We start from the raw sequence: 144,179 nt of genomic DNA on the forward strand, positions 1-144,179 counted from the left end.
ACCTACAAACTCACAGCTACATTCACACACTGACAGACACACTGACAAATACACCTACACACTAACAACCGCAATAAAACAGGAAGCAGAATGATCTCACCAGTACCTGAGGACTAATACCCAAGCTAGGACATGGAGGGAAGGAGAGGGGGAGGGTTCATGGAGGTCACGAGAAATAAGGGTGGAGGGGATGAGTCTCTATCAGGGAAGGGGTGGAACAGGCATTTGTTCGGGGCCCCACTCATTTCTCACTCAGTCCATTATACGCCTGTATGAGAACCCATCAAATTTCCCCACTCAGTCTCTTATTCCACTCTAAAAAGGACCTCTCTCATTCCCCATTTAGAGCCTTATAACCCTTTATAAGGGCCTCTATCATTTCCGACACATTCTCTCATACCCCTCTATATGATCCCTTTCATTGCCCACTCAGTACCTCGTACACCTCTATAAGGACCCCACTCATTCCCAACTCAGTTCCTTATACCCCTCTAAAACAACGCCTCTCATTCCCCACTGAATCCCTTATACCCCTCTATAAGGACACCTCTCATTCCCCACTCAGTCCCTCATACCCCTCTTTAAGTGCCCTTTCCTTTTCCCACTCAGTCCCTTATAGCCCTCTATAAGGCCACCTCTCATTCCCCACTCAGTCCCTTATACGCCTCTACAAGGACCCCTCTCATTCCCCACTCAATCCCTTGAACCCATCTATAAGGACACCTCTAATTCCCCACTCAGTCCCTTATACGCCTATATAAGGACCACTCTCATTCCCCACTCAGTCCCTTATACCACTCTATACGGACACCTCTTATTCCCCACTCTGTCCCTCATACCCCTCTATAAGGACCCCTCCCATTCCCACTAAGTCCCCGACACCCCTCAACAAGGACACCTCTCATTCCCTACTCAGTCCCTTATACCCCTCAATAACGGCCTCTCTCATTCCCTACTCAGTCCCTTATAACCCTCAATAACGGCCTCTCTCATTCCCTACTCAGTCCCTTATGCCCCGCGATAAGGACACCTCTCATTCCCCCCTCAGTCCCTTATATCCCTTTATAAGGACCCGTCTCATTCTCCACTCAATCCCTTATACCCATCTATAAGGACCTCCTAATTCCTCACTCAGTCCTTTATGCCCCTCTATAAGGACCTGTCCCATTCCCCACTCAGTCACTTGAAACCTTTTATAAGGACCCCTCTCATTGCCCACAGATTCCCTTATACCCCTCTATACAGACCCCTCGAATTACGCATTGAGCCCTTATACCCCTCGAAAAGGGCCACTCTCATTCCCCACACAGATCCCATACCCCTCTATAAGCACCCCTCTCATTCCCCACTCAGCATTTATACTCTCTAAAAGGGCCCCTCTCATTACCCAAACAGCCCCTTACCCTCCCCCCCCCCCCAATTTTATAAGGACCTCTCTCATTCCCCACTCAGTCGTTTATGCCCCATTTAGCAGAGTAACTGCGGGCCCTGATCCATGAGCAAGGATGTAGCCTTTTAAGGGAATCTCGCCTTTCAGAGGATATGTGTGGCTCCTTTAAGGGACCTCACCTTTAAAAAGTAATTAAGGCTGGAGTGAGTGGAGACCTTCCCGAGACAGATGAGAGTTAAGAGGGTGAGGCAAAAGAGAAAGAAGGCTGCTGCTGTTGCCGAGGGACAGCCACCTGGACACAGCCCAAAGAGGACGCTGTAAAGTAGCAGGGGTACGAAGTATAGAAAAGTGTACTCGGCGTCGCCAGAGGGACAGTGTATTGAGGAAAGTGTACCAGATATCAACAAAGGTACGGAGTATTGAAAAGTGTACTAGGCATCGCCAAGAGGATGGTGTTTTGGGGAAGTGAACTCGGCGTCACCAAAGGGACGGTGTATTGAAAAGACTACTTGGCATCGCCAAAGGTACGGAGTATTGAAAAATGGACTTGGCATCGCCAAAGGGAAGGAGTATTGAAAAATGGACTTGGCATCGCCAAAGGGACTGTAGTGTGAATTTGTTTGGAGTGAATTAACAGAAACGTGGTCTGAAGTTTGAATTAGTCAAACTTTATCGTTGGGTGTATGAGGAAGGTTATGAGATGGTCGGACTCTAACAATATATAAAAATATATTCCATGCACAAGAAGCTGTAAAATAGAAATAGCAGTTGGTCCGAATGGCCTCTGTGCTGTACTGTGCATTCGATGCAAAATATACATAATAAAATAGAATTAAATATTGACCATAGAAAGTTACCGCACAGAAGGAGGCCATTAGGCCCATCATGTCCGTGCTGGCCGAAAGAGAGCTGTCCAGCTGAATCCCACTTTCCAGCTCTTGGTCCGTAGAACTGTAGGTTACAGCACCTCTGGAGCACATCCAGGTATTTTTTAAATGAGTTGAGGGTTTCTGCCTCTCTGGTCAAGATATTGTTGTTGTCAATTATGTTTTCAGGGAAACTTTGTTACCCAGTTGGGCTAAACGGCTAATACCTAGGCCGTGCTGTATTCCATGCGATAGATATAATGGGCTCGATTTTAGGGTCGGGTTACCTGCGGGTTTCCTGCGGGGGGGGGCCCAAAAATCCCGATCTCCGGTCACGTGACCGGATCGCGACGAAATCCCGGCCAATTCCGGGTTCCACTTGAGAGTACTTACCTTGCTCGTTGTGGTCAGTTAATGAGCTGAAGCAGCTGTCAAAAGAAGTGTGGGATTTTAGGTTCAACGCAGTCAGTTTCCCACACTGGGGGAAACAGTACCTTTCAAACCAGGCGTGTTGCAGCCAGCAGCCTGTGGCAGGTGCCAAGGTGTGCTCCACGGGGGAGAGCCCTCACCCACGCAGGAGGCCACCGCGTCACATAGGGCAAGCCCTGCCCTCCACCAACCCCCGCCAAGCCAGAGGACAGACCGACACGAAACCGCAGCCCCAGTCCGAGGACCCACCCACCTACCCTGCACAACCCCTCACACCAACACCTGCCAGATGGGTGGTGCGTTGACATCGTCGGAGGACGAACAGGATGACCAGCCCCAGCAGCCTCGCAGTCCACGCCGTCCGCCTCGGAGAGGTGGGGCCCCCCAACACGGTGCTGCGGCACACCCACCTGCACAGCAGGAGGGATGGCAACCGCAGAGAGAGATGCGTCGCAGGAGGCACTACCCTCCGCACAGGGTGTACAGAGCGAGGCTCAGCTTCATGGACCTCTCCGAGGAGCAGTGCATACGGAGGCTCAGAGTCAATCGCCAGGTAGTCGCCGACATCTGCAGCCTCCTTAACGACGAGCTGCTCCCTGATGGACCAAGCAGCATCTTCTTACCTGTCGCCGTCAAAGTCACCACTGCCCTCAACTTCTTCGCATCCGGTTCCTTCCAGGGTGCCACCGGGGACATCACTGGGGTCTGTCAGTCCTCTGCACACAAGTGCATAAGGCAGGTCACCGATGGGTTGTTCCGCAGGGCCTACCACTACATCAACTTCGCCATGGACGAGCGCAGCCAGATGGAGAGGGCGGTTGGATTCCATGCCATGGCCGGCTTCCCACGGGTGCAGGGTGTAATCGACTGCACCCACATCGCAATACGGGCACCTCCGCATGAGCCAGGGCTGTTCATCAACAGGAAGGGGTATCACTCCATGAACGCCCAGCTCATCTGTGACCACCGCCAGAGATTCCTACACGTGTGCGCCAGATACCCCGGCAGCTGCCACGATGCCTTCGTCCTCAGGGAGTCCGCCGTCCCGCCCATCCTGCAGGCACCCAACGCCGGCAACGGCTGGCTCCTCGGCGACAATGGGTATCCCCTGCACACGTGGCTCATGACACCTCTGAGGAACCCCATCACCGAGCCGGAGCGTCGGTACAATGACAGCCACACTGCTACCAGCTCTACAATTGTGCAGACCATAGGGCTTCTCAAGATGCGCTTCAGGTGCCTTGATCGTTCTGGGGGAGCGCTGCAATACACACCATTCAGAGTGGGACGAATCATAGTTGTCTGCTGTGCCCTGCACAACATGGCCCAAAAGAGAGGGGTGCCGCTGGAGGAGGCCCCATCCACACCCGCCACCCACATTGAGGAAGGCGAGGGCGAGGAGGAGGAGGAGGAGGAGGAGGAGGAGGAGGAGGCGGAGGACGCGCCAGAGGATGTTGGACGACCCATGCGCCGAGCCGCGACTCACCGGGATGGTCGCCGGGCCAGGGAGGCACTCATACGTCAACGGTTCTCCTAGAGTCAGACACTGCGAGGCGCTCGCATCTCCTCACCTGCACATGCGAGCGGCCATACCAGCCCCCTCCACTGAAGAGTGCTGCCAGTAATCCTGTACCCACAGCAGTGTGCCCAATGGGTGGCAGCAGGTGTTCGCCGTCATGATGGCCTCCACGGAACGCAACTATTGCACAAGCCACGGAAGAATGGACGAGAGGTGGCAGGAGTGGTGAGAATAGACTATTTAATATCTGGAATGTGACATTATATAAGAAACAAAGTACAAAATAATAAACACCCTGGTGTATTCCCTTTGTGATTATAAGGCCTTTGCAATTCTTTTCCGGGAACCCCTACGTGGTGCTACCCCTGTGGCTCCAGCAGAGGTAGTGGCAGGTTGCTCGTCTGCTTGCCTTGACCAGGTAGATGCTTTTGGCGGACAGCCCCTGGGTTTCGGTGCCCGTGACGGCACCTCCACAGACTGCTCCTCCTGCACCGGGGCAGGGGCAGACTCGGCCACCTGGAGAGGAGGCACCATTGCGGGTACTGGTTGAGAGGTGGGCGACGGGTGGGACGTGGGGACGCCTTGAGAGGCGTCCCCGCTTCCATGTCCCCGGTCACCATCATCCCTCTCTTGGCCTCGGCCCACATCACTTCTTCCACCCTGCTGGACGGCAGTTTAGATGGCATTTGTGAGGCCTTGCAAGGCCACCCCTAGTATATCCCTCAGCCTGTTGGTGGCGTCGGAATGTTGCTCACCCTGAATCCGTACAGACGTTGTCAGGGCCTGCATGGAATCGATCTGGAGCTGTGCGTGACGCTCGAGGGAGGCCAGCCTGTCCTCCACCGCAGACAGTCCCGCACCTACCCGCGACACTGTGTCGCCGGTACCCTCCTGTGCCTGCGCCACCAATGCCCACATGCAGGAGGTGGACTCCTCCATCGCCTGCGCTATTGTGGACAATGCGCGTGGCACCTCTCCCAGTACCTCAGCAATTAGCTGGTGCCCCTCGACGACTCTCCTTTTCACTGGTGGCCCCCTGGGTTCAGCATCTGGATCCGGCTGAGCAGAGCCTGGAGATGTGTGCTCCCTCCGTCGCGGACCCTCCGCGGCTGCCCCTGCCACCAGGGTCTGCTCATGCTCACTCGTGCGCAGTGACTCACCAAGTGCTACCCCAACTAGTTGGCGAGGGGGACCCACCGAGGTGCGTGTCTCTGCGCTTGTGGATGGTTGGCTCTGATGTGACGATGCACCCTCAGAGACCGCCATGTCCTCTGAGGAATCGCCCTCCACGATCGCTTCACCCAAAGACGGACCTGCAAGAGAACAGAGGGCACTTTGAGGCATGTGGACCAAATTGACAGTGCGCCTGATGGCAGGTGATGAGACGGTAACTCGCGATCATGGGTGTTGAGTGTCAGCTTTCCCTTACCGGCCGTTTCGGCAGCGACACACTCGCCATCGGCCACCGACAGGCAATATCGCGGTGCGGGCGAGATCGAGCACCTCCACCTCTGCGTCGGTGAGCTCCACCACTTGCGGCGGGCCACCTCCGGTGCGTGCCCTTTCGCGGTTGTTCTTGCTCCTCTTCTCCTGTGAAGGCAAAACACAGATGTGTGAGTGGGTGCGTCTTGCATCGTGAGACGCATCGAGCATCGGTGTGGTTGGGTTGAGCGTGGCGCGGAGTGGATGGGAGGAAGCGTGGGCCACGTGCCCATCCCATTGCATGGGGATTGGGGTGTGTGGTAGTGTTCGGGTGGGGTCAGGGACGGTGGGTACTTGCGTGCACGGCGAGGATGGTGAATGAGTGGCTGTGAGGATTGCTGATGGAGCGCAGTGGTGGCTGTGCAGGAGGGGGCTGTGATCTGCTTGGCGTGATGTTGGGGACGGGATGTGGGAGGGTGCGTTGGTGTACTCACCTTGCCATACCTAGTCAGGTCATTGAAGCGCTTGCGGCACTGCTCCCAAGTCCTTGGGGTGTTGCCCCTGCTGCTCACCTCCGCCGCCACCTCTGCCCATGCCTTCCTGGTTGCGGCGGCAGGGAACTTGCGCCCATCTTCTGGGAAGAGTGTTTCCCTCCTCCTCCTCACGCCCTCCAGCATCAGCTGCAGTGCCAGATCTGAAAAACGGGGCGCAGCCTTTCCCCTTTGTTGAGCCATTCTCCCAGACCTCTTGCTTGCAGCAGGAGGGGCTTTGGGAGACTGCCCCTTTAACTGGAGCTCCTACATCGCGTCGACGGTACTGCGCATGCGCAGCCGGCCGGCACGCAGCTGGGGAGCGCAGAACCCGGAAGCAGGGCTTAATGGGTCCAATTATCCCGCGATCGCGTGGGGGACGCGCACAATTACCCGTCCGCGTTTTCCACGCTCCCGGAGGACCACCCGCTGGGAACCCGCAGGCCTGCTCAATTCGAGCCCCATGTGTTCAGATTGCATGGGTTCTTATTCTGGTCGTGATGTTCAGTACTTCCGCATAGAATCATAGAATGGTTACAGCACGGAAGGAGGCCATTCGGCCCATCGAGTCCGTGCCGGCTCTCAGCAAGAGCAATCCAACTAGTCACACTGCCCCGCCCTATCCCCGTAGCATTGCAATTTTTCCTTTGCAGTACTTATTCAATACCCTTTTAGAAGCCCCGATTGACTCTGCCTCCACCACCCCCTCAGCCAGTACATTCCAGGTCACAACCATTCGCTGTGTAAAAAAAAGTTTTGCAACATCAGGTTACAGTCCTGGTTATATATAACCTGGTGTTGTAAGACTCCTTACATTTGTCCAACCCAGTCCATCACCGGCATCTCCACATCATAAAAAAGTTTGAACAAAGCATACGGGATTCTGGGCTTTATAAATAGAGGCATGGAGTACGAATGCAAAGAAGTTATGATGAACTTTTATGAAACACTGGTTCGGCCACATTAGGAATATTGTGCCTAGTTCTGAGCACCTTACTTTATGAAGGATGTGAAGCCTCGCTGTGCAAAAAAGTTTTTCCTCATGTCGCCTTTGGTTATTTTGCAAGTCACCTTAAATCTATGTCCTCTGGTTCTTGGCCCCTCCGCCAATGGGAACAATTTCTCTCTATCTACTCTGTCCAGACCCTTCATGATTTTGAATACCTCTATCAAATCTCCTCTCAACCTTCTCCCCTCTAAGGAGAACAACCCCAGCTTCTCCAATCTATGCCCGTCTCTGATGTCTCTCATCCCTGGCATCATCCTAGTAAATCTCTTCTGCACCCTCTCTAAGGCCTTCACATCCTTCCTAAAGTGCGGTGCCCGGAACTGGACACAATACGCCAGTTGTGGCCGAAGTAGTGTTTTTCAAAGGTTCATCATAACATCCTTGCTTTTGTAATCTATGCCGCTATTTATAAAGCCCAGGATCCCATATGCTTTATTAACCGCTTTCCCAATCTGCCCTGCCACCTTCAACGATTTGTGCACATATACTCCCAGATCTCTCTGTTCCTGCACCCCTTTTAGTTTGTACCCTTTAGTTTATATTGCCTCTCCTCGTTCTTCTAACCGAAATATATCATTCCACACTTCTTTGCGTTGAACTTCATCTGCCACGTGTCCGCCCATGACACCAGCCTTTCGATATCCTCTTGAACTCTATCACTCTCCTCCTCACTGTTCACTACCCTTCCAAGTTTTGTGTCATCTTCAAATTTTGAAATTGTGCCCTGTACAACCAAATCCAAGTCATGAATAAATATCAAAATCAGCAGTGGTCCTAGTACCGACCCCCGGGGAGCATCACTGTACACTTCCCTACAGTTGGAAAAACAACCGTTCACGACAGGTCTCTGTTTTCTGTTACTGAGCCAATTTCGTATCCATGCTGCCACTGTCCCCTTTATTCCATGGGCTTGAACTTTGATGACGAGCCTATTATGCGGCAATATTTCACACGCCTTTTGGAAGTCCCTTTACATCTCATCAACCGCACTGCCTTCATCGACCCTCTCTGTTACCTCATCAAAATACTCAATCAAGTTCGTCAAACATGATTGGCCTTCAACAAATGCGTGCTGGCTTTCTTTAATTAATGCACACTTGTCCAAATGACTGTTAATTGTGTGCCAGGTTATCGTTTCTAAAAGTTTCCCCACACCCGAGGTTAAACTGACTGGCCTGCAGTTGTTGAGTTTATCCTCACACCCTTTTTTAACACGTGTGTAACCACTGTACGATCACTGCACCGCACATCAGTTACGGTATTCTTGCCGCGACGACAGCAATGCCGCACACAATACTGCTTAGAAAATAATGGTTTCAGGGGAGGCAGAGACAGAAGCAATTATAATGGGGAATAAGGAAATGGCAGAGACATTGAACAAATATGTTGTATCTGTCTTCACAGTCGAAGCGCAAAAGATACCGGAAATAATGGTGAACCAGGGGTGTAATGAGAGTGAGGAACTTAAAGTAATTAAGATTAGTAAAGAAAAGGTACTGGATAACTTAATTGGACTAAAAGCCGACTAATCGCCTGGACCTGCTGGCTTACGTCCTAGGGTTTTAAAAGAGATGGCGACAGAGATAGTGGATGCATTTGTTTTCATCTTCCAGAATTCCCGAGATTCTACTGCGATCCCCATCGATTCTAAGGCAGCAAATGTAACCCCGCCATTCAAGAAAAGAAGGTGAGAGAAAACAGGGAAAGACAGGCCAGTTAGCCTGATATCAGCGGCAGCGAAAATGATAGAATCTATTTTTGGGCTGTGATGAAAGGACAGATAGAAAATCATAATGTGATTAGCCAGATTCAACAAGGTTTTATAAAAGGGAAATCGTATTTGACAAATCTATCAAAGTGTTTTGATGGTCTATCTAGCAGGACAGATGATGTTGAACCAGTGCATGCAGCATGTTTGGACTTTATAAAGGCGTTTGATAAGTTGCATCACAAGAGGTTTTCATACAAAATAAGGACTCGTGGAGTTGGGGGGTAATATATTCGCATGGTTTGAGGATCGGCTTGCAGACATAAAACACAGAGTAAGAATAAACAGTTCATTTCCGGGTTGGCAGGTTTTAACGAGTGGGGTGCCGCAAGGATCAGTCCATGGCCCTCATCTATTTACAATCTATATTAATGACTTAGGTGAGGCGACCTCGTGCAATGTAGCCAAGATTGCTGACGGTACAAAGCTAGGTGGGAAATTAAGCTGTGAGATTGACACATAGAGGATGCAAAGGGTTAAAGGCAGTTTAATTTATTTGGCAAATCGGCAGCAGATGAAGTATAATGTGGGGAAATGTGAAATCATCCACTTTGTAGGAAGAATAGAAAAGTAGAATATTCTTTAAAATGTGAGAGATTGGTAAATATTGGTATTCAGAGGGATATCGGTGTCGTTACACACGAATCACAAAAAGCTAAAATGCAGGGACAGCAAGCAATAAGGAAAGCAAATGATATGTTCGGCTTGATGGCATGTGGTTGGAGTATAAGAGTAAGGACATCTTGCTGCAATTAAAGAGGTGTTTAGTGCACGCCTGATTTACTGTGTACGGTTTGGGCCTCCTTACCGAAGGAAGGATGTACTTGCCTTAGAAGCAGTGCAAAGAAGGTTCACTAGATTGATTCCAGGGATGAGAGGGTTGTCCTTTGAGGAGAAATTGTGTTGATTGGGCATTTTATCTCTGGAGTTTGGTCCGCCATTTAGGATTGAGATGAGAAAAAAATCTTTCCTCACAGGATTGTGCTTTTTTGGATTTCTCTACCCAGCGGGCTGTGGAAGCACAGTCGCTGAGTATAGTCAAAACTGAGGTCGATAGATTTTTGGACACTGAGGGAATGAAGGGATATGGGGATCGGACGGGAAAGTGGAATTGTGGTAGATGGTCAGCCATAACCTGAATGAATGGCGGAGCAGGATCGAGGGGTCGTATAGCCTCATGTTGCTCCGATATCTTATGTTCTTCTGTATCGGTGCACAGTGGAGAGTAAGAACATAAGAACATAAGAACATAAGAAATTGGAGCAGGAGTAGGCCAATCGGCCCCTCGAGCCTGCTCCGCCATTCAATAAGATCATGGCTGATCTGATCCCAACCACAAATCTAAAGAACACAAGAAGTCGGAGCAGGACCCAGCCACATAGCCCCTGGGCCCTCTCCGCCACCCACAGGGCATTGACCGATCCGAACTCAGCTTCATGTCCAATTTCCTGCCCGCTCCCCATAACCCCTAATTCCCTTTACTTCTAGGAAACTGTCTATTTCTGTTTTAAATTTATCTAATGATGTAGCTTCCACAGTAGACTTTCAGTCAGTCCCTTTGGTCTATGGATTGCACCAATATTTAGAATGGATGTAGTTAGTGTTCAAATATATAAGGAGAAAACTTAGAGACTCTACCAATATTTGCAAAAGCTACAGAGTTCTTGCCATTAAATAATGAGAGGTTAAGGCTGTAATGCTTACCTTAGGGGAACCGCACACTCGACAGCGATTGCAAAGCGATCCAGAAAAAAAACAATATTTACAATAGATTCAAAGACTGCACTGAAATGCATTGTGCATGGAGAGACTGGACTAATATTTGCATGGGATGCAGACAGTTTGTTAGTATTTAGAGAGGGATGGAGGGATGGTGCCAATATTTATTTGGGTTATCCAGAGATGTTTCAATAATAATGGGAAATCTTGAGATGGCCCAATAATTTTAGAATTATCCAGAGCCTTTATCGTACTCTATAGGAATATTTGCAGGGAGACCAATAGACTGTGTGAATATATACAGTACAATCCAACAAATTACCGATACTTAAAGGTAGATCCAGAGAGGGTACCAATATTTGCAAGATGATCCTTTGATTTCCAAATATTAACGGGGTATCCAGAGATTACACCAATATTGGCAGGGTGTTCTTCAAGCTGACTGATAAAATGATTCAGTTTCTAACTCTCAGTTTAAACCCAACCCTTTAGAAATGGGTAGAAACTAACTGAAATGAATTAATAAATCACGTTCAGAAATAATCTGCAATCTGTAATTGAAGCTGCTCTCGCTTCACACCGATGCTGTCAGATTGCGGGTCTCATAGTTTCTGTTCTTCCAAATATTAGTTAAAATAATGTGCTGAGCTTTTAGATTTACAACTGTGAAATATTTGGATAAACATATCTTGTGATATAAAATGTCTTGGGTTGAAAGGCGTTAACTGAACCTGTTTATTCAGTGACTGTAATTCAAGTCAGCCTCCACGGGTCCTAATTGTTTCTCTGGAGAGTTTCCCTTTTCTATAAATATGGAGCTCCGTGCAATGTGTTATCCCATATTGTCAGGTGAAGTACCACCTCCGGCCTTAACAGGGATCAGCGGCACGACAGAGAGTGGGAGAAAGCGCCTGAATCGGAGAACAATAAATTGGAATGTGACAAGAATGGGTCATAATCTGAAGACAATAGATTGGAATGTTGCAACAATGGGTCATAATCTGGTTACAATAGATTGGAATGTTACAACAATGGGTCATAATCTGGTTACAATAGATTGGAATGTGACAACAATGGGTCATAATCTGGTTACAATAGATTGGAATGTTACAACAATGGACAGGAGTTTCTCCTGGGAGTTTGATTATCTTTCTGCAAATTATGATAGACTAAGATTAGCTGTTCGGATATACTTGGCACTTCTGATTATACAAAAGATTTACTATCCCATCCTTGCTGTTGCAGGTGTCCCTGGTAATATTCTATATTATTAATTCCCTAAACCATGTTTAACTCTATTACTGTTATTCTCATTTACTTCCCCTTCCTTGCTGTGGTTGCTGCACCTGTTAATTCTCTATACAAACCTATCGATTGTATAATCCACGATTAACTGTACGCCTGCTCCTCTCATTTATTTGTTCCAGTTCGCTGATTTTGATGATCGTGGTGAGTTCTAAATCGAGCTATTATTTATATGTCCCACGTTTTACCGTATTACATTTCTTGTGAGATACCATCCCCTCCTTTCTGCAGTTAGTGTTCCTGGTTATTCTCTATATTCGCCTATTAACTCTATAAAACAGGTTTCACTGTATTATTATTCTTGTCATTTACAATCCCCTCCTCGCTGCTGTCGGTGTCCCTGGGAACTTCTATATCAGCTATTAATTCTATAACACGTGTTTCACTGTAATACTGTTCTTCCCGTTTACTGTCTGCTCCTCGCTGATGATGCCATTGTTGATAAGCCTCTAAATCCAGCTGTTAGTTTTGTAAACTACCTTTCACTGTATTACTGTTCTCGTAATTTACTGCCTCATCTTCACTTCTCCTGGAGCTCCTGCTAAGCCTTCATATGTACATGGTGTATTCGGGACGCAATGTGTAACTACGATGTTTGCTGGTAAGTTTCTATATCTATATTGGATCTCTGGGAAGGAGATGTAATTACGGGGTCTCCTGGTAAGTCTCCATATCTACATGTGTTTCCAGGATGCGAGAAGAAATTACGGGGTCTACTGGTAAGTCTCTATATCTACATGTGTTTCCAGGATGCGAGATGTAATTACGGGGTCTCCTGGTAAGTCGCTACATCTACATGTTTTTCCAGGATGCGAGATGTAATTATGGGGTCTCCTGGTAAGTCTTGAAAATCTACATGTGTTTCCAGGATGCGAGATGTCAGTACGGGGTCTCTTGGTAAGTCCGATATCTACATGTGTTTCCAGGATGCGAGATGTAATTCCGGGATCTCCTGGTAAGTCTCTATCTCCATATGGAGTTGTCGGGATCGGAGATTTAATTACCTCCTCGTAAACCTCTATATCTAGATGATCGGTTTTCAGGGTGTAAGGAAATTACGGGTTTTCCTTCTAAGTCTCTGTGGCTGCATGATTTATCCGGGATGGGAGATGTAATTCTGGGCTGTCCTCTTCAGTCTCTATATCTATGTGGGGCATCTCCGATGGGAGATGTAATTACGGAGGTGTTCTGCTGAGAAATTATGTCTATATCGGGTTTCCAGGATTGGAAATACAATTAAGGGATCCCCTGGTCAGTCTACATCTATATTTGTTTTCCAGGATGGAAACTAGGTCTCCTTGGATGTCTTTAAATCTGTATGGGGTATCGGGAATGGGAGTTATAATTACAGGAATTCTTGGTGTGTCCCGATATCTGTATGGGTTTTCCGTGATGGGAGATGTAATTACGGGGACTCCACGGAAGTCTATCTATCAATATGGGTTTTCCGGGATGGGCGATGTAATTTTGGGGTCTCCTCGTAAGACTCTGCACCTATATGGGGTTTCTCGAATGGGAGATAAAATTACGGGGTTCTGCTGCTAGTTTTGAATATCTATGTGGGGTTTCTGGGATGTTAAATGTAGTTACAGGTGTCTCCTGATAAGTCTTTATATCGATATGGGGTTTCCGGGATGGGTGATCTCATTACGGGCACTCTTCTTATGTCTTTATATCTTTAAGCGGTCTCTGGGATGGTTGATGTAATTGCGGAGGTGCCCTGCCACGTCTTTATATCCATGTAGGTTTCGAGAATGGGAGATGCAATTCCGATATCCACTGGCATGTCCCTTTATCTGTATGGGTTTTCTGGGATGGGAGATGTAATTACGGGAACTCCTGGTAATTCACAAAAAATTATATGGATCCCTGTGTGAGTGTTATTATTTGCAGATCATTCCAGGGTCATTGTCAACATTTACAGCTAGTTCCTGGATGAGTTTCAGTAATAACAGGGTTTTCCTGAGAGAGTGTCATTATTAACGGAATGTCCTTGTAGAGTGTGAGCATTTAGAGGTTGTTCCTGAGTGACTGTCAGTGCTTACAGGATGTTCCTGAATTTGTGTCAGTATTTAAAGGATGTTACTGAGCGAATGTCAACATTTAAAGGATGTTTCTGAGTGAGTGTCATTATTTATAGGTTGCTCCTGGGTGAGTGTCAGTATTTGCAGATTATTCCTGTTTCATTGCCAATATTTGCAAGATGTTCCTGAGTGAGTGCCAGTAATTACAGATTATTCCTGGGTCATTGTCATTATTTACAGGATGTTCAAGATTGTGTGTCAGTATTTACTGGATGTTCCTCTGTGAGTCTCAGCATTGACAGGATAATTCTGAGTGCCATCATTTACAGGATGTTCCTGAGTGAGTGCCACTCTTTACAGGAGGATCCTGAGTGAGTGTCAATATTTACAGGATTTTTCTGATTGAATGTCAGTATTTCGAGTATGTTCCTGAATGAGTCCCCATATTTACAGTTCTTTCCGCGGTGAGTGTCCGTATTCAAAGGCCGTTCCTGAGTGAGTTTCAATATTTACACGACGTTCCTGAGTGAGTGTCAATATTTACAGGTTGTTACTGAGTGATTGTCCATATTTACAGTATGTTCCTGAGTGAGCGTCAGTATTTACAGGACGATACTGAGTGAGTGTCTGTATTTACTGGATGTACCTGTTGAGTATCTGTCTATGTAGGATGTTGCTCAGTGAATGACAGTATTGACGGGATGATCCTCTGTGAGTCCAGTATTTACAGGAAGTTCGAGCGTGCGTGTCAGTATTTACAGGGTGCTCCTGAGTGAGTGTCAGTACTTACAGGATGATTCTAAGTGAGTGCCAGTATTTACGCGATGTTCCAGAGTGAATGTCAGTGTTTACCAGATGTTCCTGAGTGAGTGTCAGTATTTACAGCATGTTCCTGAATAAGTGTCAGTGTTTTCAGGATGTACCTGTTTTAATGTCAGTATTTACAGGATGTTCCTGAGTGACTGTCAGTATTTGCAGGATAATCCTGAGTGAGTGTTATTATTTACCGGATGTTCCCGAGTGTGTGTCAGTATTTACAGGATATTCCTCGGTGAGTGTCACTATTTATAGGTTGTTCCTAGGTGAGTTTCAGTATTTAGACGATGTTCCTGAATGACTGTCAGTATTTACAGGATGTTACGAGGTGAGTGTCATTTTTTTCAGGATATTCCTCAGTGAGCGTAATTATTTACAGGATGTTCCTTGGTGAGTGTCATTATTTGCAGGATGTTGCCCGGTTAGTTTCAGTATTTCAAGAATGTTACTGTTTGAGTGTCAGTATTTACAGGATGTTCCTGGGTCAGTGTCAATATTTACATGATCTTCCTGCGTGATGTTTTTTTTGCAGGATGTACCAGGTGAGTGTAAGTATTTACAGAATGTTCCTGGGCGAGAGTCATTATTTACCGGATGTTCTTGAGTGAGTGTCAGTATTTACAGAATATTCTTGTGTGAGTGTCAGTATTTATAGGATGTTGCTGAGTGATTGTGTCACTATTTACAGGATATTCCTGAGTGAGTGTCAGTATTTACAGCATGTTCCTGAGTGCGTGAATATTGACAGGATGTTCCTGAGTATGTGTCAGTATTTACAGGATTTTTCAGAGTGAGTGTCAGTATTTTCAGGATGGACCTGAGTGTGTTTCAGCATTTACCGGATGTTCCTGAATGAGTGTCTTTATTGAAAAGATGTTCCTTAGTGAGTGTCAGTATTTACAGGAAGGTCCTGAGTGTGTGTCCGTAATTTCAGGATGTTCCTGAGTGTCTGTCAGTATTTTCAGGAAAATCCCGCTTGAGTATCAGTATTTACAGGATGCTCCTCTGCGAGATTCCTTCTTTATACAATGTTCCTGGATAGGTCTCAGTATTTATACGATGTTCCCGAGTGAGTGTCCGTATGTACGGAACGATCCTGAGTGAGTGTCAGTATTTACAGTTCGTTCCTGGGTGAGTGTCAATATTTACATTATGTTCCCCAGTTTGTGTCATTATTTACAGGATGTTCTTGAGTGAGTGTTAGTTTTTACAGGATGTTCCTGAGTGAGTGTGACTATTTACAGATTGCTGCTGGTTGAATGTCAGTTTATACAGTATAGTCCCAGGTGAATCACATTATTTACAGAATGTTCCTCGTTGACTGTTTGTATTTACAGCAGGGTCCTGGGTGAGTGTCTGTATTTACAGGATCATCCTGAGTGAGTGTTATTATCTACCGGATGTTCCTGAGTGAGTGTTTGTATTTACAAGCCGTTCCTGAGTGAGTTTCAATATTTACAGGATGTTCCTGAGTGAGGGTCAGTATTGATAGGATGTTCATGAGTGAGTGCCAGTATTTACGCGATGTTCCAGAGTGAATGTCAGTGTTTACCAGATGTTCCTGAGTGAGTGTCAGTATTTACAGCATGTTCCTGATTGCGTCAGTATTTACAGGTTGTTCCCGAGTGTCTGTCAGTATTCGCAGGATGTCCCTGAGTGTGTGTCACTATTGACAGAATGTTCCAGTTTGAGTGTTTGTATTTACAGCATGGTCCTGGGTGAGTGTCAGGTTTTTCAGGATGTTCCTAGGTGAGTGTCAGTATTTACAGATTGCTGCTGGTTGAATGTCAGTATATACAGTATATTCCGAGGTGAATCACATTATTTACAGAATGTTCCTCGTTGACTGTTTGTATTTACAGCAGGGTCCTGGGTGAGTGTCAGAATTTACAGGATGTTCAGAGGTGAGTGTCAGTAATTATAGAACGTTCCTGGGTGAGTGTCAGTATTTAGACGATGTTCCTGGATCAGTGTCAGTATTTACAGGATGTTCCTACCTGAGTGTCAGTATTTACAGGATGTTGCCAGGTGAGTGTCAGTATTTACAGATTGTTCAAAGGTGAATGTCTATATTTAGAGGATCTTCCTGGGTGAGTTTCAATTTTATCAGGATGTTCCTGAGTGAGTCTAAGTATTTGCAGGCTGATCCTACGTGAGTGTCAGTATTTAAAGCATGTTCCTGTTTGAGTTTCAGTATTTACAGGATGCTCCAAGCTGAGTGTCGGTATTTACAGGATGTTACTAGGTGAGTGTCAGTATTTATAGATTGTTAATAGGTATATGTCAGAATTTAGAGGATGTTCTTGGGTGACTTGCAGTTTTTTCAAGATGTTTCTGAGTCAGTGTAAGTATTTGCCACTTGTTATTCGGTGAGTGTCAATATTTACAGGATGTTCCCAGGTGAGTATCATTATTTACACAATTTTCCTGAGTGAGTGTCAGTATTTACAGTATGTTCCTTGTTGAGTGTCAGTATTTATGGGGAGTACCTGGTTGAGTGTCAGTATTTATAGGATGTTCCTGGTTGAGTGTCAGTATTTATGGGATGTTCCTGGTTGAGTGTCAGAATTTACAGGATGTTCCTGGTTGAGTGTCAGTTTTTAGAGGATGTTCCTTGTTGAGTGTCAGTATTTACAGGATGTTCCTGGTTGAGTGTCAGTATTTACAGGATGTTCCTGGTTGAGTGTCAGTATTTACAGGATGTTCCTGGTTGAGTGTCAGTATTTACAGATTGTTTTTAAATTAGTGTCAGTATTTGCTGGATCTTTCGATTTGTGTGTCAGTAATTATAGCTTATTCTCAAGTGATTCTCACTCTTTATTGGATGTTTCTTTGTGCGTGTCAGTACTTGTGGGATGCATAAACTTTTTTGTATTCCCTTTAGTTTAAAATCTGAAAAGTTATCTAATCGACGTGTTTAAAGTCATAAATGGATTGAATCGGGGAATCTTTTCTATCCTGGGGGAATCCAAAAGTAGAGGGCAAATTATTACATTTAGGAGCGAAATCAGGAGGCACTTTTTGACCCAACGGGTAGTGGAAACTTTGAACACTCTTCGCCAAATGGCTGTGTATATTGGGTCAATTGACGTTTTCGAGAATGAAATCGATAGCTTTTTGTTTATTAACAAATTATATGGATCAAAAGGGGTTTAAAATGTGTTGAGATGCAGATCAGCCATGAACTCATTGGATGGTGAACAGACTCGAGCGGCTGAATGGCCTACTCCTGGTCCTGTGTCCTAGGTTTGCATTGACTTATTGTTACAGAATCTGTAGAATATCAACACACTCGGAGTTTCCTGAATGGGCACGCTCCCTGGTAACCCTGTGAATATTGACTCACCCACGCATGTAAACACTGACGCATTCTGGCGTCTGCCTTAATATGTAAACGCTCGGCTTCGTTAGGCCTCAGCTGGAGTATTGTGTCCAATTCTGGTAACCATACTTTAGAAAGTTCGTCAAAGGAAGAGTGCAGAGGCCATTTGCTAAAATGGTAGCAGGGATAAAGGATTCCGTTATGTGGAGAGACTGGAGAAGCTGGGATTGTTCACGTGGAGCAGAAAAAAGTCATGGGGAGATTTAATAAAGGTGTTTAAAACAATGAGGGGTTTTGAGAGAGTAAACAATTAGAAACTGTATCCACTGGCAGGAGGGTCGGTAACCAAAGGAACGGATTTAAGATAATTGGGAAATGAAGCAGGGGGAGATGAGGAGATTTTTTTTATGCAGCGACTTGTTATGATCTGGAATGCATTGTCTGAAAGGTGGTAGAAGAAGATTCAACAGTAGCTTTCAAAAGGTAATTGGACAGACACTTGAAAAGGAAACATTTTCAGGGCTATCGGGAAAGGGCAGGGGAGTGGGACTAACTGGATAACTCTTTCAAAGAGCCGGCACGGGCACGGTGGACCGAGTTTCCTCCTTGTATGCTCTAAGATTATTTTACTGCATGAAATATTGACACTGTCCACTGACGTTTGTCCAGACTGACACGGTCTGGAGACTGAATGGAAAGATCAACATTAATGGGGGATTTAGTGACTGTAACAAACGTTCAGGGACGTTCAGGGACTATACCACATTAACACGGGATCCGGAGAATTTACCAATACTTAAAGTTGGATCTATGGACTTCCCGAATGTTTATAGGGGCGCCGAGAATCTGTGGCCATATCGACAAGAGTTAAAGTGACGGTACGATGTTGACAAGTGGGTCCACAGATTATGACAATATTTACTATGGAACCACGGATTGTATTAATATTTACACGTGGAACAAAGGCTCTACCAATATTTACAGGGGGATCTGATTCATTAGAAACCTATTATCTTTCATGTTTAATTTAATCCCGTTCTTTTATTTAATTCTCAATCCACTCCTGATTCCAGCAGAAATCCCTGTTTGTTTCTCTATTTCCCAGTCCAATCACTATTATTATATTTAAACTCTGTCTCCAGTAGAAAGCCGTATCACAAGTATAATAATGAGATCCATCACTGGATGCAGTAAAAAAGCAGCAAATTTCACCCCGAACTCCATCAAACTGTTGTTTTTGCTCCCAGCCTGATGTACAATTTCCCTGTTTATTTCCCTTCCTTACAGTTAACTTAGTGACGATTGTGATCCTGTCTCGGGGAAAGTGCGGTCTCTCCAAATGTGTCACTCGCTACCTGGTGGCCATGGCAGCGGCGGATCTACTGGTCGTTATCATCGATCTGATATTGAGGCAGATTCCGATTGTTTATTTCGAACAATTTATTTTCCTGCGGTACATCCGCGTGTGTAATATCCACGCCGTCCTGCTTTATGCAGCAACAGACTGTTCTGTCTGGTTCACAGTCACTTTCACCTTTGATCGATTTGTGGCCATTTGTTGCCAGAAACTGAAAATTAAATATTGCACCGAGAAAACGGCGGCTGTGGTTCTGGGAACAGTGACTGTGCTGAGCTGTTTAAAAGACATCACCTGGTACTTTATATTATTGAGTGGCTATACTCTTGGCAACCTTCCCTGGTTTTGTGCTATAGACGGCCGTGTTAACGATTCCCGGGTATGGGGAGCAATCGAACTCCTTCATTATATTCTAACCCCAGGGGTCCCATTTGTTCTGATTCTGCTGCTCAATATTTTAATCGTCAGACACATTGTAGTGGCCAACAGAGCCCGCAGGAGACTCCGGGACCACAGCAGTGAAGCGATTCCAAGTGACCCAGAAATTACGAGTCGAAGGAAGTCCATTATTTTACTGTTCGTCATCTCGGGGAATTTCATTCTGTTATGGGCCATGTTTATGTTCTATTCTACATGGATGCGTGTGTTGGGTTTAACAGGTCAGGCTGTAATTCCGCCTGTCGCTGTAATGGAACTGGGAGTCATGCTCCAGCTCCTGAGTTGCTGCACAAACACTTGTATTTATGCTGTGACCCAGACTAAATTCAGAGAGCAGTTGAAGAATATGCTGAAATATACCTTTTCTCTAATTGTTAAAATCATTAAATGATGAGAAGAAAAGATGAATTCCCAGCATCAGAACTCAATCCGCTTTCATGTTCTGCCCGACCCCCTCTGCCCCCGGGGTCTGTGCTATAGAGATATTGGGGTCAATCGACTATGACACTGAACCAGTCCAAAATGCGATAATCGGTTCCCAGTTTGAATGAAGGTTTGGGGAACGTCACAACCTCTGAGGTCCCTGCGGTGGCTCTTGAATGGGGCCGGGAATTTCGCTACTGCTTCCTGTCGAGACATTGTAGGACTGGTAAATCGTTGGAAGATGTTTTAAATTATTGAAAGAAATTATCAATTAAACGTTCAGTAACATGACGGAAGACTCCTTTGAATATTAGCAAACTTAAATGGACAACAAGTGAACATTTGCTCAGTCAGAGAAACACCCTGTCAACATTAAGATTTACAGAAGCCACGTGTAAACAATAACAGTTTCACAGATACACCATATAAATATTAACAGTCTCACAGAAACACCCTGAAAACAATAACCATCTCACAGAAATAGGTTGTAAATAATAACATAGAATCATAGAATCATAGGAGTTTAGAACATTGAAACAGGCCCTTGGGCCCAACATGTCCATGTCGCCCAGTTTATACCACTAAGCTAGTCCCAATTGCCTGCACTTGGCCCATATCCCTCTATCCCCATCTTACCCATGTAACTGTCCAAATGCTTTTTAAAAGACAAAATTGTACCCGCCTCTACTATTGCCTCTGGCAGCTCGTTCCAGACACTCACCACCCTTTGAGTGAAAAAATTGCCCCTCTGGACCCTTTGGATCTCTCCCCTCTCACCTTAAATCTATGCCCCCTCGTTATAGACTCCCCTACCTTTGGGAAAAGATTTTGACTATCGACCTTATCTATGCCCCTCATTATTTTATAGACTTCTATAAGATCACCCCTTAACCTCCTACTCTCCAGGGAAAAAAGTCTCAGTCTATCCAACCTCTCCCGATAAGTCAAACCATCAATTCCCGGTAGCATCCTAGTAAATCTTTTCTGCACTCTTTCTAGTTTTATAATCTCCTTTCTATAATATGGTGACCAGAACTGTACACAGTGTTCCAAGTGCGGCCTTACTAATGTCTTGTACAACTTCAACAAGACATCCCAACTCCTGTATTCAATGTTCTGACCAATGAAACCAAGCATGCTGAATGCCTTCTTCACCACCCTATCCACCTGTGACACCACTTTCAAGGAGCTATGAACCTGTACTCCCAGATCTCTTTGTTCTATAAATCTCCCCAACGCCCTACCATTAACGGAGTAGGTCCTGGCCCGTTGCCAGTTTCTAACTCACATAAAGACACTGTAAATATTAATATAATCACAGAAACACTGTAAACTTTAACAGACTCACACAAATACACTGTAAACATTAACAGACTGTCAGAAACACGGTAAACATCAACAGATTCAAGGAAACAGCCTGTAAACATTAACAAGTCTCACAGATACACGCAGCAAGTATTAAAATGCTGACATCTTTCCATACTAATACATTGCCAGGCACTTCCTGTAAGCAACGAATCACTCCCAGAGACCCCCAGGATGTGTTAACAAACTGACGGAAGCATCCTGTAAATATTACCGTCGATGAACAGACAACCTGTACCAACTACAACACTGCCAGAGAATTTCTGTAAAAAATCACATACTCCCATTGACTCACATATATTAACACACGGATAGATTACAGAGGTTAATATTAACACTCTCACTATGACACTCTGTACTTCATAGCCCACGGCCAGAGTCACCCTGTGAACTGTAAAACACTCCCAATGATCTCAGGAATATTAACACGCTGACAGGGACATAGGTGAATATTAACAACAATAACTCGCATTTATACAGCGCTTTAACGGAGTGAAACGTCCCGGGGCGTTTCACAGGAGCGATTCCCAAACAAAATTTGACACCGAGCCGCCGAAGGAAATATGAGGACAAGTGACCAAAAGCATCGGTAAAGAGGGAGGATTTATGAAGCGTTTTAAAGGGGGAAAGGAAGGGTGAGAGGCAGAGAGGTTTTGCGAGGGCAATTCAGAGGTCAGGCAGCTGAAGGCATGGCCGCCAATGGTGGGGCGATGAAAATCGGGGAAAGGCAAGAGGCCAGAATTGGAGAGGCGCAGAGATCTCGAAGGGTTGTCGGGAAGGTGGAGGTTACAGAGATAAAGTGGGAAGTGGACATAGATGGATTTGAAGACAAGGATGAAAGTTTTAAAATCGAGGCGTTGCTGGACCGGGAGCAAATGTAGATCAGCGAACACAGAGGGGTGATGGGAGAACGGAACTTGATAATAGTGAGAATTCCGGCAGCAGAGTTTTGGATGAGCTCAAGTTTGCAGAGGGTTCAAGGTTGGAGGCAGGCCGGGAGAGCATTGAAGTAGTTGAGTCTGGAGGTAACAAAGGCATGGATGAGGGTTTCAGCAGCAGATGAGCTGAGGCATGGGTGGAGACGGGCGATGTTACAGAAGTGGAAGTAGGCGGTCTTGGTGATGGAGAGAATATGGGGTCAGAAGTTCATCTCAGAGTCAAATAGTGTGCGAAGGTTGTAAACGATGTGGTTCAGCCTCACACATTGGCCAGGGAGAGGGATGCAGTCGGTGTCTGGGGAATGGAGTTAGTGGCAGGGACCGAAGACAATGGCTTCGGTATTCCCAACGTTTAATCGGAGGAAATTTCTGTTCAACTAATGCTGGATGACGGAGAAGCGGCCTGACAAATCAGAGGCAGTGGAGGGGTCGGGAGAGGTGGTGGGGATGTGGAGATGGGTCTCGTCAGCAGCCTGAACTGGTTCCTCCCGGACTGAGCAGTATCACTATTGCAACAACACATCATCAGTGGTGAGAAACTAACCTGTCTCACGACGGTGTAATCCGAGCTCCCGTTCAATATTAGTGTGTGAACAATCCAGCGCTGGGTGACGTTTACTTCATAATGATAGGAACAGCCGACATCGAAGGATCAAAAAGCGACATCCTTCATAGCGCTGGATCGCCACAGGCCGTCTGGAACCTGACGTTGTGTTTTCGGATGATGTCGGCGAGGGGCAGCATGAGGAGGAGAAATAGGCGGGGGCCAAGGAGAGAACAATGGGGGATTCCAGAGGTAAATGTGCGGGAGCGGGAAGAGAAGCCATTGCAGCTGATTCTCTGACTACAACTGGATAGGTGGGAATGGACCAGACGAGGACAGTCCCCCCTCGGCAAAGAGTGAGGGGAAAGAGCGAACCAAAGTCAGAAAGAGAGAGAGACACACAGTGAAAGAAGTGGTGAGAAATAGATCGGGACAGTTGAGAGAGGGTCGGAGAGAGAGAGGGGGAGAGAATTAAACAGAAACAGAGAAAAAGTGTGACACAAACTCAGACAGAGCACGAGAGAAAATGAGCATCGCACACTGGTCCAGAATGAATATATACAATCGCAAATAAGACCCGGTTCAACAGGCCCCCGTGAACCCTCTTTTTAAACCTCCTTTTAATACCTCCGTTTTATACCAATTTTTCCCCCTTTTTTAAATCCACTTTAATTTGTCATTTGAAACGTCGTTAAACCCCTTTTAATCCCTTTTAAATCTCATTTTTAAACCCGACTATTGAAGACATTTTGCCCCCTTTTTAATCCCATTTTGTGGAGAGACTGTCTTTCTCCAAACTCTCCCACTGTGGTTCTTTTTGAAACCTATCTCCTTCTCACCAAGCTTACAGTCTCTCTCTTAACATCTTTAAAAAACCCTTTTTAAAAACTCTTCAACCTCCTTTCAACCACTAAACCTCCTTAAACCGCTTATAACTATCGTTTTTAAAGCTGTTAACCTCTGAAAACAAATTTTACCACCAACCCCCTTTTTAGCTTTAACCCCCGTTTAACGTATTTAGACCTCTTTTTAACCACTTTACTATCCATTCTTATTTATTCCCTTTTAACCCTCTTTTTAACCCCCTTCATAACATTAGTCTCTTTTTCAACCCTTTTAAAGATCTTTAACATTATTCTTAATCCCCTCCTGTGAGAGAGGCAAAGCGACGCCCAGACATTGAGCACAATGGAAGTTTGCAGACAGCGGGAGGGGGCAGGGAAACTGGCCTCGGTCCGTCTCACAGGTAGTGACCTCACCGGTATTACAAAGACGACCAAACATGGCCGCCTCCAACGCTGCTGCCCCGCCTGCTCCGCATCCGACATTTTGTCCTTACCCAGAAGTGACCTCGCCACGTCGATGCCATCTCAACGTGTCCGGCGCCGGGCCCAGCGAGGCTCGGCCTGCTGCCCCGCACCCGAGTGACCGGTTGAGGAGTCACATGGTGAGGTGACGCCATCTCCCAGAGTGCAGAGCGGCCAGAACTGTGGTTCGATCGGGGATTTTCTCCGCCGCTCTGGATTGTGGGAAGGCGGAGTCAACATCGCCTCATCCGTCCAACCAGCTCGTGAAATTGGCGAAACCGCCGCCCTCCAACGGGGACCGGCACCGAAAAGAGATAGAATCGGGATTCAAACCCCGGGAGGCAACCAGGATCGCGCGTCGGATCCCTCCAACCATCTGAACACATTGCCCAACCCATAAACCCCTTCCCACACCCTCAGGCCCTTCCCCAAACACTGAACGCCTTCCCTGAACAGCTTCCCATCCACTGAAGCCCTTCCCACACTGTGAATTCCATACAGTCACAATGAAACCCTTCCCATCCCCTGAACCCCTTTTCAAACCCACGAACCCATTCTCGATACACTCAACCGCTTCTCCTCCCCTCAACATCTTCCCATCCCCGAAACCCCTTTCTACCCGCTGATATGATTCCAACCACCTGAGCATCTTCCCTAACTCCTTCACATCCCGTGAATCGCTTCCCACTCCTGAACTCCTTCCCTCCCTCTGAAACCCTGCCCCACCCCTGAACCATTTCCAATCCTCTCGACCACTTCCCCTCCTCCTGAACACCTTCCCACCAAATAAACCCCTCCCCCAGCCAATGAATCTCTGATCCCTTCCCAAACCCCTGAACATCTTTCCCACCCTCTGTATCCGTCCCCGCTCTTGAAGCAGTTCCCCACACCCTGATCCCCTTCCCCAACACCTCAACTCACAAGTATCTGCACTGAGGCATCAACTATTCAGTCTATTTATTATTGACATGGATAACACAATAGAGAGCCATTTATCCAAGTTAGCAAATGACACAAGGATTGATGGCATAGCAAGTCGTGTGCACGGGAGCAGAAAATTACAAAGAGACATTTGTAGATTAAGTGAGTGGGCAAAACTGTGGCAGATGAACATCAAAGCAGTTAACTGTGAGGTCATCCATTTTGGACCAGCAGTGTCGATCCGTGGATGTCATTCCCTTGAGAATAGAAGATTCTAATTCGAACAGAAGATCTAATTGAAGCGTTTAAGATGATGGAGAGGAAATGTTTCCTCTGGTGGGGGAGTGCAGAACAACGGGAATAACCTTAAAATTCGAGCCGGTCCGTTCACGGATGATGTCAGATAGAAATTCTTCACACAAAGGGCAGTGCAAATCTGGAACTCTCGCCCCCAAAAGTTGTTGAGGCTGGGGATTCATTGAAAATTCCAAAACTGAGATTTATATACTTTTGTTAGGCACGGGTATTATGAGTTAGGCACGGGTAGATGGAGTTAAGATTCAGATCAGCCATGATCGAATTGATCGAAACAGGCTCGAGGAGTTGAATGGTCTGCTCTTGTTCCTAAGTTCCTATGTCGCTATTTTCCCATATTCCTACGTAACTATGTTCCAATGGAGGAGGGGTGGAAGTCATTACCCCAACGGTCAGTGTTGGGCCCACATCTCCGCTCCCTATATATCGACTATTCGGATTTGGGAAAAGGGAGCACAATCGGAACATTTGCTGATGACACAAAATTAGGAGATTAAAGAACCAGTAACGGAAATATAAATGAGTTCAGGAAGACATTGATGGTTTGTTGAATGGATTAACAGGTGGCAGATGCCGTTTAATGTGGAGAAGTATGAAGCACATTGAATAATGGTCCGGCAACGCCACGAATTTAAATTTCCCATCCTCGTGTTAAAATCCTTCCAGGGCCTCGCCCTCCCTATCTCTGTATCCTCCTCCAGCCCGACAACTACCCTGCCCCCACCCCAGATCTCTGCACTCCTCCAATTCTTGCCTCTTGTGCATTCCCGATTTTCATCACTCCACCATTGGCGGCCGCGCCTTCAGCTTCCTAGGCCGTAACCTCTGGAATTCCCTCCCTAAAGCTCTCCGCCTCTCTACCTCTGTCTCCTCCTTTAAGACGTTCCTTCAAATCTACCTCTTGGACCAAGCTTTTAGTTAACTGTCCTAATGCCTCCTTATGTGGCTCGGTTTCAAACTCTGTCTGATAACGTTCCTGTAATGCGACTTGGGACGTTTTACTCCGTTAAATGTGCTATATAAATCCAAGTTGTTGTCGATTATAGATATAGAATCATAGAATCAAAGAATGGTTACAGCACAGAAAGAGGCTATTCGGCCCATCTAGTCCTTTCCTGCTCTTTGTAAGTGCAATCCATTCAGTCACATTCTCCTGCGCTTTCCTCGTAACACTGATAATTATTCCCTTCAAGTATTTATCCAATTCATTTTTGAAAGTCACGATTGAATTTGCTTCCGCCAGTCTTTCAGACAGGTCATTCCAGATCACAAATACTCGCTGTGTAAAAAAGTTTTTCCTCATGTCACCTTTGGTTCTTTTGCCAATCGCCTTAAATCTGTGTCCAATGGGAACAGTTCCTCTTTATTTACTGAATTAACCCGTCATGATTTTGGATACTTACAATTTCCTCTGACCCTTCCGTGCTCGAAGAAGAACAATCCCAGCTTCTCTAGTCCATCCACGTAGCGAAAGTCCCTCACCCAGGAACCATTCGAGTAAATGGTTTCTGCATCCTCTCTAAGGCCTTCACATCCTTCTAAAAGCGCGGTGCCCAGGATTAGACACAATCCTCCAGCTGTGGCGGAACCAGTGTTTTATAAAGGTTGAAAATAACTTCCTTGTTGTTGTACTCTGTGCCTCTATTTACAAAGCCCTGGAACCCGTATGCATTTTTAATCGCTTCCTCTTTCTATTCTGCAACCTTCAAAGGTTTGTCCATAAATCCCACCAGGTCTCCCTCAACATGAACCACCTTCAGTATTGTACATTTTCGTTTATATTGCATCTCCTCGTCATCCAGGGAGCTCTGCCTTTCGTAGCCCCATCTTTCCCCCTCTTGAGAATGTACCTAGACTGTACCCTAACTATCTCCGCTTTAAAGGCTGCCCATTGTTCTATTACAGTTTCTCCTGCCAATCTTTGACACCAATTTCCCAGGGCCAGATCCGTTCTCAACTCACCAAAATTGGCGCACATCCAATTAAGTTTTTTTAGTCGAGATTGTTCCTTGTCATTTTCCATCACGAATCTAATCCTTAGGATATTATGATCACTGTTCCCTTAATGTTCCCCAATGACACTTGTTCCACTTAACCCAGCTCATTCCCAGAAACAGATCCAGCAAGGCCTCCTTCTTCCTTGGGCCAGAAACATACTTATCAGGGAAATTCTACTGAACACACTTCAAAAATTCTTCACTCTCTCTGCCCTTTATACTATTACTATCCCAGTCTATATTAGGATAGTTGAAGTCCCCAGTTATCACAAGTCTGCAGTTCTTGCTGTTCTCTGTAATTTCCCTGCAAATTTGCTCCTCTATATCCTTCCCAAAATAGGGTGGCATACAGAGTACACCGAGTACTGTAATGGCACCTCTATTGTTTCTTAACACTAACCAAATAGATTCTATCAAGGAAATCCTCTCTCTCCAGCACTGCAAATTTCTCCTTAAACAATAATGCCACCAGCCTCCCGCACCACCCCCACTCCCCACCCCGCCTCCTTTTTTTCGTTCCCTTTCTTTCTGAACACCTTGTATCCAGGAATATTTTGCACCTAATCCTGCCCTTTTATGAGCCAGGTCTCTGTTATCGCCACGACAACATATTCCCATGTGGCTTTTTGCGCCTGCAGCTCACCTACCTTATTTACCATGCTTGGTGCGTTTACACACATGCACTCTAAACCTACCTTAGACCTTCTCGTATTCTCACTTAGTCTGATCCCACCTAATAATTTATTATTTTTTACTTTAGTCTCTCACAATCCTTTGTGGACTTTGTTTCTGCTTTCAAAATCTACATCCTGATGCCCATCTCCATGACCTGTTCATCAATATTACAGAGTTTTTCATTAAGTATAAACAGCAAACAATTTAATGTTTTATCGTTATATTTCAATTCATCATTTGTATTATTTAAAATATTAAGTATGAATCAAATGGCCTCTCTTTAAAACCAAACAACATGTATATAACCTGAGGCAGCATTTCTACAATTTAACAGAGCATATTTATCTCTCAAAACTATATATATATATATATATATATATGTGTGTGTGTGTGTGTGTGTGTGTGTGTGTGCGTGTGTGTGCATGCAGTTTTTACTTATTAAAGTGACATTCTTGTAATCGAAAGCAGCCATTTTTACACACGATATCCATCATTTAAACCAGCTTGTGGCAATTGATCTCTATCATTTAATTTGAAAATACTTGTTCTAGTGTTTCTTATTCTTTATATGCCCATGTTCAAGTTCATAGGACACTTACCAGTTCAATGGGAGTAAGGAGAGATTGGATGACTTGAAAATGGAGATTTAATCTTTATTGCCTCAAATTATATCCTGCCCTTTCACCGAGCTCAGTTTGTAGTTCTATCACCTCTGAGTCAGTAGGTCGTGGGTTCATTCCCCACTCGATAGACTTAAGCCCATGATCCAGGTTGACACTCCTGGTGCCAGTACCGAGGGAGTGACGCACTGTCGGAGGTGCCGTCTTTCGAATGAGACGTTAAACCGAGGCCCTATTTGTCCTCTCAAGTGGACGTAAAAGATCCCACGGACACCGTTGAAAGAAGAGCAGGGGGAGTTCTCCCTGGTGTCCTGGGACAATATGTACCCCTCAACCTACATCACTTTAAATAGATTATCTGATCATTCTCGCATTGCTGCTTGTGGGACCTTGCTCTGTGCAAATTGACTGCCGCGTTTCCTACATTACAACCATAACTCCGTTCATTGGCTATAAAGCGCATTCGGACGCCCTGAGGACGTGAAAGTGGCTATAAAATGCAAATCTTTCTTTCACCTGAAAAATGTGATTTTTCCTTCGAACTTGTTCAACAGTTTCTCACCGAAATATCTCGGGATTTTCTCTCTGCTTCGTGCCTTTGGGATCATGGGCAGGTTGTCAATTTGGCAGGATGTGACTCGTGGTGTCTCACAGTGATCTCTCTTGGGGCCTCAACTATTCACTGTATTTATTTGCGACTTACATGACGGGATAGAGAGCCTCATATCCAAATTTGTCGATGACAATTATATAGGCAGCATTGTAAGCAGTGTAGATGGAAGCATAACATTACAGAGAGATATTCATAGATTAATTGAATGGGCAAAATTGTGGCAAATGGATTTCATTGTAAGCAAGTGTGAGCTCATCAACTTTGGACCTAAAATGGATCGATCAGAGCACTTTCTAAATGGTGAAACGCTGGGAACATTGAAGGGCCAAAGATACTTTGTACATAGATTATTGAAATGTTATGGACAGGTACAGAAAATAATCAAAAGGGGTGTTGGAAGTGCTGGCCTTTATATCTGGAGGACTAGAATACAGGTGGCAGAAGTTATCCAACAACTATACAAAGCCCATGTTGGACCCCTCCTGAAAACTGTAATCAATTCTGTGCTGCACACATTAGGAAAGATATATTGGCCTTGGAGGGAGTGCAGTGTAGATTTATTAGAATGATGCCTGGATTCCAACGGTTAAATTACGAGGAGACATTACACGAACTACGGTTGTATTCCATGGAATTTGAGTGATTTGCTCGAAATTTTCAAGATATTAAGGGGAATTGATTGGATAGAAAGAGAGAAACTATTTCCGCTTGTTCACGAGTCTGGGGCTTGGGGACATAGCCTAAAAATTAGAGCCATGATTTTCAGGAGTGAAGTTAGGAAATATTTCTACACGCAAAGGCTGGTAGAAGTTTGGAACCCTCTTCCATAGACAGCAGTTGATGCCAGCTCAATTGTTAATTTAAAATCTGAGATTGATAGATTTTTGTTAACCTTAGGTATTAAGTGATATGGGGCTAAGGAGGGCATATGGAGTTACGGCACAGATCAGCCATTATCTTATTGAATGGTGGAACAGATTCGAGGGATTAAATGGCCACCTCCTGTCCCTATGCAACACATTTATAAATCATTGTTTTCGGCCGCGGCTGGAGTACTGTGTCCAATTCTTGGGCACCACACTTTAGGAAGGATGTGAAAGCCTTGGAGAGGTTCCAGATGAGATTGACTGGTATAGTTTCAGGAATGAGGCAGCTCAGCTACGTAGAGAGACTGGAGAAATTAGAATTGTTCTCCTTAGAGCAGAAAAGGTTAATGGGAGATTTATTGGCGGTCTTCACATTTACAAGGGGTTTTGCTATAGTTCGGAAGGAGAAATTGTTTCAACTGGCAGGAAGGCCGCTAACCAGAGGACACAGATTTAAATAATTGGCCAAAGAAGCAGAGAGGCGAGATGATGAGGAATTTCGTTTCTGCAGCGAATTGTTTTGTTCTGGAATGCACTGCACGAAAGGGTGGAGGAAGCAGATTCATTGGTGACTTTTAAAAGGGAAATGGATAAATACTTGACGGGGAGAAAGTTGCATTGCTATGGGAAATGAGCAGGGGACTGGGACTAATTGGATAACTCTTTTAAAGAGCAGACACAGGCACGATGGTCTGAATGGCTTCTCCCTGTGCTTTCAGACTCATCAAACGCTGCAGTGTGATACTTCGTGCTACCAGAAGATGGCACCTTTGTCTAAAATATTCTCCCTTCCCCCCAGTGGACTGTTGGTGAAATGCAGCTAATTTTACATTTCACAGTAATTCTGGTAACATTCGTGATTCACTTGACATTGAACTTTCCTTTTCCCTCCTCCCACGCCATGCACATACCGACTGTCGCTGAGGGACGGGCTCCACAGACCCAGGCTGCCTCACTGATACTTCACACCAAGAAATTTATCTCCTATGTCACAGGGGACACTGGTTGTCAGCACCTGACAGTAGCGGAACATTTGGATAAACATAATTTAATAGGACAAAGTCAGCATGGCATTACGAAGGGGAAGTCATGTCTGACAAATTTGCTTGAGTTCTTTGAGGATATAACGTACAGAATGGATAAAGGGGAACCAGTGGATGTAGTGTATTTAGACATCAAGAAGGCATTCGACAAGGTGCCACATGAAAGATTATTGCTCAAGATAAAGAATCACTGGATTGGGGGTAATATTCTGGCATGGGTGGAGGATTGGTTATCTAACAGGAAGCTGAGAGTTGGAATAAATGGTACATTCTCGGACTGGCAACCAGTAGCCAGTGGTCATAGAGTCATAGAGTCATAGAGTTATACAGCACGGATAGAGGTCCTTCGGCCCATCGTGTCCGCGCCGGCCATCAAGCCCTGTCTAAACCAATCCCATATTCCAGCATTTGGTCCGTAGCCTTGTATGCTATGGCATTTCAAGTGCTCATCCAAATGCTTCTGGAATGTTGTGAGGGTTCCTGCCTCCACAACCCTTTCAGGCAGTCAGTTCCAGACTCCAACCACCCTCTGGGTGAAAAAGTTCGTTCTCAAATCCCCTCTAAACCTCCCGCCTTTTACCTTGAATCTATGCCCCCTTGTTATAGAACCCTCAACGAAGGAAAAAAGCTACTTAGTATCCATCCTATCTGTGCCCCTCATAATTTTGTACACCTCAATCATGTCCCCCCTCAGCCTCCTCTGCTCCAAGGAAAACAAACCCAATCTTCCCAGTCTCTCATCATAGCTGAAGCGCAGGGGTCGGTGCTGGGTCCCCAACTCTTTACAATCTATATTAACGATTTGGAGAAGGGGACCGAGTGTAACATGTCAACGTTTGCAGATGATACAAAGATGGGAGGGAAAGTAGAGAGTGAGGTGGACATAAAAAACCTACAAGGGGATATAGACAGGCTGGGTGAGTGGGCGGAGATTTGGCAGATGCAATACAATATTGGAAAATGTGAGGTTATGCACTTTGGCAGGAAAAATCGGAGAGCAAGTTATCATCTCAATGGCGAGAAACTGGAAAGTATTGCAGTGCAAAGGGATCTGGGGGTCCTAGTGCAAGAAAATCAAAAGGTTAGTATGCAGGTGCAGCAAGTGATCAAGAAGGCCAACGGAATGTTGGCTTTTATTGCTAGGTGGATAGAATATAAAAACAGGGAGGTATTGCTGCAGTTATATAAGGTATTAGTGAGACCGCACCTGGAATACAGCATACAGTTTTGGTGTCCATACTTAAGAAAAGACATACTTGCTCTCGAGGCAGTACAAAGAAGGTTCACTCGGTTAATCCCGGGGATGAGGGGGCGGACATATGAGGAGAAGTTGAGTAGATTGGGACTCTACTCATTGGAGTTCAGAAGAATGAGAGGCGATCTTCTTGAAACATATAAGATTGTGAACGGGCTTGATCGGGTGGATGCGGTAAGGATGTTCCCAAGGATGGGTGAAACTAGAACGAGGGGGCATAATCTTAGAATAAGGGGCTGCTCTTTCAAAATGAGATGAGGAGAAATTTCTTCACTCAGAGGGTGGTAGGTCTGTGCAATTTGCTGCCCCAGGAAGCTGTGGAAGCTACATCATTAAATAAATTTAAAACAGAAATAGACAGTTTCCTAGAAGTAAAGGGAATTAGGAGTTACGGGAAGCGGGCAAAAAATTGGACATGATTTTAGATTTGAGGTTAGGACCAGGTCAGCCATGATCTTATTGAATGGCGGAGCAGGCTCCAGTGGCCGATTGGCCCACTCCTGCTCCTATTTCTTATGTTCTTATGTTCTTATGTTTCCAGCAGCGGTCACTGCTGACAAGGAGTGGTGGAGAGAGAGAGAGACAGACAGACAGAAAGGAGAGGGATGGAGAGATACAAGGTGAGAAAGGGAAAGAAGGAGAGATAGACAGACATACATACACGGAGACAGGGATAGAGAGAGAGAGTGGGGTCGACAGAGAGAGAGAGAGAGAGAGTTGGTGACAGAGAGAGAGGGAGAGAATATAAGATCATAAGGACATAAGAAATAGCAGCTGGAGTAGGCCATTCGGTCCCGCGAGCCTGCTGCTCCATTCAATCAGATCATGGCCGATCTTCTACTTCAACTCCTCAACGACTGAGCATCCACAGCCCTCTGTGGGAGAGAATTCAATGGTTCACAACCATCTGAGCGACGAAATTCCTCCTCATCTCCGTTTTAAATGGCCGACCAGTTATCCTGCGACTATGCCCCGAGTTCTAGACTCTGCAGCCAATGGAAACAACCTCTCAGCATCTACGGGGAAGAGGAAGCGATAGGTAGAAGAAGAGGCAGGGGGATGGAAAAAGAACGAGAGACTGATGAACACACAGACACAGAGTGACAGAGAGAGACAGACAGGGAGAGAGCTAGAAAGAGAGGGAGAGTGAGAGAGGGGGAGAAGGCAAGAGAGAGTAGGAGAGGGAGGGACGGGAGAGAGATAAAGAAACGAAGAGACTTAGAGAGACGGAAAGAGATAAAATGACAGAGAGAGAGAGAGGGGCAGAGGGAGACAGAGAGGCAAAGAGAGAAAGAGAGGGAGAGAGACGGATATAGAGTCATATACAGAGACAGAGAGAGAGAGACAGATAGACAGGGAGACATACAAAGAGACATAAAGAGACAAGGCGAGAGGCCAATTGATAAAGAGAGAGAGAGAGAGAGACACACACACACACACAGAAAGGAATTGGGACAGAGAGAGAGACAGAGAGAGAGGAACAAAGATAAAGAGACAGAGAGAGTCTCGAGAGGGAAGGGGAAAGAGATACAGAGAGACAGACAGAGAGAGACTGTGCAGGTTGAGGAAACAAATCTGTAATGATCAACAGAAAATGAAAGGAGAGAGTGAGAGAAAGATAGAGAGAGACAGATAGCGAGAGACAGAGAGACAGAGAAAGAGAGACACAGAGCAGGGAGGGAGCAAACGGGCAGACAGTGATAGAGGAAAAGACAAAAATGACACAAAGAGTGACAGAGAGCGAGCAGAGGAGAGTGAAGCAGAGAGAGAGACATAGTTGGAGAGTGGAGCAACGAGATAGGTTGATAGAGAGACCAATTAACCCGTCACATTACCACGCCCTTTCCCCCGTAGCCCTGCATTTTTTTTTCCTTTCAATTACTTATCCAGTTCCCTTTTCAAGGCCATGATGGAATTTGCCTCCACCATCCCCTCGGGCAGTGCATTCTAGATCCTAACCTAAATAAAAATCCTCATGTCACTTTTGGTTCATTTGCAAATCACCTAAAATCTCTCTCCTTTGGTTCTTGACCCTTCCGCCAGTTTCTCTCCATCTACTCTGTCTCGACCCTTCATGATTTTGAAAACCTCTATCAAATCTCCTCGCAACTATCTCTGTTCCAAGGAAAATAACCCCAGCTTCTGCAGTCTATCCACGTAACTAAAACTCCTCATCACTGGAATCAATCAAAAAATCTCTTATGCACCCTCTGCCCATGAGTAGATCTCCTGTATGGTCCCTAATCGGACCCACCACTCCTGGTACTACCCTTTTACAGTTTACATGCCTGCAGTAGACTTTTGGATTCCCTATTATGTTTGTCGCCAGTCTATTCTCATGCTCTCTCTCTTTCCCTCTTTGCCCCATTTATTTCCATTTTCACTTCCCCTCTGAACAATCGATATTCTAATTGGCTCTCACTTGTTTTATCAACCTGACATCTGTCATATGCTCCAATTTTCCGTTTCATTTTACTCTCTATCTCTTCTGTCAGTCAGGGAGCTCTGGCTTTAATTGCCTGCAGGGAATGTGCCTATACTGTACACGAAACACTTCCTCCTTAAAGTCCGCCCACTGTTCAATTACAGTTTTGACTGCCAATCGTTGATTCCAATTTACCCAGGTCAGATCTGTTCTCATCCCATTGAAATTGACCCTCCTCCAATTGAGTATTTGCACTTTAGAGATGTCTGTGTCCTTTTCCATAGCTATTCTAATCCTATGATCGCTGCTCCCTCAATGCTCCCCCACTGACACTTGCTCCACTTGGCCAACCTCATTCCCCAGAACTAAGTCCAGTAATATCTCCTTCCGAGTCGGGCTGGAATCATACCGTTTAAGAAATTTATCCTGAATACATTTCAAAAATTCCTCCACCTGTGTGCCCTTTATATTTTTACTATCCCAGTCTATGTTAGGATGGTTGAAGTCCCCCGTTATCACTGCTCTCTGGCTTTTGCAACTCCCTGGAATTTCCGTGCAAATGTGCTCCTCTATTTCCTTCACACTGGTTGGTGGCCGAAAGAACAAACCCAGGAGTGCAATGGGACCTCTTTATTTCTTTACTCCCTGACGCCCCCACGCCCTCCCAGGACATCCTCTCTCTCCAGTCCTGCAATATTCTCCTTGGGTGTCAGTGCGATTTCAGCTGCGATGGTTGATAGGGTCAGGTCGTTGGATTCAAAATCCATTGGGCTTTCCCAGGCAGATTCTAACCCTGCTCGCAGCGGATCTTCTCATTTGTTCGAAACCTGTTATTTTTCTTTCGTCCTTTCCCCCTGGAGACCACTGGTTCTGAAACTGCTCAGAATTCTCTCCAATACATTTTATTCCCTAGTCAGTGGCCCTGTGGCTAAATGCACAAGGCGTCTGACTTTGGTATGAATCGTCTTTTTATTGGAAGATTATATGTTGGAGCCCTGCCGTAGTAGTTTTAGACACAGAACGTAACGTTTTCCTACGTGTTCCGAATGTGTTTTACACCTGACCATTTCTAACTCAAAGTCTTCAGTCTGTCCGGCATCTGTGCATCCCGTGGAGAGAGAGGATCTCCCATTGAAGTTTACTTACAGAATTTTACTCTCCATTTTCAACATTGTCAAATTCCCATTCCCTCGAAGAACGAATCCAAGCAGAAGGAAGGAATAACTTGAATTACAGAGAATGTTCAGCATAGAAACAAGCCATTCGGCCCAACTGATCTATGCCTGTGTTTATGCTCCACACGAGCCTCCTCCTAAATGTCTTCATCTAATCCTATCAGTATCACTTTGTATTCCCTTCTCCTTCAGTGATTGAGGGAGAGGTTTTAAATATGTTTTATGGATGCTCTTGATCGGCCGGTCTGCCCACTTAAGGCCGGGTTTGGAACAAATCCAACCTCTCAGCAAGGACTGTGTTTGAAAACCCCACATCCATTTTAATTAAGACCTTCAGATCCGTAGTGGCCGAAGTTTAGACTCTCTGTGACACCCGGCCTCTTGCTGAAGTTTCTTTTGAGTTCTGCACGTCGACTTTTCAGAATTCACTATAAAATTACAGAGAATTTACAGCACACAAACAAGGCCTTTCGGCCCAACAGGTCCATGCCATGGTTTATGCTTCACACGGGCCTCCTCCCATCCTACTTCATCTCACTCTATCATCATATCCTTACATTCCTTTCTCCCTCATGTACTTATCTAGCTTCCCCTTCAATGCATCTATGTTATTCAGCTCAACTACTCCTTGTGCTAACAAGCTCTACATTCTAACCACTCTCTCGGTAAAGAAGTTTCTCTTGAATTCCTATTGGTTTACGGCTGAATTTCTGATGTTTTTGCATCCTAGTTTTGGTCTCCCCCACGTGTGGAAACATGCTCCCTCCGTCTACCCAAGACAACACATTCATCATTTTAAAGACCTCTATAAGGTCAACTCTCAAACTTCACTTGTTTAGAAAAATGCACCACAGTCTGTTCAGTCTTTCCTGATAGTTATACTGTCTCAGTTCTGGTATCATCATTGTAAATCTTTATTTGCACTTTTTCCAGTGCCTCGACAGGATTTTTGTAACATGGGGACCACAACTGTGCTCAGTAATCCAAGTGAGGTCTATCCAAAGTGCAATATCAGTTTAACATGAGTTCTCTGCTTTTGAATTGGATTCTTCTAGAAATTAATCCCAGTGCTTTGTTTGTACTTTCTCTGTCCTTTTTGACCTGCCTAGGCCCTAAGCTCTGGAATGCCCTTCCTAAACTTCTCCGTGTCTCTACCTTTCTCTCTTCCTTAAGGACGCTCCTTTAAACCTACCTATTCGACCAGGCATTTGGTCACCAATCTCCTTATGTGGCTCCTTTTCAAATTTCGTTTGGTAAAACTCCTGTGCAGTGCCTTGGAACGTGCCACTCACTCACCTGACGAAGGGAATAATCTCCGAAAGCTTGTGATTTTAAAATAAAATTGTTGGACTATAACCTGGTGTTGTAAGATTCCTTACATTTGGAACGTTAAATGTTTTGTTGTTGCATTGCCATATTTAATTCTAATGAATCTATATTGCTCGGACTCTTTGTGTTTCTATGCCATTTAGACACTTATTTTCCAAGGATGATTCTGTTCTGACAAGGAATGGGAAAGTTTACCTGTGCCGTGTGCTCTTTGCTGCGGGCTTCAGTTGCAGTTCTGCCCCTGTGGACACTTGAGCTCCCCAAGACCTGGTAGGACAGAAACACGTGCATTCATTGCAAAAATGTGCAACATGAGCTTGAAACATTTGTTATTGCTACAACATTATGTAACAAATGCCTGGAACTCCTGCAATCGCTACAACAATGTGCGACATAGGCCTGAGACATCTCTATTCATTGCAAAAATCTCAACAAAATGGTGTAACATGGACCAAAAACACCAGTAGTCTCTGCAGCAATATATGAAATAGGCCTGAAACATTTCTAACCTCTGCAATATTCTACAACACGCCAGAAACATCTCTGATCTCAGCAACAAGTGTAAAGTAAGCCTGAAGCACATCTATTAATTACAGAAATGTGCAACATTGACCTGAAACATCATTAATCTTCGCAGCAATGTATAACATGGGCCAGAAGCATCTGTAATCGCTGCAACATTGCGCAGCATAGGCCCGATAATTCTCTAATCTCTACCACAATGAGTATCCACATCTCTGATCTCAACCACAATGGGTCTGGAACATCTCTAATCTCTTCAACAATTTGTCCATATGCCTGATACATTTCTAATCTCTACAACAATGTATATAATAGACCTGGAACAACTCTAATTTTGAGAAAAATGCGTAACATTGGCCTGAAACATCTGCAATTGCTACAAAAATGCGTAACATAGGCATGACACAGCTGTAATCGCTATAACAATGTGCAGCATAAGCCTGAAACGTGTCTAATCTCTGCAACAAAGTATAATATAAGCTTGACACATTTTTAATTTCTACAACAAGGTATATCATACGCCTGAAACTTCATTAATCTCGACAACAATTTATAAGATAAGCTTGAAGGATCGTTAATCTCAACAACAAGGTATAAAATAGGCCTGAAATATCGCTAATCTCTACAATAATGTATAAAATAGGCCTGAAACATGTGCAATCTCTACGTAAATCTACAAAATAAGCCTGAAACACCTCTAATCTCAGCAACAGTTTGTATCATCAAGCTGAAACATCTCTAATCTCTGCAACAATCTGTAACATAGGCCTAAAACACCTCAGCTCATTGCAAAAATAAGCAACATAGACATGAAACATTGTAATCTTTACAACAATGTGTAACATGGACCTGAAATATTTGTCGCTTAAAGAACAATTTGTAACACAAGACTGGAACATATCTAGTCTCTGCATTAATGTATAACATAAACAGGAAACATTTCAAATCTCTACAACAATGTCTAACTTCAGGCTGAAACACCTTCAATCTCCACAATAATGTGTAACATAGGCATGAAACAAATGTAATATCTACATCAATGTGTAACATAGGCCTAACTACCTCTATTCATTGCAAAAAAATGTGTAACATGGGCCTGAAACATGTATCATCTGTACAACATTATGTAACGAAAGCCTGGAACATCTGCAAACGCTACAACGATGTGCAACATAGGCCTGAAACATCTCTATTCATTGCAAAAATCTCCACAAAAATGTGTAAAATGGGCCAGAAACACAAATAGTCTCTGCAGCAATATATGAATTATGCCTGAAACATCTCTAATCGTTGCAGCAATGTATAAAATAGGGCAGAAATATCACTAATCTCTACAACAATGTGTAACATAGGCCTGAAACACATATATTAATTGCAGAAATGTGCAACGTAGAACTGAAACATCTGAAATCTTTACAACAATGCATAACATGGGCCTAAAAATCTCTAAAAGCCACGACAACAATGAGTAACTTGGGTCTGAAACATATCTAATCTCTACAACGATATGTAAGATAGGCCCGAATCATCTCTAATCTCTGCAACAATGTACAAAATAGACCTGGAACATCTCTAATTTCTAGAAAAATGCGTAATATAGGCCTGAAACATCTGCAATCTCTGGGACAATGCGTAACATAGGCCTCAAACATCTGCAATCTCTGGGACAATGTGTGACATAGGCATGGGACAACTGTAATCGCTAGAACAATGTGCAGCATACGCTTGAAAATGTCTAATCTCTAAAACAAGCTGCAACATAGGCCTGAAACACCTGTAATCGCTACAAGAATGTAAAGCATCGGCACGAAAAATGTATAATCGCTTCAACAATGTGTAACATAGGCTTGAAACATTTGTAATCTCTCCGGCAATGTATATCGTGAGCCTGAAAGATCTCTAATCTCTACATCAATATATAAAATAGCCTTGAAACATCACTAATCTCCACAACAATGTATAACACGGGAATGAAACATCACTAATCTCGACAAGAACGTATAACAGGGGAATGAAACATCACTAATCTCTGCACTAACGTATAACACGGCAATGAAACATCACTAATCTCTACAAAAATGTATAAACTGGAATGAAACATCACTAATTTCTACAACAATGTATGACACGGGAATGAAACATCATTAATCCAAACAACTATGCATAAGATAGGCCTGAAACTCTGCAACAATGCAATACATAAGCCTGAATCAAATCTAACCTCCACAACAACCTCCACAATAGACAAGAAACATCGGTAATTTTTGCTATAATGTGTGATATGGGACTGAAACGTCTTTAATTTCTGCAACAGCATGTATCGTAGTCCCGAAATGCCTCTATTCACTGCAAAAATGTGCAACAAGGGCCTCAAACATATGTCATCTCCACAACATGATGTAACAAAGGCCTGGAACATCTGCGATGGGTACAACAATATGTAACATGGGTCTGTGACATCTCCAGTCTCTGCAGCAATATATGAAATAGGCCGGAAACATCTCCAATGCTACAACAATGTGTAGCTCTAATATATACAACAATATGCAACATGGGTTGGAGCAACTCTAATCTCCACAACATTGTATAACATGGGCCTGAAACATCTCCAGTCTCTGGAACTATATATAACAAAGGACTAAATCATCTCTGCTCATTGCAAAATTGTGCAACAGAGACCTCAAACATCTGTAATCTTCGCAACAGTGTGTAAGATAGGCCTGAAACATCTCTAATTTCTGAAACAATGTATCACATCGGCCAGAAAGAGCTCCAATCTCTGTAACGATGTGGAACACAAGCCCAAACCAGCACTTTTCATTGCAAAAATGTGCAACGCAGACCTGAAATAACTGTTACCTTCGCAACAATGTATAACATGGGCCTGAAACATCTGTCTTCGATACAACTATGGTAATACAGGCCTGAAACATCTGTACTCGCTAAAGCAAGGTGAAATATCGAACTGAAGCAGCTATAATCTCTTTTACAATGTGAACGATAGGCCTGGAACATCTGTAATCTCTATAACAACCCGTAACATAGGTTTGAATCATCTGTAATCTATGCAAAAATGCATAACGTAGGCCTGAGACATTTTTAATATCTACAACATTGTATAAAATTTACCTGGAACCCCTCTAATCTCGACAACAAAGCGTAACAAAGGCCTGAAAAACTCTAATCTTTACAACAATGTAAAAATAGACCTGGAACGTCTCTAATCTGTACAAAGATGCACAACATCGGCTTGAAACATCTGCAATCCCAACAACAATGTATCACATGAGCTTGAAACATTTCTAATCTCTACAACAATGTGTAATATAGGCCTGAAACAGGTTATCTGTGCAACAACGTGCAACACAGGCTGCAACGTTTGTAATCGCTACTGCAATGTACAGCGTCGGCCTGATAGATGTCTGATCTCTATTACAATGTCTAAAGTCGGCTTTAAACATCGTCAATCTCTACAATAATGTGTAACATGGGCCTGAAACATCTGCAATCTCTTCAAAATCTTTTAACATGGGCCTCAAACATCTCAAAGCTCTAAAACAATCTATAACATCGACTGGATACATTTCTAATCTCGGAAAATGTCTAACATAAGGCTGAAACATCTCCAATCTCTGAATCATTGGATAGCATAGGTCTAAAACATGTCTAATCTCTTCAATAATGTATAACATAGGCCTGAAATATCTTTAATCTCTACATCAATGATTAGCATTGGCCTAAAACATATCTAACCTCAGCAATAATGTGTAACATCGGCCTGAAACATCTCTAATCTCTCCAACAATGTGTTACATAGTATTACAACATATAAAGTGACAGGGCCATGTTATACATTGCTGCAAAGATCACAGATGTTTCAGTCCTATTTTACAGATTGTTCTTGAGATTAGAGATGTTTCAGGCCTCTGTTATATATTGTTGTAGAGTTTACAGACGTTTCTGACCTATATTAAACATCGTTTCAGAGATTAGAGATATTTCTGGTTGATGGTACATGTTGTTGTTGAAATTAGAGATGTGTCAGCCCTATTTTATGCATTGATGACGAGAATATAGAGGTTTCATACCAATGTTATACATTTCTGTAGGGATTACAGATGCGTCAAGACAATGTGACACATTGTTGTAGAGATTAGTCATGTTACAGGCCTGTGCAATACATGGTTTTATAGATTAGAGATTTTTCAAGCATATGCTGCACATCGTTGTTGAGATTGGAGATGTTCCAGGCATATGTTACACATTGATTTAGAAATTAGATATATTTCTGGACTATGTTATATCCTGTTGCAGAGATTGGAGATATTGCAGGACTATGTTACACATAACTTGAGGGATTGGAGACGTTTTAAACATTTGTTATACATTTTCGAGGTGATTATTATCTGAATGGTGATAGATTGGTAAAAGGGGAGGTGCAACAAGACCTGGGTGTCATTGTACACCAGTCGCTGAAAGCGAGCATTCAGGTGCAGCAAGCAGTTAGGTAGGTGAATGGTATGTTGGCCTTCATTGCAAGAGGATTTGAGTACAGGAGCAGTGATGTCTTACCGCAGTTATACCGGGACTTGGTGAGACCACATCTGGAGCATGTTTGCAGTTTTGGTCTCTTTATCTGAGAAAGGATGTCCTTGCCATGGAGGGAGTGCAACGAAGGTTTACCAGACTGATTCCTGGGATGGCAGGACTGACGATTGAGGAGAGTTTGGGTTGACTAGGCCTATATTCACTAGAGTTTTGAAAATAAGAGGTGATCTCATCGAAACATTTAAAATTCTAACAGGACTAGACAGACTAGATGCAGGGTGGATGTTCCCGATGGCTGGGGAGTCCTGAACCAGGGGTCACAGTCTCAGTATACGGGGTATGCCATTTAGAACCGAGATGAGGAGAAATTTCTTCACTCAGAGGGTGGTGAACCTGTGGAATTCTCTACCACAGAAGGCAGTGGAGGCCAAGTCATTAGATGTATTCTAGAAGGAGAAAGAAATATTTCTTAATGCTAAAGGGATAAAGGAAAATGGGGAAAATGCGGGAACAGGGTACTGAGTTAGACGATCAGCCATGATCATTTTGAATGGCGGAACAGGTCTGAAGGGCCGATTGTTGAAGTGATTAGTGATATTTCAACTCTTGGTTATTCAATGTTGCAGAGATTGGAGATGTTTCAGGCCTATGTTACTCATTGTTGTCGAGGTTCGAGTTGTTGCAGGTCTGTTTATTACATTGTTGTAAAACTGTAATTGGAGACATTTCATGTCGATTTAATGTATTGTTGCAAGTGTTAGAGTCGTTTCCGGCCTCTGTTGTACATTATTGTTGAGATGACAGATGTTTCAGGCCTATGTTTACATATTGCTGGAGCGATTGCAGGAGTTTCAGGCCCATGTTGCATATTTTGGCAAAAATTACAGATGTTTCAGATCTATTTAGAAATTGTTGCAGAGATTAGAGCTGTTTCAGGCCTTTATTATACATTGTTATAGAGGTTAGAGATGTTTCACGCCTCTTTTATATGTTGTTGCAAATATGAGAGACGATTCTGGCCTCTGTTATAGTTTATTGTTGAAATTAGAGTTGTTTCAGGCCTATTTTACATTGTTACGGAGAATATATATTTTTTCTGGAATATGTAACACCATGTTTTCAAGATTAGAGAAGTTTCAGGCATCGATGTAGAAATTAGAGATGTCTCAGGTCTATGTTATACATTGTGGGAGATGTTAGAGATTTTCCAGGCCTATATTATCCATTGTTGTGGAATTTCGTTACGTTTCAGACGTATGTTATACATTGCTGCTTGATTAGAGCTGTTTCAGGCCCATTTTACACGTTGTTTTATACATTAGAGATGTTTCAGGCCTATGTTACACAATGTTGTATACATCAGAGATGATTCAGGCCTTTGTTACACATTGTTGTGCACAATAGGAATGATTCAGGCCTGTGATACAGATTGTTTTATACACTAGAGATGTTTCAGGCCTATGTTATGCATTGTTGTGTACACTAGAGAAGTTTTTTGCCTATGTTACGCATTGTTGTGTACACTAGAGAAGTGTTGGGCCTATGTTACGCATTGTTGTATAAACTAGAGATGTTTCAGGCCTATGTTGCACATTGTTGTATAAACTAGAGATGTTTTAGGCCTATGTTACACATTGTTGTATACATTAGAGATGTTTCAGGCCTATGTTACACATTGTTGTATACATTAGAGATGTTTCAGTCCTATGTTACACATTGTTGTCTACATTAGAGATGATTCAGGCCAATGTTACACATTTTTTCAAAGTTTAGAGCTGTTTCATGCCTTTGACATCTCTTTGAAAGAACGATCCAATTTGTCCCATTACCCTGCTCTTTCCTCATAGCCCTGTAATTTTTTCCCTTCAAATGTTTACCCAATTCCCTTTTGAAAGTTTCTATTGAATCTTCTTCCATCACCCTTTCAGGCAGCACATTCCAGATCATTACAACTCCTTGAGAAAATAAATGTTTCCTCATGTCTTCACTGGCTCTTTCGCCGATCACCTTTAATCTGAATCCTACCATTACCGACCCGTTTGCCACTGGAAACAGTTTCTACTTCTTTACTCCATAAAACCGTTCATGATTTTGCTCACCTCGATCAAATCACTCCTTATCCTTCTCTCTTCTTAGGAGAACATAGCAGCTTCTCCAGTCTCTCCAAATAATTGACGTTCCTCATCCTTAGTAGCATTCTAGCAAATGTCTTCTGCACCTTCTCCAAGGCCTTGACATCCTTCCTAAAGTGCGCTGCCCAGGATTGAACTCAATACTCCTGTTGAGGCCTAAGCAGTGTTTAATAAAGGTTTAACATATTCTTCTTCCATTTTTATCTATGCCTCTATCAATAAAGCCGACGATTTCACATGTTTTACGCCTTCTCAACTTGTCCGGCCACCTTCAAAGATGTGTGCACATATACCCACAGATCTCTCAGTTCCTGCACCCCCTTTAAAATTTATATTGCCTCTCCTCATTCATCCAGCAACTGTATCACTTCACACTTCTCTGCGTTAAATTACATCTGCCACGGGTGTACCAATTTCACCAGTCTGCCTGTGTCCTCCTGCAGACTGTTACCATCCTCGACACTGTTTACCACGTTTCTGAGTTTCGTCTCTTCTGCAAACTTTCAAATTATATCCTGTATACTGAAGACCAGTTTAGTTATATATATCCGTCCCGGATCATTCTGAGCCTGTTTAAACTGGATGTGCTGTCAGTTCCGGGTCATTCTGTGTCTGTTTAAAAGGGGTGAGCTGTGAGTCCCAAACCATTCTGTGCCTGTTTAAAATGGGTGTGCTGTCAGTCCCAAACCATTCTGCGCCAGTTGAAAAGGGGTCTGCTGTCAGTCCCGGATCATTCTGTGCCTGTTTAAAAGGGGTCTGCTGTGAGTCCAAAACCATTCTGTGCCTGACTAAAAGGGGTATGCGGTCAGTCCCTGGTCACTATGTCCCAGCTTAAAAGGGGTGAACAGTCAGTCTCGGTTCATTCTGTGTCTGTTTAACAGGGATGTGCAGTCAGTCCCGGAACATCTGTTGTTGTTTACTGGTGGAATATTAAATATTAAAGAGCAAGTGGAGCGAGCAGGAGCAACGGGTTATATATAGACTTCACGTGGAGAGAATACTGTAGTTGGAGTTGATGGATTAAATGTCCTGTTCGTGTACCTGTCACATTCTGTCACCTGAACTCACATGTTAAGCCATTTAGTTGGGCCACAGCTCACAACCTTGTGATCTGGGAGATCGAGAACTGCCAATTTAGTCCAGCTGCCAACTGACCAGCAGTCACACAGAAAGGAAAAAACTTTTCCCAGTATAATTTCGGAGACCGGTCAGTCCCCACGTGTGTGATTATGAAATGCAACAAACTCTCTGTGCCAGAACTGATGGAAGCGCTGTTCTCGGTATTTGGAGTCCTGGTGCTGAGTCAGTCCATCACTGCCCGAGAGGTGCTCAGCGCAAGAGACATCAGTCCAGTTGGCATATTAAAGTGCACGGGGACCGGGCAGGAGAGACGGTTCTGATTAAGAACTGATGTGTATGCAATACTTGGGGTGTAGTTGAGGATTAAATTTCATGCGTGTGTACCTGGCACATCCTGTCAGATGAGCTCATCTTTTGAACCTGAAGAGGGGCCAAAAACACAAACATGTGATCTGAAAGATAGAGAACTGCAAACTGAGGCAAGCTTCCAACTGATCCACTGTCACACAGAAGGGAAATTCGTTTTCTCCGGATATTTGCAGAGAGTCCTTCATCGTAAATGTGATTATAACTGCAGCAAACTCTCTGAGTCTAGATACAGAACTTGTGAACTCCAGCTGTTTGATCCTGACTCTGAGGAACTCAGCAGAAGATGATGAACGTTCTGCTCTTGGTATTTGGAGTCCTGGTGCTCACTCAGTCCTTAACAGCTGGACGGGGGATCCATGGTGCCCAAGGTAAGTTTCTCTGATCTCTCAGCACCAAGTTTTGTTTAAACTATTTTATTCTCTGACTGAAGCTCACGGTCTGATTGGTTAAATGAATGTTATTGTAAGAATGATTGAAGAATTTAACCTGAACCAGTTCCACAGGTAAGTAAATCCCCCGATTGTTTAGTCGGTACCTGAGCGGGGATTGGGAATGGTGAGTGTTGTGTTATGATCCAAACAGACCAGGAATTAAAGCCCGAATTACCGGCCAGTGCCAAATCTTCGGATCTCAGCCGGAGCATTGACCTGTTTGTGAGACTCTGTAATTGGCCGCAGTACCCAGGTAATCCGGAGGGGGAAACTCACAGTTCCTGCTCCCGATCAGTGCTCCCTGGTGCAAATGGTGAGAGTGCGGACGGGATCGGGAACTATTTCAGCCCCTTTCCCTCACACTCACTGCTCAGACCCACAGATGAAGAATGGTGAATTGGAGCGATACTGGAGGCGTCTGAGGAACCGGACCCCAGACATGAGTCAGATTTTCATAACATGAGGGGAGGGGATTGGATCAAAAGGGTTTCAAAACAGGTTTCTGAATCCTAATAATTCTGCAGCCTTCACAGAGATCAGAATATGAGGACACTGATTAAGTAGTGGAGTCAAGCAGTGAAACTATCAATTTTCAGTGGCCGGGTGTCAGTTTGCCTCAGTTGGGAATTGAGTGAACAAGTTGTGGGTTGATGTCCCACTCCAGTACATGCAGCCCAGCACTGGGGGAGTGCTGCACTGTTGGAGGTGTCATCTTTTGAAAGAATCGTTAAACGGAAACCTTGTCTACCTGTTCATGGGGCAGGAAACATTTGGTCGCATTATTTGAAGAGCTGGGAGTTCTCCTGGTTTCTTGGACCAACATCACTCTCAACTAACATCACCAGAAACTCCCCACACTGTCAAATCTCATTTGCTGTTGGTGGGACATTGTTGTGAGCAATTTGGTTACAAAATAATGTTGGCACTTCAGGAATAATCCTTTGTCAGTGAAACACCTTGGACCCTTCTGTTGACGGGGAAGACTCTATATAAATGTCAGATCTTTATTTTCTTTGTCTCCAGTCTCAGATGGCGTGAACAGTGGTCTCCATTCTGTGGAAAACCTATTGGGCTGCCCTTGAGAACAAAGAATGAGTCTCTGCAGGTCGGGGAGGGGTCAGTGTGAGGTTTAAAGAAGTACAAATGAGCTGAGGTTCATGTGTGGCCCAGAGTCAGTCCCAGTAACACGGACAGACTCAGCTTCAGGTTTCCTCATTGTTCTTGCTCCAACTGTGTCCAGAACGTTCAATTAATTAACTCTTCATTTTGGATTTTAGTGTTCATGAATATCTGCGGCTCGCTTGGAGCAATGTGTCGTGAGGGCTCCTGTAAAACAACCGAGGAGACACTGCCGATATTCTGCCAAAAAGGTATCCAATGTTGTCGACCGAAACACTGAAAGATCCAGTGATGGATTCTCACCAGCCCGAGCTCTCCAAGTTCTCACTGAATGAAACCTTCGTTCACGGGGAGCAGGCTCTATTTGATTGTGTAGGTCCCACAACCCCTGACCCTGTATTACTGCTTTTTGAATAATGGGATATACTCAGAAATAAAACTCAGTGCATTGATCACTGCTTCATACCCGTGTCTTGTTTCTCTTTAGGATCATTGTGTCCGAGGATGGGGTGTTCAGGGGTCGTTTGAGGCTGCGGTAAGATGTCAGAATTATAGGTAATGGGAAGAGGAGACCACAGCAGGGAATCTCTGAAAGTGCCTAATTACACATTCAGAAAGTTACTGAGATAAGACGAGTGTCCCATAGTGTCAGCACTCTGACCGTTCAGGGTTCAAGATATCTCACTTGAACGGGTTTTTTTTCAGGCAGATTGGAAGGAGACACACATTACATCAGGCACATCAGATTGCTTTGTCGGACATTGAAGCGGGAGCTTTACTCTGAACCTAACCCGTGCTGTACCTGCCCTGTGAATGTTTGATTGGACAAAGTAACGGGAGTTTTACTCTGTTTCTAATCCGTGCTGCTCCTGCCCTGGCAGTATTTGATGGAGCCAGTGTAGAGGGAGCTTTACTCTGTATCTAACCCTTGCCGTACCGACTCTGGGAGAGTTTGATGTGCCAGTGTAGAGGGCGATTGACCAGAGAACCATGCGAAGGTGTCAGTATAACTCGCTGCTCCTGGATGAACCTGATCTGACTTCAGTAACTGTCTAAAAATCAGTACTAACTGAACACAATTGTATGGGTTCAAAATCTGTGATTATAACCCAACACCGCTCTTATTATAGAAGAATAAAAATATAAGAAATATTTAACTGTGTAGGGAAGCAGGGATAAAATATGTTCCACCTTCTGTCTCTCTCTCTCTCTCTGCCTCTGCCTAATCCCTCGGTCTCGTTTTCTCTCACTGTTTCTCTCTTTGACTTATTTAATCTCTCTCTATGCTTCATCTTTCTCTGACTCTGATTTCTCTGCCTCTGTTTATTTATCTCTGGCCCTGTCACTCCCTGCCTCGTTCTCCCTCTTTCATTCACCTTTACGGGGTCTCTCTTTTCTTTCTCTCAATCTTTCTCTCTCTACCTCTCGCTTATTTCACTCTGCCTCGTCTCTCCAACACTTCCTGCCTTCCTCTCTTCTCTATCTCTCGTTCCCTCTTCTTGCCTCGCTCTCATTCCCCCTCACTCCATCTGTATCGTCCCTCTCTCTTCTCCCAGCCTCATTGTCTCTCGCCACTTCTGACGCTTTCCTGTCTCTCACTCCTCTTTCTCTCTCTGCCTCATTCTCTTCCTTTCCATCTCTGCTGCTATACCTTCCCTCCTTCCTTTCTATCTCTCTGCCTCATTCTCTCTCTCCTACCCTCTCTTCTCTCTCTCTCTCTAAGTCTCTCTCTCTCTCTCTCTCTTTTATTTCCACCTGTCACTGTTCCCTATCTGTCTGTCACGTACCCACGTTTTGTCTCTGTCCGTGTCTTCTTTCTAACTTTAGATCCCTGATGCAAAAGGACTATCCCAAAACAAACACTTCCACAATGATCTCAGTCTCCACTCTGAAAACATTTCATGAGCTTATCACAGCTTCTCCACCCCTCGTTCGCAAAAGAACTGCTCAGGATGTGCAAGGCCCACCCGTGGCCTGGAGTCCTGCAAGATTTTCCCATTGTTCGAGAGGACAGCCTGCTTTTGGTTCTAACTTCTGCTGCACCTCTGCCTCCACATCTCATTCATCCTCGATTCCTGAACTCATTTTATTAACTTCCATCATCAAGTGACATATACACACTCTTCTTTATCCAGAAATTATCCATGCCTCTGATTTGCTTCTATCTCTAAATCTTCTGGACCTTGTTTTTCCGTATTTTTGACAGTCAGTCTCTGTAACTGAATCTGTCTGTTCATTTTCTAATTTGAACTGAAATTTTTGAACAACTGGCAAGCAATACCTGCTATTCTGCTAAGCGTATTTCCACAAACAGAGATGAATCTTGTGAGCAGGAATTAACCCAACCCCCTTGCAATAAAGTCTAACATGCCATTCGCCTTCCGAATTCTTTATCGTACCTGCATGCTAAATTTCTATGATTCATCTACAAAGACACCCAAATCCCTTTTAAATCACTATATAAGCACACGAGGGAAAAATGAATAGAAGGGTATGCTGATAGGGTTAGATGAAGTGGGGTGGAGGAGAGACAGAACAGGAGTTAAAGATCAAAATTGGTTTCAGGCCAATTTTACTAAGCTGAGAAGTGATTTAGCAAAAATGGAATGGAAACAGCTCCTTGAAGGTAAATCAGTGTCAGAGCAGTCCAAGCCATTAAAAGGGGAGATTCAAGGGTTTCAGAGTAAACGTGTTGCCACAACGATAAAGGGTGGGACTGCCAACTCTAGAGCCTCCTGGATGACAAGGAACATGGAGGGTAAGATAAAGCAATAAAGGGAAGCTTATGTTAGACACTAAGAGTCAGTACTGCAGAAAGCCAAGTGGAGTATAGAAAGTGCAATTAAATTAAATAGATGAAAATAAAAAGGAAATTAGGAAATAAAAGAAAAATACCGCCAATTAAAATTAAGGAAAACCCAAAAAATGTTTTAAAACTACTTCAAGAGCAAGAGGATAACTAAGGAAAAATACGGCCTATTAGAGATCAAAAAGCTAACCTATGTGTGGAGGTCGAAAATGTGGGTATGGTTCTTAATGAGAACTTTGCTTCTGACTTCACAAAGGAGAGGGATGATGCAGGAATTGAAGTTAAGGAGGAGGAGTGTGAAATATTGGATGGGCTTAACATAGTGAGAGAGGAAATATTAAGGAGATTGGCATCTTTGATAGTAGATAAATCACTCGGCCCGGATGGAATGTATCCCAGGCTGTTAAGAGATACAAGGGAGGCAATAGTGGAGGTTCTGACCATCATTTTCCATCCTCCCTGACCACAGGTGTGTGCCAGAGGATTGGAGGACTGCTAATGCTGTACCATTATTTAAAAAGGGAGAAAGCGATAGATGGAGTAATATATCCAGTCAGTCCAAGGTCGGTGGTGGGCAAATTATTGGAATCGATTCTGAGGGATAAGATAAACCGTCATTCAGAAAGGCATGGGTTAATCAAGGGCAGTCAGCATGGATTTGTTAACGGAGGGTCGTGTCTGACTAACTTGATTGAATTATTTGAGCAGGTTAGAAGGAGGGTCGATGAGGTTAACGCGTTTGATCTCGTTTACATGGATCTCAGCAAGGCTTCTGACAAAGTCCCACATGGCAGACTGGTCAAAAAGTACAATCCCATGTGATCCAAGGGAGAGTGATTGATTGGAGCCAACATTGACTAAGTCGCAGGAAGAAAAGGGTAATGGTCGACGGGTGTTTTTGCGACTGGAAGGCTGTTTCCAGTAGGGTTCCGCCAGGCTCAGTAATAGGTCCGTTGCTTTGTGTGGGATATATTAATGGTTTGTACTTGAATGTGGGGGGCTTGATCAAGAGGTTTTCAGGTGATACAAAAATTGGCCATGTTGTTGTCAGTGAGGAGGAAAGCTGTAGACTGCAGGAAGATATTAATGGACTGGTCAGGTTGGCAGAAAAGTGGCAAAGGGAATTCCATCCGGACAAGTGTGAGATAATGCATTTTGGAAAGGCAAACAAGGCAAGGCAATAAACAATACATGGAAGGATACTGAAATGTGTAGAGGAACAAAGGGACCTTGGAGTGCATATCTACAGATCCCTGAAGATGGCAGGACAGGTTGATAAGTTGCTTAAGAAGGCATATGGAATGCATTCCTTTATTAGCCGAGGCATAGGCAGAGAGCAGGGAGTTTATACTACAACTGTATAATTCATTGGTTAGGCCACAGCTTGAGTACTGCGTACTGTTCTGGTCACACATTAAAGGAAAGATGTGATTGCACTCGAGAGGGCACAGACGAGATTTACGAGGACATTGCCAGGGCTGGAGTATTTTAACTTTGAGAAAAGATTGGATAGGCTGGGGTTGTTTTCTTCGGAACAAAGGAGGCTGAGGGGTGATTTAATTGAGGTATATAATATAATGAGGGGACCAGATAGAGTGGATAGTGAGGACCTATTTCTCTTAGCAGAGATGTCAGTGCCAGGGGACATAGATTTAAAGTAATTGGTAGAAGGATTAGAGCGGAGTTGAGGACAAAAGATTTCTCCTAGAGGGTGGTGGGGGTCTGGAACTTACTGCCCGAAAGGGTGGTAGAGGCAGAAACTCTCAGCTCATTTAAAAAGCACTTGGATGAGCACTTGAAGTGCCGTAACCTGCAGGGCTACGGACCAAGTGCTGGGAAGTGGGATTTAGCTAGATAGGTCTTTATCGGCCCGCACGGACACAGTGGGCCTAATGACCTCCTTCTGTGCTTTAACTTTCTGTGATTCTATACCTTTATGTTTGTGTAAGTCTGTGTATGTGCCTTGATGTATGTGTATGTAACTCTATGTTTGTATGTGTGTGTATTTGCCTTTATGTGTGTGTATGTGTATGTGTGTATGTGGCGTTATATGTGTGTATGTTTACATATGTGTGTATGTTCCCGTATGTATGTGTATGTGCCTTTATTTGTGTGTGTTCCTGTATGAGTGTGTGTGTGTATATGTATGTGCCTTTATATATGTATGTGTACGCTTGTGATTGTGCCCTTATGTGTGTTTCCGTGCCCTCTTATGTACGTATATGCGTATGTGTGTGCACGTCCCTGTATGTATGTGTATGTGCATATGTGTGTGTATGTGTGTGTGCGTCTGCGAATTTGAGTGTGTGGATATGCCTTTATGTGTATGTATGTGCCTATATGTGTTTGTATGTGTGATGTTTCAGGACTATGTTATACAATATTACAGAGATTATAGATGTTTCGGGCCGATATTATACAATGTTACAGCGTTTAGAGATGTTTCAGGCCTATGGTATACAATGTTACAGAGTTTAGCGCTGTTTCAGGCCTATGGTATACAATCTTACAGAGTTTAGATATGCTTTTGGCCTATGTTGTACAATGTTACAGAGTTTAGATATGTTTCAGGCCTGTGCTACACGTTGTTACAGAAATTACAATGTTTCAGCCCCATGTTATTCATTGTTGTAGAGATTACAGATGTTTCAGTCCTATGTTATACAGTGTTGCAGAGATTACAGATGTTTCACGCCTATGTTGTACATTTTCATACATTTCAACCCTCCAGAAATTCCTTTGATAGTCAGCTGCAGAGGATTTGTTTCCCCGGAATGCCAATGTTGCAAAGTAAACTGAAAGTGCCAGCAGTTCTTCTAGGAAGTGGCCGGTTAGTTTTGTTGCTTAGAGCAATGAAAAAAGTATTTTGATGTTGGTGTTGTCAGGCCCGAATCATTCCGTGTCAGTTTGAAAGGGGTGTGCTGTCAGTCCCGGATCATTCTGTCTCTGTTTAAAAGGGGTGTGCTGTCAGTCCCGGATCATTCTGTGTCTGTTTAAAAGGGGTGTGCTGTCAGTCCCGGATCATTCTGTGTCTGTTTAAAAGGGGTGTGCTGTCAGTCCCGGATCATTCTGTGTCTGTTTAAAAGGGGTGTGCTGTCAGTCCAGAATCATTCTGTGTCTGTTTAAAAGGGTTGTGCTGTCAGTCCAGGATCATTCTGTGTCTGTTTAAAAGGGGTGTGCTGCAAGTCCCGGATCATTCTGTGTCTGTTTAAAATGGGTGTGCTGTCTCTCCCGGATCAAATAATCAAGTTGCTGTTCAGAGCCTGAACCCGAAGACGGATCTATCACACTGGAGATCACAAACAACTGAGGTGAACTGGGGCATGAAAAGCAAACAATTAATGAGACAAATACTTCAAACAGGGAGTACTGACCCTGCACAGAAATACGGAGATCAGCGGAGCCTGTAGCTAAGGCAAAGCAGTTATGAAGGGAGATTTTAATTTTCACCTTGACTGTGACATAAGGGCAATACATTTCTAGATTGCATCCAGGACAGTTTTCTGCAACAGTATCGTAGAACTGAAAGGTTACACATGTCAGGAAAGAGAGAATAATCTGGGGCTCTTTTCTCTAGAAAAGAGAAGACTGAGGAGTGACGTGATAGAGGTTTTAAGATTAATGATGCGTTTGATAGGGTAGACGTAGAGAAGATGTTTCCACTTGAAGGGGAGACCAGAACCATGGGTCATCATTAAAAGATCGTCACTAATAAATCGAATTGAATCGAATAATGAATGCAGTAAAAACTTCTTTACCCAGATGGTGCTGAGAATGCAAAAGTTGCTATTACAAAGAGTAGTTGAGGCGAATAGCAAAGATGGATTTAAGGGGATGCGAAATAAACACATGAGTGAGTAAGATCATAAGAAGATACAAAATGGGAGCAGGAGTAGGTCGTATGGCCCCTTGAGCCTGCTCCGCAGTTCAATCAGATCGTGGTTGCCCTTCTACCTCAACTCCACATTCTCGCCCGATCCCCATACCCCTTGATTCCCCTAAAGTCCAAAAATCTATCAATCCCAGCCTTGAATGTACTCAACGACTGAGCATCCACAGCCCTCTAGGGTAGAGAATTCCAAAGATTCGCAAACCTCTGAGTGAAGAAATTCCTCCTCATCTCAGCCGTAAATGGCCGACCCATTATCCGAAGTCTCTTCCCACTTGTCCTACACTCGCCAGTCAGGGAAAACAATCTCTCAGCATCTATCCTGTCAATCCCCCTCAGAATATTATATTTTATTTTATATGTTTCAATGAGATGAGAAAGGAATAGAAGGACATGTTGATGGGGTTGGATGAAAAAGGATGGGAGGATGCTCGTTTGGAGCATAAACACCGACATAGAACTGTTGGGCCGAAAGGCCTTTTTCTGAGCTGTACAGTGCTGGCTATTTGAAAGAACTGCCCAAATTTGTCCCACACCACAGCTTTTTCCCCACAACCCTGCAAATTAGTTCTCTTCAAGGACATATCCAATTGCATTTTGAATGTTCCTATGGAATAAGGTTGCACTTTCAGATTTTGCATTTATAATCATAATAAACCTCATTGAAAATGTGTCCTCATTCCCCCTCTAGATCTTTTGCCATTTAGTTTATTATCACAGAGAGGAGAGGTACAGAGAGAGAGAGAGAGAGAGTAGAGGGGAATAGAAAGGGAGAGTATATATATGGAGAGAGTAGAGGTAGAACGATTAGGAGAGAGAGAGACAGACAGACAGAGACAGAGACAGAGTAGGGTGAGAAAGAGAGTGTAAAAGGAGACAGAGAAGGTAGAGGACGAGAGAGTGCGGAGGAGAGAGAGTGAAAGAATAAGGTGAGAAAGAGAGAGCAGAGAGAGAGAGAGAGGTTCAGAGAGAGATGGAAGAGGGGATGAGGCAGAGACAAGATAAAGAGAAGGAGAGCACAAAAAGATAAAAGGAGACAGAGGGGAAGACCGAGAAAGACAAGGGGGTGATTGAGAGAGACCGACAGATGGACGAGAGAGAGCGAAACACGGGAGAGACAGACAGAGAGAGCTGGAGACGGGGACAGAGCGAGTGATAGAGACTGGTCAGAGAGAGAGTAGAATGACAGAGAGAGAGAGAGAGAGAGAGAAATATTCAGGATCACAGCATCACAGGGAGGTGGAATTACCGAGAATGGGGGGAGGCAGTGATCTCTGGGGAAGGCACAGGCAACATCCCGGCCTCTGTTAGTAGATCTCACCCGGTGTGGGACTGAAACCCACACGCAGAGCATGGGGGAGTGGTGATGGAGCTTTACTCTGTATCTAACCTCTGTTGTTCCTGCCCTGGGAGTGTTGAAGCGAATGTGTAGGAGGGGCTTTACTCTGTATCTAACCCGAGTTGTTCGTAAAGTGGTTGACGGTTGTTTTTGCGACTGGAAGGCTGTTTCCATTCCGGTCAAGCAAGGCTCAGTAGTAGGTTTCTTGCTTTTTGTGGTTATATTATTGATTTGGCCTTGAATGTGGGGAGCTTGACCATGAAGTTTGCAGATGACACAAACATTGGCCGTGTGGTTGATCGTGAGGAGGAACGCTGTAGACTTCAGCACGATATCAATGGACTGGTCAGGTGGGCAGATAAGTGGCAAATGGAATTCAATGCAGATTAGTGTGAGGAAATGCATTTGGAAAAGACAAACAAGGCAAGGGAGTACACAATAAATGGGGGTTACTGAGAGGAGTAGAGGAAGCAACGGACCTTGGAGTGCATGTCCACCGATCCCTGAAGGTAGCAGGACAGGTAGATCAGATGGTTCAAAAAGCATACGGGATACTTTCCTTTTTTAGCGGAGGCATATAATACAAGAGCAGGGAGGTTATGCTAGAAGTGCATAAAACATTGGTCAGGCCACAGCTTGAGTACTTGCTACAATTCTGGTGACCACATTACAGTAAAGAGGGGACAAAAGAGATTTGCGAGGATGTTGCCAGAGCTGGAGAATTTTAGCTATGAGCAAAGATTGAACATGGTAGGTTTTTTTTTCTTTGGAACAGATGTAAAATAAAGCTCCGTTAACACTAACACAGAAATCTTCAGAGCGTGGTCTTTGTTCAGAGTGTGGTCTGTGTTCAAAGTCTGGTCTGTCTTCAGAGTGGGTCTGTGTTAAGCGTGGAGTATTTGTTCAGATTGGGGTCAACTTGTTCAGAGTGGGGTCTGTGTTAAGCGTGGGGTATTTGTTCAGATTGGGGTCTACTTGTTCAGATTGGGGTCTGTGTTAAGCGTGGGGTATTTGTTCAGATTGGGGGTCAACTTGTTCAGATTGGGGTCTACTTGTTCAGAGTGGGGTCTGCGTTTAGAGTGGGGTCTACTTGTTAAGAGTGTCGTATGTGTTCAGAGTGTGGTCTGTATTAAGCGTGGGGTCTCTTTTCAGAGTGGGTTCAGTGTTAAGCGTGGGACCTGTGTTCAGAGTGTGGTCTGTATTAAGCGTGGGGTCTCTGTTCAGAGAGGGTTCAGTGTTAAGCGTGGGACCTGTGTTCAGAGTGGAGTCTGTGTTAAGCATGGGGTATTTGTTCAGAGTGGGGCCTACTTGTTCAGTGTGTGCTCTGTGTTCAGAGTGGGGTCGACTTGATCAGAGTGGGGGCTGTGTTCAGAGTGGGCTCTGTGTTCAGAGTGGGGTCTACTTGTTCAGAGTGGGTTCTGTGCTCAGAGAGAGGTCTGTGATCGGAGCTTGGACAGTGTTCAGAGCGGGTTTTTTTATCAGAATGGGGTATGTGTTCCGTGTGGGATCTGTGTTCAGTGTCAGGCTTTGTTGAAATAGAGACCTCAGATGAATTTATAAAGGATTAATCGTCACCTTAGAATCACTTTATCAATTCAAGGCTTATTAAGGATGTATTTTCATTACTGGCTCTAAATATTTTAGGGTCTGAACTCTGCACAGCTATATTATCTGAGATATTTAGTTCCCAGGGGTAAATGTTCATAGTGTTCCCCTCATGAGACACAGGTCCCTATCTCACAGTTTGTTCTGGACACAATTTTGTGACAATTGTATTCAAATTGGGGTCTGTGTTCAGTGAGGGGGCTGTTTTCAGATTGTGGCCCTTATGCAGTGGTGGTCAGTATTAAGTGTCAGGCTTTGTTTATGAATAGATATCTCAGGATACCATACAAAGAATGCACGCAGAATGTGTGAGAGAGTGCGGCTTAAAGAGAACATTGTGGAAAAGTCCTTTGAAGAAATAGGTTTTAAAGATTCCTTTGAGGGCACATGATCGGCACCTGATCGCAACTCCGTTAATTCAGGGACTTATAAAGGACAAGGCTTCCAACAGCGAACTTGATTACAATTCCTCCCACCCCGCTTCCTATGGGTTTTGTTTCCAGAGTGGGGACAGTGTTCAGAGTGGGGTCTGTGTTCAGAGTGGGGTCTGTGTTCAGAGTGGGGTCTGTGTTCATAGTTGGGTCTGTGTTCAGAGTGGGGTCTGTGTTCAAAATGGAGTCTGTGTTCAGAGTGGAGTCTATGTTCAGAGTGGGGTCTGTGATCAGAGTGGGGAAAGTGTTCATAGTTGGGTATGTGTTCAGAGTGGAGTCTATGTTCAGAGTGGGGTCTGTGTTCATAGTTGGGTATGTGTTCAGAGTGGTGTCTATGTTCAGAGTGGGGTCTGTGTTCAGAGTGGGGAAAGTGTTCATAGTGGGGAATGTGATCAGAGTTGTGTCTGTGTTCAGTGACGATCTGTGTTCAGCGTCAGGCTTTGTTTGTTTGCTTTACAAAGAATTCAACTGCATGCAGCACGTGAGAGAGAGAGACAGAGAGACAGAGAGAGAGTGCGGGTTAAAGAGATAGATGGAGGAAATAACTTGGAAGAAAAAGCTTTTAAACAGTTTTTTGAAGGGACTTGATTGGCACCTTAAAGCAACTTTACCATTTCCGGGACTAATAAGGACATAATTCATTACTGGCACGTAATTTATTAGGGTCTGAACTCCAAATAGCAATTTTACCTGAGATCTTTAAGTCTCAGGGGTGAATGTTCTGAGTTCTTCTCCTCATATGACACAAGGTCCTGCCTCACAGTTTGTTTCGCACAGAATATTAGTTCAATTCGAAGTTCAACAAAACAGATAGCTCCGTTCCCCCTGAGCAATCTCTATCCCATATGAAAATATATTCTGTCGATGAGGTGACTTTGTTCCTTGGCATGCAAAGTAAGGAATGCATTTGGAGAATGACCAAAATGTTTCAGTTACTGAACCAGGCAGGTAAAATGGGAAAAAATATAAAGCAGATTTAAAGAAGATTTGCAGAAAGAACGAAAGTGGAGGAGAGGAGAATTCGGAATGAAGAGGACGGGGGAATGTAAATAACATAAGTAATGTATCAAAGATCGGTGGAGCCACGGAGGTGAAGGAGAAGTGAGGATAGAGGAACAGCATTTTCCAGATGTACAATAAAGCCCCGTCAACACTAACACAGGAATCTTCAGAGTGAGTTCTTTGTTCAGTGTGGGTTTTTTGTTCAGACTGTGGTCTGTGTCCAGAGTGGGGTTTGCTCAGAGTGGGGTCTTTGTTCAGAGTGGGGTCTGTGTCCAGAGTGGGTTCTTTGTTCACAATGGGTTCGTTGTTCAGTGTGGGGTCTTTGTTCAGAGTGGGGTCTGTGTCCAGCGTTGGGTTTGCTTTCTGTGTCATGCCTGTATGTGGAGTAGAGTCCATGTTCAGAGTGGGGCATGCGTCCACAGTGGGGACTGTGTTCAGTGTGGGGTCTGTGTTCAGAGTTGGGCCTGTGTTCAGTGTGGGGTCTGTGTTCAGATTTGGGCCTGTGTTCAGAGTGCGGCCTGTGTTCAGAGTGGTTTTTTTGTTCAGAATTTTGGCTGTGTTCAGAGTGGGGTCTGTAATAAAAGTGGGGCCCTGTGTTCAGAGTGAAGTCTGTGTTCAGAATGTTATATTTACAGAGAAAAACAACTAAAATGGTGAAAAATAACAAGCAGATTTACAGCATAAAGTGGAGGAGAGGAATATTAGATGACGGAGATGAGGGAGAAATGTAAATGAAATATGTAATGTTACAATAGTGTGTGAAGCCATGGAGGGTGAAGGAGAAGTGAGGGGAGAGGAATAGCATCGTCCAGATGTACAATAAAGTTTCCTGTACACGAAGAAAGACATCTTCAAAATGGAGTCTGTGTTCAGAGAGGGGCCTCTATTCAGAGTATGGTCCTTATGCAGTGGTGGTCGGTATTCAGTGTCAGGCTTTGTTAATCAATAGAGACCTCAGATTACTTTACATAGAATTCGAATCCACGCAGAATGTGTGAGAGAGTGCGGGTTAAAAAGAAAATGGAGGAAAAGTCTTTGGAAGAAATAGGTTTTCTTTTGCGTGCACATAATCGGCACCTCAGAGCAACGCTGTCAATTCAGGTACTTATTAAGAACACCGGCTCTCACAGCTACATTGATTACACCGCCTCCCACCCCGCTTCCCGTGGGCTCTGTGGTCCCAGAGTGGGGACAGTGTTCAGAGTGTTGACGGTGTTCAATTTCGGTGTGTATTCAGTGTCAGGCTTTGTTTGTAAATAGATATCGGAAATTGCTTTACAAAGAATTCAACAGCACGCAGAACGTGAGGCAGATACAGTGTAGGGGAAAGAAACAGGTGGAGAAAATAACTTTGAAGAAATATTTTTTTAAAGGGATTTAAATAGGTTTTTGAAGGCATTTGAATGGCACCTTAGAGCAACTTTACCAGTTCAGGGACTATTAAGGATATCTTTCATTACTGGCACGAAATATCTCCGGGTCTGAACTCCACATAGCAATTTTATCTGAAGTCTTCAGTCCCAGAGCTGAATATTCGGCATATCTCTCCTCATGTGACACATGGTCCTGTCTCACAGTTTGTTTCGGACAGAATATTGGTTGAATTCGGACTTCAACAAAAACAGATACCTCCGTTCCCTCGAGCAATTTCTGTCCCTTCCGAACATATATTGTGATGATGACGTGGCTTTGTACCTTGGTATGCAAAGTAAGCAATTCATTTGGAAAATGACTCAGTTACTGAGTCAGGCAGTTAAAATGGGGAAAATAAATAGCAGATTTAGAAAAGATTTACAGAAAGAACTAAATTGCTGGAGAGGAGAATTCGGGGATTAAAAGGAGGTGGAAATCTAAATGACATATGTAATGTTATAACGGTGGGTGGAACCATGGGTTTTGAAGGAGAAGTGAGGAGAGAGGAACAGCATCGTCCAGATGTACAATAAGAGTGGCAGGCAAAACTGTAATTGAATATTGGGTAGCCTTTTAAGTGGAGATGAATCAGGTACAGTCCAGATACATTCCCACGAGGGGGAAGGTAGGGCAACTAAGGCAAGAACTCTATGGATAACGAAAAATATAGTGACGCAGGAAACAAAGGGGCGTATGACAGACGTCAGGTTCATAATACCGAGTGAGAATCAGGCTGAATGTCAAAAGTTCAGAGTGGAAGTGGAAAAGGAAATGAGAGGGGCAAAGAGAGACGATGAGAATAGACTGGCAGCGAACAAAAAAGGGAATCCAAAAGTCTTCGATATGCATGTAAAGAATAAACGGGTAGTAAAGGGAGAGGTGGGTACTTTGCTCCAGTATTTACCAAGGAAGAAGATGCTGCCAAAATCACAGGAACGGAAGATGTAGTTGAGATACTGGATGGGCTAAAAATGGATAAATATGAGGTACTAGATAGGCTAGCTGTGTTTCAAGTAGATAAGTCACTCGGTCTGGATGGGATGCATCCTAGGTTGGTGAGGGAAGTCAGGATGGGAATTTTGCAGATACTGCCCATAATGTTCGCATCATTCCTGGATACGGGAGTGGTGCCAGATGACTGGAGAATTGGAAATGTTACACCGTTCTTCAAAAAAGGGATTAAGGATATACTCAGCAATTACAGGCCAGTCAGTTTAACCTCGATGGTGGAGATACTTTTAAAAACGTTAATCCAGGACGCAATTCATAGTCACTTGATCAAGTGTGCATGAATTAAGGAAAGCCAGCACGGAATTGTTAAAGGCCGATCGTGTTTAACTAACTTGATTGAGTTATTTGATGAGGTAACCGAAAGGTTCGAAAAGGGCAATGCGGTTGATGTTGTGTATATGGACTTCCAAAAGGCGTTTGATAAAGTGCTGCATAATAGGCTTGTCTTCAATGTTGAAGCCCCATGGTATAAAAGGGGCAGCAGGGATACAATATTCACTAAGTGACAGATGACAGAGGATAATGGTGAACGATTTTTTTTCGGATTGGATGGTTGTACAGTGCTGTTCCCCAGTGGTCGGAACTGGGACCACTGCTTTTTTGATATATATTAATGACTTCGACTTGGGTGTAGAGGGCCGAATTTAAGAACTTGCAGATGAAACAAAACATGGAGGTGTAGTGAACTGTGTGCAGGATACTAATAGACTTCAAGAGGATACAGACAGCTTGATGGAATGGGCGGACACTTGGCAGATGAGATTTAACGCAGAAAAGTGCGAAGTGATACATTTTGGTCGAAAGAACGAAGAGAGGCAATATGACCGAAAGGGTGCAATTCTAAAATGCGTTCAGCAACAGAGAGATCTGGGGGTATATGTGCACAAATCGTTGAAGGTGGCAGGGAAGGTTGAGGATGCGGTTTAAAAAGCATACGGGATCCTGGGCTTTATAAATAGAGACATAGGGCCCGATGTTACCAGGGCTGCGGGTTCTCGGCGGGGGTGGGGGGCAATCGGGTGCGTGGGTAACGCGCCCGGTGAAATCAGTCAGCTCCCCGCGCGATCGTAGCCCAATTGGATCCACTTCCGTGTTCTTCCGGGTTCCCCACTGCGAATCAGCGCGTCGAGCGGGCTGCGCATGCGCAGTACGATCTGTCAGCTGGAGGAGCTCTATTTAAAGGGGCAGTCCTCCACTGACAGATGCTGCAACAAACAGAAAACAATACAGCATGGTGCAACCCAGGGGGAAGGCTGCTCCCAGTTTAATGATGCCTCACTCCAGGTATCAAAACATGGGGTGAGGAGGAGGGGGAGGACAGAGATCTTCCCCACGGCGGGCGGGAGGAAGCGGCCTGCCTCTGCCACCAGGAAGGCCTGGCTCGAGGTGGCAGAGGAGGTCACCTGCACCACGAACATATCTAACACCTGCATACAATGCAGGAGGCGCTGCAATGACCTCAGTAGGTCAGCCGAAGTGAGTACACCTATTCATTCCCCTACACTCTGTCAGCCACATCACCACCCCCACCCCATATCTCCTTCTGCACTGCCAACACTACTCTGTCACATCACCCCGCATACCCACTCAAACCTCATCCTCATCTTACCTGCACCTACTCACCTCGCCAGTACTCATCCCGCCACTACCACTCAACCGAATCCTCATACAATCTCATGGCTCTATCTCATACTCACCCTCTCGTGCATCTCTTTCACGGCCAGCCTCACTCAACCTGCCACTACCTGTGCTGCAGCCACAGGGCATGCATCACATGTGTGCAGTAGGCAGCGTAAGGCATACATGTCGTGAGCATGAAGGGATGCATGAAGGGATGCACAAGCGTGTTTGAGGGTTTGTCATGATGGTTACTTATATTGAATTTCTGACCAACTCACATTACATATTATATTGACACCACTACTGCCATGTCTTCGCGAATCTTGTCTAGTTTGTGCACTAATGCCCTTTCCTGAGGATCACTATGAAGACCCACAACTGATGCCACCCATTGTGTCACAGCAGAGTAGGTGTAGGTGTATTTGAAGGGCTCTTTTGTGCAGACGGCTGAGAGACGTCGACGATGTCCCCCGTTGCACCCTGGAAGGATGCGGAGGAGAAGTTGTTGAGGGCAGTGGTGACTTTGACAGCGACAGGTAAGAAGATGGTGCTCGGGCCAGCCGGGAGCAGCGCGGCATGAAAGGTGCTGCAGTTATCCACGACTACATGTCGAGTGACTCTGAGCCTCCGTGTGCACTGCTGCTCAGAGAGGTCCAGGAAGCTGAGCCTCGGTCTGTGGACCCTACGGCGAGGGTAGTGCCCTCTGCGACGCATCTCTCTCTTCGGTAGCCCTCCCTCCTGCTGTACAGGTGGATGTGTCACAGCACTCTTTTGTGGAGCTCCACGTGTCAGAGGTGGACGGCGTGGATGGCGAGGCTGGTGGGGCTGGTGATGCTGTTCGCCCTCTGAGGAGGTCATGACTGCAGCTACGGCGGCCCCCATCCGGAAAATGTACATCTGAGGGGGTCCGCAAGGTAGGTACATGTGTCTGGACCGCGGGGTAAGTGTGCAAGTTGTGACTTTGATTGTCAGGAGGAGGGTGGTGGAGGCCAAACTTTGTCCCAAGTGACAGAGTGGCCTCCTGCAATGAGGTGAGGGTCTGCCCCCCACCCCCCACCTGTCAAATGGACCTTTACAGCTGCCACAGGCTGACAGCTGCAACAGGTCCATTTGAACTGGGAGTGTTTACCCCAGTGTGGGCAACAGTCCCAGTTTGCTTTAAAATCCCACCCCTCCTCACATAATCCCTCAATCAGGTCAGTTAATGACCTGAACAAGCAAAATAAATAGCGTCAAGTGGCATCCCGCTGGCTTTAATTGCTTGCGGGATTCCCACCGAAATGAGGTATAATTAGGGGGCTCTCTTGGTAATTCTCTGAATCTATATCAGGAATTGATATGCAAATATAGAGTCTCCCACTAAGTGCCTATATCTATACGATTTTCCGGCATAGTGAATTTAATTACAGGAACCCCCCATAAGTCTTCATATCTAGCTGGGTTTCGAGGATGGGAGATGTAATTACTGGGTCTGCTGGTATGTTTCTAAAGCTCCATGTGGTATCCGGGATAGGAGATGTAATTACGATATCTACTGACAAATGCCTATATCTACATTGGGGTCCTGGACGGGAGATGCAATTAAGGGATATCCTGGTACATGTCTGCATCTATACGTGGCTTCCGGATTGTAAAATATAATTACAGGGTCTCCTTGAAATTCTCTACATCCAGGTGAGGATTCCGGGATGGAAAATATAATTACCTGTCTCCTAGTAAGTCTGTATATTAATGAGGGTTTTCCTGGTAAGCTTCAACAGATACATGGGGTTTTCCAGATGGGAGATACAATGAGGGAGCCTCCTGGTAACTCTCCTTATCTAAGTAGGCCGTCAGGGATTGCCGATTGAGTGTCAATAATTAGAGGATGTTCCTGAATGAGTGTCAGCAATTATAGGTTGTTCCTGAGTGACTGTTAAAATTTACAGGATGTTCCTGAGTTATTGTCGGCATTAACAGGATGTCCCTGAGTGAGTCTCAGTATTTACAGGATGTTCCATTGTGAGTGCCTGTATTTACAGAATGTCCCCTGGTTCAGTGTCAGTATTTGCAGAATGTTCCTGTGTGTGTTTCAGTGTTTACAGGATGTTCCTGTGTGAGTGTCTGTATTTACAGAATGTCCCCTGGTTCAGTGTCTGCATTTACAGTATGTTACTGTGTGAGTGTCTGTATTTACAGGATGTTCCTGTGTGAGTGTCTGTATTTACAGGATGTCCCCAGTTTCAGTGTTAGTATTTACAGGATGTTCCTTGTTGAGTGTCATTTATAACATGATGTTTCCTGGGTGTGTTTCAGTATTTCCAGGATGTTCCTGTGTGAGTGTCTGTATTTACAGGATGTCCCCTGGTTCAGTGTCTGTATTTGCAGGATGTTCCTGTGTGAGTGTCTGTATTGACAGGATGTTCCTGTGTGAGTGTCTGTATTTACAGGATGTTCCTGTGTGTGTGTCTGTATTTACAGGATGTCCCCTGGTTCAGTGTCTGTATTTACAGGATGTTCCTGAGTGAGTGTCTGTATTTACAGGATGTTCCTGAGTGAGTGTCAGTATTTACAGGATGTTCCTGTGTGAGATTCTGTATTTACAGGATGTTCCTGTGTGAGTGTCAGTATTTACAGGATGTTCCTGTGTGAGATTCTGTATTTACAGGATGTTCCTGTGTGAGTGTCATTATTTACAGGATGTTCCTGAGTGAGTGTCTGTATTTACAGGATGTTCCTGTGTGAGTGTCTGTATTTACAGGATGTTCCTGTGTGAGTGTCTGTATTTACAGGATGTCCCCTGGTTCAGTGTCTGTATTTACAGGATGTTCCTGAGTGAGTGTCTGTATTTACAGGATGTTCCTGTGTGAGTGTTTGTATTTACAGGAAGTTCCTGAGTGAGTGTCTCTATTTACAGGATGTTCCTGAGTGAGTGTCTGTAGTTACAGGATGTCCCCTGGTTCAGTGTTAGTATTTACAGGATGTTCCTTGTTGAGTGTCATTAATAACAGGATGTTTCCTGGGTTTGTTTCAGTATTGACAGGATGTTCCTGTGTGAGTGTCTGTATTTACGGGATGTTCCTGAGTGAGTGTCTGTATTTACAGGATGTCCCCTGGTTCAGTGTTAGTATTTACAGGATGTTCCTGTGTGAGTGTCTGTATTTACAGGATGTTCCTGTGTGAGTGTCAGTATTTGCAGGATGTTCCTTTTTGAGTGTCATTAATTACAGGATGTTCCGGAGTGAGTGTCAGCTTTTAATGGATGTTCCTCGTTGAGTGTCAAGGTCTTCTGGATGTTCCTGAGTAAGTTTGGGAGGAAAAAGAAAACAGGCTTCTTCGCCTGAAATCTTTCGTCGGGAAAGTGCTGAAATCCATTATTATGGAAATGGTAACAGGACACTTAGAGGCATTTTCTTAATCATATTATGATTTTCTGAGTCAACAGAGTCATCTCTTGATGAAAGAGAAATCGTGTTTGACAGATTTATTTGAGTTTTTGGAGGATGTATCTCGCAGGGTAGATAATGGGGAACGAGTGGATGTAGTGCAGGTGGAATTTCAAATGTCATTCGATATGTTGCCACATAATTGTTGTTACACAAGGTAAAGGATCATGGGGTTGGGGGTAATATATTAGCGTCGATAATGGATTGGTTAAAGGATAGAAAACAGAGAATAGGGATGAACGGGTCATTCTCAGGTTAACAGTGGGGAGCCGCAATGATCGTTGTTTGGGCCTCAGCTATTTACAATCTATATAAATTACTTAGACGAAGGGACAGAGTGTACTGTTTCCATGTTTGCTGATGATACAGGGCTAGGTGGGAAAGTAAGCTGTGAGGAGGATACAAAGAGTCTGCAAAGGGATATCGACAGATTAAATTAGTGCGAAAAAAGGTGGCAGATGGAGTATAATGTGGGAAAATGTGAGGTTACTTACTTTGATAGGAAGAATAGAAAATCAGAATACTTTTGAAATGGTGAGAAACTATTAAATGTTGGTGTTCAGAATCATAATATTTCAACATACAGGTACAGCAAGCATTTAGGAAAGCGAATGGAATATTGACCTTTATTACACGGCAGTTGGAGTACAAGAGTGAGGAAATCTTCCTACAATTGTACAGTGTTTTGGTGAGACCTCACCTGGAGCAGTGCGGACAGTTTTGCTTTCTTATCGAAGGAAGCATCGATATGCCTTGATGGCAGCGCATCAAAGGTTCATTAGATTAATTCCTGGGAAGAGAGGGTTGTCCTATGAATAGAGATTGAGTAGAATGGGCCGATACTCTCAGGTGTTTAGATGGATCAGAGCTGAACTGATTGAAACTTATCAGATTATGAGGGTTCTTGACAGGGTAGATGCTGAGAGCCTGAAACTAGGGGACATAGTCGCAAGATAAGGGGACGGCCATTCAAGACTGAGAAGAGGAGGAATTTCCTCACGCAGATAGCTGTGAATATTTGTAATTCTCTACCCCAGAGGGCTGTGGGTGCTGAGTCGTTGAATATACTCAAGGCTGAGATGGATAGAGTTCTGTGCTCTAGGGGAATCAAGGGATATGGGGATCGGGCTGAGAAGTGGAGTTGAGTTCAATGATCAGCAATGATCTTATTGAATGGCGGAACAGTCTTGTGGGGGCGTAAGGTCTACTCCTGCTCTGATTTCTTATGTTGTTATATTCTAAGGTGTCAATATTTACAGGATGTTCCTGAGTGGGTGTCGGTGTTTACAGGATGTTCCTGAGTGATTGTCCGTATTTACAGGCTGTTCCTGAGTGAGCATCATTGTTTACAGGATGTTTCTGCCTGTGTGTCCGTTTTCACAGGAAGTCTCGTAATGAGTGTCGATAATTGCAGAATGTTCCTAGGAGTTTATCATTGTCTATTGAATGTTCCTTAGCGAGTGTCAGTTTTTACACGATGATATTGAGTCAGTATCAGTATTCACAGGATGTTCCTGAGTGAGTATTAGCCTTTATGGAATGTTCCTGAGTAAGTGTCAGTATTTACAGGATGTCGCTGAGTGACTCTAATTATTTTCACTCCGTTCATTTAGAATTGTGTCAACTGGAACAGTTGGTAGCCGTCGCACTTTGTCAAGAACTCAGTGATCGCAGTGTTCGGTCTGTGAACAATAATGGGAGAAAACTAAACACATCATCGACCTTCCATCAGGGCGGCGACATTTCCTTTTATACCAAACGGCTGATGCCTCCTGTGAGGCACATTATCAAATACCTTCTGAAAACGCATATATACCGCATGTGTTGCAATCCATTGGCCTACATTGTCACGTCTCAACAAATCAATATCAAATTAGTCTAATTAAATGTCAAATATCTAAAATTTATCCGTTCCAGTATTCCACGAATCATAAAAGTTCACTAATACGACCTGAAATTACTGATTCGATGAGTTTGCCCACAATTGAGTGGACTAATTGGTCTCTAGTTCTCCGGTTGACCCTCCCTCCCTATTTTAACAGAGTCTTTACTTGGTCTCCTTCAGTCCATCTGGATATTCTTGATAACAATTTTGTATTTAAAATTGTGAGTGTTGAAAAATTTATGATCAAAGTCCCTACTATCTCCTCCCTGACTTCCTTTAACACCCTCGGGTGAGTTATCTCTGGGCACAGTGACATATCCACCTCGGCTATTAAATTTAGATCCAAATCCTTCTCTACTGTTATCTCTGACGTTGGATCCTCAGCCTCCTCTAACGCATCAAAATGTAACTTCCACCATCATTTTTAGAAACTAAGGGAAATACTTTGTATCTCTCCAAATCTTCTTCCACCCCAAATATTTCCCCCCAGTTTCCTCTATCTCCTCTCCAATGTTTGCTGGTTTGCAAAACCCATCAACAATTGTGATATTTCCCTCGCTATTGCATAACTGCGTACATATTGATTCTACCTTCAAATAGCTCCCTGGAACATTCTTATGTTCTAAACCTCTCCGCCTCTCTCTTCTCCTTTAAGACGATCCTTTAAACGTACCTCTTTGACCAAGCCATTGATCACCGGTTCAAAAAACTCATTATGCGACTTGGTGTCAAATTGATAATCGCTCCTCTGAAGTGCCTTCGGTCATTTTACCCTGTTTAGTTGCTATATGAATGCAAATTTGTTGATGTTGTTGTTCTACCTCTGTCATAGAACCATTTATTAAATATGGCCTCCTCTCCCCACAAAACGTTATAACGAGGAACATTTCACCCTGTCCTCTGAAAACCCAGGCCCTGTTTTATAGACACTAGATCGCATCTCTCATGATTCTGACTTTCCAAACGTGTTTGGAATGATTTGTAGATTCACAGAAATAACACACAATCTGAACTTCAATTCTTTGCAATGTTGACCACTTCTCATTTTCCTTCGCTTTTAATATCAAGTTACTTCTTCTGTCACTACTTCAAAACCTTCTTCCGTTTTCCTGCTAATAACTTTTCACTATTTCATAAATTTTCTGTTCCTCCTCCAACAGTTTTATTAATTCCACTCTCTAGTCTCAGATCTGGATATTTCACATGCTCCAGTCCTATCAGGTGAAACCCTCCCACTGCTCCATGTACCCAGTCTGTCAAACCATTGTTGTTTGTCGGTTCAGATCGTAACCGTCCCTTCCCTTCGTCCTGAACTCACCCTAGTGGCCCAACAACATGAACCCTTCCCTCCTACTCCAGCCCTGCAGTCGCACATTGAACTGCCTCATATTTGCCTCCTTAAGCGTACCATTGCAAAGCAATCCAGACATAACCACGTTGAGGCTTTGTTTTTCAGTCTAGAACTTAAATCTTAATATTCCCTCCATCACTAGTACTTTCAGTGTTAGTACTTCCGACCATCAATATATTCTGCTCTTCTTTACTTCCCAGAGACGGTACCATTTCTTCCAGAATGTGGTTCTTTCTGGCATTTGGAGGCAGCTTACCATTTGGGACCTGCTCAGGGCTTCAGAAGAGCCTCTCTATACCCCTGAATAGAGAATCTCCCACCACTATCGCTCCCTTATTACTGTGCCCGACCTGCCTCTCAACCCTCCCCCACTCGAGCTGCCCCCCACTGCTCCCTGGTTTCACATTGTTACTCAGGAGGAAAATCCTGAGTCACTCTTCCTATCCATCTTATAGTCTCGAACACCAGGTATCTATTGGACAGTTCCAGTAATGGGATCACTCCACCTGTGATTGTACTGCCCCTCTGGATGGTTACTCACTTCTCTCGACCTACAAAGTGTCTGCTCGGTTTCGACTTCCTGTGTGAGCTGCAGGTTCTTTCTCGTGATCTGGACTCTTTTTCAGGACACAATTGATATTTAAAGATTGTTCTGAACCTACCGGTGTCTATTTTCATTCTTGTTGATGATGGTGTATCTTCTCCCCTGTTTGGACCTTCAGCCATGCTGGTGACAGGCGTTCCAAGTTTCTGATGCTCTGTAATAAGTATATTAATAGGAGGGTTAGACTGAAATATTAAAATGAGAGGGATAAAACGTCGCCTTGTTAAACGTGATATCAAGTTCCTCCTCGTCCAACAGTACAACTGCTGTTAGCTCTGGAATCGAGCATTTCCTAACTATTAGGATCAACTCGCCACATCAGCTGCGGCACAGACAGCTGCCCAGTTAAACCCAATGAGACCGGCTGATCTCCACAACCCAGTTCCCGACGGCCGAGATTCTGGACTGGGAGCACCAATTGGTAAAATTTACTCACCGTGCAGGCCAGAACCCCGACTTTTTCCTGAGGTAGTGAATATTCTGGAGGGCAAGCTGGAGCGAGGTGATGAATTAAATGACCCTTCACTCGGTTTTACCCAGTCTGGCGCTATTGTATTATCTTATTCACAGATTTGTTTGAAAATTTTTGCTTTGTTGAGTTTTGATATTAAATTCTGGTGTATAATGAACCTGATATCTATCTACATGCACAATATCGAGCTGGGTGTGATTTCTGTGCTCTCTATGTGTAGTGACATTGTCCGTGTGTTCATGGAGATGCGTTTTGGTTGGTGCTTCTATTTGAAAATATTTACAATATCTCTCATGATATCAGGACCTGACTAATGAGCACTGTAGGAGGTGAGGAATTTTACACCGTTCTACTAATATAACACGAATGTATAATGTTATGAATTGTGTAACTTTAAACAGGTGCTGCACATTTATTTTTGGATTATTTTTAGGGGTCTTACAATCTCAGAAAACTCCACAAATATATAAGTTGAATATTTGACGGCTGTTTTACAATCACGATTCCACATTGTGAGTGTGCCTCCCTGTGTGCGCGCACAGGCAAGAGCAACCAATCAAACTATCAGTCACCGTATTTTCCTTTCCACACTGTCGAAATGTAAAAGAGATGAATATCGCTCAGTAATTTCTTCAAACTATGGTTGAAGTTGTTCGCTAGCTTAAATGTGCAACCTAGTTTGAGACCTTGTAAGATGCAGTTATCGGTTGTGTCAGTCACGCTGACACTCGTGTAATAAACGGACAACAGAAACAAAAATTACATTTACTCCTACACTAATTACATTAGTGCAATCAAACACAAGATTAACTTGTGCAGCTACTTTTTATTTATATAAAGATTAGTGATGGACCTTCCTCCCCTTTGGTAATGTCAGTGTTTACCATTTAACTAATGATTAATGATGGACCCTACTCCCTGTTGGTAATTTGTGTAGTTACTTTTCATGTAAAGATTAGTGAATGGACCTTCTCCCTATTGGTAATTTCAGTCGTTACTTTTTATATAAAGATTAGTGATGGACACTCCTGCTTGGTGGTAATTTCAGTCGTTACTTTTTATATAAAGATTAGTGATGGACACTCCTGCTTGGTGGTAATTTCAGTCGTTACTTTTTATATAAAGATCAGTGATGGCCCCTCCTACCTGTTGGTAATTTCAGTATTTTTTTTTCTTTTACAAAGATTAATGATGGACCCGCCTCGCTGTTGGTAATTCCAGCAGTTACTTTATTTAAAAAGATGAGTGATGGAGCCTCCTACCTGTTGGTAATTTCAGTAGTTTATTTTTATATTGAGATTAGTGATGGAAACTCCTACTTGGTGGTAATTTCAGTAGTTATATTTTTGACTGGAGTTTTGTCATGGGACCTCCCGCCTGTTGGTAATTTCAGTAGTTACCTTTTTTTAATAAAAATTACTGATCGGGCCTCCTGTCAATTGGTAATTTCAGTTGTTACTTTTGGTGTAAAGATGAGTGATTGATCCTCCCACCTGGTGGTAATGTCAGTAGTTACTTTTCATATGGAGATAAGTGATGGACACTCCTCTCTGTTGGAAATTTCATTAGTTTTTTTCTTTTACAAAGATTAGTGATGGACCCCCTAGCTGTTGGTAATTCCAGTATTACTTTATTTAAAAAGATTAGTGATGAACCTTCCTACCTGTTGTAAATTCAATATTTGCTTTTTATATAAAGATTTGTGATGGACATTCCTGCCTGGTGGTAATGTCAGTAGTTACTTTTCATATCAAGATTAGTGATGAACCCTCCTACCTGGTCGTAATTTTAGTGGTTGCTTTTTATATAAATATAATTGATGGACTCGCCTACCTGTTTCTAATTCCAGTAAGAACTTTAAGTTAAAAGATCAGTGATGGACCATCCTCCCTGTTGTAAATTCAGTAGTTGCTTTTCATATAAAGATTAGTGATTGACCCTCCTGCCTGCTGGTAATTTCAGTAGTTGGTTTTTATATAAAGATTAGTGATGGACCCTCCTGCCTGTCGGCAATTTCAGTAGTTAGTTTTTATATAAAGATTAGTGATGGACCCTCCTACCTGTTGGTAATTTCAGTAGTTTCCTTTCATGCAAAGATTTCTGAAGGGCACTGCCACCTGGTGGTAGTTTCAGTAGTTATTCTTTTCGATGAGGATAAGGGATGGGACCTCCTGTTTGTTGGTAATTTCAGTCGTTATGTTTTTACGTAAAGGTGAGTGATGGACCCTCCTACCTGTTGGTAATTTCAGGATTTATTTTTTTATCAAGATTAGTGACGCAGCCTCCTGCCTGTTGGTAATTTCAGTAGTTTATTCATCTTTTATAAAGATTAATGATGGACACTACTTCCTGGTCGTGATTTCAGTGGTTACTTTTTTTAATGTAAAGATTAGTGATGGACCCTCCGACCTGTTGGTAATTTGGGTTGTTACTTTTTGTACAAAGATTGGAAATGGACTCTCATACTTGTTGGTAATTTCAGTACTTTATTTTTATAATAAAGATTAGTGATGGACATTCTGACCTGGTGGTAATTTGAGTTGTTACTCATTCTATAAAGATTAGTGATGGACCCTCCTCCCAGTTGGTAATTTCAGTAATTACTTTTTATACAAAGATTGGAAATTGACTCTCCTACCTGTTGGTAATTTCAGTACTTTCTATTTTTATAAACATTGGTGAGGGACCCTCTTCCCTTTTGGCAATTTGAGTTGTAACTTTTTATATAAAGAGTAGTGATGACCCATCCTACCTGCGTGTAATTTCAGTTGTTACCTTTTTATATAAAATTAGTGATGGGGCGTCCTGACCGTTGGCAATTTCAGTGCTTACTTTCTATATAAAGATTAGTGATGGACCCTCTTACTGTTGGTAATTTCAACAGTTACATTTTCAGGTAAATATTAGTGATGGGGTCTCCTGCCTTTTTGTTAATTTCAGTCGTTACTTTCTATGCAAAGATTAGTGACGGGGCTTCCTGCCTGTTGGTAATTTCAGTGGTTACATTTTTTATGTAAAGATTAGTGATGGGATCCTCATACCTGCTGGTAATTTGACTTGTTCCTTTTTATATAAAGATTCGTGATGGTCCCTTCTGCCTGTTGGTAATTTCAGTGTTTACTTTTTATATAACGATTAGTGATGGACACTCCTTCCTGTTGGTAATTTGAGCTGTTAATTTTTATATAAAGATTAGTGATGGACACTCCTTCCTGTTGGTAATTTGAGCTGTTACTTTTTATATTAAGATTCGTGATGGACCTTTCTCCCTGTTGTAATTTGTGTTGTAACTTTTTATTTAAATATTAGTGATGGACCCTAATACCTGTTGGTAATTTCAGTAGTTACTTTTTTGGATAAAATTTGTGATAGGGCCTCCTCCATGTTGGTAATTTCAGTGGTTACTTTTAAAATAAAGATTAGTGATGGACCCTTCTCCCTGTTAATATTTTGAATGGTTAATTTTCATGTAAGTTTTAGTGATGGACCCTCCTAACCGTTGATTGTTTCAGTAGTTACTTCGATATCAAGATTAGTGACCGACAATCCTACATGGTGGTGATTTCAGTGGTTAATTTTAAAGTTAAAGATTAGTCATAGAATCATAGAATCATAGAAGTTACAACATGGAAACAGGCCCTTCGGCCCAACATGTCCATGTCGTCCAGTTTATACCACTAAGCTAGTCCCAATTTCCTGCACTTGGCCCATATCCCTCCATACCCATCTTACCCATGTAACTGTCCAAATGCTTTTTAAAAGACAAAATTGTACCCGCCTCTATTACTGCCTCTGGCAGCTCGTTCCAGACACTCACCACCCTTTGAGTGAAACAAATGCCCCTCTGGACCCTTTTGTATCTCTCCCCTCTCACCTTAAATCCATGCCCCCTCGTTATAGATTCCCCTACCTTTGGGAAAAGATTTTGACTATCTACCTTATCTATGCCCCTCATTATTTTACAGACTTCCATAAGATCACCCCTTAACCTCCTACTCTCCAGGGAAAAAAGTCCCAGTCTGTCTAACCTCTCCCTATAAGTCAAACCATCAAGTCCGTGTAGCATCCTAGTAAATCTTTTCTGCACTCTTTCTAGTTTAATAATATCCTTTCTATAATAGGGTGACCAGAACTGTCCACAGTATTCCAAGTGTGGCCTCACCAATGCCCTGTACAACTTCAACAAGACATCCCAACTCCTGCATTCAATGTTCTGACCAATGAAACCAAGCATGCCGAATGACTTCTTCACCACCCTATCCACCTGTGACTCCACTTTCAAGGAGCTATGAACCTGTACTCCTAGATCTCTTTGTTCTATAACTCTCCCCAACGCCCTACCATTAACGGAGTAGGTCCTGGACCGATTCGATCTACCAAAATGCATCACCTCATATTTATCTAAATTAAACTCCATCTGCCATTCATCGGCCCACTCGCCCAATTTATCAAGATCCCGTTGCAATCCTAGATAACCTTCTTCACTGTCCACAATGCCACCAATCTTGGTGTCATCTGCAAACTTACTAACCATGCCTCCTAAATTCTCATCGAAATCATTAATATAAATAACAAATAACAGCGGACCCAGCACCGATCCCTGAGGCACACCGCTGGACACAGGCATCCAGTTTGAAAAACAACCCTCTACAACCACCCTCTGTCTTCTGTCGTCAAGCCAATTTTGTATCCAATTGGCTACCTCACCTTGGATCCCATGAGATTTAACCTTATGTAACAACCTACCATGCGGTACCTTGTCAAAGGCTTTGCTGAAGTCCATGTAGACCACGTCTACTGCACAGCCCTCATCTATCTTCTTGGTTACCCCTTCAAAAAACTCAATCAAATTCGTGAGACATGATTTTCCTCTCACAAAACCATGCTGACTGTTCCTAATTAGTTCCTGCCTCTCCAAATGCCTGTAGAACCTGTCCCTCAGAATACCCTCGAACAACTTACCCACTACAGATATCAGGCTCATCGGTCTGTAGTTCCCAGGCTTTTCCCTGCCTCCCTTCTTAAACAAAGGCACAACATTTGCTACCCTCCAATTTTCAGGCACCTCACCTGTAGCGGTGGATGATTCAAATATCTCTGCTCGGGGACCCGCAATTTCCTCCCTAACCTCCCATAACGTCCTGGGATACTTTTCATCAGGTCCCGGAGATTTATCTACCTTGATGCGCGTTAAGACTTCCAGCACCTCCCTCTCTGTAATATATACACTCCTCAAGACATCACTATTTATTTCCCCAAGTTCCCTAACATCCATGCCTTTCTCAACCGTAAATACCGATGTGAAATATTCATTCAGGATCTCACCCATCTCTTGTGGTTCTGCACATAGATGACCTTGTTGATCCTTAAGAGGCCCTACTTTCTCCCTTGTTACTCGTTTGCCCTTTATGTATTTGTAGAAGCTCTTTGAATTCTACTTTGCCTTATCTGCCAAAGCAATGTCATGTCCCCTTTTTGCCCTCCTGATTTCTCTCTTAACTCTACTCCGGCAATCTCTATACTCTTCAAGGGATCCACTTGATCCCAGCTGCCTATGCATGTCATATGCCTCCTTCTTCTTTTTGGCTAGGGCCTCAATCTCCCGAGTCATCCAAGGTTCCCTACTTCTACCAGCCTTGCCCTTCACTTTATAAGGAATGTGCTTACCCTGAACACTGGTTAACACACTTTTGAAAGCCTCCCACTTACCAGACGTCCCTTTGCCTGCCAACAGACTCTCCCAATCAACTTCTGAAAGTTCCTGTCTAATACCATCAAAAATGGCCTTTCCCCAATTTAGAATTTTAACTTTTGGGCCAGACCTATCCTTCTCCATAGCCAGCTTAAAACTAATGGAATTATGATCACTGGTCCCTCATTAACACTTCTGTCACCTGCCCTTCCTTATTTCCCAAGAGGAGATCAAGTTTTGCCCCCTCTCTAGTCGGGCCATCCACATACTGAATGAGAAATTCCTCCTGAATACAGTCAAAAAATTTCTCTCCATCCAAGCCCCTAATGCTATGGCTGTCCCAGTCAATGTTGGGAAAGTTAAAGTCCCCTCCTATTAGCACCCTATTTTTCTTGCAGCTGTCTGCAATCTCCTTACAAATTTGCTCCTCAATTTCCCATTGACTATTTGGGGGTCTGTAGTACAATCCTATCAAAGTGATCTCTCCCTTCTTATTTTTCAGTTCTACCCATATAGACTAAGTGGGCGAACCCTCGGATACATCCCCTCTCACTACTGCCATGATGTTCTCCCTAATCAAGAACGCAACTCCCCCTCCTCTCTTACCTCCTGCTCTATTTTTCCTATAGCATCTGTACACTGGAACATTGAGATGCCAGTCCTGCCCCTCCCTTCGCCATATTTCAGTAATAGCTATACCATCCCAGTCCCATGTACCCATCCATGCCCTGAGTTCATCTGCCTTGCCCATCAGACTTCTTGCATTGAAATAAATGTAGTTTAATCTAGACTTCCCTTGGTCTTTGCCCTGCTTTCTCAGACCTTTTTTCCGGTCATGTTTTGTACACTCTCCTTTACTGCCTTTTGTTTCTCTCACCACTTTATTTCCCACTGACATCCTGCATCGGTTCCCATCCCCCTGCCACATTAGTTTAAACCCTCCCCAGCAGCACTAGCAAACACTCCCCCTCGGACATTGGTTCCAGTCCTGCCCAGATGCAGACCGTCCAATTTGTACTGGTCCCACCTCTCCCAGAACCGGTTCCAATGGCCCAGGAATTTGAATCCCTCCCTCTTGCACCATCACTCAAGCCACGTATTCATCCTAGCTATCCTGTCATTCCTACTCTGACTTGCCCGTGGCACTGGTAGCAATCCTGAGATTACTACCTTTGAGGTCCTACTCTTTAGTTTAACTCCTAACTCCCTAAATTCAGCTTGTAGGACCTCATCCTGTTTTTTACCTATATCGTTGGTGCCTATATGCACCACGACAACTGGCTGTTCACCCTCCCCTTAGTGATGGAACCCACATAATTACTGGTAATTAGAGTGGTTACTTTTTGCATTATCATCAGTGATGGACCCTCCTACCTGGTGGTAATTTCAGTATTTACTTTTTATATAAAGATAAATGATGGCCCCTCCTCCCTGTTGGTAATTTGAGTTGTTACTTTTTATATAATATTAGTGATGGTGCCCACTGCCTTTTAGTGATTTCACTTGTTACTTCTTTTATAAAGATTAGTGATGGACCCTCCTACCTCTTGCTAATTTCAGTCGTTTATCTTTTTTTGTAAAGATTATTGATGGACCCTCCTACATGGTGGTAATTTAAGTAGCTGCTTTTTATATAAAAAATAGCGTTGGACCCGACTCCCTGGTGTGAATTTAAGTAGTTACTTTTGAACAAAAGATTACTAATGGACTCTCAACCCTGATGGTAAATTCAGTAGTTTCCTTTCATGGAAAGATTTCTGATGGACACTGCCACCTGGTGGTAGTTTTAGTAGTTATTTTTTTCGTTGAGGATAATGGATGGGACCTCCTGCTTGTTGGTAATTTCAGTCGTTATTTTTTTCACGTAAAAGTGAGTGATGGACCCTCCGACCTGTTGGCAATTTCAGGATTTACTTTTTTTTAATCAAGATTCGTGATGCGGCCTCCTGCCTGTTGGTAAATTCAGTAGTTTATTTATCTTTTATAAAGATTAATGATGGACACTGCTTCCTGGTAGTGATTTCAGTAGTTACTTTTTTATGTAAAGATTAATGATGGACCCTCCGACCTGTTGGTAATTTCAGTCGTTACATTTTTATAAAAATTAAGTGATGGGCCTCCTGCTTGGTGGTAATTTCAGTAGTTAATTTTTATATAAAGTTTAGTAATGGGTTCCTCCTACCTTTTTGGTAATTTCAGCCGTTACTTTTTAAGTAAAGATTAGTGATGGACACTACTACCTGGTGGTAGTTTCAGTAGTTTTGTTTGTAAAGATTAGTGATGGACCCTCCTAGCTGGTGGTAATTACAGTAGTTATTTATTATGTAAGCATAAGTGATGTACCCTCCTCCCTGTTGGTAATTTCAGCAGTTACTTTTTTTTATAAAGATTTGTGATGAACCTCCTACCTGTTGCTAATTTAAGTTGTCACTTTGTCTCTGTTAAATTAGTGATGGGGCCTCATGCCTGTCGGTAATTTCAGTGGTTACTTTGTATAAAGATTATTGATGGAACCTCCTCCCTGTTGGTAATTTGACTTATTACTTTTTTATAAAGTTTCGTGATGGACACTCCTACCTTCTGGTAATTTCAGTCGTTACTTTTTTATGTAAAGATTAGTGATGGGACATCCTGCCTGTTGGTAATTTCAGTCGTTACTTTTTATGTAAAGATTAGTGATGGGACATCCTGCCTGTTGGTAATTTCAGCAGTTGCTTTTTATTTGAAGATAAGTGATAGGATCTTCATACCCGCTGGTAATTTCAGTGGTTACTTTTTTATGTAAAGATTAGTGATGGACCTTCCAACCTGTTGGTAATTTCACTCGATTCTTTTTTTATATAAATATTAGTGTTGGACCCTTCTTCCTGTTGATAATTTTTGTAGTTACTTTTCATGTAAAGATTAGTGCTGGGCCCTCCTTTGGTTTGATTATTTCAGTCGTTAATTCTCATGTAAATATCAGTGATGGACCCTCCTACCTATTGATTATTTCAGTCGTTATTTTTTAGATAAAATTAGTGATGGCGCCTCCGGACTGTTGTTAATTTCAGTAGTTTCCTTTTATATCAAGATTAGTGATGGACCCTCCTGCCTGGTGCTAATTTCAGTGGTTACTTTTTACGTAAACATAAGTGATGGACCCTCCTCTTTGTTGGTAACTTCAGTCGTTACTTTTGATATAAAGATTTGTGATGCACCCTCCTGCCGGGTGGAAATTTCAATAGTAAATTATTATGTAAAGATTAGTGATCGACACTCCTCTCGGTTGGTAATTTGAGTTGTTACTTTTTATATAAAGATTAGTGATGGGGCCATCTGCCTGTTGGTAATTTCAGTGGTTACTTTTTTTTGTAAGCTTTAGTGATGGACCCGCCGACGTGTCCGTAATTTTAGTAGTTACTTTTTATATAAAGATTATTGCTGGACCCTCCTTCCTTTTGGTAATTTCACTTGTTACTTTTTTATAAAGATGATATATGGACACTCCTAACTTGTGGTAATTTCATTAGGTTTTTTTTTAGTTAAAGTTTAGTGATGGAACCCTCCTACCTGCTCGAAATGTTAGTAGTTGCTTTTTATGTAAAGATTAATGATGGAACCTCCTACCTGGTGGTAATTTCAGGAGTTACTTTATATAAAGATTAGAGATGGACCCTTCAACCCGTTGGTAATTTCAGTGGTTACATTTCTATAAAAAGATTAGTGATGGAGCATCCTACCTGTTGGTAATTTGAGTTGTAAATGTTCATGTAAAGATTAGTGATGGACCCTCCTACCTGTTAGTAATTTCAGAAGTTACTTTAAATAGAAAGATTAGTGCTTGTACCCTCATACCTGTTGGTATGCTGATTTTCCAGGTGTCAGGCAGAGAGCGATAATCGGCCATTGGGAAAGAGTTAACCCTTTACTGTGCTGAACTGTGTGTTCGATCAGTCTTTGATCAGTTCAATAAAAATGTACCGGGCACGAAACGGTTGAGTGAGTAAAAAGAGCAAGTATTACAGTTACACATAAATGCTTGAAGAGTGAGAAAGGTCAGTTTCCCACCCCTGTTTACCGAATATCAACATCTAACATGGGGAGGAGGCACCGCTGGACGAGGATGATGCAAATCTCCAGAGTCCGTGTTCCTGCTTTCTTTCTCATAACCACATTAAATTGCGTCTGGGGCAGATTGGTGGGCACCATGAAGGGATGAGCCCTGAAAATCCCAATGTATAATAGCCGGCCTTCAGTCAGTGTCTGAGCGAACAATTAGTGAATTGTTCCATCCGCGAGGAACAGAGAGCTCCGCACGCCGGCGAACATATCTGACCGCGGGAAATCGGCTTTAGAAATGAGGAAGGGGCAGAAAAAGTTAATTAATGAAACAAATTGACACTACATTAAGCTTACCTTTATCCCGCAAGGATTTTCTGTCTCTCACTCTCCGTGTAGATTTTGTAAATTATATCCTTGTTATTTCAATGTAACCAATCGAGTACAAGTTCTTTGCTTTATTTTAGCAGTTCACAACTTGGGAGTTTGATCTGATCCTTGTTATGTGATATTCAGAGCTCCGCCCATTGTGAAAGCTGCTGCCAGACATCAGGATGGATTTCAACACAAATATTCCTCATTTGTTTCACAACAGGGAGCGGCCTTTCTGGTGGAATGTAATCGAACCACGTTCACAATTCGCTGCCAATCAATTGTGCGCAAAGTTGGTTCTAAATTTCCTTTTTCTCGTCTTGTTCCTGGGAATTTCAGCAAAATACATACTTGTTCAGAAATAAATTGTTACATTTGCATCAGGGACATTGTTTACTTGTGTCCCATCGATTTTCTGAAGTTGGCGCTTTCAACCCTGCGGCCAAGAGCCAGTGTTTCGTCAGTGAGGTGAGGAGAGGCTGTTTCTGCAAGTGAGGACATTAACCATTAAACCGCCGAATTAAACTATGACTGAGCATCAATCAGCTCAATCACTGGAGGAATGGACAGTGTTGGTAAATGATGGGTTTTCAAATCATTAAATACACTGTTAAAGGCACAGTGTGGGTAAATTATGGGTTTATATATCATTAAATAGATTGATAAATGGATAGTGGGGGTAAATTATGGGTTTATATATCATTAAAAACTCTGTTAAATGGACAGTGCAGGTAAATGATGGGTTCATACATCATTAAATACATTGTTAAATGGACAGTGTGGGTAATGGTGGGTTTGTGTATCATTAAATACACTGTTAAATGGACAGTGTGGGTAATGGTGGGTTTATGTATCATTAAATACTCTGTTAAATGGACAGTGTACGTAAATGATGGGTTTAGATATCATTAAATACAATATTAAATGGACAGTATGTGTAAATGGTGGGTTTAAATATAATTAAATACAGTGTTAAATTGACAGTCTGGTTAAATGGTGGCTTCATATATCATTAAATACACTTTTAAATGGACAGTGTGTGGAAGTGGTGGTTTTATATATCATTAAATACACTGTTAAATGGACAATGGCAATAAATTGTAGGTTTATTTCTCATTAAATCAACTGTTAAATGGACAGTGTGTGTAAATGGTGGTTTTATATATAATTAAATACACTGTTAAATGGACAGTGTTGGTAAATAGTGGGTTTATATATCATTAAATACACTGTTAAATGGACAGTGCGAGTAGATGGCGGGTTTATATTTCATTAAATACACTGGTAAATGGACAGTCTGATTACATGGTGGGTTCTCATATCTTTAAACGCACTGTTAAATCGAATGTGTGAGTAAATGGTGGCTTTATATATCATTAAATACACCTTTAAATGGACAGTGTGTGTTGTTGGTGGGTTCATATATCATTAATTACAGTGTTAAATGGACAGTCTGGTTAAATGGTTGGATAAAAAATATATCATTAAATACACTGTTAAATGGACAGTGTGGGTAAATGGTGGTATTATCTATCATTAAATACAATGTTAAATGGACAGTGTGGGTAAATGGTGATTTCAAATATCATTAAATACACTTTTAAATGGACAGTGTGTGTAAATGGTGGTTTTATATATCATTAAATTCTCTGTTGGATGGACAGTGTGGGTAAATGCTGGGTTCATTTATCATTAAATACACTGTTAAATGGACAATGTGTGTAAATGGTTGGTTGATGTTTCATTAAATACACTGTTAAATGAACAGTGCGGGTAAATGGTGGGTTCATATATCATTAAATACACTGTGAAATGGACAGTGTGTGTTAATGGTTGGTTTATATATCATTAAATACACTGTTAAATGGACAGTGTGTGTAAATGTTGGGTTTATATATCATTAAATACACTGTTAAATGGACAGTGTGTATAAATGGTTGGTTTATATATCATTAAGTCTCTGTTAAATGTACAGTCTGGTTCAATGGTGGGTTCATATATCATTAAATACACGATTAATTGGACAGTGTGTGTAAATGGTTGGTTAATATTTCATGAAATACACCTTTAAATCGACAGTGCGGATAAATATGGGTTTATATTTCATTTAATACAATGTTGAATGGACAGTGTGGGTAAATGGTGTGTTCAGATATCATTAAATACAGTGTTAAATTGACAGTCTGGTTAAATGGTGGCTTCATATATCATTAAAGACACTTTTAAATGGACAGTGTGGGTAAATGGTGGCTTCATATATCATTAAATACACTTTTAAATGGACAGTGTTTGTAAATGGTGGTTTTATATATCATTAAATACACTGTTAAATGGACAGTGTGTATAAGTGGTGGGTTCATATATCATTAAATACACTGTGAAATGGACAGTGTGTGTTAATGGTTGGTTTATATATCATTAAATACACTGTTAAATGGACAGTGTGTGTAAATGGTGGGTTTATATATCATTAAATACACTGTTAAATGGACAGTGTTTGTTAATGGTTGGTTTATATTTCATGAAATACATTGTGAAATGGACAGTGCGGATAAATGGTGGGTTCAGATATCATTAAATACACTGTTAAATGGACAGTGTGGGTAAATGGTGGATTTATATATCATTAAATACACTGTTAAATGGACAGTGTGGGTAAATGGTGGGTTTATATATCATTAAATACATTGTTAAATGGACAGTGCGGGTAAATGGTGTGTTCAGATATCATTAAATAGACTGTTAAATGGACAGTGCGGGAAAATGTTGGATTCAGATATCATTAAATGCTCTGTTAAATGGACAGTGTCGGTAAATGGCGGGTTTATATATCATTAAATACAATGTAACATGGACAATGTGGTTAAATGGTGGGTTCATATATCTTTAAATACACTGTTAAATGGACAGTGTGGGTCAATGTTTGGTTTATAGTTCATTAAATACACTGTTAAATGGACAGTGCGGTTAAATGGTGGTTTCATATATCACTAAATACAATGTTAAATGGACAGTGTGTGGAAATGGTCTGTTTATTTAACATTAAATACAGTGTTAAATGGGCAGATTGAGTAAATGATTGGATTTTTAACATTAAATACTCTTTTAAATTGTCCGTGCGGGTAAATGTTTGTTTTTTCTATCATTAAATACAGTGTTTAATGTACAGTTTAGGTGAATGGTGGGTTTGGGTGGAGCCTGGGTGCGTTAATTGAAATTTCTAAAATGATAAAAGGATTCAAGAGAGAATTACATGGAACGTATGGCATTGAAACAGGCCATTCGGCCCAACTTGTCCATACTACACACGAGACTCCACCCCCCACCCCAACTTCTTCTACCCCTACCACCATATCCTTCTATTCCTTTATACGTCGTGTGTTTATTTAGCTTCCCTTAAATGCATCTATGCGAGTTGCCTCAATTATTCCTTGTGTTAGTGAGTTCCACATTCCAACCACTCTCAGGGTAAAGTAATTTCTGTTGAATTCCCTATTGGATTTACCCCCAAAACCTTCTGCTCATCCACCCTATTTAGACACTTATTTTCCAAGCATTATGTGACCCCCTTATTTTTCATACTAAAATGTAATACCTCACACTCATTAGGTACAGAGGAATCATTTCGTCTGATGGAGGAGTCCAGAACAAGGGGACACAATTTTAAAATTAGCTCTCGGCCGTTCAGGAGTGAAATTTGGACGCACTTTTTCACACAACGTTTACCGGAAATGTCGAATTCCCTCCTCCAAAAGGTTGTGGTTTCTGGGTCAACTGAAATTTTCACGGTCGATAGGGGCAGATTTTTTTTTAGTTCAGGATATGAAGCGAAATGGATCAAGGGCAGGTAAATAGAGTTCAGGTACAGAGCGGCCATGATCTAATTAAATGGCAGAACAGATTCGATGGGCTGAATGGCCTACTCCTGTTCCTATGTACCTATATTTAAACACGTGCTCGATTCCGGGATTTGGCGAATGTGAAGTTTAACTAGAGTTTCTGTACAATGACTTCAGCAACGGAGGAATTGTACGTTCCCTTTACATGTTTGTATCGTAGCATCATAGTAGGTACAGCACAGGAGTCCATTCGGCCCATGATGCCTGTGCTGGCTCTTTGAAAGAGCTATCCAATTCGTCCATTTTCCCGGCTCTTTCCAAAAGCCATGTAATTTTTTCCTTCACGTTTTTATCCAATTCCCGTTTGAAAGTTACTACTGAATCTCTCTTTTTGCCCCTCTTATTCCCCTTTCTTTAGATCTCCTCTGTTCTTTCTGTATTCAGACTGGATCTCCACTTTATTATGAACCTTACATTCGTCATAAGCCTCCACTTTCTTTTTCCTTTTAATATCTCTCTCTTTAGACATCCAGGGAGCTCTAGCTTTGGAAGCCCTTCCTTCTCCCCTCGTAGGGATGTGTCTACACTGTACCCGAACCAAGTGGGCACTGGCTGGCTGTTTTTATTTAAGGCTGAGCTCCATCGGTTCTGCAATTCGCAGAATTGCAGCGGAGTAAAGATCAGATAATCGGTGCAAGAGAATCGAAGGTAAACTTTGTTAAATATGTTTTAGTAAACACACCCAATCTTCCACCCTGTGTCCAGTCCGAATTAAACAGTGAAACCCGAAAACCAACCTGCGATTTTTTTTCGTGGACGGTTAAAAGTTCAGTGCAAGAGATTCTGTATCTGTGGATTTTAAATACTAAGGTCGTGAAATTGATGCTTTTTGTATCTGCCGAGATGTTAACCTGATGTGTCCGTGATTCTGGATCGCAATTCATCCCTCAAACAAACCCATGCTATAATAAGAATCTGGTTGTTCAGTCGACAAACAGTGTGACAGGTCAGAACATCGCACTCTCTGGCGCCGTTTCGCAGTCTCCGCCTCTGCCGGGCGAGTCCCAGCAATTCTCCCGCAGCAATGCACAAACACAGTCTCCCGGCTCCGGGCATTTTATTGGTGCAGTTTTAAGTACACCTCCTACCGTGCTCTGGATTGCGCCTTGATTGCCTGCATTAATCCGCTCCTTGGGGAGAAGATTGTGGCCTGGCTGTTCCTTCCTAGGATTACTTTCCTTCCATTCCTGGCGTCACTTGTTTCATGCACTATTTATGTAACAATATCAGGAAAGACTAAACAGGCTGTGGCACTTTGCTCTATTAAGAAGGTTGATAGATGACCTGATAGATGTCTTTCATATTCGGAAGGGGTTCCACAGGGTCGACCGCGAGTGGATATTTCCCCTTCAGGGTGGTCCAAAACCAAAGGCCATGAATATAAGATAGTTACTAATGAAACCAAGATGCAATTCAGGAGAGACATCTTACTGAGAGAGTGGTGAGAATGTGCAGTTCGCTACCACATGGAATGGTTGAGGCGAAAGGAGTAGATGCATTTAAGGGGAAGGCAGATAAATACATGAGGGGGCTAGCAATGGAAAGATAAGTTGATAGGTTGCGACGAAGTGGTGTGGGAGAACGCTCGTGTGGAGCGTTCTCCCACACTCTGCAGGCAAAGACCTGATGGGCCAAATAGGCTCTTCCTTTGCTGTCAATTTCGATATCATTCAATGAAAATATTGATCACACCAGCTCTTTCATCAACACAGATAGTGTCAGAATTATCAGCACTATTTTGATCAGGGATAATGTCAGTTATAACAGCGCTATATTGAGCAAGGATACTGTCGATAATAACAGCGATATGTTGAGTTGGGATACTGTCAGTAATAACAAGGCTATACTGAGTCGGGATACTGTCAGTAATGACAGGGCTATATTGAGCAGGGATACTGTCAGTAATAACAGGGCTAAATTGTGTACGGATACGGTCAGTAATAACAAGGCTATATTGTAAACAATTTTACAACACCAAGTTATAGTCCAACAAATTTATTTTAAATTCCACAAGCTTTCGGAGGCTTCCTTCTTCGTCAGGTGAACGGTGTGGAAAATGTTCTATATTGAGCAGGGATGTTGTCATTAATAACAGGGCTATATTGTGTACGGATACTGTCAGTAATAACAGCCCTACATTGAGCAGGGATACTCTCAGTAATAAGATGGCTATATCGAGCAGAGATACTGTCAGTAATTGCATGGCTATATTCAACAGGGATAATGTCAGTAATATCAGGGCTATATTGTGCAGGAATACTGTTGTAATAGCAGGCCTATATTGCGCAGCAATACTGTCAGTAATAACAGGGCTCTCTTGAGCAGGGATACTGTCAGTAATAACAGGGCTATGTTGAGTCGGGATAATGTCAGTAATAACAGGGCTAAATTGAGTAGGGATATTGTCATTAATAACAGGCCTATATCGAGCAGGGATACTGTCAGTAATAACAGGGCTATATTGAGCAGGGATACTGTCAGTAATAACAGGGCTATATCGAGCAGGGATACTGTCAATAATAACAGGGCTACATCGAGCAGGGATACTGTTAGTAATAACAGGGCTGTATAGAATTGAGATACTGTCATAAATAACAGGGCTATATTGAGCAGAGATGCAGTCAGTAAGAACACCGCCATATTAGAATAGATGCTGTCAGTAATATCAGCTCTATAATCAAAACAGACACGGTCAGTATAACAGCCCTTTTAGCGTCGCAAATACTCTCAACATAAAGCTCTATAAAATCAGTGCAGATAATGTCAGTTACATCAGCTCTATAATAAATGCAAGTACTGTCAATAATATCAATTCTATAATCAGTACAAATACGTTCAGTAATATCACCTGTATAATCAGTACAGATACTGTCAGCAATTGGAGCTCCATAAGCAGTTCAGATAATGTCAGTAATATTAGATCTAAACTCATTACGGACACTGTCAGTTACATCAGTCTATAATCAATAAATGTACTTTCAGCAATAACATATCTATAATCAATGCAGATACTGTAAGTAATATCTGCTCCAAAATCAATGCAGATACTGTCAATAATATCAGCTCCATTATCAATAGAGGGACTGTCATAAATATCATCTCTATAATGAGTACAGATACTGTCATTAAGATCAGCTCTAAAATGAGTTTAGATACTGTCAGTAATATCATCTTCATAATCAGTACATATACTTTAATTAATATCAGCTCTATAATCAGTACAGATACTGTCATTAATACCTGCTCTATAAACAACACATGTCCGTAATATCGGCTCTATAATTAATAACGTTACAGTCAGTAATATCAGCACTTTATAGTTTCACAGGTGCCATGTTGAGATTTGAACTCACGATCCTAGCGCTGTTTTATAACCACGAGAAATGCACTTTGAAACAGTCCCAAATCGGCAATACCATTCCACATTCACTCGCCACATTATATCAGGGACTCTGTGGTCGCTCTGATGCTCTGACTCGGCATAACAACGCCTCCCCCCCAACCCCGGTTTTCGTGCCATTCGGTGGTCTATTTCCCACATAATCCGGGTATGAATAATCCAATCCCTTTGAACCCCAGATCCCCACTCCTCATAAAGAGTACCGCGGGTTAAACCTCTTCCCTCACTGGGGGCAATCAGAGATTTATGAATACATTCTCATCCCACAATGAGAGGCCAATCCGAGACCCACACAGGTGCACTTTCCAGCTGTCACCGGGAACCCTGGGTGTTATCATTCCCCAAACCCAGGAACACTGAGTCCGATTTTCAGCGTCTCATTGCAGCCCAGACTGAGACCCACCCTGGACCCTTGCTGTCTATACATTTACCAGGTGTTTCACTGCAGCGCAGACTGAGCGCCGCATTGAGCCTTCCTGTCTATACATTTACCCAGTGTCCCACTGCAGCCCAGACTGACACGCACCCTGGGACCTTCCTCTCTGTGCATTTACTTCGTGTCCGACTGCAGCCCAGACTGAGCACGGCCCTGGGCCCTTCCTGTCTGTACATTCATCCAGTGTCTCACTGAAGCCCAGACTGAGCCCCACACTGAGCCCTTCCTGTATGCACATTGACCAAGTGTCCCAATTCAGCCCTGACTGAGCCCTACCCTGGAAACTTCCAGTCTGTACATTAACCCAATGCCCCATTAGGGAACATTCAGCCCCGGATATCCTGCAGAATCAGTGCTTGTGGGTGACTGAGTCTCTTGAACCTGTCGCTGAACCTCTGACGTCACTATGGGAGACAACGCTCGCTCAGCTCGAGCTTAAAACCTGGAGCGCGGCCCGTGAATGGGGTGGGACAGAGAATCGGGCAAAATGATCAAGGACTGAGAGCACATCGCTTTTAAACAGAGACAGAATGATCTGGGACTGACAGCACATCCCTTTCAAACAGAGACAGAATGATCCGGGACTGACAACATATCACTTTTAAACAGGCACAGAATGATCTGGGACTCACGTTGCATCCCTTTTAAACAGACAGAGAATGATCCGGGACTGACAGCACATTCCGTTCAAACAGGCACAGAATGATCTGGGACTCACATCGCATTCCTTTCAAACTGACAGAATCATCCGGGACTGACAGCACATTCCTTTTAAACAGGCACAGAATGATCCGGGACTGACAGCACACCCCTTCAAAATAGACATAGAATGATCCGGGACTGACATTCGATTGATTTCAAATGGAGACAGAGTGATCCGGGACTGACAATACATCCCTTTTAAACGGACACATCATGACCCGAGATTGACAGCACACCTCTTTTAAACAGAATCAGAATGGTCCGAGATTGGTTAAAGGAAAGAAACAGAAAACAGGGATAAACGGGTCATTCTCAGGTTGGCATGCTGTAACTGGTGGGGTGTCGCAGGGGTCAGTGCTTGGGCCTCAGCGATTTACAATCTATATAGATGAATTAGGTGAAAGGTCAGTGTAATGTGTCCAAGTTCGCTGACGATGCAAAGCTAGGTTTGGAAAGTAATTGTGAGGACACGAAGAGTCTGCAAAATAATACAGACAGATTAAGTGAGTGGACAAGACCGTGTCAGTTGGGGCATAATGTGAGGAAATGTGAGGTTATTCACTTTGGTAGGAAGAATGGAAAACAGTATAGTTTTTAAATGGTGGGAGACTATTAAATGTTGGTGTTCACAGAGACTTGGGTGTCCTTGTACAAGAAACACAAACATGTAGAATGCAGGTACAGCAGGTAATTCGGAAAGCAAATGGCATGTTGGCCTTTATTGCAAGGAGGTTCGAGTACAAGAGGAGGGAAGAATTACTACATCTGTACACGGCTTTAGTGAGACCTCAACTGAAGTATTGCGTCCAGTTTTGCTCTTCCTATCTAAGGAAGGGTATACTTGCCTTGGAGGCGGTGCAAGGAAGGTTCATTAGATTAATTCCTGGGATGAGAGGGTTGTCCTATGAGGAGAGATTGAGCAGATTGGGGCTGTACCCTCTGGAGTTTAGAAGAATGAGAGGTGATCTAATTGAAACATATAAGATTATGAGGGGCTTGACAGGGTAGATGCTGAGAAATTGTTTCCCCTAAATGCAGATTCTCGAACTAGGGGCATAGTCTCAGGATATGGGGTCTGCCATTCAAGACTGAGATTAGGAGGAATTTGCTCACGCTGAGTGTTTTGAATCATTGGACCTTTCTACCCCAGAGGGCTGTGGATGATGAGTCATTGAATATATTCAAGGCTGAGATGGATAGATTTTTCTGAATTGTGATCAAATTCCCTCCTATCTCCTCTCTGACTTCCTTTACCAGCCTCGTGTGCGTTATCTCTGAGTTCAGTGACTTATCCACCTCGGCTATTAAATTCAGATCCAAATCCTTCTCCACAGTTATCTCGAAATATGGTCCCACATGCTCCACTGTTACAACAACAATTTCACATCTGCCATCACTTTTAGAAACTAAAGGAAATATTTTGTTTCTCCCCAAAACCTCACCCATCACAGCCCAGTCTTATCGATACGAGATCACATCTCTCATGATTCTGACTTTCCAAACTTGTTTGGAATGATTTGTAGATTCACAGAAATAACACACAATCTGAACTCCAATTCATTGGACTGTGGACCCGTTATCGCTTTTCTTCGCTTTTAATATTAGGTTACTTCTTCTGTCACTACTTCAAAACCTCCTCCCTTTTTCCAGCTAATAACTGTTCACAATTTCATAAATCTTCTGTTCGTGCTCCAACAGTTTTATTATTTCCTCTCTCTAGTCTCAGATCCGGATATTTCACACCCTCCAGTCCTATCAGGTGAAACCCTCACACTGCTCAAAGTACCCAGCCTGTCAAACCATTGTTGTTTGTCGGTTCAGTTCGTAACCGTTCCTTCCCTTCGCCCTGAACTCACCCTAGTGTCCCAAGAACATGAACCCTTCCCTCCTGCTCCAGCCCTGCAGCCGCACATTGACCTGCCTCATATTGTCCTCCTTAAGCAGCCCAGCGCAAAACAATCCAGAGATCATCACCTTAAGGCCTAGTTGTTCAGTCCACAGCTCAAATGTTAATATTCCCTGTATGAATTAAGCTCTGTCCTTGCTATTGGTTCCGGCGATGACTATTTTCCTCTCTCCTTTCCTTCCCAGAGAGCGTCCCACCTGTTCCAGGAAGTTCTTCGCTCTGACACCAGGAAGGCAACTTACCAATTGAGACCTGCTCAGGGCTGCAGAACAGTCTGTTTACTCGCCTGACTGTAGAATCTCGTAACACTATCGCGCTCCTATTCCTGTGCCAAACCTGCCTGTCACACCTGCCCCACTCGGGGTGTCCCCCTACTCCCTGGTGTCACACTATTAATCAGGAAGGCCAGCCTGAGTCACTGTCTCTATCCACCTTGCAGTCCCCAACACCAGTTATCTACCGGACAGTTCCAGTACTGATGTCCCTCTACCTGTGACTGCACTGCCCCACGAGTTGTTCACTCAATTCTCTCTATCCACAAAGTATCTGCTCGGTTTTCTCTTCTTGTGTGAGCTGCAGGTTCTTGTTCGTGAGCTGGACCCTTTATCAGGACACAATTGATAATTTAAAGGTTGTTCTGAACCTACCGGTGTCTATTCTCATTCTTGTTGATGATGTTGGGTCTTCTCCCCTGTTTGGACCTTCAGCCATGGAGGTGACAGGCGTTCCAAGATTCTGATGCTCTGTAATAAATATATTAATAGAAGGGTTAGAGTGAAATATTGAAATGAGAAGGATAAAACGTCGCCTTGTCGCGATATCAAGTCCCTCCTCCCCCATCAGTACAACAGCTGTTCGCTCTGGAATCGAGCATTTCCCGACTGGAAGGATCAACTCTCCACATGAGGTGCGGCAAAGACAGCTGCCCAGTGAAACCCAATGAGACCCGCTGATCTTCACAACCCAGTTGTAGCCGGCCGAGATTCTGCACTGGGAGCACCAATTGGTCAGGTTTACTCACCGTGCAGGCCAGCACCAGACTTATTCCTGAGGTAGTGAATATTCTGGAGGGCAATATGGAGCGAGGTGATGAATTAAATGATCCTTCACTCGGTGTTACCCAGTCTGGCGCTGATGTATTATTTTATTCACAGATTTGTGTTTAATATTTTTAATTTGTTGAGTTTTGATATGAAATTCCGGTATTTCATGAACCTGATATCTATCTACATACAAAGTATGGAGCTGGGTGTGATTTTTCTGCACTCTATGGACAGTGACATTGTCCGTGTGTTCATGGAGATGTGTTTTGGTTGGTGCTTCTATTTGAATATATTTACCATATCTCTCATGGTATCAGCACCTGACTAATGAGCACTGTGGGAGGTGAGGAATTTCCGTTCAATAATATCAACACTAATGTATCATATTATGAATCGTGAAACTTTAAACAGATGCTGCACATTTATCTTTGCGTTATCTTTAGGGGTCGCTCAATCTCAGAAAACACCACAAATATATAAGAAGATTTGACGGTTGTTTTATAATCATAATTCTCCATTGTGTGTGCGCCTTGCTGTATGTGTGCGCAAATGCAAGAGCAACCAATCAAACTATCAGTCCCGGTGCTTTCCTTTCAACATTGTTTGAATGTAAAAGCGGTTTATGTCGGTCAGGAAATGTATGCAAACTATAGTTGAAGTTATTCTCTACCATAAATGTACAACCAAGATTGAAACCTTGTAAGGTGCAGTTATCTGTTGTTTCAGTCACGCTCACACTAGTGCAATAAACGGACAACAGCAACAAAAACTTAAATTTACACCTACACTAATTACATTAGTGTAATCAAACACAAGATTCATTTGAGCAGTTACTTGCTTTTATATATAAAGATTAGAGATCGGGCCCTCAAAGCTGTTGGTAATTTGAATGGTTACTTTTTTATATAAATATTAGTGATGGACCCTCCTACCTGTTGGTAATTTCAGTAGTTACTTTTTATCTGAAGATGAGTGATGGACCATTCTAACTGTTGGTAATTCAGTAGTTATTTTTACATTAAGATGAGTGATGGACCCTCCTACATGTTGGTAATTACTGTAGTTACTTTTAAATAAAGATTAGTGATGGACCCTCCTGCACGTTTGTAATATCAGTCGTTACTTTTTATACAAAGATTAGTGATGCACCCTCCAACCTGTTTCTAGTTCAGTAGTTACTTTTCATGTAAAGATTATTGAAGGACACTGCTACGTGTTTGTAATTCAGTCGTTACTTGATATCTAAAGATCAGTGATGGACCCTCCTACCTGTTGGTGATTTCATTAGTTACTTTTCATATAAAGATTATCGATGGACTCTTCTTCCTGTTTGTAATTCAGCAGTTAATTTTTCGGTAAAGATTAGTGATGGACTGTCCTATCTGTTGGTAATTTCAGTAATTACTTTTTAAAAGAAGATAACCGATGCACCCTCCGACCTTTTTGTAATTCAATAATTACTTTTTAAATAAAGACAAGTGATGGACAAATCTCCCTCTTCGTAATTGCAGGAGTTACTTTATATATAGCGTAGTGATGGACCCTCCTACCTGTTGGTAATTTCTGCAGTTACTTTTTATCTGAAGATTAGTGATGGACCCTCCTCCCTGTTTGTAATTGACTAGTTACTGTTCTATAAAGATTAGTGATGTACCCTCCTACCTGTTGGTAATAACTGCAGTTACTTTTTAAATAAATATTAGTGATGGACCCTCCCACCTGTTTGTAATTCAGTAGTTACTTTTATATAATGATCAGTGATGGACCCTCCTACTTGTTGGTAATTTTAGTAATTTCTTTTTATATAGATATTAGTGACGGACCCTCCTACCTGTTGGTAATTTCAGTAGTTACTTTTCATATAAAGATCATTGATGGACCCTCCTTGCTGTTTGTAATTCAGTAGTTACTTTTCAGGTAAAGATTAGTGAAGGGCCCTCCTACCAGTTGGTAATTTAGTAATTATTTTTTAAAAGAAGATTAGCGATGCACCCTCCCACCTGTTTGTAATTCAATAGTTACTTTTTAAATAAAGACAAGTGATGGACACTCCTCCCTGTTGGTAATTTCAGGAGTAACTTAATAAACAAAGATTAGTGATGGACCTTCCTACCTGTCGGTAATTTCAGTAATTACTTTTTGTATAAAGATTATTGATGGACCGTGGTAGCTGTTTGTAATTCAGTAGTTAATTTAAAAAAACATATTGAAGGACCCTCCTAACTGATGGTAATTTGAATGCTTACTTTTCATATAAAGATTAGTGATGGATCCTCCTACCTGTTGGTAATTTCTGTAGTTACATTTTATATTAAATTTAGTGATGGACCAAATTACCAGTTGGTAATTTCAGCGGTTACTTTTTATAGTAAGGTTAGTGATGGTCCCTCCTACCTGTTGGTAATTTCAGTAGTTACTTTTTATAGTAAGGTTAGTGATGGTCCCTCCTACCTGTTGATAATTTCTGTAGTTACTTTTTGTATTAAGTTTAGTGGTGGACCCAACTACCAGTTGGTAATTTCAGCGGTTACTGTTTATAGTCGGGTTAGTGATGGTCCCTCCGACCTGTTGGTAATGTCAGAAGTTACTTTATATATAAAAATTAGTGATGGACCCTTCTACCTGCTGGTAATTTCATTAGTTGCTTTCATTAAAAAGATTAGTGATGGTCCCTCCGACCTGTTGGTAATGTCAGAAGTTACTTTATATATAAAGATTAGTGATGGACCCTTCTACCTGCTGGTAATTTCATTAGTTGCTTTCATTAAAAAGATTAGTGATGGACCCACCGACCTGTTGGTAATTACAGTAGTTACTTTTTATGTAAATATTAGTGATGGACCCTCCTACCTGTTGGAAATTTCAGTAATTACATTTTAAAAGAAGATTAGCGATGCAGCCTCCTACCTTTTGTAATATAATAGTTACTTTTCAAATAAAGACAAGTGATCCACACACCTCCCTGTTGGTAATTTCAGGAGTTACTTTACATACAAAGATTGGTGATGGACCCTCTTACCTGTTCGTAATTTCAGTGGTTACTTTTTATATAAAGATTAGTGATGGACCCTGCCACCTGTTTGGAATTCAGTGGTTACTTTTTTATATAATGATTAGTGATGGACTCTCCTACCTGTTTGTAATTCAGTATTAATCTTTCTCTGAAGATTAGTGATGGACACTCCTCCCTGTTGGTAATTTCAGCAGTTAATTTATATATAAAGATTAGTGATGGTCCCTCCCACCTGTTGGTAATTTCAGTAGTTACTTTTTATATAAAGATTAGTGATGGATCCTCCGACATGTTCGTAGTTGTAATAGGCTGATTTTCCAGGTGCCTGGTAGAGCGCGATGATCGGCCATTGCGACTGTGTTAAACCTTTACTAAGTTGAACTGTATGTTCCATCAGTCTTTCGTCAGTTAAATAAAAGTGTACCGTGCTGACAACGATTCAGTGAGCAAAAAAAGCCAGTGTCACAGTTACAAATAAATGCATTTAGGGTGAAAAAGGTCAGGTTCCCACCCCTGTTTACTGAATATCAATTTCTAAGTTGGGGAGGAGGCACCGCTGGACTACGGTTGTGTAAATCTCCAGAGTTCGTGTTCCTGCTTTCTGTCCTGTAACCGCTTTAAAATGTGTCTGTGCGCAGATTGGTGGGGCCCATGAAGGGATAAGCCCTGAAATTCCCGGTGTAAACTAGCCGGCCTTCAGTTCGTGTCTCAGCGAACAATTAGTGAATTGTTCCATCCGCGAGCAATAAAGAGCTCCAAACGCCGGGAAACATATCAGACCGCGGGAAATCGGCTTTAGAAAGGAGGAAGGGGCAGAAAAAGTTAATTAATAAAACAAATTGACACAACATGAACCTTACCTTGATCCCGCGAGGATTTTCCGTCTCTCAATGTCCGTGTAGATTTTGCAAATTATATCCTTCTTATTTCATTGTAACCAATCGAGTACAAATTCCTTGCTTTATTTTAGCAGTTCACAACTTGGGAATTTGATCTGATCCTTGTTATGTGAGATTCAGAGCTCCGCCTTCTGTGAAAGCTGCTGCCAGACATCAGGATGGATTTCAACACAAACATTCCTCATTTGTTTCAGAACAGGGAGCGGCCTTACTGCTGGAATCTAATCGAACCGGTTTGACAATTCGCTGCCAATTGCGAACAAAGTCAGTTGTAAATTTTACTTCTTCACTTCTTGTTCCAGGGAGGTTCAGTAAAAAAAGATACTTGGTTGGAAATAAATTGTTACATTTGCATCAGGGACATTGTTTGCTCAAAGTCCCATCGATTTTCTGATGTTTGCGCTTTCAAACCTGGGGCCAAAAGCCAGTGTTTCGTCACTGAGCTGAGGAGAGGCTGTTTCTGTAAGTGAGGACATTAACCATTTAACCGCCGAATTCAGCTGTCGCTGAGCATCAATCACCTCAGTCACTTGTGGAATGTAAACAATTTTACAACACCAAGTTATAGTCCAGCAATTTTATTTTAAATTCACAAGCTTTCGGAGATTTTCTCCTTCCTCAGGCAAATGAGAAAATCTCCGAAAGCTTGTGAATTTAAAATAAAATTGCTGGACTATAACTTGGTGTTGTAAAATTGTTTACAATTGTCAACCCCAGTCCATCACCGGCATCTCCACATCATGACTTGTGGAATGAGCACTGTCTTTCCACAGTTACATTTATCATAGTAAATATTCTGCAGATACAGCAGTTAAATTGTTAAATCCGGAAAGGACCATTTCTGTGCTGTGATCGGTATAAGGATTGAATTTCACTCATTTTCAGAGGTCCGAAGAGAGAAAGTGTTTGAGGACAAATTGTGGTGATAATTCCGAGGGACAGATTGTTGTGATCAATCCCAGGGACAGATTGTGATGATAATTCCGAGGGACGGATTGTTGTGATCAATCCCTGAGACAGATTGTGGTGATAATTCCGATGAACGGATTGTTGTGATCAATCCCAGGGACAGATTGTGGTGATAATTCCGAGGGACGGATTGTTGTGATAAATCCCAGGGATAGGTTGTGGTGATAATTCGGATGGACGGATTGTTGTGATCAATCCCTGAGACAGATTGTGGTGATAATTGCGATGAACGGATTGTTGTGATCAATCCCAGGGACTGATTGTGGTGATATTTCCGAGGGACGGATTGTTGTGATCAATCCCAGGGATAGGTTGTGGTGATAATTCGGATGGACGGATTGTTGTGATCAATCCCAGGGACAGATTGTGGTGATAATTCGGATGGACGGATTGTTGTGATCAATCCCAGGGATAGGTTGTGGTGATAATTCGGATGGACGGATTGTTGTGATCAATCACAGGGACAGATTGTGGTGATAATTACATAAACTGTTAAATGGACAGTGTGGGTAAATGGTGGGTTTATATATCATTAAATACACTGTTAAAGAGACAGTGTGTATAAATGATGGTTTTATATATCACCAAATACAAAGTTACAAGGACAATGTGAGTAAATGGTGGTTTATTTCTCATTAAATACACTGTTAAATGGACAGTATGGGAAATGGTGGGTTTCTGTAACATTACATGCACTGTTAAATGGACAGTGTGGTAAATGGTGGGTTTCTGTAACATTACATGCACTGTTAAATGAACAGTGTGGTAAATGGTGGGTTTATGTAACATTAAATACACTGTTAAACGGACAGTGTGGTTAAATGGTGGGTTTATGTATCATTAAATACACCGTTAAATGGACATTGTGCTTAAATGGTGAGTTTATATATCATTAAATACATTGTTTAATGGACAGTGTGGGTTAATTGTGGGTTGATATCTCATTAAGTGAATTGTTACGTGGACAGTGTTGGTAAATGATAGGTTTGCATGGACTCTGGGTGCGTTAATTGAGAATTATAAATTGATAAAACGATTCAATAGAGAATTGCACAGAATTACATCGAACGTACGGCATTGAAACACTCCATTCGGCTCAACAGGTCCATAATCCACACGAGACTCCTCCCTCCTTAATTCATCTACTCCTACCACCATATCATTTCTCACTCGGATGTTTATCTCGCTTCCCTTACACTCATCGAGGCGACTTGCCTCAATGACTCCTTGTGGTTGTGAGTTCCATAGTCTAACTACTCTCTGGGTAAAGACGTTCCTGCTGAATTCCCTATTGGATTTAGTGGTGACTATCTTATATTTATGGACCCTAGTTCTGGTTTCACCCGCAATTTTGATGATCTGAAAGACCTCTATCAGGCCACCCCTCTACCTTCCCTTTTCCAGAGAAAAGAGCTCCATGTTGATCAATATTTCCTGATAGGTATAACCTCTCAGTTCACGTATCATCCTGGTAAAGTGGTGACAGAAACAAAAGGCAGTAAGGGAGAGTGTACAAAACATGACCGGACAAATGATCTGAGAAAGCACGGCAAAGACCAAGGGAAGTCTAGATTAAACTGCATTTATTTTAATGCAAGAAGTCTGATGGGCAAGGCAGATGAACTCAGGGCATGGATGGGTACATGGGACTGGGATGTTATAGCTATTACTGAAACATGGCGAAGGGAGGGGCAGGACTGGCAGCTAAATATTCCAGGGTACAGATGCTATAGGAAAGATAGAGCAGGAGGTAAGAGAGGAGGGGGAGTTGCGTTCTTGATTAGGGAGAACATCACGGCAGTAGTGAGAGAGGATATATCCGAGGGTTCGCCCACGGAGTCGATATGGGTAGAACTGAAAAATAAGAAGGGAGAGATCACGTTGATAGGATTGTACTACAGACCCCCAAATAGTCAACGGGAAATTGAGGAGCAAATATGTAAGGAGATTACAGACAGCTGCAAGAAATATAGGGTGGTAATAGTAGGGGACTTCAACTTTCCCAACATTGACTGGGACAGCCATAGCATTAGGGGCTTGGATGGAGAGAAATTTGTTGAGTGTATTCAGGAGGAATTTCTCATTCAGTATGTGGATGGCCCGACCAGAGAGGGGGCAAAACTTGACCTCCTCTTGGGAAATAAGGAAGGGCAGGTGACAGAAGTGTTAGTGAGGGATCACTTTGGGACCAGTGATCATAATTCCATTAGTTTTAAGATTGCTATGGAGAAGGATAGGTCTGGCCCAAAAGTTAAAATTCTAAATTGGGGAAAGGCCAATTTTGATGGTATTAGAAAGGAGCTTTCAGAAGTTGATTGGGAGAGTCTGTTGGCAGGCAAAGGGACGTCTGGTAAGTGGGAGTCCTTCAAAAATGTGTTAACCAGGGTTCAGGGTAAGCACATTCCTTATAAAGTAAAGGGCAAGGCTGGTAGAAGTCGGGAACCTTGGATGACTCGGGAGAGTGAGGCTCAAGTCAGAAAGAAGAAGGAGGCATATGACATGCACAGGAAGCTGGGATCAAGTGGATCCCTTGAAGAGTATAGAGATTGCCGGAGTAGAGTGAAGAGAGAAATCAGGAGGGCAAAAAGGGGACATGAGATTGCTTTGGCAGATAAGACAAAGGTGAATCCAAAGAGCTTCTACAAATACATAAAGGGCAAAAGAGTAACTCGGGAGTTAGTAGGGCCTCTGTAGGATCAACAAGGTCATCTATGTGCGGAACCACAAGAGATGGGTGAGATCCTAAATGAATAATTCGCATCGGAATTTACGGTTGAGAAAGGCATGGATGTTAGGGAACTTGGGGAAATACATAGTGATGTCTTGAGGAGTGTACATATTACAGAGAGGGAGGTGCTGGAAGTCTTAACGCGCATCAAGGTGGATAAATCTCCTGGAACTGATGAAATGTATCCCAGGACGTTATGTGAGGTTAGGGAGGAAATTGCGGGTCCCCCAGCAGAGATATTTGAATCATCCACCGCTACAGGTGAGGTGCCTTAAGATTGGAGGATAGCAAATGTTGTACCTTTGTTTAAGAAGGGCGGCAGGGAAAAGCCTGTGAACTACAGACCGGTGAGCCTGACATCTGTGGTGGGTAAGTTGTTAGAGGGTATTCGGAGAGACAGGATCTACCGGCATTTGGAGAGGCAGGGACTGATTAGGAACAGTCAGCATGGTTTTGTGAGAGGAAAATCATGTCTCACGAATTTGATTGAGTTTTTTGAAGGGGTAACCAAGAAGATAGATGAGGGCTGTGCAGTAGACGTGGTCTACATGGACTTTAGCAAAGCCTTTGACAAGGTACCGCATGGTAGGTTGTTACATAAGATTAAATCTCATGGGATCCAAGGTGAGATAGCCAATTGTATACAACATTGGCTTGACGACAGAAGACAGAGGGTGGGTGTCGAGGGTTGTTTTTCAAATTGGAGGCCTGTGACCAGCGGTGTGCCTCAGGGATCGGTGCTGGGTCCGCTGTTATTTGTTATTTATATTAATGATTTGGATGAGAATTTAGGAGGCATGGTTAGTAAGTTTGCAGATGACACCAAGATTGGTGGCATCGTGGACAGTGAAGAAGGTTATCTAGGATTGCAACGGGATCTTGATAAATTGGGCCAGTGGGCCGATGAATGGCAGATGGAGTTTAATTTAGATAAATGTGAGGTGATGCATTTTGGGAGATCAAATCGGGCCAGGACCTACTCCGTTAATGGTCGGGCGTTGGGGAGAGTGAAAGAACAAAAAGATCTAGGAGTACAGGTTCATAGCTCCTTCAAAGTGGAGTCACAGGTGGATAGGGTGGTGAAGAAGGCATTCAGCTTGCTTGGTTTCATTGGTCAGAACATTGAATACAGGAGTTGGGATGTCTTGATGAAGTTGTGCAAGACATTAGTTAGGCCACACTTGGAATACTGTGTACAGTTCTGGTCACCCTATTATAGAAAGGATATTATTAAACTAGAAAGAGTGCAGGAAAGATTTGCTAGGATGCTGCCGGGATTTGATGGTTTGACTTATAGGGAGAGGTTAGATAGACTGGGACTTTTTTCCCTGGAGAGTGGGAGATTGAGGGGTGATCTTATGCAAGTCTATAAAATAATGAGGTGGCATTGATAAGGTAGATAGTCAAAATCTTTTCCCGAAGGTAGGGGAGTCTCTAACGAGGGGACATAGATTTTAGGTGAGAGGGGAGAGATACAAAAGGGTCCAGAGGGGCAATTTTTTCACTCAAAGGGTGGTGAGTGTCTGGAACGAGCTGCCAGAGGCAGTAGTAGAGGCGGGTACAATTTTGTGTTTTAAAAAGCATTTGGACAGTTACATGGGTAAGATGGGTATAGAGGGATATGGGCCAAGTGCAGGCAATTGGGACTAGTTTAGTGGTATAAACTGGGCGACATGGACATGTTGGGCCGAAGGGCCTGTTTCCATGTTGTAAACTTCTATGATTCTATTCTAAATCCTTTTTGCACCTTCTCCAGTGCCTCTATATCTTTTTTATCATATGGAGACCAGAACTGCACACAGTAATCTAAGTGTGGCCGAACCAAGGCTTTATACAACTTTAACATAACTTCTCTGCTTTACAATTCTATCCATCTGGAAAGAACCTCAGTGCTTGATTTGTTTTTTTTATGGCCTTATTAACCTGCATCGTTACATTTAGTGATTTCTGTATCTGTACCCCCAGAACCCTCTGCTCCTCGACCCTATTTAGACACTTATTAACCAAGCAGTATGTGGCCCCTTATTTTACCTACCAAAATATAATACATCACACTCATTAGATATAGAGAAGGCATTTCCTCTGATGGAGGAGTCCAGGGCAATGGGGCACAAAACTAAAATTAGCGCTGGGCCGTTCAGGAGTGAAACCTGGACGCCCTTTTTAACACAAAGTTTACTGGACATGCGGAATGCCCTCCTCCAATAGGTTGTAGATTCTGGGTCAACTGAAATTTTGAAGAATGATAGCGGCAGAATTTTTCGGTAAAGGTATCAAGCAAAATGGATCGAGGACAGGTAAATATAATTCAGGTACAGAGCAGCCATGATCTAATTAAATGGGAGAACACATTCGATGGACCGAATGGCCTACTCCTGTTTCTATGTTCCTATACTTAAACATGTGCTGGATTGTGAATTCAGGCATTTGGTGAATGTGAAGGTTAACCAGAGTTTCTGCACAATGACTTCAGCACTGGAGGATTTGTACATTCCCCTTAAATGGTCGTATCCTAATATCATAGCAGGTACTTTAAAGGAGCAGTCCATTCGGCCCAACGACCCAGTGCCTGATATTAGAAAGAGCTGTCCAATTAGTCCAATTAGTCCCATTTCCCCCTGCTTTCCCCATTTTTTTCCAGTCAGGTTTTATCCAATTCCCCTTTGAAAGTTACTGTTGAATCTCTCTGTTGCCCCTCTTATTCCCTTTTTGTTAGATCTCCTCTGTTCTTTCTGTATTCAGCCTGATTCTCTAATGTATTATGTACCTTACAATCGTCATTAGCCTCAGTTTTCGGTTTAGTTTTAATCTCTATCTCTTTAGTCATCCAATGAGCTTCATATTTGGGTGCCCTTCCTTTGCCCCTCGGAGGGATGTGTCTGCACTGTTCGCGAACCAAGTTCGCTCTGATTGGCTGTTTTTATTTAAGGTTGAGCTCCATCCGTTCTGCAATTCGCAGAATTCCGGGGGAGTAAAGATCAGATAATCGGTGCAAGGGAATCGAAGGTAAACTTTGTTAAATATATTTTAGTAAACACACCCATTGTTCCACCCTGTGTCCAGTCAGAATTAAACAGTGAAACCCTGAAACCAACCTGCGATTTTATTTCGGGGACGGTTAAAAGTTCAGTACAAGAGATTCTGTATCTGTAGATTTCAAATACTAAGGTCCTGAAATAGATGCTTTTTGTTTCTGCCGAGATGCTGACCTGATGTGTCCAGGATTCTGGATCGCAATTCACCCCGCACCCAAACCCACGCTATCATAAGAATCTTGTTGTTCAGTCGATAAACAGTGAGACAGGTCAGAACATCGCACTCCCTGGCGCCGTTTCCGAGTCTCCGCCTCTGCCGGGCGAGTCCCAGCAGTTTTCCCGCACCCACCTGGCAGGCCAAGACAACACTTGCACAGAAGGTTGTTATTTAATATGAGAGTTTGACAGTGCAGTCCTTCTAACTGTTCTGCTTTAACCGCAGCAATGCACAAACACAGCCTGCCGGGTCCGGGTATTTTATTGGTGCAGCTTTAAGTACCCCTTCGACCGTGCTCTGGATTGTGCCGACATTGCCGGCATTAATCCGGTCCTAGGGGACAAGTTTATGGCCTGGTTGTTCCTTCCTACCATCACTTTCTTTTAATTACTGGAGTCACTTGTTCAATGCATTATTTACCAGCAATATCAGGAAAGACTTAACAGGCTGTGGCTCTGTTCTCTATTAAGGAGAAGACTGAAAGATGACCTGATAGACGTCTTTATATTCCAAATGGTTTCCATAATTTGGACCTGGAGAGGATGTTACCCCTTGAGGGCGGTCCAAAACTAGAGGCCATGAATATTAGATAGTTACTAATGAAACAAAGTACAAAATCAGGAGAGACATCTTACCCAGAGAGTGGTTAGAATGTGCAACTCGCTACCACGTGGAATGGTTGAGGCGAAAAGTGCAGATGCATTTAAGGGGAAGGTGGATAAATACACGAGGGGGGCAGAAATAGAAAGATAAGTTGATAGGATGCGAAGAAATAGTGTGGAGAATGCTCGTGTGGAGCATAAATCCAGACAAAGACCTGTTGGGCCAAGTGGGCTGTTCCTGATCTGTAAAATTCTTTGTCATTCAATGAATATTTTTATTACACCATCTCTTTCATCAACAAACAGTGTCAGAATTAACAGCACTGAAATGAGCAGGGATACTGTCAGTAATAAAAGCCCTATATTGAGCAGGGATACAGTCAGTAATATCAGCGCTATATTCAGCACAGGTACAGTCAGTAATATCAGCTCTATGATCAATACAGCTACTCTCAGAAGTATAAGCTCCATAATCAAAACTTATACTGTCGGTAGTATCATCTCTGTAATCAGTACAGATACTCTCAGTAACATCATCTCTATAATCAGTACAGATACTGTCAGTAATATCAGCTCTATAATCAGTACAGATACTCTCAGTAATATCAGCTCTATAATCAGTACAGATACTGTCAGTAATATCAGCTCTATAATCAATACATATACTGTCAGTAATATCAGCTCCATAATCAATACAGATACTGTCAGTAATATCAACTCTGTAATCAGTACAGATACTGTCAGTAATATTAGCTCTATAATCAATACATACACTGTCAGTAATATCAACTCTATAATCAATACAGACACTGTCAGTAATATCAGCTCTATAATCAATACAGATACTCTCAGTAATATCAGCTCTATAATCAATACAGATACTCTCAATAATATCGACTCTATAATCAATACAGATACTGTCAGTAATATCAGCTCTATAATCAATACAGATACTGTCAGTAATATCATCTCTATAATCAATACAGATACTGTCAGTAATATCAACTCCATGATCAGTACTGATACTGTCAGTAATATCATCTCTATAATCAGTACAGATACGGTCAGTAATATCAGCTCTATAATCAATACAAATATTGTCAGTAATATCAACTCCATGATCAGTACTGATACTGTCAGTAATATCATCTCTATAATCAGTACAGATACGGTCAGTAATATCAGCTCTATAATTAATGCAGATATTGTCAGTAATATCATCTCTATAATCAGTACAGATACTGTCAGTAATATCAGCTCTATAATCAATACAGATAATGTCAGTGATATCAACTCGATAATCAGTACAGATACTATCAGTAATATCAGCTCTATAATCAATACAGATACTCTCAGTGATGTCAGATCTATAATCAATTCAGATACTGTCAGTAATATCAGATCTATAATCAATACAGATACTGTCAGTAATATCAGCTCCATAATCAATACAGATACTCTCAGTAATGTCAGATCTATAATCAATACAGATACTGTCAGTAATGTCAGCTCTATAATCCGTACAGATACAGTCTGTAAAAGCAGCTCTATAATCAGTACAGATACTGTCAGTAATATCAGCTCTATAATCAATACAGATACTGTCAGTAATATGAACTCGATAATCAGTACAGATACTATCAGTAATATCAGCTCTATAATCAATGCATATATTGTCAGCAATACCAGCTCTATAATCAATGCAGATACTGTCAGTAATATCTGCTCTTTAATCAGTACGGATACTATCACCAATGTCAGCCATAATCAGTACAGGTACTGTCACTACGATCAGCTCTATTTTCAATAGAGGGACTGTCAGAAATAACAGCTCTATAATCAGTGAAAGTACTGTCAGTTTATCAGCTCGATAATCAGTACAGATACTGTCATCAAGAGCAGCTCCACAATCAATACAGATAATTTCAGTAATATCAGCTCTAAACTCATTACGGACACTGCCACGTGCATCAGCCTGCAATCAATACATGTACTGTCAGTAATATCTGCTCTATAATCTGTACAGGTACTGTTACTAATACCAGCTCCACTATAACAGCTCTATGATCAGTACAGATAATAGCAGTAATCAGCACTATGATCAATACAGATACCGGCATTAATGTTAGCTCTAAAATGAGTACAGATACTGTCAGTAATATCATCTTTATTATCAATACAGATACGTTAATTATTATCAGCTGTATAATCAGGACAGATATTGTCATTAATATCTGCTCTGTAATCAAAACATGTCCGTAATATCGGCTCTATAATTAATAACGATACTCTCAGTAATATCAGTACTTTTTAGTTCCACGATCCTAGCGCTGTTTTATAACAACTAGACTTGCACTTTGAAACAGTCTCGAATCGCCAATGCCATGCCACATTCACTGGCCACATTTTATCAGAGGCTCTGTGATCGCCCTGATGCTCCGATTCGGAATAACAACGCCTCCCCCTGGATCCCGGTTTTCGTGCCATTCGGATGATTTAATTCCCGCGTAAAGCGGGTACAAAAAAATCCGATTCTCTTTGAACCGCAGATCCCCACCCCTCATCAAGAGTACAGCAGGTAAAACCTCTTCCATCACTGAGGGGCCAATCAGAGATTTATGAATACATTCTCATCCCAAACTGAGGGGCCAATCGGAGACCCACACAGGTGCACTTTCCAACAGTCACCGGGAACCTTGGGTGTTCTCACTCCCCAAACCCAGGAACACTGAGTCCGATTGCAAGTGACTAACTGCAGCGCAGACTGAGACCCACCCTGAGCCCTTCCTGTCTATACATTTACCCAGTGTCCCACTGCAGCCCAGACTGAGACTCACCCTGAGCCCTTCCTGTCTGTACATTTACCCAGTGTCCCACTGCAGCCCAGACTGAGTCCCACCCTGGCCCCTTCCTGTCTGTACATTTACCCAGTGTCTCACTGCAGCCCAGACTGAGTCCTACCCTGGCCCCTTCCTGTCTGTACATTTACCCAGTGTCTCACTGCAGCCCAGACTGAGACCCACCCTGAACCCTTCCTGTCTGTACATTTACCAAGTGTCTCACTGCATCCCAGATTGAGTCCTACCCTGGCCCCTTCCTGTCTGTACATTTACCCAGTGACCCACTGCAGCCCAGACTGAGACCCACCCTGAATCCTTCCTGTCTGTATATTTACCCAGTGTCTCACTGCAGCCCAGGCTGAGTCCTACCCTGGGCCCTTCCTGTCTGTACATTGACCCAGTGTCCCTCTGCAGCCCAGACTAAGCGCCTCCTGGACCCTTCTGTACATTGAGTATCCCATTGCAGCCCAGACTGAGACCAGCCCTGGGCCCTTTCCGTCTGTCAATTTACCCAGTGTCCCACTGAAGCCCAGACTGCGCAAAACCCTGGGACATTCCTTTCAGTACATTGACCCAGTGTCTCACTGCAGCCCAGACTGAGTCCTATCCTGTTCCCTTCCTGTCTGTATATTTACCCATTGTCCCACTGCAGCCCAGACTGAGTCCTATCCTGTTCCCTTCCTGTGTGTACATTTCCTCAGTGTCACAATGTAGCCCAGACTAAGCCCCACACTGATCCCTTCCAGTTTGTACATTGAATTAGTGTCCAATTGCAGCCCAGACTGAGTCCTGCTCTGACCATTCCTGTATGTACATTGACACAATGCCCCATTAGGGAACATTCAGCCCCGAATATCCTGCAGAATCAGCGCTTGTGCGACCGGGTGACTGAGTCTCGGGATCCTGTCGCTGCGTCTCTGACGTCACAATGGGAGACAACGCTCGCTCAGCTCGGGCTTCAAACCTGGAGCGCGGCCCGTGAAAGGAGAGGGTCAGAGAATCAGGCAAAATGATCCGGGCCTGACAGCACATCGCTTTCAAACAGAGACAGAATGATCCGGGACTGACAGCACATCGCTTTTGTACAGACACAGAATGATCCGGGACTGACAGTACACCCCTTTCAAACAGACACAGAATGATCCGGGACTGACAGCACATCGCTTTTATACAGACACAGAATGATCCGGGACTGACAGTACACCCCTTTCAAACAGACACAGAATGATCCGGGACTGACAGCACATCGCTTTTATACAGACACAGAATGATCCGGGACTGACAGTACACCCCTTTTAAACAGACACAGAATGATCCGGGACTGACAGCACATCCCTTTTATACAGAGACAGAATGATCCGGGACTGAGATCACATCACTTTAAAACAGAGACAGAATGATCCGGGACTGACAGCACATCCCTTTTAGATAGGCACAGAATGATCCGGGACTGACAGCACACCCCTTTTAAACAGTGACAGAATGATCCGGGACTGACAGCACATCCTTTTTAAACAGTGACAGAATGATCCGGCACTGACAGCACGTCCCTTTTAAACAGTGACAGAATGATCCGGGACTGACACTACATCCCTTTCAAACAGACACAGAATGATCCGGGACAGACAGTACACCCCTTTCAAACACTAGAATGCAATCACCATTTGCTCACATTTTTTTGATCGGACGTTGCTTTTCAAAGCTGACGTTTATTTCACTGGTTGTTTGAGAATAAAGATTTTATTGCAGCTGCGTTTATCTGAACATTTCCCCAAATTGTAACATTCAGTTAATGCAAAATATACACAGGGGCTTGTTCAATATCCGGTGCAGGAATCAGTTTTTCGGTTCCTTCCGTACTGCGACGAACCTCGCTCCCCGTCCACTTTCCGCCCCTCCCCGACCACCTGGTGCTGCAGGCGCCGCTTTCAATTCAGCTTCTCCGTCTGTTTCAGCAAAACGGAGATTTCAGCCGGAGCTGAGATCTGCTCCTCGGCCCGAGTCCGGTGCAAAATAACAGGTGGAGAAAGTCCTCAGCGCACTTTGTTTTGTTTTCAATGGGGGTTTCAGACAGAAATAAAAACAATTCCCCAGCCCAGATCCTTTGTTTCAGAAAATGAATCTCATGAACAGCTGCAACCTGCTAATGACAAACCACTAACATTCAAAGCAAGGATTGTTCAGAAACCTCTGCAAGTGAATGTCAAATGGAAACAACATAAAATCTGATGGAGTAAAGTGACAAAAGGAAATCAACTCGAAAGATGCAGTGACACAAGGGAGAGACAACAAAGAACTATACAAAAATGTGCAACATCGGCCTGAAACATCTGTAATCTCTGCAACAATGTATAACATATGCCTGAAACATCTGTATTCACTCTAACAAACTGCAACATAGGCCTGAATCATCACGAATCTCTGCAACATTGTATAACATAGGCGTGAAACATCTCTAAACTCTGTAACATTGTAAAGCATAGGCCTGAAACATCTCTAAACTCTGCAACATTGTATAACATAGGCGTGAAACATCTCTAAACTCTGTAACATTGTAAAGCATAGGCCTGAAACATCTCTAAACTCTGTAACATTGTATAACATTGGCCTGAAACATCACTAAACTCTGTAACATTGTATAACATTGGCCTGAAACATCACTAAACTCTGTAACATTGTATAACATAGACATGAAACATCTCTAATCTCTGTAACATTGTATAACATAGGCCTGAAACATCTCTAAACTCTGTAACATTGTGTAACATAGACCTGAAACATCTCTAAACTCTGTAACATTGTATAACATCGGCCTGAAACATCACTAAACTCTATAACATTGTATAACATAGGCCTGAAACATCTGTAAAGTCTGTAACATTGTATAACATAGGCCTGAAACATCTCTAAACTCTATAACTTTGTATAACATAGGCCTGAAGCATCTGTAAACTCTTAAGATTTTATAACATAGGCCTGAACCAGGTAGGTCGGGCCTGTGTTACACATTGATGTAGCGATTGTTGATGTTCCAGGCTTATGTTACACAATGTTGCAGGGATTAGAGACTTTCAGACCAAAGTTACACATTGTTAGAAATATTACAGGTATCTCAGGTCTTTGCTGCGCAGTTTTGAGAAAATGCAGATGTTCGAGGTCTATGTTACAGGTTGTTGTCGAGATTAGATGTGGTTCAGGACTATACGGTACATTGCTGTGGATATTGAAGATGTTTCAGGCATATGTTACCAAATGTTGTGAAGATTACAGAAGTTTCAGGTCTAAGTTATCAATTGTTATGAAGATTACAGATGTTTCATGTCCATGTTGCACATTTTGCAATGAGTGGAGATGTTTCAGGTCTATTCCACACATTTCTGCTGAGATTAGAGATGTTTCTGGCTCATGTTACACACTGTTGTTGAGATTAGAAGCACTTCAGACCGAAATTAGACATTAAAGTAGCGATTGTAGGTGTTCTGGACGTGTTTTACAAGTTCAGACCCATGTTATATATTGTTACAAAGATTACCGATGTCTCAGTCCTGTGTTGTCGATTTTTGCTAAAAATACAAATGTTTCAGGACCATGTTACATGTTGTTGCAGAGATTACAGATCGTACGATATACATTTATGTAGAAATTAGATAAGCTTTCGGCCTATGTTATACATTGTTGTAGAGATTGGAGATCTCCACTTCAGGCCTATGTTAGACATCATTGCGGAGATTAGAGATGTTTCAGACCTATTTTGACAATTGTTGCGAAGATTACAGATATTTCAGGTCTATGTTGGACATTTTTCAATGAGTAAAGATGTTTCAGGCCTATGTTATCAATTGTTCTGAAGATTACAGATATTTCAGGTCTATGTTGCACATTTTGCAATGAGTAGAGATGTTTCAGGCCCATTTCATACATTTCTGCAGAGATTAGAAATGTTTCTGTCTCATGTTACACACACTCCTTTTAAACAGACACAGTATGATCGGAGACTGATAGCACACCCTTTTTAAACAGATATAGACACAGAACTCTATATCTCTCTCTGACTCACTCTCTCTCATTCTATGTCCCCGTCTCTCTATCTGCCTGTTGCTCCAGTTGTATTCTTCACTCTTTCTCAACCGTTTCTCACTGTCTCTCCTTGTTAACCTCAGTTTCTCTCTCTCCCTCTCTCTGTCTGTTCCTCTCTCACTCTCTCTTCCTCTCTCTCATAATCTCTCTGTCTCTATTTTTCTGTCCCACACACTCTTTCTCTGTCTCTCTATGTCGTTCCGTGTGTATCTCTCTCTCTGTCTCTCTCCATTTCGCTCCCTCTCTCTCCCCTTTTATCTCTGTCTCTCCCTTTGCCTCTCTCTCTCCCTGTCGGTCTATCTCTGTCTGTTCATATTTATCTCTCTGTCTCTGTTTCTCTTTGTCCCTTTTGCTCTCTGACACTTTTTCACTTTCTTGGTCCCACTCTCTCTGCCCCGCCTCTCTCTCTCTTTCTCTGCCCCGATCTCTGTTTCTCTGTCTCATTTTCTCTCTATCTCTCTCTCTCTCCCTCTTGTCTCTGCCTCTTTCTCTTTCTATGCTCTCTTTCTCTCCCCCTTGTCTCTGTCTCTAAATCTCACTCTCTCACTATCCCTCTGTCCCTCCATCTTTTCTTTCTTTCTCTCACTCCTTTCTGTGTTTCTTCCTCTCTCTCTCTCCACTCTCTCTATCTTTATTTTTTCCTCTCCGTATTTATTTTACGTTCTCATTCTTGCCTCCACCTCAACTCTTTCCTTTTCCCATTCTTTCGGTCGCTCTGTCTTTCTCTGTCTGTTGTGTCTCTCTCTCCGTCCACGCACTTTGTCTCTGACTCTACTCCCTCTTTCACTCTCGCTCTGTATCTCTCTCTGTCTCCCCCTTTTGACTTTCCCTTTCACTATCTCCCCGTCTCCTGCTCTGATCTCTCTCTCGCTCTCTCTCTCTCCATATGTCTCTCTCTCTCCCCCTCTTTTTTTGTTCCTGTTTATAATTAGAGAGTTGTTTCCTCACACAGCACAGTCTCTCTTTGTCTCGCTCTCTCCCCTTTTGACAGTGATTCTGTCACACTCTCGCTGTCTGTGATTTTCTTTCTGTTTCTCTCTCTGTCTCTATTTCCCCTCTCTCTTTCCCGATCTCTCTCTGTCTCTCTCTCTCTCTGGCTCTCTGCATCTCTCTCTCCCTATCTGTCCCCCTCTCTCTCTCTCTCTGTCTGTCTCTATCCATGTCTCTCTCTCTATCGTGTCTTTCTTTTTCTCCCTGACTATCCTCTGCCCCTCTCTGCTTTGTCTCTCGCTCTCCGTCTCTCTATCTCTCGCTATCTGTCTCCCTCTCTGTCTGGCTCTGTGTGTGTGTGTGTGTGTGTGTGTGTGTGTCTCTGTCTTTCTTTCACTCTCTTCTTTTTATTTCCGTTGATCATTACAGACTGTTTCCTCTCTCTCTGTCTCTCCCTCTCTCTGCCCCTCTGTCTTTCTCTTTCTCTCTCTCTCTGTCTCATTCTTTCTGTACACTCTGTTTCTCTCTATCTGCCTGTCTGTCTCTCTTTCTCTGTCTCCCTCTCTCTCTGTCTCTCTCTCTCTCTGTCTCTGTCCCTCTATGAGTCTCTCCCTCTCGTTCTCTCTTTCTCTCTCTGTCTCTCTCGCTGTCTCTCGCTCTCTCTCTTTCCGTCTCTTTCTCAATCTCTTTTTTTCAATCCCGCTCTCTCCATCTCCGGTCTTTCTCTATCTGTGTCTCTATATCTCGCTCTCATCTCTCTCTCTCTCTCTCTCTCTCTCCGTTTCTCTCTCGGTCTCTCTCTCACCCTCTATCTCTCTCTCTCCCTCCTGTCTGTCTATATCACTGTCTCTCTATCTCTCACTCTCCCTGTCTCACACTCTCTGTCGAACTTCTTGTCTCTTTCTCCCTCTGTCTATCTGTCTGTCTCTCTCACTCTGCATCTCTCTCTTTCTCTGTCCTTTTATGAGACTCTTTACCTCTCTCTCTCTGTCTCTCTCTTTACCTCTCTCTCTCTGTCTCTCAATCGCTCTTTTTCTCTGTCTGTTTTTATCTCTGTCTCAGTCTCTCTATGAGACTCTCTGTCACTCTGTATGTGTGTTTCCTTCTCTCTGTGTTTCTTTCTCTCCCGCTCTCTCCCTCCCCGCTCTCTCTCTATTTGTCCCTCTCTCTCGGTTTGTCTTTGTCTCTTTTTCTCTGCTTCTCTCCATCTCCCTCTCTCTATCTGTCTCTCTCTGTGTCTCTCTCACTGCTTCCACATCTCCAGGTCTCTCTCTGTCTGTTTCACTCTCTGACGCCGTGTGTGTACATCTTTCTATCCTTCTCTTTCTTTCTCACCCTCTATCTCCCACTCTCTCCCTCCAGTCTCTCTCTTTCTCACTGTCTCCCCATATCTATGTCTCTCTCTCTCTGTCTGTGTGTGTGCGTATGTCAATGTGTGTGTGTCTTTCTCTCTCTGTCTCTTTCTCACCATCTATCTCCCTCTCTCTCCCCTGCAACCTGTCTCTCCCACTGTCTCCCTATCTCTCGCTCTCTCTGTTTCACTCCGCCTCTCTGTCTTTCTCTTCCTTTCTCTCTCTCGCTTTCTCCCTCTTCCATCTCTCTCTATATCACCCTATCTGTCCCTCTCTCTGTCTCTATCGCTCGTTCTGTCTCTGTCTCTCTCCATCCGCCCTTTTCTCAGTCTCTCTTGGTCCCGCTATCTGTGTGTGTGTGTGCGTCTCCGTTGTTCTGTCTCTGTCACCCCCTCTCTCTCTATCTGCCTCTCTCTCTCCCTCTCTCCCTCTCTCCCTCAATCGCTCTATCTTCGCCCTTTATCTCTCCATCAGACCTGGTTAGCTGGGTTCCCTGGTGGAAGGTGCAGTCGGTGCTGACAAGGAGCGTCTTTTCTGACACAGGAGACAAGGCCCTTGGGATGACGTGCCAATGAGGCATCCTGTCTTTTTTGAGCCCATCCCTCAAGGTTAGTCAGTACCTGTGGGGGTGAGAGCAGGGAGAAAGGAAAGTTCAATATAAAGTGAATCACTAATGTTACCAGAGTTACTGTTAAATGTGGAGGGTTAAACTGAGCTGGATTTCACCAACAGGCCTCGTGGGGAGCGGGAATGTTTTAGACAAAGTTGCCATCTTCTGGTAGCAGGAAGTATTACACCTCGGCGTTCGTTGAATTATGCATCTCAGGAGAAGGCCACTCGGCCCTTCCTGCTGGTGCCGGCTCTTTGAAAGTGCAATCCAATTAGCTCTACTCCACTGATCTTTCCCCATGCCACTGAAAATGTTAGCCCTTCAAGTATTTATCTAATTCCCGTTGAAATGTCACAATTGAATCTGCTTCCTCCACCCGTTCGTGCAGTGCATTCCAGATCACAACAGCTCGCCAATAAACGAGAATTCTCCTAATTTCCCCACTCTGGTTCTTTGGCTAATTATCTTTAATCTGTCTCCTCTGGTTACCGACCTTTTTGCCAGTTGAAGTCCCCTATCCCTGGCTCTATTCTCGACAACCTCTCGTTAACCCTTTCGGCTGTAAGGCGAACAATTCCAGATTCTCCATTCACCCCACGTAACTGATCTCCCCCATCCCTGGAACTATACCAGTAAATCTCCTCTGCATGCTCTCCAAGGCCTTCCTAATGTGTGGGGCCCAAGAATTGGACACAATGCTCCAGCCGAGTCCTAACCCAGAGATTTATAAAGGTGTTGCCTAACATTGCTCCATAACTATATCCAGTTCACTGTGGAGGAGCCAACTAAAAGCCAAAGTCCTGGATTCAGAAGCTGAGCAGCAAGAAAGTCTCCTTTTCATTGTGCCTTGTCCGTGAATCCAATACTGACAGTGTTTAAAATGTAGAGACAACTTCTGTGTGGAATGTTCAGCGGAAGACCAGCTCTCTCTGCTGGATGAGGACAGACTGAAGCCTGGGATCGCCTCTCTTAGTTTCGAAGGAACATAGGAACAGGAGTAGGCCTTTTACCCCCTCTAGCCTTTTCCGCTTTCAATGAAATCATGGCTGATCTGTGACCGAACTCCACATAATCGCCTTAGCCCCAAATCACTTGATAACTTCGGTTAACAAAAATCTATCAATCTCAGATTTAAAATCAACAATTGAACAATCATCAACTGCCGTTTGTTGAAGAGAGTTCCATACTTATACCACCCTTTGCGTGAAGAAGTGTTTCCTAACTTCACTCCTGAAAGTCCTAGCTCTAATTTTTAGGCTCTGTCCCCTAGTCCCAGATTCACCAACCAGCGGAAAAGGTTTCTCTCTATCTATCCTGTCAGTTACCCTTAACAGCTTGAAAGTTTCGATCAAATCATCCTAAAATGTTCTAAATTCCAAGGAATACAACCTTAGTTTGTATAATCTCTACTCGTAATTTAACCCTTGTAGTCCAGTTATCATTCTAGTGATTCTACGCTGCATTCCCTCCAAGGCCAATACACCTTTCCTAAGGTGCGGTGTCCAGCACTGAAGATAGATCTCCAGGTGTGGTCTAACCGAGGCTTTGTATAGCTGTATTCTAGTCGTCTAGATATAAAGGCTGCATTACATTAGACTTTCTGATTACTTTCTGGACCTGCCCATGACATTTTAATGATCTATATACATGGACCCCTAAGTCTCTTTGGACCTCCACTGGTTCGAGCTTTCCACCATTTAGAAAGCACTCTGATCTATCCTTTAAGATCGAAAGTGGATGACCTCATAGTAGTTTACATTGCGATCCATTTGCCACAGTTTTGCCTATTCAATTAATCTATTAATATGTTTCTGTAATTTTGTGCTTCCATCTACACTGTTACAATGCTGCCTATCTTTGTGCCATCGACAAATTTGCATATGTGGCTCTCTACCCCGACATCTGAGTCGTTAATAAATACAGTGAATAGTTGAGGTCCCAACTCAGACCTCTGTGGGACACCACATTCATATCCTGCCAATTTGAGTACCTGTCTATTACCCCAAGGATATGAAGTAGAGAGAACCCGGAGATATTCCCATGAGAGACTGTTGAACACGTTCAGAGGAAAGATCACACGCAGTCTTCAGGCAACAGAAGGAAAGAACTTGCATTTATATAGCGCCTTTCAGGGCCTCAGGACGTCCCAATGCGCTTTACAGCCAATGAATATAGTCACTGTTCTAATGTAGGAAACACCGCTTTCAGTTTGTGCAGAGCAAGATCAAATAAAGAGCAATGGGAGAATGATCAGATAATCTGTTTTTAGTGATGTTCGGTGAAGGTTAAATGTTGGCCTGAACCCCGGGAAGAACTCCCCTGCTGTTCTCCCAACAGTGGCCGTGGGATCAGTTACATCCACCTGAGAGGGCAGAGGGGGCCTCAGTTCAACGTCTCATCCGAGAGACGGCACCAACGACATTGCAGCACTCCCTCAGTTTTGGCGGCCTGGATTATGGGCTTAAGTCTCTGGACTGGACAACGAATCCACGACCTATTAACTAAGAGGCGAATGAGCTAACAACGGAGCTCGGTCAAAGGGCAGGATATAATTGGAGGGAGTGAAGTATGAATGTCCATTTTAGGGTCACCCATTCTCTCCTTACTCCCATTGAATTGGTCAGTGTCCCGTGAACTTGAACATGGGCATATAGGAAGAAGAAACACTGGAAAAAGTGTTTTCAAATGAGGTGATAGCGTTCGATTGCCACAAGCTGGTTTAAATGATCAATATCGGGTGTAAAAATATTGGCTTTCGATTACAAGAATGCCAATTTAAATAAGTAAAAATTGCTTTAATAAATTCATGGTTTTAAATGATTCATCCATTGCTTGAAGTTATATTTGGTCTCTAAAATTTTATATAAGCGATTTTAATTTATAGATATTTTGCAATAAATTACACATGGACACACATATATGTAGTTTACACGAATAATTTTAGCTTATAAATACAACTTGGCGGTATTTCAATTAAACATCTTTGTTGTGTTGAGAGATAAATATGCTCTGCTAAATTGTACAAACGCTGCCTTAGATTATGTACATGTTGTTTGGATTTATAGAGAGGCCATTTGATTCAAACTTAATGTATTAAATTACACAAATGCTGTTTTGAAGCATACATGTAAAATATTAATTTGTTTCCTTAATTGAAAACTGGAATATTATTTACGGGGCAGGGGAATGGGCACCCGAATGTACCATTAGAAAGGAGGAACAACGTGCACATCGGATTGGGAGAGACAGATAGCACTAGAGTAAGAAATACAACAGTATTAGGTGGGATCAGACGAAGAGAGAATAAGAGGCCTAAAGTAGGTTTCGAGCGCATGCGTGTAAACGCACGAAATATGGTAACTATGATTGGTGAGCTGCAGGTGTAAATAGCGACAAAGGAATATGGCGTAGTGCAAATAACAGAGACCTGGCTCAAAAAAGGGCAGGATTGGGTACTAAATATTGCTGGATAAAATGTTTTTATGAAGATAGGGAAGGAAAAAAAAAAGAAGTGTGGGTTGTGGGCTGGTAGCAGTATTGACTGGGGAGAATATTGCACTGCTGGAGAGAAAGGATGTCCTTGAGGGTTCAAGGGCAGAATTTTTTGGTTACAGTTAAGAAACAATTTAGCTGCCATTACACTACTGGGTGAATTCTACAAGACACCATATTTTGAGAAACTTGAGGTGCAGGTACAGAAATCTTTGAAGGTGGCATGACAAGTTGAAATGTCTGTTAAGAAATCACATGGGATCCTTTGCTTTATTAATAGAGGCATGGAGTCCAAAAGCAAGGCAGTTATTCGATCCCTTGATAAAACACTGGTTAAGTCTCAGCTAGAGTATTGTGTTCACTTCGGGGCACCACACTTTAGGAAGGATGGCAAGGCCTTAGGGTGGCTGCTGAAGAGATTAACGAGAATGGCACCAGGGACGGGGGACTTCAGTTATTTGGAGAGTCTGGAGAAGCTGGGGTTAATATCCTAAGGATAAGGTTAAGAGGAGATTTGATCCAGATGTTCAGGATCATGAACGGTTTTGATAGAGTAAATAAGTGAACCTGTTTCTCGTGGCAGAAGGTCGGTCACCAAAAGACACAGATTTAAGATGATCGGCAAAAGGTCCTGAGGTGACAGGAGGAAACATTTTTTACGCAGTTGTTACACGATATTCGATCGTCAGCAGCATAGACAGCGGTGCAACCGCAGACGTGAGTTCCACATGATGTGTTGTCTCCCTGGTGCCAGGGTAAGCGATATCCTGGAGAGGGTGCAGAACATTTTGAGGGAAATGGGAACTGCGAGGAGTCGTTCTCCACGTGGGAACCAATGACTTACGAAACAAAAAGCTTAAGGTCCTGCATTCAGAGTTTCAGTCGCTCCGGAGGAAGTTATGAAAGCAGGACATCAAAGATCGTAATCTCTGGATTACCCCCAGTGCCACGCTGTAATGAGAGTAGAAATAGTTGGATAAGACAGGTTAATGTGTGACTGGAGCAATGGTGCAGGAGGGACAGCGTCAAGTTTCTGCGGCACTGAGATCAGTTCTGGGGCAGGAGGGATCTGGACAAGCTGGACGGGTTGTGCCTCAATGGAGTTGGAAACAATTTCATTGCGGGGAGTTTAACTGGTGTTGTGGGGGAGGGTTTAAAATAATTGGGCAGGGGGATGGGCACCTTAACGAAACATTGGCGAGGAGAAACAAGGTGCACAGGGGACTGGGAGAGACAAATAGCAGTGGAATAAAGAGTAGTTCAGAAATCGGAGCAATCAAGCAGGGAGCCAAAGTGAGGCATTCTATGATGTGTTTGGAGTGAGTGCGTGTAATTGCTGGCAGCTTGGTAAATAAGGTTGTTGAACTACAGGTGCAAGTGGCCTCATTGGCTATGATATAGTGGTAATCGCAGAAAACTGGCTCAACGAAGGGTATGATTCGGTTCTTAAGATTCCGGGTTACAAGATATTCGGGAATTATCGGGAAGGAAGGAAAGGAGGGGGTGGGTGGCAGTTTTGATCAAGTAAAGTATGTTAGCAATGGAAAGGGATGAATCTGTTCGGTGAGAATTAAGGAACAAAAGAGGGCCAATTGCGCTACTGGTTATATGCTATAGGCCACCAAATAGTGGGAAGGAGATAGAGGAGCAAATGGGCAGGCTAATAAATTAGAGATGCAAGAAGTATAGAGTAGTGATAATGCGGTTCTTGAATTATCCCAATATAGTCTGGGACAGTAACTGTGTAAAGGACAAACAGGGGGAGGAATTCCTGAAATGTATACAATTTCTTGATCAGTTTGTTTCCAGCCCAATGAGGAAGGAAGCAGTCCTAGACCGAATTCTGGGGAATGAAGTGGGCAAGTGGAGCAAGTATCATTGGGGGAGCATTTGGGGAACAATGATCACAATGTTATTAGATTTAGAATAGTTATGGAATCGGACACGGAACAACCAAGCATAAAAATACTTAACTGGAGCGTGGCAAATTTCAGTGAGTTAAGAAGTAACCTTGCCTGATAGAATCTTAGAATGGTTTCACCACAGGACGGAGGCCATTTGGCCAATCGAGCCTGTACCTGCTCTTTGTAAGCACAATCCAGTTAGTCTCATTAACCCGCCTTTCTCCCGTGGCCCTGAATATTATCCCTTTAAGTATTTATCCAATTCCTTTTTTTGAAAATCCTTGGTGAATTGGAATCATGAATTGGGAGGCAAAACAGCAAATGAGCAATGGGAAAAATAATTGAAGGGAACAAACACAGTGCTTTGGGTAAAGAGCAGGGGAATGGGACTAATTGGATAGCTCTTTCAAAGAGCCAGCACAGGCACGATGGGCCGAATGGCCTCCTCCTGTGATTTACCTACTATGACAATATGACAACATATATGTGCCGATGACCATTGCGTTAATGGCGCGGGGGGTAGAGGAGATCCCATGACTGTAGGTGTCGGTGATCAGTGTGTTATTGGGGCGCGAGGTAGAGGAGATCCCAGGACTGTAGGTGTCGGTGATCAGTGTGTTAATGGGGCGGGAGGTAGAGGAGGTCCCGGGACTGTAGGTGTCGGTGATCAGTGTGTCAATGGGGCGGGAGGTAGAGGAGGTCCCGGGACTGTAGGTGTCGGTGATCAGTGTGTTATTGGGGCGGGAGGTAGAGGAGGTCCCGGGACTGTAGGTGTCGGTGATCAGTGTGTCAATGGGGCGGGAGGTAGAGGAGGTCCCGGGACTGTAGATGTCGGTGATCAGTGTGTCAATGGGGCGGGAGGTAGAGGAGGTCCCGGGACTGTAGGTGTCGGTGATCAGTGTGTGAATGGGGCGGGAGGTAGAGGAGGTCCCAGGACTGTAGGTGTCGGTGATCAGTGTGTTCATGGGACGGGAGGTAGAGGAGATCCCAGGACTGTAGGTGTCGGTGATCAGTGTGTTAATGGGGCGGGAGGTCGAGGAGATCCCAGGACTGTAGGTGTCGGTGATCAGTGTGTTCATGGGACGGGAGGTAGAGGAGGTCCCAGGACTGTAGGTGTCGGTGATCAGTGTGTTCATGGGACGGGAGGTAGAGGAGATCCCAGGAATGTAGGTGTCGGTGATCAGTGTGTGAATGGGGCGGGAGGTAGAGGAGATCCCAGGACTGTAGGTGTCGGTGATCAGTGTGTTAATGGGGCGGGAGGTAGAGGAGATCCCAGGATTGTAGGTGTCGGTGATCAGTGTGTGAAAGGGCGGGAGGTAGAGGAGATCCCAGGACTGTCGGTGTCGGTGATTAGTGTGTGAATGGGGCGGGAGGTAGAGGAGGTCCCGGGACTGTAGGTGTCGGTGATCAGTGTGTTAATGGGGCGGGAGGTAGAGGAGATCCCAGGACTGTAGGTGTCGGTGATCAGTGTGTTAATGGGGCGGGAGGTAGAGGAGATCCCAGGACTGTAGGTGTCGGTGATCAGTGTGTGAATGGAGCGGGAGGTAGAGGAGATCCCAGGACTGTAGATGTCGGTGATCAGTGTGTCAATGGGGCGGGAGGTAGAGGAGGTCCCGGGACTGTAGGTGTCGGTGATCAGTGTGTGAATGGGGCGGGAGGTAGAGGAGGTCCTGTCGGCGTCGGTGACCAACTTGAAGATCTGAATACTTTCTAAGAGCAGAGTCAGTCCTGTGTCATCGAGTGTCTGATCCTCTCTCCATCAGGCCGCGGTACTGCAAAGACTGTGTCTCTTAAAATGTGTCTGGAACGAGCTGCCAGAGGCAGTAGTAGAGGCGGGTACAATTTTGTCTTTTAAAAAGCTTTTGGACAGTTACATGGGTAAGATGGTTATAGAGGGATATGGGCCAAGTGCAGGCAATTGGGACTAGCATAGTGGTATAAACTGGGCGACATGGACATGTTGGGCCGAAGGGCCTGTTTCCATGTTGTAAACTTCTATGATTCTATGATTCTATCCCGCAATCAATGTAACATTTATAACCTGATGCTATCTATTAAATCATTTTACAGCGTTTGTGAATGTTTACATCTCATGCAGTTATAAGTTGTAAAATAACATGAGGCTACTAATTGCACCAAATGTTTGATCATATTGGAAAAAGTAAAAGGAAATAAAATAAACCGGGAAATAAAACAAAAGAAGTGCCGGTGACCATTGTGTTAATGGGGCAGGAGTGAGCGGAGGTCCCAGGATTGTCGGTGCCGGATGGTCTCTGGGAATGTAAGTGTTTATCTGATGCCCCTGAGATTGTAAGTGTTTCCCAGATAGTCCTTGGGAACGTAAGTGTTTACCGGAATGTGCCTGAGAATTTGATTGTTTACTGGGTGGTCTCTGGGAATTGTCATTGTTTAGCGGATGGTCCCTAGGAATGTAAGTATTTAGCGGACGTTCCCTAGGAATGTATGCGTTTACTGGGTAGTCGATGAGAATGTTGGTGTTTACTGGATGGTCCCTGGGAATCATAAAAGTTTACCGGACGGTCCCTTTCAATGTAAGTGTTTACCGGATGGCCTCTGGGAATGTAAGTGATTCCAGATGGTCCCTGGGAATGTAAATGTTTCCCGTATGATCCCTGGGAATGAATAGTTTACTGGATAGTCCCTTTGAATGCAAGTGTCTGCCGGAAATTCTTGGGAAACTAAGTATTTACGAGATAGTTGCTGGGAGCGAAACTTTTTACCTGATGATCTCTGGGAATGTAAGTGTTTATCGGATGTTCTCTGGGAATACAAGTGTTTACCGGATGGCCTCGGGAATGTGACTATTTACTGGATGCTACCTGGGAATGTTAGACTTTATTGGACGGACCCTGGGAATGTTGGTGTTTACCGGACTGTCATATGAAAGGTTAATATTTCCCCTTTGGCGTTTGGAAATGTAAGTGATTAACTTATCGTCCCTGGGAAGGTAAATGTTTAACTGATGGTCCCTGGCAATGTAAGTGCTTATGGGATTGTCCCTTGGAATGTCAGTGTTTACCGGATGGTCTCTGGAAATGTCAGTGTTTACCGGATAATCTCTGGGAATGCAAGTGTTTACCTGATAATCTCTAGGAATGCAAGTGTTTATCGGATGGTCCCTGGAAATGCAAGTGTTTCCAGGATGTTCTTGGGAAACTGAGTGTTTATCGTATAGTTGTTGGGAACGTAACTTTTCAACGGATGATCTCTGGGAATGTAAGTGTTTACCAGATGGTCTCTGGGAATGTAAGTGTTTACCAGATGATCTCTGGGAATGTAAGTGTTTACCAGATGATCTCTGGGAATGTAAGTGTTTACCAGATGATCTCTGGGAATGTAAGTGTTTACCAGATGATCTCTGGGAATGTAAGTGTTTACCAGATGATCTCTGGGAATGTAAGTGTTTACCAGATGATCTCTGGGAATGTAAGTGTTTACCAGATGATCTCTGGGAATGTAAGTGTTTACCAGATGATCTCTGGGAATGTAAGTGTTTACCAGATGATCTCTGGGAATGTAAGTGTTTACCGGATGATCTCTGTGAATGTAAGTGTTTATGGGAATGTCCCTTGGCATGCAAGTGTTTTCCGGATGGTCCCTGGGAATGAAAGTGTTTGCCGGATGTTCTAGGGAAACTGAGTGTTTAGCGTATAGTTGTTGGGAACGTAACTTTTCAATAGATGATCTCTGGGAATCTAAGTGTTTACTGAATGGTCCTTTGGATTTGAAGTGTTAACCAAATTGCCCCCGGGAATGTAAATGTTTACCGGATGATCCCTGAGAACGTAAGTGTTTACCGGATGATCCCTAGGAACGTAAGTGTTTACCGGATGGTCCCTGGGAATGTAAGTGCTTACCAGATGGTCTCACGGAATGTAAGTGAATACCGGATGGTGACTGGGAATTTAAGTGTTTACCGGATGGTCCCTGGGAATGTAAGACTTTATCGGTTAGTCCCTGGGAATTGTGGTGTTAACCGGAAAATCCGTTGGAATATAAGTGTTTATCAACATGCTCGCTGTGAATGCAAGTGTTTACCGGAGGGTCTGTGGGAATTTAAATATTTACTGGCTGCTCTCTGGGATGTATGTTTTTAACCGATTCTCACTGGGAATGTAAGTGTTTACTGGATGATTACTGGGAATGTAAATGTTTACTGGACGATCCCTGGGAATCTAAGTGATTACAGGAATCTCCCTGGGAATGTAAGTGTTTACCAGATGATTAATGGAAATTTAAGTGTTTAGCAGATTCTACATGGGAATGTAAGTACTTACTGGATGGTTCCTGAGAACGTAAATGCTTACTGGACGATCCCTGGGAATATAATTGTTTACCGGACGATCCCTGGGAATGTAAGTGTTTACAGGACGATCCCTGGGAATGTAAGTGTTTACTGGACGACCACTGGGAATGTAAATGTTTGCTGGACGAACTCTGGGAATGTACTCGTACTCGTTCCTGCGATAAGTCATCTTAGATTGTACACAGGCAGATTCTTGTACTGGCCTGGTTTTAATTTAAGACCCCTTCTCTCCAGGGAACAGGTCATAGGACACTCTGGGATGAAACCGGGGTAGAGTGGATTGGACACAATATTAAATAGAGTTGAGTTCGATTCAAAAATCCTGCGTCTCAACCTATTTAATGAATTTAACAATTAAAGTGATTGGATATTGTACCACATTCTTCAACTGGTCTCTGAATTTAGTCTGGGTCACTGCATAAATAAAAGTATTTGTGCTGCAACTCAAAAGTTGCAGCATAAATCCTGTTTCTTGTATAAATTCTGGAAGTGATCTAATATCACGGAGAAAATTCCACATCCGGTTCCATACAGATTGCACCATCAGCACTGCCCATAACAGGATGAAATTCCCCGAGATAACAAACAGTAAAATGATGGATTTCCTGCGGCTCACCATCTCTGGGTCACTCGCACTCTCCCCACTGTCGTTGCCCCGGAGTCTCCTGCGGGCTCTGTTGGCCACTAAAATGTGTCTGACGATTAAAACATTAAGCAGCAGAATCAGAACAAACGGGACAAACGGGGTGAGAATATAATGAAGGAGTTCAATTGCTGTCCACAGTTGTGATGTAGCAACTTCGAGTGTTACAGAGCAAAACCAGGGATCATTATGAAGTGCATATTTACCGGTAAACATAAAGTACCAGGTGATGTCCTTTAAACAACTCGGCACAGTCACTGTTCCGAGAACCACAGCCGCCGTTTTCTCGGTGCAATATTTAGTTTTCAGTTTCTGGCAACAAATGGCGACAAATCGATCAAAATGAAAGTGACGGTGAACCAGACAGAACAATCTGTGGCTGCATAAAGAATGACGGCGTGGATATTACACACGGGGATGAACAACACGAAATTAAGCTGATGAAAATAAACAATCGGAATCTGCCTGAATATCAGATCGGTGATAACGATCAGTAGATCTGCCACTGCCATGGACACCAAGTAGCGAGTGACACATTTGGAGAGACCGCACTTTCCCCGAGACAGGATCACAATCGTCACTAAGTTTACTGTAAGGAAGGAAAATAAACAGGGAAATTATACATCAGGCTGTGAACATAAACAAGTTTGATGGAGTTCGGGGTGAAATCATAAATCATTACTGACATTCAATAATAGAATCCACTTCCATTCCCTTTGAAGCTGACAAGAAGTTTTATTATTAAAATAATCGGTGGAATCAATAAATAAATGGGAATAAATACATGATGAAAGGAACAGATGTACGATCAATGAGAGATTAAATGACAGCTGCCCACAGCCCAGCAGATAAAAGCACCACCACAGGTCACAGGGACTGAAACAGCAGAACCTCTTCGGAATCCTTCGTGTCCCGGGATCAGTCAACATTTGGAGCGGTGCGATTCGCTTCTGTGCCCTGTATTCGGGAAGGGGAAAATGCCACTTGGATTCCTGCTCCTGGCTAGAATATTAATGCGGTTGCATTATATAGAGAAATGAAATTAATGCAACAGAAAAAGGAAAAAAGGGAACCTTGACATGCAATAATTACAGGTGCATTATCGTGAGGGTTGACCCTAACCCGAATGCTGAGTATTAAAATGCACTCATATAAATGTTAAGATAATAAATACAAGTGCACTGCAGTTGTAAAGAAAACTAGGCTGTAAAAAGTGTTTTGAATATTGAGTTTTCTCCAATTTTGTTGAAATACACAAATTGCAGCTCTCTGAAAGGAAGATTTTCCAAATAACATCACAATAACATGAATAAGAATCGGCTTTGACTTCAAATAGTGTGATATCATTGACCATGTAATGTTCCACTAAATGCATTGATTAGTATCGAAATCAGACGAATAATCCAAGAGGCATAGTGGTCGGTGATTGCTTTTGTAAAGTATATGAAGATGGAAAGTGTCGTTAACCATGAACACATTCATCTGATCTGTTCGAAATGTTCAGTGCAGATAGCAGAGTGAAAGTTTTTCAATAAATAGACTCGTACAATATCATTGCTGGAGTTGGATATGTAACAAATTGAATCTTGGTAACACTGTATCGCGTACAGAATCAATAGCCGACAGGAGCCTGGATAGACTGGGAAATGACAAGGAGAGAAACACAGTTAAGCATGATTTACAGAATTAATAACTGGATATAGAGATTTACCAGCCACACCAAGAGCAACAAAGATGTGCCTGCATTTTTATTTATCAATCAATGCATTGACAAAGACACAAAAAGTTGAAACACAGAATGCCATTAATAACTGAATATCCCAAGGTAAACAGTAAGAATAATATTACAGTTAAACATGGTTTATAGAATTAATAACTGGACGTAGAAACTTACGAGGAACACCGGCAGCAGCGAGGAGGGGATAGTAAATCTTCTGGATATCCTGGAATACTTTTAGTATCCGCATTTGTTCGAAAAGGTATTGAAAATCGATCGGCAAATTCATGATTTGAATTCTGTGAGAGTGGCAGATGGTTTTTATGCTGAAAGCTATGAACTGACTGTATAAGTTGACACGGCGAAGGGAGCTCCTTATTTAAAGCAGGGAGAAATCCCCCAGTCACATAATTCGGCATCATTGGAAGTGGCATTAATCACAGTCATTTAACAAACAGACTTGTTGTCACCATAACAATTTTCCACAACAGAACCTAGCCTGACATATAATAAACATTTTGAAACTGATGGTAAGCGAATGCGAAATATTTCACACGCCCATAAAATACCGAGGAAAAAGCAGAGAGATCGGAGTTCCTCCTCCTGTATTGAGTTAAAGCGGAGGGACAAATACGAGATTGTGACAGAGAAAAGCATGGAATGACAGCGGGAAAAAAGCTGGATTGCAGCATCTGGTTCTCTGTTTTATTCCATCCCAAGCCATCAGGGTACAAATTCCAGATTAAATAACTTATTCTAAACCAGCAGAATCTTACCAAGCACGGATCCCGGCGATGGAACATTGAGCTGCTCCCGACTCAGGCCTTAAACTAGAACAAGACAACAACAACGTGTTTCTAAAGAGTGACCTTACCCAGCCAAACATATTATGGTGTTTACAGAGGGGATGGAAAAGTAAAAGGAGCAAAGGATTGATATCAAGGAATCAAAGGAAAACGTTTAAAATATTAACAAATGAGATAAATATCCTGGAAACATCTGACTACTCAGTGAAACCCATTCGATACTTTTGCAGTCTCTCAGAATAAAACTGTAAACTTTAACAATCTCATAGAAACACCCTGTAAATATGTATAAACTCACATAACTAACATATAGACAAAAACACACTCAGAGAAACAACCTGTCACTATTTATAGATTCACACAACTATTATATAGACGGGTCACACTCAGAGAAACAACCTGTCACTATTTATAGATTCACACAAATATCATATAGACATTTACAAAATCAGAGAAACATCCTCTAAATACTTATTAATTCACGCAGCTAACATTGAAGTGTGAAGTGATGCATTTCGGAAGGGAGAATAAGCCGAGGCAATATAAATTATGTGGTGCAATTTGTTAGTGAGTGCAGGATTGGAGCGACCAGGGGGTTAACATATGGAAATCTTTGTAGGTGGCAAGACAAGTTGAAAAGGCTGTTAAAAATAATGCGGATTCCTCGGCTATAGAGGCTGGGAGTAATAAAGCAAGGAAGTTATGTTCAACATTTATACATCACTGGTTAGGCCTCGGCTGTGGTCTTGTGTCCAATTCTGAGCATCACACTTTCAAAAGGGTGTCATGGACTTGAAGTTGATGCAGGAGAGATTTACTAGAATGGTGCTGGGCTTGAGGGAATTCAGTTATGTGGAGAGACTAGAGAAGCTGGGGTTGTCCTCCTTGGAACAGAGAAGCTTAAGGCGAGAATTAATAGAGGTGTTCAAAGTTAAGAGAAAAAAAATAGCGAAACAAAATGGGTACTGTTTCAACGGCAAGAGGGTCAATATCGACAGTACACAGATTGAAGATAATTGGCAAACGAGCCGGAGGAGAGATGAGGAGCAATTTCTCGACGCATCGAGTTATTATGAACTGGAATGCACTGTCTAAAAGGGCGGTGGAAGCAGATTCAATAGTAACTGTCAAAAAGGAATTGGTTATATACTTGAAAAGGGGAGCTGCCTTGGGATTACTAACATTGCCGACAGACCCCATGACGTGTCATTGCATCAGATCAAACCTCTAGCTGATTATCACCATTATCGCCCTCACTCAGCTGATGAATCAGTACTCCTTCACGTTGAATATCACTTGTTGGAATCGTTGAGAGTAGTGAGGGCACAGAATGTACTCTGGGTGGAGGGATTTCAATATCCATCACCAAGATTGGCTCAGCATTATCACCAGTGCAAGAGTTGGCCATGTCTTGAAGCCCATAGCTGCCACTTTGGGCTTGTGGCAGGTGCGGCGAGAACAGACAATCGTGAATTGTGGTGGCCAATTAAGCTATTTCCCCACAACTCTGCAAATATTTCCTTTTCAAGTACATATCCAATTACCTTTTCAAAGTTACCATTGAATCTACGTCCACTGCCCTTTCAGAAAGTTCACTCCAGGTCATGACAACTCGCTGCACAAAAACAATTCTCCTAACCTCCCGTATGGTTGTTTTGTAAATGATCTTAAATCTGTTTGCTGTGGTTACCGACCCTCCTGCCAGTGGAAACAGGTTCTCCTCTTTTACCATTTACTCTTTCAAAACCTCCCGTAATTATGAACAGCTTCATTAAATCTCCCTTTAAACTTCTCTACTATAAAAAGAAAAATCCCAACTTCTCCAGTCTCTCCCCATAACAGAAGTCCCTCATCCTGGTTTCAACCTGGTAAATTCGTGCTACACAAGTGCCAAACAATGAACATCTCCAACAAGGGAGACTGCAACCGCCTCCACTTGAAAGTCAATGGAATGACCATTATCGAATCCACCACCATCAACATCAAAGGGACCACTATCGACCAGAAATTCAACTGGTCCAATCACATAAATTCTGTGGCTATTAGAACAGGTCTGAGGCTGGGTATTCTGTGGCAGGTGGCTCACCTCCTCACTCCCCAAATATTCACAACCTCCGACAAGGCACAAGTCAAAAGTGTGATGGAATAATCTCTGTAGACAGGGGTAGGCCAGGCGGTGAAACCCCAAATAATTCTAAAAACGTTATTACACATTTCTCAATATTAAAGATACTTACACATATTAAATCAAGGAATCTGCAAATGAGCAGGTCATATTCAGGACAATATTAGAACCTGTGAACAAACATTGATGGACTCACAATCTGTAAGGGCAGACATGTTATGTTCTCGGCACCGGGACAGATAGTCAGAAGACTGAGTGAATGCAAAAGACTAAAAGGGAACGGTTCAAAAAAGATGAGATAGTGAGATATAAACCGTGAGAAGAACAATGGACAATGAATGTATAACGTCCCACAGACTCACTAAAGAGGATTACATGATTTAAAAGATGACTTAAAGGGTTAACAAATCATTAAATGCAACAGCGACGACAACAACGACAACAACAGCAACAACAAAAACATCTTCCATTGACACACCATCTTTAAAGTAGTAAAACGTCCCAAGGCGCTTCACATGAGCACTATGGATCAAACTTTGATACCGAGACACATAAGGAGATATTGCGTCAGGTGACCAAATGCATGGTCAAAGGTGAAGTTTTTTCGGATCTTCTTGAAGGGTGAGAGAGAGGGAGAGAGGGTGAGAACTTCGGGCCGAGGCAGCTGAATGCAGGTCAACAAGGCCATAGAATGTGCAAATAAATCAATGGGGTTAATTTCTAGAGGAGTGAATTCAAAAGCAGAGAGGTTATGTTAAATTTATATCGAAACTTCGTTAGAACCTACTTCGAGCACTGAGCACAGTTCGAGTCCACATATTACAAAAAGCCGAGAGAGGCACTGGAACACGTTCAAACACGATTTACAATAATGATATCAGAACTGAGAGGTTATAACTGTCAGGAAAGACTGAACAGGCTGTGCTGCTTTTTTTCTAGGAAAGAGAAGTCTGAGAGGTGAACTTATGGAGGTCTTTAAAATTAAGAAGGGGTTATATAGGGTGGACATAGAGAAGATGTTTCCCCTTGTGGGGGAGACCAAAACTGCAATGCATAATTTCAGCAATAAATCCAATGGGGAATTAAGGAGAAACGTCTTTACCCAGTGAGTGGTTAGAATGTAGAGCCTGTTAGCAGAAGGAGTTGTTCAGGCGAATAGCAGAGATGCATTTAAGGGGAAGTTAGATTAGTATAAGAGGGAGAAAGGAATATGAAGATATGATGATAGGGTGAAGTGAGAGGAGGCTCGTGTGGAGCATAAACACCGGCATGGACCTGTTGGACCCAATGGTCTGTTCCTGCGCTGTACATTCCCTGTAATTCTATGTTATTCCCTCTTTCTGCTTGGCTTCCTTCTTTGAGGGAATGGGATTATTGAAAATGTAAATTCAACTGCTGGAAGTAAACTTCAGTGTGAGATCCTCTCTCGCCACGGGATGGACAAATGGCGGATAGACTGAAGACTCTGAGTTAGCAATGGTCGGGTGCAAAACACATTCGGAACAGGAAATGCCCAGTGTGTAAAACCACCACCATCGGACTCGATGTTGCACTTTTCCGCTAACACCACAACATACACCAAAATCAGACCGCTTATCCATTAAGCCACACGGCCAATGGTTTATGAGCAAAATGTATTGGAGAGAATTCTGAGCAGTTTCAGGGCCAGTCGTCTCCAGGGTGAAAGGGTGAATGACAAATAACAAGTTTCGAATTACTGAAAAGATCCGCTGCGAGCAGGGTTCGAATCTGCCCGGGGAAAGCCCAATGGATTTTGAGTCCAACGACCTTAACTTATGGGTCATCGCAGCTGAAATCACATCCCTTTCAAACAGACACAGAATGATGCGGGACAGACAGCACATCCCTTTTAAACAGACACAGAATGATCCGGGACTGACAGCACACCCCTTTTAAACAGACACAGAATGATCCGGGACTGAAAGCACACCCCTTTTAAACAGACACAGAATGATCCAGGGCTGACAGCACAACACTTTTAAGCAGATATAGAGACAGACCAAGATCACTCTCTCTTTCACTGACTCGCTCTCTGTCGCTCTATGTCAATGTCTCTCTATCTGTCTTTCCCGCTCGTTGTATTTCTATCTCTCCGTCTACCGGTCTTTCTCAATCTGCCTCAGCTTTTTCTCTCTCTGTCTCTGCTTGTTGATCGTTGTTTCTCTCTCTCCATCTCTCTGTCTTTCCCTCTCTCACTCTGTCTTCATCTCTCTCTCTCTCTGCCCCCTCTCCCTTCCTATTTCACCCTCACTCTCTCCCTCTCTGACTGTTCATTTCCATCTCTCAGTCTGTCTCTCTTTGTCTTTGTTTCTCTCTCATCATCTTTCTCTTCCTTTATCCACTCTGTCTGCAGAAATAAACGGGTCTTTTTCCGAGTAGCAGGCAGCGAATAGTCGGGTACCGCAGGGATCAATGCTTGGGCCCCAACTATTCACAATAAATAGCAATGATTTGGATGAGGAAACTAATTGTATATTTCCAAATTTGCAGACGACAGAAAGCTGGGGTGGAATCTGAGCTGTGAGGAGGATGCAAATAGGCTCCAATGTGATTTAGACAAGTTGGCTGAGTGGGCAAGAACATGGCAGATGCAGTATAACGTGGATTAATGTGAGGTTATCCAGATTGGTTGTAAAAACAGAAAAGCAGATTATTACCTGAATGGTGATAGATTGGGAAAAGGTGAGGTGCAACGAGACCTGTGTGTCCTTGTAAACCATTCGCTGAAAGCGAGCATTCAGGTGCAGCAAGCAGTTAGGAAGGCAAATGGTATGTCGGCCTTCATTGCAAGATGATTTGAGTAGAGGTCCAGGGATGTCTTACTGCAGTTAAACAGGGCCTTGGTCAGACCACATCTGGAGTATTGTGTGCAGTTGTGGTCTCCTTATCTGAGGAAGGATGTCCTTACTACGGAGGGAGTGCAACGAAGGTTTACCAGACTGATTCCAGGGATGGCAGGATTGACGCGTGAGAGATTGGGTTGAATAAGAACATAAGAACATAAGAAATTGGAGCAGGAGTAGGCCAATCGGCCCCTCGAGCCTGCTCCGCCATTCAATAAGATCATGGCTGATCTGATCCTAACCTCAAACCTAAATTCATGTCCAATTTCCTGCCCGCTCTCCTTAACCCATAATTCCCTTTACTTCTAGGAAACTATCTATTTCTGTTTTAAATATATTTAATGATGTCACTTCCACAGCTTCCTGGGGCAGCAAATTCCACAGAACTATTACCCTCTGAGTGAAGAAGTTTTTCCTCATCTCAGTTTTGAAAGAGCAGCTCCTTATTCTAAGATTATGCCCCCTCGTTCTAGTTTCACGCATCCTTGGGAACATCCTTAATGCATCCACCCGATCAAGCCCCTTCACAATCTTATATGTTTCAATAAGATCGCCTCTCATTCTTCTGAACTCCAATGAGTAGAGTCCCAATCTACTCAACCTCTCCTTATATGTCCACCCCCTCATCCCCGGGATTAACCGAGTGAAACTTCTTTCTACTGCCTCGAGAGCAAGTATGTCTTTTCTTAAGTATGGAGACCAAAACTGTATGCAGTATTCCAGGTGTGGTCTCTCCAATACCTTATATAACTGCAGCAATACCTCCGCACGGTATATGGGGATGTTCGGTCGGGCTGTGATATCTTGTTTCCCATGGAGCCGCAGCATCGCGCGGTCTGAGACTGAATTCGCTGCTTTCCGTCGGCAGCGGGTGATTGAAGAGTGCGGGGCCAGACAGATTGTCTGAATGTTGTGATTTGTCGCTGCCTCACTCACTCAGGGAACTGGGGAACAGCGAGAAACTGATGGGTTGTTGCTGCGTCCCAAATATGGACTCAACAACTTCTGTTATTAACGGAGGCAGCGCTGCGGGATCCTTTAATGATCGCTCACAAATCAACTGAAACCTGTCGGGATGTGAATACCATTTTAATTTTCCAATAGAAAGGGAGCGACATTCATTGTGGAAACACCATGTCAATATAAACTAAAGAGCACAACTCTAAAAGGGGTACTGGAACAGAGAGACTTGTGCATGAATCGTTGAAGGTGGCAGGACAGGTTGAGAAAGCGGTTAAATAGCAGACGGGATCCTGGGCTTGAAAATAGGGACATAGATTAGAAAAGTATGGAAGTCATGATAAAACACTGGTTCGACCACAACTGGAGTATTGTATTTAGTTCTGGACACCACGCTTTCGGAAAGATGTAAAGGCCTTAGAGTGGGTGCAGACGAGAATTACTAGAATGGTTCCAGGGATGAGGGACTTTAGTTACGTGGATGGACAGGAGAAGCTTCGATTGTTCTCCTTGGAACAGAGAAGGTTGCAAGGAGATGTGTTTGAGGTATTCAAAATCATGAAGGATCGAGACAGATTAGTTGGAGAGTAACTGTTCCCATTGGCTGAAGTTTCAAGAACCAGAGGACACAAATTTCAGGTGATTTTCAAAAGCACCAAAGGTGACATGAGGGGAAAACGTTTTTAAACAACGAGTGGTAAGGATCTGGAAAGGACTGCCCGAGGGGGCTGGTGGAGGCAGATTCAATCATAGCCTTCAAAAGGGAAATGGATAAGCACTTGAAAGGAAAAAAATGCAAGGCGACGGTGATAGAGCGGGAGAGTGGGACTAGCTGGTTTGCTCTTGCCTTGAGCCGGCGCGGACTCGATGGGCCGAATGTCCTCCTTCCGTCCTGTAACCTTTCTATGATTCTATGATTCTACATGGAAACAGCCTGTTGTCATTCGCTGCAGAAATATCCATGTCCTGCAACCAATGAGCACACCCTTCGGACCTTGCCTGTCAAGAAGAATTCTGATTTCCGTGAAGTCAATCTCGGATTTTTACAGCAAAATACTGCGGATGATGGAAATCTGAAATAAAAACAGAAATTTCGTCTGTGCTTCTGACGAAGGTTCTTCGACCTGAAACGTTAACTCTCTTTCTTTCTCCAAAGATGCCGCCTGACTTGCTGAGCTTTTCCAGCATTTTCTGTTTTATTTCGTATTTTTACATATTGTTCCTGCGCCTGCTCTTGGACCGCTGGGTAAATGGTGGAATATCTGCAGCGCTCAGCTGGGAATGTTTCCGTCCTCTTCACTATTCGTGCAAGGGACAACTTTATAGACGCCGTGTAGTGTTACAGACCGGCCCATCGGACAGGCTCATTTCAACTCATGTCATTTTCAGCAAACCTGAACATTACTGAAATAGAGGATGGTGAATCACAGCTGGAAAAATCAATCCTCTCTATCACCGGGGGACGGAGTCTTCCAAACTTCAGGTGTTTAATGGCAAGAGGAGTTTGATATTCAGAAATAATACGTCACAGATTTTCACTCGGGCAAGATTCACCCCCTTTATTGTGGAAAAAGAAACTGATAATAAAGAGCTGTTTTATTGTTCGCTGCAATCTGAAGCTTTAACTCAGTGAATTAAAGGCGAAGTGTTGCTAATGATCTGTCTGTAGCGCAATCGGTTATCGCGTTTGCTTATTTAATTGTTCAAAGTTGGTGTTTCGACTCCATCCAGGAGCGAAAGGGTAACTTTTACCCGAACTTTCATGGTCTCGCCTTTCCCGGTTTCTAATGTGTGTCTTGGTGCAAGAAAATGGGCCGGAAACATTCCCAGCTGAGCATGGCAGATGTTTCACCATTTACCCAGTGGTCCAATAGCAGGCGCAGGAACAAAATATAAAGAAACCTAAATAAAAACAGAAAATGCTGTAAAGGTCAGCAAGTGATGCGGCATCAGTGGAGAAAGAAACAGAGTTAATATTTCAGGTCGAAGACCCTTCGTCAAAAGCCCAGACGAATTTTCGGTTTTTATTTCAGATTTCCATCATCCGCAATATTTTACGATAAAATCCGAGATTGGCTTTACGGAAATCAGAATTCCTTTTGCCAGACAAGGTCTGAAGGGAGGACTCACTTGTTGCAAGAGAGCTGGCTCACTGTGACATGGACATTAATTCGGTGAGCGACACCAGACTCTTTCCCTTTTTCCACAATAAATGTCGTTCCATTTATTTTGGAAAAGTAAAATGATATTCACATTCCGACAGGTTTCAGTTGATTTCTGAGCGATCATTAAAGGATCCTGCATCGCTGCCTCCGTTAATAACAACATTTCTAAGCCGCATTTCGGATTCAGTAACAAACCCATCAGTTTCTCGCTGTTCCTCAGCTCCCTGAGTGAGTGAGGCCACGACAGCAGCAACATTCAGACCGCCTGTCCGGTCTCGCTTGCTCCAATCAACCGCTGCGGACGGAAAGCTCCGAATCCAATCTCAAACCGCGCGTTACTGCCCCTCCCCGGGAAACAATATTCCACCGCGCGACCAAACCTCCCCATAGACCGAGCACAGGCACAGGGAAATCTGGGGAACTGGAATCCTTTTCACCCGGTCTCCCTCCAGGAATGACCAAGAACCAGAGTGAAACGGTCACTGGGCCTCTGTGGAAAATCAGGGTTACTAAAGTAGCAATTGTTGAGTCAGGATGGCCGAGCGGTCTAAGGCGCTGCGTTCAGGTCGCAGTCTCCCACTTCTGACCTTTCGACCTTTGCCAACACAAACTGATTTTTACTTCTTTCGGCTGCAGGCGATTTTTGGGCCCAGTTTATTTGTTCTTTCCAGAAAACCAATCCGCCATCCTTCCACGGCAGGTTTATTTCTATTTGTTGTAAGAATGTATAGTCCTGGGGCTCAGCAGAACACGGCCCGTCCCATCAATCCATTGTGAAACAGACCAGTGTTGTCCAATACCTTGGCCACTAAATAAAAATGAGTCATGAACACAGTCTTTGGGCCTGTGTTCTGAATACTCATATTTGCATGCGGTTTGCATGTGAACTTTAACCTTTTTGTGTTGTTGGTGTAATGATAAGATGAAAAGCAGAGTGTGCGAGTGTTGTTCCGTCGTTGTGAGTGTTTTACTTCCTTGGTTACTGAATGGTGAAAGATGTTATGAAATACACACATGTGAAGTCCATTTCCCTGTATTGTGTGTGGGAGATGTTTTCTATTATAATCCGTTCATGTGGAGAAAACGATATCACCATAGCCACACCCGCGTTGAGTCAGCAATTTCAATTGGACAACACAGGCATAGAGCGTGGTCAAGTGGCCTGAGCCCGGACATTGATGCTCCAGTGTTGTCAGGGCGCGATTCGACTTTCGTCACCAACAAACTTTCCAAAGACACGGAGGGATTGGAGGCTGCTATTACATAAATATCACAGTCAAATAAACACACTCACACTTTGTACATACACCACTTGAGGTTGTACAATAGTGGGGGCACTAGTTAATGTTCTTTCAATGAGGCGGCACTAGTTGGGGTTGTATGATAGAGTGGAGCAGTAATTACCGTTGTGTTTTAGTGAGATGGGGAATTTAACAATTCAACACATGCAAAACACAAAAACTTATTTAAGCTTTGACTGGCTCGGTAACCATGTTCGGATTTCCTTCAGTCTGAAGCACAAAGTTATCGGTTGATTAATGGCGAATAGAAGAATTATTCATCTTCTTTAAAGTGTTTGCTGAGTTTCTCGTAATTAATAGAGTAAACTGTTTTGTAAAAGTGAATTCTCCGAAACGGGAATCGAATCCGCCTCCCGCACTGAAAACATTTGCAGACCGCTATTCTCTTCTTTGTTGTTCCTATAATAATTTACAGAGCTGAGTTTCCGTAGTATAATGTTTATCACTCTCGCCTAATATACAAAAAGTCCGGGGTTTGAAATTGCGTGGAATTAGTTTGAAAACATTCCTCATTAAGGACGCAAAAATTCAAAAGTTGAAGAATTCATTTTGAGGTTAAATATGAATAAAACACAATATCTCACAGCCCCGGTGTATTCTTTCTTTCTCTGTACAGTTCTACACACAGACAAACACTACACAGATACCGGCAGTGTCTCTCCCTCACTCCCATTCCCTGCCCTGATGATGCAGAAAACCCCTCTCAATGCTGCACATTCAGTTGATTTGTGAGAGATCATTAAATGATCCTGCCGCGCTGCTTCTGTTAATAACAAGAGGTTGTAACCGGATTTTATCAGCGGCAACAAAGCCATCAGATTTTCTCTGTTCCACAGCTCCCGGAGTGAGTGAGGCCGCGACAAGCAGCAACATTGAGGCCGCCTGTCCGGCCCCGCTCTCTCCATTCACCCACTGCCGGTGGAAAGCAGCGAATGCAGCCTCGTATTCCTGCCCCACCCTGGGAAACAAGATGCCACGGTCCGGTCAAACCTCCCCATGCACCGAGCAGATGGGCTGGAAATACTGGGGAGATTGCATCCCAGTCACTCAGCCCACAGGAAGCATTTAACGAAGTCCGGAATGAGTGAAAATGTATTTGGGTTTTTATCTGGAAATGAGAGAATGTGACCACTGCAGCCAGGAGTCGGGAGTCTGAGGCTCTGCGTTCACGTCTCGTGGAGACGTGGGTTCCAATCCCAGTCCTGACGTTCAGTCCTTTACAAAGACGGGACAATTTTTGATGCATTCGGCTGGATGGGATTTTCGGCCTTGTTGATTTGTTCCTTCAAAAAAACCAAACCGACCTGCATCTGAATCCTGACCACGAGATCACCAGGGAACCTGCTGCAATTTTCCTGCAAGCAAGCCGACCAACGCTGTCCTTCCTGCTTCTTCCTTTGAAATTTAGGTCACTTTCGCCCCAGACAAGCTGCTCAAACAAAATGACATTTATTGTAAGAACACGAAAGACTTGTTCAGAGAATGTAATCACCAAGTGCGGGTAGGCATAAACATGGAATGGACAGTGAGGGGAAATACTATCACAAGCTGCTGCTGTAATTGTTTCCATTTCCAAAACACTCCTACGTGATCAACGCATCTCCTTGGAAAGGTGCAAGGCAACGCCGGCCTCTCATGCCTCATTTGAAGTAAGTAACACTCACATTTTCTGCTTGGTTCACCTGCCATCTCCTTCTGCTTCTCTCTGTTATTTTCCTCCAGCTTCCTCTGTTCCTCCAGAAGCCGAGGGAATTAGATGTTCGAAGCAAATACAGAGACTGAAAAATAAACCTTTACCAGGAAAGCAGGGAGAGGGGAAGAAAGATGTTGGGCATTGAGAGACGATGGATTTTGCAGATGCCAGGATAAATAGACACATAGATCTCATCTCCCTGCCTCTCTCAGCGACTGAAAATCTTCGTGCTCAAGAGATGTTCTCACTGCCCCAGGCCCATTCTCCCGAGTCACTCTGTCCCTCCGATCCTGCACACGTTGCTTAGCTTTAAAACTGTCCATCACCCCTGTGCTCGCTCATCTACATTGGCTCCCGGTCCGCCATTGCCTCGATTTTAAAATTCTCATCCTTGTGTTCAGATCCCTCCGTGGCCTCGCCTCTCCCTATCGATTTAACCTCCCACAGCCCGACAGCCCTCCGAGATCGCTGCGTTCCTCAAATTATGGTGTATTGTGCACTCCTGATTTTAATCGCTCCACCATTGGCGGTCATGCCTTCAGCTGCCTGGACCCAAATCTCTGGAATACCCGACTTAAAGCCGTCCGCCTCTCTCTCCTCCTTTACGGCGCTCCTTAAAACCGACCTTTTTTGACAAAGTTTTAAGTCACCTGTCCGAATATCTCCTTTTGTGGATCTGTGTCAAATTGTATCTGATTACGCTCCTGTGAAGCGCCTTGCGACAGTTTCTTTTGTTAAAGGCGCGATATAAATGTTAGCTGTTGTTAATTGTAAGGTCTCCCACCATTAAAAGAAGTCAGAATATGACAGTAAGCTTGGTAACTACGAAGCATCTATTGCTGCACCCGAATCGCCGTTTCCATCACCAGCCCAGATGCACCCTCTCGAGAGGATGTATATCGTGAGACTGAGGGTATCTCACAGGGTGAAGCACCGAGCACCAGTGAGCAGGGGGAGCTGGAATTAATTATGATAATTACTATTACACAAACTTTGAACAGCCCATACCTTAAACAATGACCGAATATAAAACCAATCGCCACTCGTTTGTGTGACTCCATTGACGCAATCGGTGAGGGCGCCGTACTTATATAACAGTATCAGGCTCGAGAAATTCCGAGGTTGTGAGTTTGAGTCTCACCTGGAGCAGTTTGATCTTTTGCTTTTGAACATTTCCACCGGAGTTCAAGGGTCGGCTGGTGTGGTCCACAAAGCATTGCCTTCTTGGTGTTCTCATGTGCGCACTTCGGGTTCTCTGGCCGGCCGTCTTGCAATAGCAGGTGTGAGTTTAGTTGTTAATCGGCAGGAGAGAGGGCGATTGGCGACAGCGTGAAATGACAAAGGAGGCGGCACGAGATCTTTAAATCTAAAGAACCGAACACACAATTCTTCTTTTCGTGAAACAGACATTCTTCTGTTTGAAGTGTCGTGTAGGAAAATTCGGAAGGTTAAAGTTTTTCCCGGTGTCACTGAGTAACGGGTGGAATTATTCCGCTTTCAGTTGTTGGTCCGCTGACAGGTCGAGAGACCTTTTCCAGATCCCGTGTGGGAGAAGTTTAGCTTTTGAGCCACTGGGTAAAGTGTTTTTTTTTAATTGGTGCCAACGAATGAGAAGACATTTGGCACAAACAAGAAGAATTGTAAACTCACGAGTTTCCTCTCCATGTTTCTGACATCAGGTTCAACACAAACAAGGATTCTCCTCAAAACGTTACTGAGAATTTAATAAAACGAACCCACACCCGAGTTCGACGCCCACAATGGAACATTCAGAGACCGACCATGAATCTGTATGATGGAAACTGCAGCAGCCCTAAGCCTGGATAGCTCAATCGGTGGAGCTTCAGACGTTTAAATGATTTCAGGGTTCAGGATTCAAATCCTTGTTCACGCTGTCAATTTTAAAACAGCTGGCAAGTTCTGCCTTTCCAGCAGAGAAGTAACTGCGGGACAGACGATGCCTGCGAAGTATTGTCAATATGTTGACCTTTGGTTAACATTCTCAGCAAAGGGCTTTGTTCTTGTCTGATCACCATTTTTACCAGAAACATTTGGACAGTGGATGATCAGTTAGAAAACCACTGATTGCCCGTTCACACCACCCGTCCCTTGTTTGTACAGAAATTGCAGGAGCGTCATCAGATACAATTTGACACAGATCCACAAAAGGAGTCTTTTCCATATTTACCTGGAAATGTTTGGATTGGTGCAGTTGTCTGCAGCTTGTTAATTGGATGGTTAACACTGAGTTTAGTTGCGCTGATCTGATTTCTTTGCTGGAATAAATTCGATCATTTCTAACCCCCACCCACTCCTTGCTGACACTTCCAGCATCATCTCCGTGGGCGGTAGAATGCAGAGACATTCAGCGCTTCAAATCAATCCGTGCTGCCTCTTACCGAAACTCGGAAACAATGTTAATCATTTCAGCCTCTCAGATGCCGATGTCGCCAATTTCATCTTGTGCAGCCAGAACCTCTGGTGATTTTACAGTCACTGAAGTTCGATTCACTTTCCCCAAAGTTTCCTCCAAGAGAGAACAACGAAAAATAAAGGAAAAGTGAGCGTTTCATCTTTGGTGGCGAAGCAAAATCGCTGCTCTCTTTCCTTCCACCGTTCATCTTCCTGCGGGCGATGAACCTTCTGCACCCCGCCATTTGTATCACATGACCAGGAAGTGAAACAAGTTGAATGTGAAAGTGGGAGCAACAAACTGGATCAAGCGATAGGCGGGGCAGGATGTTGCAAAACAAACCGACAAGCAACCAGGGGCGGGTCAGCTGTTACATAAGAACATAAGAAATAGGAGCAGGAGTAGGCCTTACCGCCCCTCGAGCCTGCTCCGCTATTCAATGAGATCATGGCTGATCTTCGAGCTCGACTCTATTTTCCCGCCCGATCCCCATTTTCCTACACGACACTTCAAACAGAACAATGTCTATTTCACATAAAGAAGAATTGTGTGTTCGGTTCTTTAGATTTAAAGATCTCGCGCCGTCCACTTTCCCATTTCATGCTGTCGCCAATCGCCCCCTCTCCCGCCTATTAACAACTAAACTCACACCTGCTCTTGCAATACGGCCGGCCAGAGGACCCTAAGTGCCCACATGAGAACACGAAGAAGGAGATGCTTTATGGAACAGACCAGCTGCAGCTTGAACTCCGGTGGAAATGTTCAGAAGCAAAACTTTAAACTGCTCTCGTTGAAGCTGGAATTCACATATTCGGTATTTCTCAAGCCTGATGCTATTATATAAACACCGCGCGCTAACCGATTGTGCCACTAAAGATGGTCTCATCAAACACTCACATTTTCGGCATGTGAAACTGTATGTTCTTTCAGACAGGTTTCCAAGTAGACACATGCAGCCAACTGCCGCATGGGCATTGGTGTTTTCGGGGTCGATTTCTTGCCTGCCTTCGAGGAAGCTGGCGTTCGATTACCGGCCAATGCAGGAGCATTTCCATTCTGCATTCATAACATCGCGTGAATTGGGATAAATTCATATTCAGCTTCAATCTGTACAACATCTGGAGACATTTTCTTTTCTCCACGTGTGTTGCATCCACAAAACCTCGGCTTCTACACGCAAATGGTGGGACAAGTTTGTAACGCACTTCTGCAGACGGTAGTTGATGTCACTCACTTGTGAATGTAAAATCTGAGATTGATCGATCTCTGTGAACCAATGGTATTAAGGCTAAGGTGGGTATATGGAGTTAGATCACAGGTCCACCATGATCTCATTGAATGGTGGAACAGGCTCGGCGGGCTAAATGCCACTGTCACTTGCTGCCTCCTGATATGTGCCGCCTATTCCTGCAAGAAAGCAGGACGTGTGTCTGTGTGATGTACCTGTCATGTTTGAACAGCTGACAGTTTGTGTGACCTGTGAGTTGTGGGTGGGCGGCATGCAACAGTGGTAATGTGTGAGGGCGAGAGAAAGCCTCTGGTTCGAAGAGTTGAGTACTGATGGAAAGAGTTTGTTGGTGTGTGGGGGATGGGGGGTGTATTGTTTGGTGCATTTCATAGGAGACGCCACTTGAGAGTTGACCTCACTCACCTTGACGACTGAAGTCAGAGCATTGAAATTATTCCTGCACTGCTTCCATGTTTATGATGCTGTGCGCCTGGCATTGACTTCGTCCCCCGCTGCCTCCCGCTGCCTTTTGGATATATGTCTGGAGGACCTCTTGCAACGCCCCACACCCCTCCCGCTCAGCGGATATAGGATTTCACTCCTTCTGTCCACCTTTTGGAAGAAAATCTCCCATCATCAGCAGAGAACCTTGGTGCATGGACTCTCCAGACCTGGTACCAACTCAGATCGTCAGATTGGTGATGTCTGGCGTGCAGATTGGAGGATGTGGGATTTAGTAGTGCACAACCTTTATTCAATGTTTAAACATCAGTGTGCAAACATAGGGATGCAACCTGCATCTGTGTTTTACGTGTGCAATGGCTCATCTCCGTTCAGACTCCGTGCAGACAGTAGGCTGTTATTTTTTGAGCAAATAAAATGTACCAGCTGCCTTTTCGAAATTTCGAAGAACCATCCTGCGCTTCAGAGATTGAGCTCCCCTGGTGGTGGACAGTATGAATTGCATTGATTCCACGTGTCAGGCCCGGAATGGAACGCTGATGGGAGCGAATTCCTCGACCCAGCTGAACCTTGCGGCCTGCCTGTGCAAGGGTCATTGGGCGCTGTTAATAGCGCATTCCGCCAGCTGCACCCAAAAGCGGCCCTTATCCAACTTTACCAACAACATTCCTGCTGTTTATATGCATTATCCTGAAGAATATTAAATCCTGTTCTCAACATCTTATATTGCTGACAGGAACATGGAAGGGGGAAGAAGTTTTCGTGGGCCATCTTGGGACCAATGACGGCGGGAAGAAAATGAAGGAAGTCCTGCGAAAGGAATATAAGAGGTTAGTAACTAAATGAAAAAAAAAACAGGACCTAAGGGGTGATAATCTCGGGATTGTTACCCGAGCAACATACTAATTGGCACAGGGATAGGCAGATCAGGAAGGTGAATACGTGGCTGAAGGACTGGTGTGGGAAGGAAGAGTTCCATTTTATGCAATGCTGTCATCAGTGTTGGGACAGGTTGGAGCTTTACCGCTAGGACGGGCTCCACCTGAACAGAATGGGACCAATGTCCTAGCGGAAAGGATAAAAGGGTTTGTGGATAGGACCTTAAACTAGTAAAACGGGGAGAGATCGCGTGAAAATGACATAAGTCTGAAGATAAAAGGAATAGGATATGAGAGTAAAGGCCAGAACACGGAAAGGAACTAAATAGTCAGGGAACAAATACAAATGCAATTGAAATGCCATAGCCTACAAGGCTACGGACCAAATGCTGGAATATGGGATTAGAGTAGACAGGGCTGATGGCCGGCGCGGACACGATGGGCCGAAGGGCCTCTATCCGTGCTGTATAACTCTATGACTCTATGAATCTAGGTGAAGAATATCAGTACAAAATGACTGTTAATTATGAAGCAAGGGGGAGCAAATGTTAAAATCAAATTATTTTGCCTGTACAGCATTGTGTACAGCATCCAAAACAAAACGGGGGAACTGGGGGCAGTAATTCGAAGCGAGGAGCCAGATGCTATCGGGATAACTGAAACATGGCTACAGAAAGAACAGAAATGGCAGTTAAATATTTCAGGATATGACGTATTTAGAAAGGATAGAGAGGGGAGGAGTAGCTGTAGTAATTAGAGACAAAATAATGGCAATAGAAAAAAGGGACATGAATAATATTAGGATAGAAAGGGAATCCATGTGGGTTGAAGCAAAGAATAACAAGTGATCGACCACGGAAATAGGTATATTCTGCAGACGACCTAATAATGGAAGGCAAGTGGAGGAAGAAATAGGGAGACAAATCTATGAAATGAGTAAAAAACATTGAATAATAATCATCGGAGTTTATCAACTACCCCAAAATGAACTGGCAAGAAGAGGTCTGGAAAGGGGGAAGGGAGACGGAATTTTTACAGTGTGTACAGGATTCCTTTCTTACTCAGTATGTGAGATGCCAGACAAGAGAGGAATCACTGCTGGATCTATTAATGGGAAAGGAACAGGAGCAGTTAAGAGAAGGACGCATAGTGGAACATGTTGGCAATAGCGATCATAACATAATAAGGTTTAAAATAATGATTGAGAAAAACGTAAGTAAGACAAAGACCAAAGTAATAGATTGGGTAAAAAAAAGCACATTTTGAGGGGATGAGAATGGAACGAGGGAAGTTAAACTGAAAAAAATTTTGAAAGACAAAGAGATAGAAAAAAAGTGGGAAATATTTTAAATGGTGATCAATAGAGTCCAGGGGAAATATATTCCTCTAAAAAACAAAAGAAATCCAGCCAATAATGAAACATTTTGGATGAATAAGGAGCTGAAGATGAAATTGAAACTGCAGAAAAAGGCATCTTCCAAGTGTACAGACAAAAAAGGAAAGGTTGACTAAGGGGAATAAGAAAAGGTTCGGAAAGATGTCAAAAAACTATTCAGAAAGCAAAGAGGAACTATGAAATTAAAGTATGAAGGAATATAAAAAGAAACAGTTAAAGTATTCTACAAACACATAAATAACAAAAGAAAAATCAGGATA

The 144,179-nt window shown here is 43.3% G+C and overlaps 1 long non-coding RNA gene across 3 annotated transcripts; it reads right to left on the reverse strand.

Moving 5' to 3' along the window:
• Nucleotides 1-25,433: 25,433 nt before the first annotated feature.
• Nucleotides 25,434-96,259, reverse strand: LOC137312962 (uncharacterized). 3 transcript variants are annotated; one of them, XR_010960967.1, is made up of 7 exons: nt 96,147-96,259; nt 91,878-91,973; nt 80,873-81,213; nt 70,369-70,464; nt 44,895-45,083; nt 37,921-37,992; nt 25,434-27,304 (listed from the first exon to the last, which is right to left on the reverse strand). It is a non-coding gene; the product is annotated as an uncharacterized lncRNA (long non-coding RNA). The 3 variants fall into 3 exon arrangements; XR_010960969.1 differs by lacking the exon at nt 80,873-81,213; XR_010960968.1 differs by lacking the exon at nt 44,895-45,083.
• Nucleotides 96,260-144,179: the final 47,920 nt, after the last annotated feature.

The sequence above is a fragment of the Heptranchias perlo genome, unplaced genomic scaffold (genome assembly GCF_035084215.1).
Source record: "Heptranchias perlo isolate sHepPer1 unplaced genomic scaffold, sHepPer1.hap1 HAP1_SCAFFOLD_44, whole genome shotgun sequence".
In the NCBI taxonomy this organism is placed as follows: domain Eukaryota; kingdom Metazoa; phylum Chordata; class Chondrichthyes; order Hexanchiformes; family Hexanchidae; genus Heptranchias; species Heptranchias perlo.